The sequence below is a fragment of the Oryzias latipes genome, chromosome 19 (assembly GCF_053564925.1).
Source record: "Oryzias latipes strain Hd-rR chromosome 19, Olatipes_Hd-rR_3.1".
NCBI classification, from domain to species: Eukaryota; Metazoa; Chordata; class Actinopteri; order Beloniformes; family Adrianichthyidae; genus Oryzias; species Oryzias latipes.
In genome coordinates this window covers 13,284,315-13,428,493 of record NC_136255.1, presented here as the reverse complement: position 1 = coordinate 13,428,493, position 144,179 = coordinate 13,284,315, and the positions used below count along the sequence as shown (strand labels likewise).

The 144,179-nt window shown below is 40.6% G+C and overlaps 5 protein-coding genes across 15 annotated transcripts; 1 reads left to right on the top strand and 4 right to left on the bottom strand.

Annotated features, from left to right (window-relative positions):
- Positions 1-7,593: 7,593 nt before the first annotated feature.
- Positions 7,594-15,183, bottom strand: LOC101159048 (uncharacterized). The gene is made up of 6 exons (XM_004080584.5): positions 15,048-15,183; positions 14,843-14,964; positions 12,442-12,549; positions 11,886-12,008; positions 11,672-11,797; positions 7,594-9,024 (listed from the first exon to the last, which is right to left on the bottom strand). The coding sequence occupies exons 2-6, from the start codon at positions 14,934-14,936 to the stop codon at positions 8,552-8,554; spliced, it is 924 nt and encodes a 307-aa protein (XP_004080632.1). The 5' UTR covers positions 14,937-14,964; positions 15,048-15,183; the 3' UTR covers positions 7,594-8,551.
- Positions 15,184-15,570: 387 nt separating this feature from the next.
- si:ch73-127m5.2 (uncharacterized) lies at positions 15,571-21,904 on the bottom strand. 4 transcript variants are annotated; one of them, XM_004080612.5, is made up of 5 exons: positions 21,772-21,904; positions 19,298-19,907; positions 17,372-17,572; positions 17,144-17,273; positions 15,571-17,068 (listed from the first exon to the last, which is right to left on the bottom strand). In XM_004080612.5, the coding sequence occupies exons 2-5, from the start codon at positions 19,683-19,685 to the stop codon at positions 16,603-16,605; spliced, it is 1,185 nt and encodes a 394-aa protein (XP_004080660.1). In that variant the 5' UTR covers positions 19,686-19,907; positions 21,772-21,904; the 3' UTR covers positions 15,571-16,602. The 4 variants fall into 4 exon arrangements, with proteins under 4 accessions (XP_004080660.1, XP_078793921.1, XP_011486644.1 ...); XM_078937795.1 differs by having other exon boundaries at positions 19,298-19,406; positions 21,772-21,903; XM_011488342.3 differs by having other exon boundaries at positions 19,298-19,513; positions 21,772-21,897.
- A 1,763-nt stretch (positions 21,905-23,667) lies between these two features.
- Positions 23,668-66,662, bottom strand: kif19 (kinesin family member 19). Of its 3 annotated transcripts, none has more exons than XM_004080613.5 (20): positions 66,192-66,662; positions 64,888-64,968; positions 41,893-42,003; positions 41,718-41,805; positions 41,189-41,325; positions 38,921-39,046; positions 38,656-38,850; positions 36,710-36,856; positions 36,511-36,633; positions 36,276-36,432; positions 36,015-36,189; positions 35,680-35,878; positions 35,331-35,601; positions 35,133-35,257; positions 34,895-35,055; positions 34,725-34,818; positions 25,427-25,544; positions 24,867-25,255; positions 24,519-24,684; positions 23,668-24,429 (listed from the first exon to the last, which is right to left on the bottom strand). In XM_004080613.5, exons 1-20 carry the CDS (start codon positions 66,264-66,266, stop codon positions 24,308-24,310), a joined length of 3,060 nt encoding a protein of 1,019 aa, XP_004080661.1. In that variant the 5' UTR covers positions 66,267-66,662; the 3' UTR covers positions 23,668-24,307. The 3 variants fall into 3 exon arrangements, with proteins under 3 accessions (XP_004080661.1, XP_020567656.1, XP_011486646.1); XM_020711997.3 differs by having other exon boundaries at positions 36,015-36,186; XM_011488344.4 differs by having other exon boundaries at positions 35,331-35,878.
- Positions 47,862-52,001, top strand: LOC105356577 (E3 SUMO-protein ligase ZBED1-like). The gene is made up of 3 exons (XM_011488343.4): positions 47,862-49,563; positions 49,714-50,080; positions 50,171-52,001. The coding sequence occupies exons 1-3, from the start codon at positions 48,119-48,121 to the stop codon at positions 50,477-50,479; spliced, it is 2,121 nt and encodes a 706-aa protein (XP_011486645.1). The 5' UTR covers positions 47,862-48,118; the 3' UTR covers positions 50,480-52,001.
- A 5,671-nt stretch (positions 66,663-72,333) lies between the features above and the next one.
- ttyh2 (tweety family member 2) lies at positions 72,334-133,075 on the bottom strand. Of its 6 annotated transcripts, none has more exons than XM_023949258.2 (16): positions 132,937-133,075; positions 132,608-132,737; positions 111,652-111,824; positions 104,202-104,313; positions 96,416-96,636; positions 92,109-92,204; positions 83,146-83,218; positions 79,794-79,863; positions 79,659-79,714; positions 75,832-75,924; positions 75,659-75,751; positions 75,366-75,508; positions 75,103-75,288; positions 74,945-75,023; positions 74,224-74,250; positions 72,334-73,208 (listed from the first exon to the last, which is right to left on the bottom strand). In XM_023949258.2, exons 2-16 carry the CDS (start codon positions 132,734-132,736, stop codon positions 73,128-73,130), a joined length of 1,632 nt encoding a protein of 543 aa, XP_023805026.1. In that variant the 5' UTR covers position 132,737; positions 132,937-133,075; the 3' UTR covers positions 72,334-73,127. The 6 variants fall into 6 exon arrangements, with proteins under 6 accessions (XP_023805026.1, XP_078793916.1, XP_078793919.1 ...); XM_078937790.1 differs by having other exon boundaries at positions 132,608-132,831; positions 132,937-133,057; XM_078937793.1 differs by lacking the exon at positions 111,652-111,824.
- Positions 133,076-144,179: the final 11,104 nt, after the last annotated feature.

Here is a 144,179-nt window from a genome sequence, read left to right as displayed (position 1 = left end):
CAAATAATGTTCAAAGTGTCCAGGCTTTGATCCAGAAAAACATAAACTCATATGAAACCTTTGCTGGTCACATGGAAGTGTGACTATACCACACTTTCAACCTGAGCTTAGGAACACAGCCCCAATAACTATAGATACCCTGAGCGAGGCAGTGTCAGGTAGGGAGGGCTGGTGAGTGTGAAGGACCCGAAATGCAGAGACGGAGACACACGGTTCTAGGGCAAGGGGTTTATTTAACAAAAGGCGCTGCAGAGCAGGGTAACAAAACTCACCGTGGGCAAAACTTGAAGAAGACAGAATAAGAAGACAGACATAGACATGACAGCTAGGGAGTCAGGGAAGAGACGTTAGAGACATTAATGGACCAGCACAAGAGGAAGGCAGAGACAAGACTAAAATACAAACAGTAATGACACGACACAGGTGAACATGATCAGACGTGATTGGGACCATGGGAGTAAAACTCAAAAGCACGACAAAACAGGAAACCTTTCAAAATAAAACAGGAAACAGAACTCAAACATGGAAAACAAGACCGTAAGCAAAAACCAATAGAAAGAAACCCAAATCATGACAGGCAGCAACTGACCTGAAAGACAAGATCATGTCTAGAATAAACACCAGGCAACCCCATCACCAGCTACAATGGTTAAGTGATGTACCACCTGAAAGTCACCTGGAAACTGTGAGTGAAGCATTGAGGGTAATTCCTACCACAACAATCAATAACAGAAACTAATGAACTGGTTTACATCTCAGTGGCGCTTATCCTTGAAATGCTTGGCTATAAGAGCAGCCATGGGAGAAAGCAACGATTGTAGGCTAAAATAAAGGCAGTTTGGAGGGATGTGAGACAGATGACAGAGGCCTAAAGAGGTGCAACGAAAAAGCAAGAACCTAAGAGATACAGCCAGATGCCCATATCTGAAGCACTGGAAACTGCCAAGCAAAGGCTCCTGGCCTTTAGCAGCTGCCTAAGGAGGTATACAAGAGACAATGAAGCCAGATGGATAAACAGGCTGTTCTCAAATCAACCTATGAAAGTGTACGCTCATTGGCAGGGTCAAAACAGCAGAGCGGACCCACCAAGGCTGGAATCTGAAGAGTACTGGAATAGTATATGGGAGAAAGAGACAGCACATAACAGCAATGCCCAGTGGCTGGTCTCTCTGAGAAAAGAACATAGGAACCTCCCAGAACAGAATCCAGTAACCATCACAGTGGCAGACGTCCAAGAAAGAGTCTCAGGTATGAAGAACTGGACATCACCGGGACCTGACATGATACATGCCTACTGGCTAAAGAAGCTCACTGCACTCCACGAGCGCCTGGCAGCGAAAATGAACCAGCTGCTAAGAGATGGAACTCACCCCGAATGGCTAACGGAAGGGGGAACAATCCTGACCCAGAAGGTTACTTTGAAGGGTTGAGTTCCATCCAAATAGGAACAACATGGAAGCTCATTTCAGGCATCATTGTTACCAAGATAAATAGGCACATGGATCAATACATGAGTAATGCACAGATGGGCATTGGTAGAGACTCCAGAGAAGCCATACACCAACTTCCAGGTTAACAGAACAGTTGCTCAAGACTGCAGGTCACGACACACCTATATGTGCACAGCCTGGATTGATTACAAGAAAGCTTATAAGATGGCCAAAAGAAGAGATATAGACCACAGATGTTAAGACACAAGAGAGAAAGCTCCTCCCATACATGGAGGGTTTCATCCCTCCAATCCACTGGTGTCCATGGATTACATGAAATCCACCTTTATCCACCTTTGTCATGCTAGGGATAGCACAAGGGCAAACCAGTAACCAAAACAAAGGGTTTGCTGACAGCAATATTTGTACTTGAAACTTTCTCAATTTGAATTAAATGTTAAATAATCATCTTTTAATGACCTTTGATGATCCAGCAGTTGTACAAGAATGTATGTCTGTCAGTGGAAAAGTTTGTCAAAAACGCACTTCGGCAGCAGCAGAGAATGACACAGTCAGTCATGAATAAATGCCTCTTGTGCCCCGCTTACTGTGCGTTCCAACACCCGCATCATCTCACATCAAATATTAAAGTGGTTCCCTGAGTAATGAAGTTTGGATTGATTAGACGATGTGCCCTTGCAGTTGGACGCCTGCGGCGAGATGGAACCAATAAGAGGCGTAATTAGATACGGAGGAATGGGAGGAAAATTGGGAACGAGGGTTTCTTTTTTTCTGCCTGTGTTTTAAATAAGGTCTTTATCCTTTTTAAATAGTCTTAGCTTTGCACATTCAGATGTGTTGACACACACTGTGTGAGTTGGTTTCTTTACAAAAGAACCATTATTTTATAATCTTCTGCACACACTTGGAAAGGCTCCTTTAAAGTGTGAGATTGCCATCTAGTGGTGAAATATGATATTGACACTGGTTATAAAAAGGACAGATTCGGAGGCTGACACTCTGTGAGAGGAAGGACAAACAAATGAGGCCGTGTTTGCATATTCATCAAGCCGTGTGATGAATGTGACTGATCGCATTTTTTCTCTAAAGGCGATGTCCCAGAAATCATCCAATAATGTGAGAGCATTTTTGCTGAATAAAATTGCTCAGTCATTGTGGACCTAGTTTGACCTAAAGAAGAAGAGCTTTTTAGTAAAGGACAGTATTTCTATAGTAAATCAAAATGATGGGATTGTTGTGATGCCTCCACTTGTCTGTTTTGAGCAATCCATGCAAGACAAACTATCGATAATTTCAGATCACAGCCATAAAACTAAGGAGCTCAAAAATGTACCTAATAATAATAATAATAATAAATAAATAAATAAATATAAATAAACATTACAAAATTAAAAATATTGTAGAAAAAAAACTCATGGATTTTAAAATAAACATGCATTCAAAACATTGCTTTATTCCTAAAAAAAAAATATTGCTCTTAAACCTTGATAAGACGGTCATGGTAATTTCCTCTGGGATCACTTCCTCACATCAGCATCAAGCCAGGCTTCCATGCTGGTTTCTATCTCTTTTCACACTTTAAGTTTGATGCATGTGTCATTTTATGCCTCTTTTTACAGGTTCAAGGGGTCAGAAGGGTTTTGTAGTTTTATTTTGGATAGTTTTAAACCTGTAAAGCCCTTTGTGTTACTGCTGCATGAAAAGTGCTTTATAAATAAAGATTGAATTCGTAACCATTGTATTGCTATTACGAACACGTTTTCAATCATACAAATGTAGCTTTTCAATTTATTCTTTAAAAAAAACTTCAAAATAATGCATCAGTATAAAATCCAGACTTTTTTTCCAGAAATATTTATTTCTAAGTGATATTTACCCAAAACAAGTTTCACAATGGTTTCTTTAACTCATGTTGTTTTTAAAAATGTTGATATTAAATAACATTTATAATATCATATTAACAAAGTAAAAATAAAGTATCTTAAAACGATCTTTTATAATTACATTTTTATAGAAAAGTAAATATTTGGCCAATAAATTCTAAAATTCATGCAGTAATTTCACAGCTTTATAGTCCAAATATGTTTGTCTATCACTTATTTATACTTATTTATGAATCTATACCTAAATTTATCTTAGAGCACATGCAGCGAAATTGGATGGACGGACGGATGGATGGATGGATGGATAGATACTTTTGTGATCTCCTGTGTGACCGTGAAATGACCCAGAAGTGACCCGCATGCCCAGAAGAGTACTCAACGGGGAACAGCGTCACTCGTTGTTTGCGGGAAGTAGCTAACGTTAGCAATGGATGTCAACAACAGTGTTGTCAACAGCAGGGCTCTTTTTGGAGTATTAAATTTATTTTCACAAATTTTAACCCTTGTGCTATCTTAGATGACCTCACCCTTACATTGACGTGTTCTCCCTACCATGACAAAGGTGGATAAAGGTGGAAAAATTTCATGTAATCCATGGACACCAGTGAAGATCACAAATCATTGAAGAAAAGAAGTTTAGCGCACTGTCTAGTGGGTCTAGATGACCCAACTCCCAATGTTAAAGTGCCTACGATAGCACAAGGGTTACAAAGGCATTGGAGCCAGGATTGTCTGTACCCACTGTTGTGGATTGGGGATGTGTATGTGCTGGGGCCGCGCGCGTGTGTGTGTGTGTAAGAGAGAGGAGAGAGCGCTTGCAGCGCAGGAGGGAGTGAGAGGGGTAGTGGGGGCGCGCATTCATGTTGTGTATTACGGAGGAAGGAGAACATTGATAAAAGAAGGTTTCCCCCAGAATAAATGCTATTGACTCTTTATTAACCCGCTCTGGAGAATCTGAGGGTCCCAACGGGGAAGTGAACCCTGAAGGAGGACCTGCCTTCGGTCCCCCGCCCTTCTGACCACGGTCTGAAACGACAAAAAAGTCATCCCTGGAAAGGTTCAACACCACGCTCGGCCATTTCGCTGGAAAGTTTTTCAAAAACTGCCCGGTTGCGATAAGAGCCCTCGAGTTTGGCCGGAATAGAGCTGTCACCCCAAATATTAATCCAATCGGTGACCTCGCTTCCCTTCCACTGACTGGTCTCAGCCGCATCGTCCGCCATGGTTGATGTTTATGTTCTCGTTCCCGCCTGCTTCAATGCAGAATGATGACGTTTGTAGCGTATCAATGACGTACGGGTCGGATACATGTGGTCTGGCCGTTCAGACGGAGGTAGCATTTCAAAAGATCGGATACGTATCGGATTCGGGACCACATACCCAAGTGGCCTGGGTCACATTTCAAAAGATCGTATCTGTGTCGTTCAGACTGTCATGAAAAGATCAGATACAGATCAGATAGGGGCAAAAGAATCGGAATTGGATGAGTTCAGCCTGCAGTGTGAACATAGCCATTGTCTTGCTAAAAGAATTTTTATCTTCAGGGCTCTCAAAGATGGAAGGAGGTTTTCGACAAAATCTCACTTTCCTCAATACAGATCAGTCGTCCTGTCCTCTTTGTAGAAAAGCAGCCCAAGAGCATGATGTTTCCACCTCCATTCTTCACTGTGGGTGTTGTGATTTCTTCGGATACAACTTCACATTCTTCCCCCTCCAAACACGGCGAGTAGCATTTCTTCCAAAGAGTTTTAGTCTCATCTGACAACATGATGTTCTGCCAATCCTCTGCTAGATCAACAATATGGTCTTTGGAAAACTTTAGCTGGGCCTGGACATGTGCTGACTTAAGCAGGATGACCATTGGAGGTCAGCAGGGTATGTTATGAGTGTTGCTATAGTTACCATTTTTACTATTATCCCAGCTCTCTTCAGTTCTCTTTTGTAGATTGGTTCATCCCAGTATTTTTCAGGTCTACAATCTTGTTCCTGGTGTCCATCGACAACTCTTTGGTCTAGATCAGGGCGGAGAGGCTGCAGTCTGACTGTGTAACCCTTGTGCTATCCTAGGCACTTATAACATTGGGAGTGGGGTCATCTAGACCCCACAAGACAGAGCGCTAAACCTTTTTTTCTTCAATGATTTGTGATCTTCACTGGTGTCCATGGATCACATGAAATCCTTTTCACCTTTATCCACCTTTGTCATGGTAGGGAGAACATGTCATTGTAAGGATCGGGTCATTTGGACATTTGGGTTAAGGCTGTGAACAGGTGTCTTTTGTACAGATAACCAGTTCAAACAGGTAACAACTGGGGGACAAAAGTGTTTGAGGGCAGAATTCCTGCTTGTTTGTAAGTTAAAAACAAAATTATGCACCATTATACAAATAAACTTTTAAAAAAACATATCATGTGATCTCCTGCATTATTTTTTCATATTCTGTCTCTCATATTTGAAGTGTATCTATAACAATGATGTGCAGTCAATATAGTTTAAAAATATATAAATAAAATAAAGGTAATGTTACTTTTATAAAAAAAAAAAAACATATAGTCATTTGTAGACATTTTTTTCTATGATCACTTTTTGTGCTGGTTTTCAATGTTCTTATGAAAAGAAAAAAAAGAAAAGTAGCAAATTTACAAATTTCCTGTTCAAATAGGAGAAACGGCAGGTGAGGCACCAGTCGCCCGTACCTACCCTGCGCCCCACACACTGACTGGAGCTGCAGCTGACACATGCACTTCACTGTTTCGATCTATCTATCGTCATAAAAGACGCTTTGTGTATTATTACTTCATTTGCTTATTTCTTGCCAACAATTTAGTTACATTGGTGTCAGTTTGTGACTCATTTAGTCTTTTTCATCTGGTAAAAATGCGCATTAGAAACACACCTGAGCCGGGGGTGTTCGTGTCCCTGGGGGGTGGGTCCTGGTCCCTGCCCCTGAGCGCTGGGCCCCGCCAAACTTCCAACATGGCCGAGCCTGGTCGGGCCATATTTATAACACCCCTTGTGGGCCCTCTTTTTTCCCCGGGGTTCCCCCTCCTGGGCGGGGGCGGCGGGCCCCTGCCTTGCTCCTCCCTGGACCAACCGTGGGCCAGGCGGATGGCTGCCTGGAGTGCGGAGCGGGTCTCCCTTGGGGGGTCCTGGCTCGTACCTGGGGTGGGGGCGGGGGGATGCCCGGAACTCCTGGGTGGTGGTGGGGTGCTCGTCTGGGGCTGTGGGCGTCCTTCTCCGGTGGGGCCCTGCGTTGGGCGCTCCCGGCGCGGCGGGGGGGCTGCTCTCCTGGTTGGGCTGGGGCGGCGCTCTCTTTCCCTCCGTGCCTCCCTGCTCTCTGGCTCTGGGGGCCTTGCGGCGGTCCTGCTGGCCCTGGCCTGGGTGGCGGGCTTGGTCGCCCGGGCGGCGGTTGTTCCCTGCCGGTTCCCGTGTGGCGTTGGGGGGATTTCGGCTGCCGCTGCTGCTGCGGTGGGGGTCTTGGGGTGGGGATGGCTGGGCACTCTCCCTCCTTCTTGTCACGTTCCACCATCCATTTTAGAAGAACATAACCACTCACCTGAGCACAGGTGTTACCTCACCTTTGCACTAACAGTTTGCATGATTGAATGACTGAAATATTTCACACTAGTTGGTTTTAAGGCATAAGTATGCGTGTGAACACTATCTGTTTTGTGTACATGTCGACAGGTGGACATTTTTGCAGCTAGCAGGTGTGTTTATAACATTTGAGTGTGTGTGTGGATAGGCCCCGCCCTTTTTGTACTACATTTGAACCTTACCATAATGATTAACAACCAGTAAACTTGTTGCTTTATGCTGCTTCATGGTCTTATCCCCCCCCCCCCTCTCTCTAACGTCCCTCTCTCTTCTTCCCTTCTTTTCTTTTCCGTCCGGTCCAACACCAAAGATTTTCAAACATGGTTGAAATAATAAAGTTTGGCCTCAATTACAAAAGGGGTTTATTCAGACATACCTTTGGTTTGTCTGAAGATTAATAACCCCTCTTGTTAAAGTAAAATATGTCCAACACAAGAGGCCCTCAGCTCTCATCTGTCTGCCTAGCTGTTGGACAGGACAAGTTAAAAAAAAATTTAAAAAAAAAAGAAACACACTAGGTGAGGCACGCATGTGTCAGAGAATGTGACACAATTGTAGTGCAGCCTTCCAGTTATTCTTTAATATAGTTAGGCATGATTTTCTTAATGGAGGATTATAAATGTAAACTTAGGAATTTGTTTAGAAACGTCACTGACAGAGATCTCCAGAGACAGAGAGACTTTTATAACTGAGGAAAGTAAAGGAAAACTTCTACAAACAGGTCATCCATGTGTTTCTTCAGAAGGAGGGGCAGTTGACTTCATTTATAATTAAAAGTAAGTCAATAATAACAGTTTTTGTGGGTTTTTTTCTATGAAAGAAAAACGTTGAAAGGAAATTTTAAACAACACACTTTAACCTTAATTTTTTTCAATCAAGCTTCTCTGTTCGGGTTCATATGTTTGTAAATCTGATGACGTCAACCTCACCGCACCTCACTGATCTATAATGAACAACACAGAATCCTCTTATATTTTAAATGGCAGAACTTCCAGAAACAGTGACAGTTAAAAATGTTTCATCACACTAACTAATCTAAGAAATGTTCACATTTGACTCCTGCTAACAAATATTTTTCATCATTCTAAGCACTTGTGAAGAAAGCAGCATCATGGGCATCTTCATGTCTTGAACATTTTTACATTAATGTACTATTTATGGTTGGATTGCCTTGAAAAAAAACAATGGCACAGTAAAAATAAAGAGCATCATGTGTCATTCTGTAAATAAAATGCCTTTTTTTCTTGAATAATGTTAGTTTTATGTGTAGTTCCATTAATGCGCTTAAAGCAATCAGACTTTACAGTGAGTGCCATTCCATTTGAAGAGGGAACTACACATCATTACTGTTTTAGGGAAAGTTCTCCGTTTTCATATTTCTGACACATTTTATAAGTAATATTCAGTTTTTGTTTAAATTAGTTGGTTTGAATCCTAGAAAAAAAAATTGTACATTTATAAATCTACATATATATATATAAATTAGTTTGGATAAAAAAAAGATGCTGCAATCAATTTATGCTGCTAAGAAGAGCTAGCCCACTAAACATATTATACAGTTTTTCACAGAAAAAGCTTTGTTGGAGCTTCAGGCCACCGTGTGAAGAGTTTTCGAGCTGTCAGAGGAAGGTATGGAACACGCGAGTCTTCAGGCTCTTCGTTCGAGGAATGTTCCTGGTAGAGAACTTCATCAGCTTAAAGAAATTAGAGCAGCTTCCCACGCTGAAGAAGGGGAACCAGCCTGTGGCCCGTTTGTTCCCGTGAAGGTTCCAGAAGGATGAGGAGCAGCGCTGAAAGTTCTCTATGCTGACCAAAAACTGACCAGGTCCCCACTGGGAGACGCGAACCAGAATCACAGAGAAGGCAAAGCCGCAGGTGTGAGGAGAAACGCCGTGAAACACCGACTCCCCCGGCCTCAGGGACGGCCCCCTCTCCCAGGTCATCCCGGCCTCCTCGGCCATTCCCATGCCGCTGACATTACAAAGCGCCTTGAGGCATACCTCCTCCAGAACCTCCTTGTCTGTATATCTGAGCAGGATGGCCACGAGGCGAGGTACCGCCCCTCTGCGAAGTAACAGCTCCTGCTGCTTAGCTGAGGAGAAAAAAAAACACTCAATACTGATGTGGGCTACATGAGTAATCTGGTTTGTGAAATGTTAAGTGAATCAAAAACTTGTGTTGAAGAGTGTTATAGTCCTATTAGCTGTCACACACCCAGGTGTGTAACAGCTAATAGGACTATAATAGGAGCAGTGAGCTGCAGACACACTCGGGAACCATTTGGTAATTTAACCCCCCAATCCCACCCATTAATGCTGAGTGTCAAGCAGAGGGTCCCATTTTTAGAATCTTTGGGATTTGAACTCACAACCTTCCAGTCTCAGGGCAGACATTGAACTGGTTACAGGAATTCAGCACTTTGCTTTCAAATGGAAATCCAGATGGAGCACCAACTATCAACATCACAACTTCTCGGTTGAAGTGCATTTATAAACCAAACGATGATGAATTCTGACCATTTTACCAAGAAACCACCAGGTGGGTTGCTCAATTCACAATGTAAATGTAAATAATAATAAGATTAACCCAAGTGTTGATGTTTTTTTGACAAACTCTAGCCGTTTACACAACTAACGTAAATCAAGTGAATCTTAAGCAGAGAAAAGCAGCCTTGCACTGATATGCAATACTTTACATTAGTGAAGTGTTTACCCAGTCAATGTAAAGTGGCTGATTCTGTGGCATACACATAACGTCCGTTGTATAACAGTGCTTTTACCATAGTCCAGGTGAATTCTCGATTCTGATTGGGTGCTGGGTGTGGATTGAAAAGTGATAACGCACAGTGATAACGCACAGTGATAATGCACAATGATTATGCACAGTGATAATGCACAGTGATAATGCACAGTGATAATGCACAGTGATAATGCACAATGATAACGCACAATGATAATGCACAGTGATAATGCACAGTGATAATGCACAGTGATAATGCACAGTGATAATGCACAGTGATAATGCACAGTGATAATGCACAATGATAACGCACAATGATAATGCACAGTGATAATGCACAGTGATAATGCACAGTGATAATGCACAGTGATAATGCACAATGATAATGCACAGTGATAACACAGTTATAATGCACAGCGATAACGCACAGTGATAATGCACAGTGATAATGCACAGTGATAATGCACAGTGATAATGCACAGTGATAATGCACAGTGATAATGCACAGTGATAACACAGTTATAATGCACAGTGATAACGCACAGTGATAACACAGTTATAATGCACAGTGATAACGCACAGTGATAATGCACAGTGATAATGCACAATGATAATGCACAATGATAATGCACAGTGATAATGCACAGTGATAATGCACAGTGATAATGCACAGTGATAATGCACAATGATAATGCACAGTGATAATGCACAGTGATAACACAGTGATAACGCACAGTGATAACGCACAGTGATAATGCACAGTGATAATGCACAATGATAATGCACAGTGATAATGCACAGTGATAATGCACAGTGATAACACAGTTATAATGCACAGTGATAACGCACAATGATAACGCACAATGATAATGCACAGTGATAATGCACAGTGATAATGCACAGTGATAATGCACAGTGATAATGCACAATGATAATGCACAGTGATAATGCGCAATGATAATGCACAGTGATAATGCACAGTGATAATGCACAGTGATAATGCACAGTGATAATGCGCAATGATAATGCACAGTGATAATGCACGTCTAAAAAAGAATTTCCGGTCACATATCTTAAATCTTCTGTATCACTGCGCCGGCTTCTTTAAAACAAACTTTAGCTTCATCATCTGGACAGAAACAAGCGGTAAGAGGTGAACTTTCTCTCTGAACTGATGCTTTATTTAACACATCGTGATGATGAGCATATATATTTCCCTTTCCTTTGCCGCTGCAGTCCGTGCCAGCTCAGCCATTACCATACATCACAAGAAATAGTCCGCTTTTTGTGAAACAAGCGATCCAAACCGAAAATTTAAAAAGAATTAATAGCTAAAAACTGAGTATTTGTTTCTTTTGTAAGTGACCATGGTATAATCGGGTTACTGGCCTGCAAAGTGCCGGACACTTCAAACTTCCACGGCGTGGATTAATTTCTGATAATACGCACTTGTCGCGTATTATATGATATAAAATGAAAAGATGACATGATATGAAAAGCCGCTTTTTAACACATTAGAATAAGCTGATTCACATCGATTGCATAAACGGTTGAAGATTTAAGGTATGTTAAAGAGCGTGTGCTTTTTATACGTCACATGCCGGCAGCGATGGTGTTAAAGAGTTAAACGTAAATTACAACTGAATTGGTGGCTATAGAAAACCTCAAAACACAGTTTATTTTTTGTCCCAACTGCAGACTTGGCGCATTTGACCTTTAACATGCTTGACGGGTTTTTTTTTGTAGGAAATCTGATTGAACTAAAGTCTATCCTGAGAGGTTCTGCTCTGTTTAGGGAAACCAAATTTCCTGTTTACATGTCGTCTAGGTAACTAGATTTCTCAACCAAGCCAATTGTGACCTTGTTATTCTAATTGTGCACATTTTGTGCCATATAAACACCAACACCAAGTTTTTCATCAACTTTTTTTTTGACACATTTATACACGAGTTTTTTTTTTAAACAAATCTTATTGTCTCAGAAGTTTTTCTGTACTTACAGCTGTCATAAGACATGCGAGAGATGGCCGTTACAGCGTAGATGAGCAGCTCCTCATTTTTGCTGGTCAACACTGACAGCAGAGCCGTCACCAAGCCGGCGTCTCCAAATCCTTTACGGACCACAGCTGATAAGAAACAGAAAGAAAAAAAACCCAAATCTAACTGACGTACATAAAAAAATGTGACTTCGAGGGATTCTCAGATTTCACTTACATTCTTTGGCAAGTTCAGCCACCAGCTGTGCAGTCAATAACGTCAGCGGTCCTCTGCTCCGCAGAGACAGGGCCAAGATTGGCAAAATCCCACTGATGACAACCTGCTCAGCGGCGCCCTTCTCTGAACACAAATAGAATTGAACATAAAAATCCCAGCATGCCTTGATAAGGCTCTGTATTGAGAGATGCATGCAGCTTTAGCCGATTTCTGCTTTAATCTTCTGCTCTGTTTCAGCAGCATGTGACCCCTCTTTATCTCTGATCCTGCAGCTCTCATGCTGAGATATAAACACAGCTTAAGACCTTAAACTTTCTTTTTTAAACCACCTGTTTTGTAACAGGTTGATTATTTAAATTAAATGTTATTATGCAGACTACATGTTGTATGCATGCTGTTTAATTGACATGAAAATGACAAGCTCATGTGGCTTTAAAAGCACCTGCATTGTGCGTCACACTACATTTAAATAAAAGACATGTAAACTAAAAATCAACGCCAAGCTGCAACAAACGCTGTTAAAACAAATAATCCTAGAGGAAGAGAACGGGCTTACTCCTTTCTTTAATGTTTGTCAGCACGGTGTTCAGGTGGGGTTTAAGTTCATCCTCAATCAGCTCGATCCCAAGAACTCGGATAGTACCCAGTGCATTGTTCAAGTTATCTGTGGGGACAGAGAAACTCACGTAAAGATGCCTTTAAGTAAAGGACTTAGGATGCACCAAACCAATTAAAAAACAGTTACAATATGACAGAAGTGAAACGTGCAACATCCATCTGCGGGATGGGACCAGGGGAGGGGGCAAAAAGCAAGCAGAGTACAAGTGAAATGAAAAATCTTTCAAACAAAGGCATGTCCAAAGTCCGGCCAGAGTTCAAATTCTCCCGGCCCGACCCGCACACTCCTGTCATAAAATTAATAGATTTCATGATTGTGATTGGCTGAGTTACATTATAAGCCGTTGTGGCTCCTTGACATTCAAAGCCTTAAGGGCCAAACAAGAGGAACACATTTATCTGTTTCTGTGCTCAAAACCAAAGTGGTTTGTACTTCTAAATAAGATAATTATTTATCTGTTTACACAATTTCAATGTAAAAGTTCCAAGTGATAATTTAATAGTAAATAATATGCAACATTTAATTTGATTTTCCAGACAAAGTTTATCATTATTTTATTTCTGGTCTTTAAATATGAAAATGTATTTTTATGTTTGTTCTTTGTGAAGAAATGAAAAGTATCCCAGAGTTCATTATCATTTAATGTTTATATAAGGGTTCAAGAAATGCAGGCTGATTGGTTGGCCCTCACACATTTTTATCTCATCAGATCTTTGCAAAACGTTTGTACACCCCTGTCTTAAAAGAAAAGTAGTCAAAGTCTGAAAGTTTAAATATCCCCCAAAAAAGGATCTAAATACAACAACACACACATGTTTATGTTCCTAATGCTTTAAAGTAGGTTATACAAAAAACTATAAATGATTGGAATGAATAAAAAAAAATATGTAGACAAACTTGTATGACCTTGAATAAATATACAATAAATATACAACTGACAAAGAAAAACCTTCCTTTTGTTTAGTTATTTTTGCTAGTTAGCAATAGGAAAAATGAAGAAATTATAGGTTTAATAAAAATATATGAAAAAACTTTCTGAAGTTTCGATTCTAATAATGTGAAATTAGCGCTAAAGAAAAGGGAAAATTGATACGTAAACCACCCATAACTTTGTCATATTGATAAAAAAAAAATACTTTTTATCCATAAATTTAACAAAAGTGATGAATACAATGACTTTTCTGACATTTTATGAACTGAAGACACACATTTGCCAAAACCTGAAACACTCAGATCTTTAGATCATTACATAAACTATTGGTTAAAATTAATTCCTGTTATTTGATTTCAGGTCTTTTTCAAATAAAGGTTATATAGTTTTACACTTTTCATTTTTACTAGTAAAGACAGCAAAACCACTTTTTTTTCTGTGAAATGATGGAAATCCACCTTTGCTGGATGGTTGTTGTCTCTCTTTATTCAAATTCATCCAAAAAAAATCGAAAAATCAATTTAAACACTAAGGGATTCTTGAAACCTGGAGGAGGTGTTGTTTGCCTCGGCAGCGTCTGAAACAGCTCAAGTGTTTGGAAACTCCACAGTTCACCTCTGACACGTCTAATTAAGCTGCTTAAAAAGCCCAGGAGTAATAAAATGCGTCTAAATGAAGGTGGGTTTGGAAAAATATTTGATGCAGACAGACTTTAGTCCTTTAAAGTCCCACTCTAAACCTCTTTTGATTCATTTTAAAACATTAATCATGATGTTGCTGTTTTTAGCCTAAATCTCAAAACTTATCATTTTCTTGAACATAGTTTTTACAGACCTTCAGGAGTTCTTTAGAAATTACCTTCTGAGTTGGCATTTAGTAACCCCACCCCCATCTATCCCGTCATCCCACTGTTTATGCTCTCTCCTCCCAGCCCCAACCTAGTGGTGGAGCAAAAATGGCGAGCAATATTGGAGCCAACCAGCAGTACAGATTCCAGATCAGACGAGGAAAACCAAGACGTACACGGATCTATTTGTCTGCAAGCGGATGCATCGGAATGGAACGGAGCTCGTGGCCCACCGATAGTAGTTTGGACCTAACAAGCTTTTACAAACAGCATTTATTTCTCTGCTCCTGATTCAAAACAATTTGGATAAAGAAATACTGAGAAATGCCATTTTAAGCTTAATTATGTTCATATATGTCCTCCATCAACACGATTTTCATCTGATTGGGTCTTCAGGTGATTGTGAAAGGGAAACCAGGTAAAGGTGGGCCAAGATTTTTAAGAATCGATGGAAATGAGGGGCTTTCTCCCCCCTTAACAGTTTCTTTTTAAATCTGTTCTTAAAAAGGCAAATTCAACACGAAATCTGTCAATACTTGAGCGTGGAGTCGTCCACTCACCGTTGGGCGTGCAGGGCTGCAGTCGACTGGACACGCTCTTATCCCTGTGCGTTCCTGCAGGTTTGTGGGAGAGTGGCACCCTAGGGTGCCCCATTCCGCTGCGTCCTGCCGTCTCTACACCTCTGGTGGAGAAACTCTGTCAGGTTGACATTTTTGCAAAACAACTTTAGTGGAAAAAGCAGTCTCCTCTGCGCTCTTTGGGTACCAGTTTCTTTGAGGACGTCAACGCCCCACCTCCACCTCACATGTGCTGGTGTTTGGAGCAAAGATGATGGAAGCTTCTTCTTCTTCGTCTTTGTTTACTCCTGCTTTTGTGCTCCAGCTGGCTGCGTGTTTCCTCTCAGGGTTAATGCAAAGCAAATCCTCGCTAAAGCTGTGCCCTCGGCCAATGGCTGTGTGCCATTAGATGAGGCTTTAACACTTGGCTGACTCTACTCAGCGCATCACTCCCGCCCCAAAATCTCCCATAATGCCTTTCAGATTCCAGAAGATCTGAGCCGTTACCACAACACGCACAGGTGAGGAGCAGGTGACATCTGTTTTCCTGCAGAGGTGGTAAAGGGGCAACTTTCCAGCTCTTTTGTGTTTGAACAGACGGGTTAACAGTCAATAGTTAGACTTTTTCTTCTAAAATAGGCAAAAGGTTACTTAAACAAAAATATATATATTATCAAATTTGGCACTATAAGTTCTCTTCTTTCACAACAAAAAAAATGTGAAAAACAAAAAAGAGGAATTATGAGTTTAATCAGATCTTCAATTTCTTTCAACAGAGATCAGAATAAATACAGCAGAAAATAGTAGACATTGCACTGCCAGCTACTGTGCTGCATAGAAATGCTAAATAAACCAACGTCTGTTTCCTAAAAAACACAGGATGACATAAACGCTGAACCAGATCCACAATTATATTTGCATATTTTAGATCAGAAAAACCTTTTTTCGTATTTAACACTTAAAGAAAATGAGTGATTAGGTTATAATTCCGAGCAGCATTTAATAATCGGAGAGGCTAAGAGAATTTAACAGACCCCAGACCAGATTAACATTCATTTACACGGAAAACAAAGATATAAATACCATAAATAATACAGCATTTGTGGATCATTTCTGTACACTCAGCAAAAATGATGAGATTAGAGTTTAAAAATCGGTGTTACATTAAACTACAGAGCTCAATGCGAATCCACCAATTTTATTGTAAACTGCGTGCGCAGAATAATTGAGCAAATTACCCTTTTTTTGGTCAATGAATATAAATTGATTACCAGAAAAATAGCAAAGAAAAAGAAAAAAAGATTTTTCTGACACATATTCACTTTGTGAAAACACCAACTGATAGTTTTAGTGGAAGCCGTCAACCACGGAACCATAACAGAACCAGCAGTCCCGACCGTCATGGTTTTTGGTCACCGTTTGGATCATTTTAAGAGCCAAAGTTCACAATTTCTATGGTTTAGAAGATAGAAGAAAAAAAAAGATATTAACACCAAAACCTAAAAACATGAACCCTGATTATAATCAAAGGAGAGACGATAACTAGACAGACCGTAGCAGTGGGCCAGGCCTTAATCACAGCTGTTTCTGGTCAGAAATAGTAAAAAGTAAAACAAAAACAAAGGGCCTGCTTGAGTCGATCACCAAGGAGCCAAACTGAATGTGCTTTTCTGGAAGAAGAAACAGACATTTTTGTGCTACAACGCTCATGACATCTCTCAGAAGGATGGTTTGCTGGGTTAGTGCAGCCATAAGAGCAGCTGTCAAACAGTCTGAACTGCATTGAGACCGCCTGCCACCGTCTCATAGCCCACAGAGACAAAGGTCAGGACATTACTCTCCACGGGGTCCGGCTTGGCCTGGCCTGCTTGGGTCTCCGAAGGACCTGGGAGTCCGGAGTCCTGTTTCATTTTCTTCCTGGCTCTGACCCGACCCTTTGCTTTGGCAGCGTTCTTGCCCTGATCTCTCGTCCCCCCAGACGCCGTGTGAGCTTTCTCGGACGAACAGATCTTCCGGTGGCGCCTGCGGATGCGCCGCAGGGGCGGGGCCGAGTCGGCTGGGTCGGACGCCGCCGCCCCGGACAGGATGCGAATTTGCTGGTCGACCACCATAACGATCATGTCCAGGGCTACGTCCAGCATTCCAAGGCCGAGGCCGTGAGTGACATTTTCAAACGCGCCGCTGTTAACCGGGTCTTTAAAACACTTCCTCATGTCCTCCAGGTGGTTTCTGGGAGAAAAGAAGAAGCTTTCAAGTGATCTCACCAGTTCCAAATTGATCCAAATACCTTAGTGACATTCTTACTTGGTTTCGATGAGTTTGGACCAGTGTTGAACTGTGTTTGTCTCAGGAATGAGCTGTTTGGCCATGTTGCTATAATCGATGTAATCGTGAGCAAAATCCTTCATATCTTCACACAAAGTTCTTGTGTCGCCTAAAGGAACCCGAAAGTACAAAGGAATGAACTTCTGTTATGTTGCTGAGCACACACAAACACTCGCACACACATACACACACACACACACCTGTCACCTTCAGTGAGTTTGGAGAAGGAGGAGGACACGGAGGTGGTGGTGCTGGGCGTGAGGCCGAGGACATTCAGCGACTCCAGGAGGGTTTTCTTGCTGGCCGGGCCTCTGCTGACCCGAGTGTACGCCGCCAAAGAGCGCAGGGACATCTTTTCCGGAGCCTGCAGGCGCCGTTTAATTTCCTCATACGAGATGAGGTATTTACCTGGGGATGCGGAAAGAAAGAACATGAAAGCAGGAAGGCAGCGTCGCACTTTAACAATACAGTCAGGACCATAAATATTTAGACAGTCATTTTCTTTCTAATTTAGTTCCTGTACATTACCACAGTGAATTTTAAATAAAACAACTCAGATGTCACTATTGAAGTGCAGACTTTCAGCTTTTATTCCATGGGTTAAACAAAAAGATTGCATAAAAATTTGAAAAACTAAAGCATTTTTTTAAACCCAATCCCTTCATTTCATGGGCTCATAAGTAATTGAGATAACTGAAAACAAAATGGTCATTACTAATATTTGGTTGTAAACCCTTTGTTGGCAATGACAGCCTGAAGTCTTGAACTCATGGACATCACCAGATGCTGGGTTTTCTCCTTCTGAATGCTCTGCCAGGCCATTACTGCAGCAGCTTCCAGTTACTGTTTGTTTGTGGGCCTTTCTGTCTGAAGTTTAGTCTTCAACAAGTGAAATGTATCTTCAATTGGGTTAAGATCAGGTGACTAACTTGGCCATTCAAGAATATTCCACTTCTTTGCTGTAATAAACTCCTGAGTTGCTTTGGCTGTATGTTTTGGGTCGTTGTCCATCTGTATTATGAAATGCCGCCCAATCAGTTTGGCTGCATTCATCTGGATCTGTGCAGACGGTATGTCTCTGAACACCTCAGCCTTCATTGTGCTGCCTCTGTCCTGTGTCACGTCATCAATAAACACTAGTGTCCCAGTGCCACTAGCAGCCATGTACGCCCAGACCATCACACTGCCTCCACAGTGTTTTACTGATGATGTAGCGTGCTTTGGATCATGAGCTTCTCCACGCCTTCTCCATACTTTTCTCCTACCATCATTCTGGTAGAGGTTGGTTTTGGTTTCATCTGTCCAAAGAATGTTTTTCCAGAACTGTGCTGGCTTTTTTAGATGCTTTTTAGCAAAGTCCAATCTAGCCTTCCTATTCTTGAGGCTTATGAGTGGCTTGCATCTTGCAGTGTAGCCTCTGTATCTACTTTCATGCAGTCTTCTTTTTATGATACGCCTACCTCCTGGAGAGTGTTGTTCACTTGGTTGGCTGTTGTGAACGGGTTCCTCTTCACCATGGAAATGATTTCTGCAATCATCCCCCACTGTTGTCTTCCGTGGACGTCCAGGTCTTTTTGCGTTGCTGAGTTCACCAGTGCTTTCTTTCTTTCTCAGGATGTACCACACTGTTGATTTTGCCACTCCTAATACTGTAGCAATATCTCGTATGATTTTTTTTCTGTTTTCTCAGCTTAATGATGGCTCCTTTCACCTGCATGGAGAGCTCCTTTGACCGCATGTTGTCTGTTCACAACATAATCTTCAAAATGCAAGCACGAGTCCTCTAATCAACTCCAGGCCTTTTATCTGTTTCACTCATAATGAAATAACAAGGTAATTGCTCACACCTGCCCATGCAATAGCATGGAAGTCAATTGTCCAATTACTTAAGAGCCTATGAAATGAAGGGATTGAGTTTAAAAAATGCTTTAGTTTTTCACATTTTTATGCAATATTTTGTTCAACCCATGGAATAAAAGCTGAAAGTCTGCACTTCAATGACATCCGAGTTGTTTTATTTAAAATTCACTGTGGTAATGTACAGAAACAAAATTAGAAGAAAAGTGTCTCTGTCCAAATATTTATGGTGCTGACTGTAGATATGTACTTTTCACTGGTAGATGATGTACTTACGAGCCTTCGAGCCTTTCATGTTGGGATCCAGAAGGGACGACACCTCCGCGAAGGGAACCTGGCTGTTTGGCTGTGCGTTTGGACCCGCGTTCTGTGCCAGCTCCTGACTCTGCGATGGATCTTCAGTCAGGACCGGCACAGAAACCTGAATCTGGGGTTCGTTATGGGTCTGAATGCTCTGCATCTCCAGCTGGTTTTGGTCCAGACTGCTGTGTGCTGGAGGTAGAACTATTGTATTTTCTGATAAACTCTGCAGGCCCATGCTGCTTTGTGATACATTGCTGCCTTGCTCTGAAGACACTTGGAAAATGCCCATAACGGGTTTTACAACAGTGAAAACCATGTTCCCCTGAGCACCCAGACCCATCATACCAGTAGACGGGTCCATTTTTTCTTCTTCTTTCTAACAAGTTATTTCTGCTCCAGAAAGCAATATTTAAAGTCCAGGTTACGTCAGAAGTTCATATCGAATTGCTACAACATCTGAAATGTTTACAGATGAGCTTAAAAAAAGGAAAATGAGCTCAAATCTTATAAGATGCTCTTTTTTTGTTCCTGTTTGAAGACAATCGTCATCCACTGACGAGAGAAACAAACGTAATATTATATTCTGGGGAAAAAAAAGAAATAAACATGTTTATCGTTAGAACTTCAGGTAGTTCTTTCAAAGTAAATACAGAAACCTACGAGTTTCATTTTTTATCTCAACTTAACCCGTTGGGCAATTCTATTCAATTTGAACATTTACAGCTAAAGATAAGCGTATACATCCCATAATCAACATTCATAGGAGTCTATTGCACATCTTTGTTCAGATCTGTAGCAGACAACCTTTCCAAAGCTGATCAGTTCGCGGTCCCATCATGCCTTGCACATAATAAACAAGCCACCATTTTTCATGATAGAGTATGAAATACCATGAAAAATAATTTTAGAAGGTGCATTAATGGCAATTCAGTGGACTTTGCAGGCCATCTTTTAAACTTTTGAAAACACAACGGAGCACAGTATTTGTGAAGACACAGACAACAAGATTCAAAATGCTAACGGACGATCTGATTGGACGAATCCGAATTCTTCCCCTCCTTACCCCTACATTCAGCCCTCCAAACGGAGAGATGTGAAGGCTTAAAATATCGCTCATTGAGGAACAAGTGATGACATGTTCGTTCTTCATCCTATGTGTCGCTTCAGAACAATTCTGCCAGGTTGTTGCTATTAATTAGAAAAGTAAAAATCCCACCCCCACCCAAACTGTATAAAAAAATTACAAATAACTACAACGTATCTTTGAAAAATATGGTAAGTGTAATATTACAGGTGTAGTGGTTAGCATTCTGGCCTAACGGTAAAAGTCCTGGTTCGAATCCCAGCTGAGACCTCTTTCTCCTCTACAGGCATGGGGTTTCTGTGGGCCCTCCTGCTTCCTCCCACAGTACTAAAACATGCTTCATAGGGTCATTGGTGTCCCTCAAATTACCCGAGGTGTGGGTGTGTGTGTGTGTGTGTGTGTGTGGGTGTGTGTGTGTGTGTTTGAACCTGCGACCAGTCCAGGGTGTTCCCCACCTTTGCCCAACAGTAGTTGGGTTGTCTAACTAGAACCCCAAAATGATTCAAAAGATGGATGGATTCAAAACTGAAGAGTTCATTTCATATGTAGACAAACAAAAATAAAAACAATTAAAAAATATCTAATAAACATTCATTCATTTAATGGCTACAAACAGATGTGTAGGACACCTCTATATGCGGATATATGTCTAATTTGTACTTTTTAAAACCTTTATTACATATAAAATAAAACTGCAGTTTCATCTTATAATAAAGTACCAAAATAGTCTGAAATGTCCAGTAAATAATTATTATAGATGTATATGATTTATCTAATAGACATTTTGTGCCCAGGGGTAAATAGGGACATGAAATGACCTTCACTGTTACCCAAAAAAATCTTGTTTTTATTTATTTTTCTTTATAATATATTCTTATATTTTCTAAAACAAAATGAATAAAGTTTGAAATGCTTATGTTCTTTGACTGTGTCAGGCTGCTGTGTGGGCCTACTCTAAAAATGAAAGGACCTATAATTTTCGACAACAGTGCGGAGGGATCATCACGACGTTAGGAGTGCACAGTTATGGTTGTACTAACCAAGAAGTGCTGTAAAATGACAACAAAAAAGGGAAAAGGCAGCAGCAATTTGGGCTTTTAAAACGGCTAAAGTGGCTATTTGATAACATATATTGGTTTTTCATCACGTAAGCTACAAATTAAAATAAAAAAACAGGAAACACCAGACTAGTTTATTTGTTTTTTTCCCCCCTTTTTCTAAGTATCATCCATCATGGCTGCCATCGGTCGATGTTGGTGCAAACATTCAATATTTGGCCTAGAAGGAGCGCTTCAAGGCAATATTTCCGGGCTACGGATCAAACGTAACTTTGAGTGCAACTAGTGGCGGCTGTCCCACTCACCAAGTATCTGCTGCTTCAGTCTTCAAAGGACGCTGATCCTAGAACGGTCCGAATCGACGCCGGCGACATTTTCCTTCTTCTATGTTGTTACATCGGCGGGTTGCAAATCAGTCTTGCCAGCGTCGGCGATCAGAAATACTCACATCTCATTGGTGGACTTGTACGTCAATCAAACTGAGAGCAAGCTCTCATTGGACAGATGAAATATTAAAGGACAACAGGGGGCTGGATTTCCGATTAAGGTTTATCAGGAAACATTTGAAGATAATTCAACTTTCACTTTGCTTTTATCACATTTAGATACAGAAATGTTTGGAGCAACTGTCGACAATTTTTTAAGCCATTTTGTTTAGAAAATGTTATGTCATTTTACTTAAAAGTCGAATGTTTTGGGCCTTTTATATTCACAATGTAATAAATAAAAATTACAAAAACAAAACAAACAAAAAACCTTACAATGGGCATTTAGCATTTTTGTGCACGTATGTTAATATTTTGTGATCAAAGATTAACATTTTGTGCTCACAAATTAGCATTTGTACACAAATTAGTGTTGTGCATACAAATTAGTTATTATGGGCACAATTAAGTATTTTTTGCTTATAACTAAGCATTTTATAGCCACACGTGAGCATATCGTTACCACAAATTAGAAGTAGTAGTAGAAATTAAAGATACTAAAATACTATTTTGTGGGATCAAAATACTAATATGTGAGGACAGTATTATTATTGGCCGCTTGTTTTTCCATAAAAGAAAAAAAACTGCAAGTGAGCTTAATCTTTTTGTTTCTCAGTAAACAAATAACGTCCGCAGATGTACTTTAACTTATGATTTATTAATATTTTTTTTGCCCAATTCCACGTAACGAATCAAATCATTAATTTTTTTAACTTTTACTTGAGAATTTATTATTTTAAAGTACTTCAGTATAATTTTCACGAACCGTTAAAAAGTATTTCTCTTTCCACCTGTTGCCTGTGTGCACCACCTAGCGGACATTTCTTAGTACAACACCACACATTTCTGTTTCGAAATCCAGTTGCCAAAATATTCCTACAAAAATATAGGCAAGAAAGCACTAAATGTGTTTTTGTAGTTGAATAAATGTTAATTACGATAAGCTCCACAGACTACATAAATCACTAAAATGTGCTCCTTTGGTAGCTAATTAAAGGTGCAGAATTTTGTTTTTTACTTTTTTGTTGTGAAATATAAAATATTCCTTTAGTCTCAAATTGGTCCATGGCATTTTTGCTTGATAATAACAAACATCTTACAATGATTGCAGTTATTTGGATAAATCAGTGTAATAAATCAAACTAATAATGTTGTTTTTGATCTAGAAGAACGGGTAAAGGAGAATAAGCTCTTTTTTTTTTCAAAGGTCCCGTTCCGATCATCATTTGAAAATGTTCTGGGTGGTCTTTTAAATATGATTTTTAGCTCAAATAAAAAAAAAAGACATTGTTTCTATAGAGAAGCAGGAAATATTAGGAAATTCACCTCTGAGTTGTGGGCCCTGCCCCCACTCCCCGTCATCTATAACTAAGCGGGTCTTTAAATAAAAACTGTAAAAATATTTTACAGTTTGCTTTTTTTTATACTTTAAGTATGACGTGGTCCACGGGAAAACCAATCTCTGAGCGTTTACTTGATCCAAGTGAGAACTTAATCCAGGTTTTTTGTGGGTCTGGAGAGTCTGGGAGAACATAAATAAAACATCCTAGCACTGAATTCAATACTTGTGAGGCTGAAAGCGTCACTTTTTCCTATTTCTTCACACGTCTCAGTGTCGCTTTGAGCAAATACTGCAGGAGATACCTGGACAGGTCAAACTGAACAAGTTAAGACTCTCCAACGTGGTAACCCAGCCTCCCAAGAATAAAATCAGACTAAAGATTTTTACATTTATTTTGATACAAGTAAAAAAAAATGTACAAAAAAAACAGAATAGAAAGTAGTAAATATGAAAATGTCAATATATTAAAAGAAAAGGCAACTGTTAAATATTATCCTTAAAAACAGCTAATCTGGAAATAAAACATCTGCAGATATGTCAACTACACAAACCTTTTTTTGGGTGTAAAACTTTACTCTAAAGGAGCCTTTCAAAATAAAACACTGACTACAACTAACACTGATGCTGACTGTGACAGAAGGCCGAAACTCCAAACCAGCAGCAGGCGCTGTTGGTTTTCTTCCCTTTACTTTGAAAGCTTAAGTCAGAAGGGCTCATCGCAAACACTAACCTTTAGAGAAACGACACATTCATCAAAACCTGAAAATACAGAACTACAGCTACTGGTAATCTGAGCTTGACACCATCGCAGCGTGAAAGCTAAAGCGAATACGTTTGACAGAAGACACACCCACTGTCTACTTAAGACTTTAATTCTGTCTGCACCCCCGATCATTAACATACGGGGGGGTGCAGGGCTGAGGCATCCAGCCTGCGTCTGGTTAGTGTCCTACATTCTATCGGTGTTTTCTTTGTCAGAGGTCGTCCCTTCAGGCTCAGGCAGCTGCTCCGGACTCAGTGTCTGCGCGTGCGCTGGGCCCCGGCGCCTGTGGTGGTGATATAGAGGAGGGGCTGCCGCAGCTGAGCTCCTCGCTTCGGGTTGTTCGCCGTGCTGGTGGAGGACTCGGCGTTGCAGCCTGTGGATCGAGTAAAAAAACACAAACAAAATAAAAAAACGTTTGATGGAAACCAGAAGAATTCCAGCGTTCTGCTGTTCTGAGTTTACCTGCTTGCTGGGTGATGTGGGGGGGCCGGACTTTAGTGAGGGGCGGGGCTGCTCTGCAGTGGGGGCGAAGCATGGGGGCATGGGGGCCGTTGATGTGGAGGTGGGGGTCAGATGTGCTGTCCAGAGGGCGAAACCTCTGAGCTGTGGTTGTTTTAGCATGAGGCAGCTGAAAGATAAAAGAAAAAGATTCTTTTTTGTATTTTTTGGACTATAAGTCACAGCTAAGGCCAAACTTTTGAAAGAAAAAAAAAGAAACGTGACTTATACTCTGAAAAATACAGTATTATTATCCATTTTTCACAGTTGAGATGTTTCCATAAAAATCTAAACAAACTTGAAGACACTCACGGCTTGACCGGTAACCTCAAACGACCGTGAACGCCTCTTCTTGCGGCGAGCTTCAAAGTCGACCTCACGAGGTGTCTGCGTCTTGGTGGGGACCTGACGGTTGCGGGGGCGCGTCCAGGTGGCCTGCAGGCCGGGCCCCTCCCCTGTGCTGCTGGACAGGTTGTCGTCTGAGGTGGCATGTCTCAGCTCGGGGCTGGGTTGCCTGCCACACCGGGTCGGGAAGCCTCTAGGGGGCGCCTCGCTCAAGGAGAGGTTGCTCTTTTGCTTCTTGGGGTCCAAAGGGGAGGGGGCGTGCGGCAGCCGCAGCACATCCACCTCCAGGGCTTTGGAGCGCCGACGCGCCGCTTTTACCGCAATGCTCTGACCTCCCTTTCTGATCTGTTGGCGCTCTGTGCAGATTTAAAATTTCACTCAGCAGGTCACACACTTCACTCCTCCTCTTTAAACGACATTTGCAGCTCCTAAATGCGCTGGCATTACTGCTAAAGCCGACTAAAGGCTGTCGGACTGCAGGAATCCCCATCCCGTCCGGAACAATGCTGCTGTAGGGGTCGTCTTACCATTTCGTGGCAGGTGGATGTCGGCGCCGGCCTCGCTGCTCTCGGGCGAGGAGTCCAGGTGGCTGCTGACGCTGTGGCTGAGAAGGCTGTAGCTCAGGAAACTGTCAGGAGCCAGAGGCTGCAGAGAAAAACATGCAGAAGAGTCTTTTAGGACCAGACATTTAGCACCATTCTGTTCTGACTCACAGCTCAACTCTAAAATATTTACTCTACAAAAACAAAACATTTTAACAGCATTTGACAGAACATCACACATTTTCTACTAATGTATTCTTCGGAGTATGAGTCACATTTTTTGCATATTTTGCAGGAGGATTGACTTATACCCAGGTGAAACTTAAACGATGAGGTTTTTTCTTCTTACGCATTTTTTCCCCCCATTTTTTATGATTTTAACCCTTCAGAAACCAGGGCCAAGATCCCCATGTTTCTCTACTTGCATTTTCAATTTAAAAGAAGTTGCTGTTCAGCTGTCTGCATATCCCTTCAGGGGTCGCCACGGCGAATCAGCTTTCGTTGATTCGCTGTGGCGGTTTGGCAGAGGATTTTTCACCGCATGCCCTTCCTGACACCCCCCTATATTTTATCTTGGCCGGGGACCGGCACAGAGTGGTGGCCTACAACAGCGAGGAGTGGGACTCCCCATCCAAAACATAAGAAGATGGTCATTGGAATCCTGACAGATGATGGAACATGAGGTGATGCTGTAGTATCGCGAGACCCAGCGAGACGAGTGTGGTGAGTCGACTTGGCGGCGCGTAAGCATTTGAACAAACATTTTCGATCTTGTTTCATTTTTCCGCCATATTAAAATATTTCCTGCTAACTAACATAACCTGTTAAGAGTATTAAGCTTCTGTCAGCCTGGAGGACCTGGAGAAATTCATTGACGAGTGTTTTAATACCTGCAACATGGTGAAGCCCAGAACCGCCACCACCACCCCCTCCGCCAAGCGTGAACGGCCTGAGGACTCTCCCGGGGCTGTGTCCTCTCCAGGCAGCGGAATGAGCGATATCCTGGATTCGATTGACAAAAAGCTCTCCAGCTTTGATGGCCGCCTCAATCTGCTGGAGATCCTCCATAGAGAATTTCAAGGTCTGCGGGAGTCTCTGGAATTCAGCCAGCAGCAGGTGCGGGAGCTCGCAGCGGAGAACCAGGCCCTCAGAGAGACCGTGAAGACCCTGGGCAATGACACCGCCCGTCTCTCCGAGGAGAACCGATCCATCAAGGAAACCCTCCTGGATCTTCAGTCGAGGAGCATGAGGGACAATCTAGTGGTCGCGGGGGTTCCAGAGGAGGCAGGAGAAGACCCCAAGGCCACCGTCAGATCCTTTTTACAGGTCCACCTGAAGCTCCCCAAGGAGGAGGTGCAGAAGATCTCTTTCCACAGGGTTCACCGCCTCGGAGGAAGAAGGTCCGACCACCAGCGCCCGCGTCCTATTGTGGCTAAATTCGAACATTTCAAACAGAAGGAGTTGGTGAAGGGCCGCGGACGGGAACTGAAAGGCACGCATTACAGCGTGAATGATCAGTTCCCGGCAGAAATCCTCCGCAGAAGGAAGATCCTGTTCCCGCTGAGGAGGAAGCATCTTGCTGCTGGTTCGAGAGCGATTGTGGCCGTTGACAAACTTTACGTGGACGGCCGGCTGTTCCGGGACCCGGAGATCACCCCCTGGCTGTGCTGAAGGCTTTCAGATCCGCGCTGAGAACATCTGCGCTGCCCAGAAGAAACCCGCTAAACTTACTTCAATGAATGGAAAACCGGATCATCAATAATCCACACCTCGATCGCAGGAAAACAGTCTTTTTTTCTCTTCGTCACCTCAGTCCCACTGATGTTTCTATTGTTGTTTTGTTGTTGTTTTCGTTTTCCCTTCTATCTCTTTTTTTCTTTCCTTTACTCTCCCCCCCCCCTCTCCCCCCTCATTATATGTAAATCACCTGGAAGCAACTCATCCTCGGTAAGTATTTATTTATGCACGGAGCGGGCGCGCGCACACACAAGCGCACACAGGGGCGTGCACATGCGATCCCGCACACACACGCCGACATACTCCAATCACCTCACACAGGCTCTCATAGGACGCACGCGACACGCAGCTCACATAGCCAGAAAACGTTCACGCGCACAGCGCTTCTCAATGCGGGCACGCGCACACGGACTGGTACACAAGCACTACTTAGCTTTACACCTTTTCAGTCAGAGCAGTTATGAACAGTCTTAACATCGTTAGCTGGAATGTGCGTGGACTTGGCTCTGAGCCAAAGAGACTGAAAGTGTTAAATCACCTGGATGGTCTAAAAGCAGATATAGCTCTACTGCAGGAGACCCATTTATCAAATTCTTTGAATCACCTTATGTGCTGCTTACAATTTCCAGTTATATACTCTGCCAGTTACAACTCCAAACAACGAGGAGTTGCTGTTTTAATTAATAAAAATCTTAATTTTACTCATAAGGATACAGTTACTGACCCAGAAGGCAGATTTGTAATCATTAATATATCCATTCAGAACAAGGACTTTTGTATAGTGAGTGTATACGGGCCTAATGTTGACGACTCTTCCTTCTTTCACAGATTCTTCACCTCACTCTCAGTTCACTCTGACTCCACAATCATTATAGGAGGAGACTTCAACCTTGTTTTGGACCCTGAACTTGACAGACTCAGCACAGCAGCAAACCAGCGTACATGGCGATCTGCAAGTATTCTAAAGCAGTACATGAATGATCTGGGTCTCTGCGACGCGTGGCGCTCATGTCATCCAAGCACTAAAGGGTTCACCTTTTTTTCTCCAGTTCACCACTCACACTCCCGTTTAGACTATTTATTAATCAGTAACTCTCTTTTAAAAAATATTCAAAGCTCCAATATCCATCCAATTATTATCAGTGATCATGCACCAGTCTCTGTAAACATTTCTAGGGAAAAATCCACACCCTCTGGTACAACCTGGAGGTTTAATACGTCTCTGTTAAAGGACCAGGAATTTCTTGAATTCTTTAAAAAAGAGTGGGCAACCTTCTTAGACTTCAACAATACTCCAGACGTCCCACCGTGCGTTCTTTGGGAAACAGCAAAGGCAGTCATGAGAGGGAAAATCATTTCTTATTCAACGCACAAAAAACGCAAAGAGAAAGCAGATTTATTAGAATTAGAAAATAAAATCAAAACCCTGGAGACTGCTTCTGCTGCTTCTGCACAGGAACACATTCTGGGAGATCTGAAAAATTTAAAGCTGCAGTTAAATGACATCATCAATAAACAAACACAATTTCAAATACAAAGGCTACGACTTGAAAGATTTGAAAACTCTAATAAATCTGGCAAATTTCTGGCTAATCAGCTTAAAATTAATAGAGAAAAATCATCAATCACCTCTATTATGGACCAAACAGGAAATGTCACCCATGACCCGGTCAAAATTAATAAAGCATTTGAAAACTTTTATAAAAACCTGTACACACCGCAGATCAATCCGTCAGAGCAAAGTATTGACTCATTTCTTAACAATGTAAACCTACCCAGGCTAAATGAGGATCAAATCACAAACTTAGATTCTCCGCTCTCGCTGTCTGAACTTCATGAAGCTCTGTTATTTATGCCCAATGGTAAAGCACCAGGGCCTGACGGCTTTCCTGCTGAGTTTTATAAAGAATTCTGGGAACAACTGGCACCAACATTTTATAAAACTGTCACATCTATTAATGAGAGCCAATCAATGCCACCTAACATGAACTCAGCCAACATAATTCTTCTTCTAAAACCAGACAAAGATCCCACTAGTCCTTCAAGCTATCGCCCTATTTCTCTAATCAATGCAGATGTAAAAATTATCTGCAAAGCACTAGCACAGAGAATAGAAAAAATCACTCCTCACATAATTCACTTCGACCAGACTGGATTCATCAAAGGCAGACACTCGGATGATAATGTCCGTAGACTAGTTAATATAATAGACTTTGCCACCATTGAAAACCAGGAAATGACGGTACTATCGCTGGATGCTGAAAAAGCTTTTGACAGAGTTAATTGGAAGTTCCTTATTGCTGCCCTCCATAAGTTTGGTTTTGGAGAATCATTCATCAATTGGATCAAAATATTATATCACAACCCCAATGCATCAGTTAGAACCAATAAACAGACTTCAAACAGGTTTTTTCTTGGAAGAGGAACCAGACAGGGTTGCCCACTCTCTCCTTCTCTTTTTGCTATATTCATTGAGCCTTTAGCTGCAGCAATAAGACAGAATGAGAGCATTATAGGAATAAAAACCAAACACAGCCATCATAAAATTAGTCTTTATGCGGATGACATATTACTGTTTTTAAGGAATTTACAATCTGTAAATGAAACAGCAATGATCATAAATGAATTCTCCTCCATATCAGACTATTCCATTAACTGGAATAAGTCTGTTTTATTACCACTCAACAGGAATATGGAACAAAGACTCACAATTCCAGTTAAAACAGGAAATATCAAATATCTGGGTATCTACTTTTCCCCCAAACTATCAGAACTGGTGCAGCTAAACCACACCCCATTACTGAAAAGCATACAGGACGATCTAACACGCTGGACCAACCTGCCTCTGTCCCTTATGGGCAAGGTAGCCACGGTTAAAATGAAAATCTTACCCAAAGTTAATTATCTCTTCTCAATGATTCCCACACAACCGCCATTAAAATGGTTCAAAACATTAGACTCATCCATATCAAGCTTTCTATGGAACAACAAACCTGCAAGAATTAGTCTAAAAACTTTAAAATCTGCAAAAAGCTGTGGAGGATTAGAACTACCTAATTTCCACAAATACTTTCTTGCAAATAGATTACAATATATCTTAAAATGGTTAAAAAATAATCCAGAAACCAACTCATGGTTAGACTTGGAACAGGCGTTATGTGGAAAGATCAACCTTTCACAGCTACCATTTATTAGCCAAACAGTTAAAAAACAGGATTGTTTCAAAAGCATTAATATAAATGCCACCTTAACAGCCTGGTGGGAATTTCTCAAAATATCAAAATCATCAATTCAACCGTGCAAAATGACACCCATCTGGAACAACCCGGACATCCTTATTAACAAAAAAATGATTCACTTCCCAGCTTGGCAAGCAGGGGGCATAAAACAACTAGAGCACGTAATTATTGATAGAAGATTCATAACTCCCCAGGAACTTCAAGACAAACATGGAATAAATAACTTCTTGGAATATCAGCAACTTAAATCAAGTATTACTAAAAAGTATAAAATTAAAGACGACGATTTAAAGCTACCAGATGTAGTTACCACTCTGATTAATTTTTCAATGAATAGAACTCTCTCCAAAATATACAAACTTTTATGTAATTTAGATAACAATATTGCCCTTCCAACAAAAAAATGGGATGCAGATTTGAGCATCAGCACAGATGAAAGCTTCTGGTCAGAACTCTGTCTAAACACCTTTAAACTGACAAAAAGTCCAAATCTGCAGCTAATCCATCTCAAAACTCTTCACAGAATTTACTACACTGGACAGAGGATGTTCAAGATGGGTCTCAGTAACTCAGACATTTGCGAGCACTGTGATAATAATCTACCCGACAGCTACATGCACGCACTGTGGTTCTGCACTCCTGTCCAGGCTCTCTGGCAGCAGGTATGTGCCGATCTATCAGTCTGGCTTAAGGTTTCAATCACTGCCTCACCGTCACTTTGTGTGCTTGGTGACATGAGTGCCATCGATATAGAAGAAGGATTAGCATCCATCATTTTCATAACTCTTTGTATTGCCAAAAAAACTATTTTAATAAATTGGAAAAACAAGAAAAATATAAACATTAGTCAACACAGAAATCTGCTGTTTGATCATATCAGCTTGGAAAAAATGTCAGCCCAAAGCTCAAGTAACTTTGAAAGAATTCAGTCTCTCTGGTCTCCTGTGGTTGACTCCATGACTTAGGGGGTGGGGGGCTTGGTCGTCGCTGCTCCTTGCCCTTCTGCCGTGGTTTGGGGTGGGGGTCGGGGCTTCCGGTGCCTGGCGGGGGCGGTGGGGGGCTCCGTTGGTCGGGGGGTCGGGTCCGGTGCCTGGGTGGGGCGGGCTGGGGCGCTGCGTGGTCCTCTGGGCTTGGGTGTGGGGGTGCGTGGTGGGGGGGTGGGGTGGTGGTCTGGCTTGGCTTGGGGGGGTGGTCCCTTTGCCTGTGCTGGGGGGGGTTGGCGGGGGGCCCTGCTCGGGTGGGGGGGGCCCAGCGGCGCCGGATGGGCTGCCCATCTGCACCTGGGGCTGGGATCGGCCCTTCCCTGGCTCTGGGACGGGACGGGACAACCCTCTCGGGGCCCCCGGTCGCTCTGGGTGTCACCCGCTTCGGCTGCGGGGTCTGGGGTGGGGTGGGGTGGGGGGCTTGTCGGCCCTGTCCTGTGGGGGGGCGTTCTGGGGGGGAGGGGGGGCCCATTATTAGTACGGGTCGGGGGGGCTAACGGGTCGGGGTCTCCGCTGAGGCAATCAGTGGTTGCCTCGGCCGGTTGGCCTCCTCGGTCCCGTCGAGGCCTGACCACAGCTCTTCTAGGGCCGGCGTCTGGGGGTGGGGGCCTGGGCTTGCTCCGGGGGGGGGCGACGCTTTCTGGCTCCTCTCTCTCTGTGTGGGGCGGGTGGTGCCGGGCCTGGGGTGTCGGCGCCTCCGGGGGTGGGCCCCTGGGCTGGGTGGCCCTGGCCCCTTTGCTGGGGGTGGGCTGGGGGACGGCTGTTTGACCACCGGGGGACAGTCTACCAGCTGTCCCCAACTTACCCCCTTCCTTATATAACCTCATATTAGGGTGAGGGGGTGGGGGGTCTAGCCTGCGATGCGCCTTGGGGGGGGGCTACTTGGGAGTGGCCCCCCTCCTATGGTTGCCGTATGGAGTGGGCCCCCCCTCTTTCGGTTTTATTTGCACCTTAGACATGTAGGGTCCTTGGTAGGGGGGGTGCTTGGACATCACTGCAAGCAAGCAGCAGATGTCCTCCTGGCACCCTACCCGCCAATTTTAACCGCACCTTAGACACTTAGGGCCCCTTGGTGTGGAGGGTGAGGGGACATCACTGTGAGTAATCAGGAGATGTCCCCTTAGTGCCCTACTCGCCAATTTTAACTGCACCCCCCTTAGTACACACACCCCTCCCCCTTCAATATATACATTCAAACATAAACACACACACATGCACACAAACACCCTCTCAAGCACCCATACACGCACACACATTTTACAAGGAAGGTGGGACCTGGGTCCATCTGTCCCCTACCCCTTCCCTGGTGGGGGATGTGGGCCTCTTGGCGATGGCGGCCGTGTCCCTTGGGTGCCGGCTCCCTGGGCCCGGCGGTGCTCTCTCCGCGCGGTGGGGGGGTTCATATTACACCAGAGCCGGGGGTGTTCGTGTCCCTGGGGGGTGGGTCCTGGTCCTTGCCCCTGGGCGCTGGGCCCCGCCAAACTTCCAACATGGCCGAGCCTGGTCGGGCCATATTTATAACATCCCTTGTGGGCCGCCCTTTTTTCCCCGGGGTTCCCCCCTCCTGGGCGGGGGCGGCGGGCCTCTGCCTTGCTCCTACCTGGACCAACCGTGGGCCGGGTGGGTGGCTGCCTGGAGTGCGGAGCGGGTCTCCCTTGGGGGGTCCTGGCTCGTACCTGGGGTCGGGGCGGGGGGATGCCCGGAACTCCTGGGTGGTGGTGGGGTGCTCGTCTGGGGCTGTGGGCGTCCCTCTCCGGTGGGGCCCTGCGTTGGGCTCTTCCGGCGCGGCGGGGGGCTGCTTTCCTGGCTGGGCTGGGGCGGCGCTCTCTTTCCCTCTGCGCCTCCCTGCTCTCTGGCTCTGGGGGCCTCGCGGCGGTCCTGCTGGCCCTGGCCTGGGTGGCGGTCTTGGTCGCCCGGGGGGCGGTTGTTCCCTGCCTGTTCCCGTGTGGCGTTGGGGGAATTCCGGCTGCCGCTGCTGCTGCGGCGGGGGTATGGGTGTGGCTGGGTGCTCCTCCTCCTTCTTTTCACATTCCACCATCCATTTTAGAAGAACATAAACACTCACCTGAGCACAGGTGTTGGCTCACCTTTGCACTAATAGTTTGCATGATTGAATGAATGAAAGATTTCACACTAGTTGGTTTAAAGGCATAGGTATGCGTTCGTGAACACTATCTGTTTTGTGTGCATGTTGACATGTGGACATTTTTGCGGCTAGCAGGTGTGTTGACAATATTTGAGTGTGTGTGAACAGGCCCTGCCCTTTTTGTACTACATTTGAACCGTACCGTAACGATAAACAACCAGTAAGCCTGTCTGCTCTATGCTGCTTCATGGTCTTACCCCCTTTCCCCTCCGATTATCACCCTCCTACCCCCCCCTCTCTCTAACGTCCCTCTCTCTTCTTCCCCTCTTTCCTTTTCCGTCCGGTCCAACACCAAAGATTTTCAAACATGATTGAAATTAATAAAGTTTGGCCTCAATTACAAAAGGGGGTTTATTCAGACATACCTTTGGTTTGTCTGAAGATGAATAACCCCTCTTGTTAAAATAAAATATGTCCAACACAAGAGGCCCTCAGCTCTCATCTGTTTGCCTAGCTGTTGGACAGGACAAGTTAAAAAAAAAAAAAAAAAAAAAAAAAAAAAAAAGGAATCCTGACAGATGATAGATAGGCTCCGCCTCCCACACCAGGGGCACTTTGCACCTCAATGATGCTGGAATTTAGCGGCTGGCAAAGTCCCCCCCCCCGTCCTTTCTGTTCCGCCATAAAAGGGAAAGTCAGCCTTGTTGGCGTCCTCGCCGTCGGACTCCTCAGATGGTGGCACCTGTTCTTCCTCCTCCATCTGAAAATCAGCTGGGGAGGGTCTGACTGACAAACATCATCTGGCTAATAAAAAGATAACCTTCATCCAGAAACTAAAATAATTGCTTTTTATTTTGGTTTTTACTCCATAAAATTTAAATCCCAGAGTATTAAAACAAGTTGAAGTTTCTTCTGAACATGGTTTTATAACGCTGATGTCAGCCGTCATTTCCACATTTCAGGTTATTTTTAAAATAAATGTTAGCTTTTACACGTGCATTATAGTGCCGAAAATATGTAATTCCTTGTCTTTCTGATCACTGGAAGCTGCATTTATGTGATTTGTTTTTGTTTGATTTGAAAAAAGTGGATGCCTCACATCTTTAATGTGTTCTTCCAACAGGAAATCAGGAGGAGGGTTTGGAGATTAGACGATTAAAGGGAATCGTAGTCTAAACAGAAATCCATTGTGAGTGAATTCCCATCCACTTTCAGGTGACTCATGAGGGTGTTGGTACCTCTCTGTTGCCTTTCCCGTTGATGTGGATTGGGGGTGGAGTCATCACAGAGGAGGTCTTCATGGGCCTGACGTGAGGGCTGCCCCTAAAACCTCTGCCAGACAAAGGTTGGAACATGGAATGAGCGTTACATCTGAGATCGATGGAGGATTCCGGCAGTAGCTTCTTACAGCTCAGGTTCAGGCAGGATGGGGGGCAGGGTGTGTCTGCGCATCCGCGCCTGTCCTCGGTTGTTGTCGGACATGTTGCGAAGGCTGTCCTGGTCTGAGTCTATGTCCTGCATGCTGTCGCTACCCAGAACAGGAAGGGCGATCCTCGGCAGGGAGCCGTCCTGGAAAAGGTGAAAAGTATTTGTATTAGCTGGATTCCTGTGTGGTCGAATATTCTGCTCTGTCATGCTTTGGTTACCTTGATGGTGTGTCGGATGGACATCTTATCGAGGGCCATGACTCTGTCCAGCTTCCTGTCATCAAGCTCCCTCATATACATGTCATAGAGCTCCTGGAGATATGGAGGCACTGGCAGACTGTGGTCTGGAAGAAGGTAACCGAAAGTCACTCATGCTGAGATCCCAGGTCCCCATTTCTCCCCTAACATTGAACTCACCGTCGATAAACTGTCTCTGCTGCTGAATGATCTCATCACACAGGTGACTGTACTGCTCAAAGCGCTGCACCACAAAGTTTTTCTGTCGGATGACGTTGTCTTTCAGCAGCGCGTGCGACTGCATCTCGGCGTTCTCGATCTCCAGCTCGTGGACCTTACAGAGGAGGCCCAGGACCTCCCGCTGCTCCTCTGAGCTCACCCTCCGAGGCAGCAGCTCCTCCAGGCGTCGGGCTTGATCCCGCAGCTCCACAAACTGGTGCTCCAGCAGATTCTGATGACAGCAAGCAAGAAGCAAAATCGACAACAGTTTGGTGATACTATCCAGAGAGGAGACAAGAACCAAGCCAACCTTCTGCTTCTGAATCTTCTTCTGTTCTGCAGCCAGGAAGGTGAGGTTTTCTCGGGCCAGCAGCACGTCCTGGGTCTCTGTGGTGTCTGGGGGAGACTCAGTGGAGTCAGAATCCTTCTCGCTTTCATCCTTCTTGACGCTCTCCTTTCTCCTCTCTGCTCGCCACTTGCTCCTGCGCCTGCTCCTCTCCTGCTCCCAGCTAAGGAAGGAGAAAAGAAGTGGAAATTTTAAAGACGTATCAGAGGTCCTAGTTTAAAAAGGCGGAGGAAATGTTTTATTCTGTTATATTATTGTAGTTATGAGCTGCTATCATTTCACAAATCTGAAATGCTGACTCTGTAATGATGAGGAGGTGTTTGGATTTATCGATCTGGATCTCCATGTTGGAGTTCTCCAGCTCCATCAGGCTCTTCCTGATGTCCATCTGCTGGCGGAAAGCGTGCAGAAGCTGCTCCCGCAACTGCTCCATATCCGCTCGGCTTTGCAGGCCGGCGTGGGCCTGGACCTCTGCTGCAGGAGGTGCAGAGGAGAGAGCAGTCACTACGGTTTACACGGAAGACATCCGTGTCCAGCATTAAAATGGGAGGACAATGTACCCTGGACGTTGCGGATGTCGGCTCGCTCGGAGCTGAGCTGGCGGCTCGACTGCTCTGCGATCTTCTTTTTGAGTCGCTCGATCTCGCAGCGCAGGTCTGAGATGATGTTAGTGTACTGAGCAATGTGGTAAGACACATTCATCAGGTTCTTCTTCACCTAAAACGGCCAAAGAAGCACACACCATGTCATTATCAAACACTGGCATGAAAAAGTGATTTGTATTTGTGGATTTACCCGCGTTCGAATGCTTTTGGCACGGTCAGCGTACGTCAGGGTGTTCCGGGACTCCTCGAAAGCTGTGGATGCCGGGCTGATGTGAGCGATCATGACCGTTCGGCTGTTCCCACCCAAGGAATCCTAAAAACAACGACGGAGAATGCTTAAAACATGCAAAAATGTAAAGCCGAAGGTCTACAGGAATGAGCGGCGTTACCTTTAGGAGGCGCGTCAACTTGCTGTCTCGGTAGTTGACGTATTTGTTTCCATTTTTGTCGCTCAGAGCGTTGATACAGTTGCCCAAAGCGAGCAGGGAGCGGTTGATGTGGGCTCCTTCTTTCAACCTTTGACCTCTATTCTGAGTCTGAAAGAAGGCCATGATAGTATAACATGAAAGATCATAGCTGTGAAAAGAGACGACAGAGATCCAGCTTGACCTGTATAAACAACACTGGAAATACACAACAAAGGCAACATGTTACACAATGTCTGATGTTCTTTTTTTCCTGCCTTGCTGCATAGAACAATACGGTGTGACCACATTATGGAAACAGGAATTTATAAAACCACCAATTTGGGTAGAATTCAAGAACCTTGCTTTAGTCTTCCAGGTTGCTCCACTTGTTGCCAGTTCGTTACGGAGCAACACAAATAAAACTAAATCTGCATAAGAATTTCAATTGGACAACTTTTGTGCAATAAACAAAAAGGAGAACCCAAGCAGTGCGGTAAAAACAAACTGTGACAGCTGTGACTAACAACAGACCCACATGTTGGTCGACCTGCAGCAAAGCGCTGGAGTTTGTGCAGTGATTCTGTCTCTGGACCTGAGAATAAAAGGCTTAGTTGTGCTTCCACAGGAAATGGGTCAGTCAGGGTTCCCTTGGTAGCTAGATTTTGTTGTTCAGATCAGACTCTTTTCTTGACATGCTCTGAACAATCTACCATAAGCCAAAAGTTGGGTTTTTTCTTTCTTTTTCCCCCGGCAAAATGACCAGTTACTACAGGTGACAAATATGGTTTAAAGCTCAGTTTAATGCTGCATTCACGCCAGATGCGGTTCGTGCATCAGGGGCGTAGAGTTTTAATGTTAAGTTGATATACAGACACGATCTGGGGTCCTGCGGCGCGATTTGGGTGTCGGGCGCTGCGATCTAAAGGTAGAAAAGAAAATCCAACATGGCCGCTCGATGCAAAGAGTTTTGTCCTGAACTTCTATCCATCTTCTTAACCGGCTGGGGATGGCGGGGTTGCCGGAGACCGCCCCGGTTACTGTTGAGCAAAGGCAGGTTACACCCTGTACAGGTCGCCAGCCTGTCACAGAGCCCATGGAGTAGGAGGGATCGAGCCCATCATGCTAGCCAGCCGCCCAGTGGACAGAGTAGGGAGCTAGCTAGCCAACTCTGCTGCCCAGGGTCTGGCAGAGCTAGCGTGCGTCACGGCGGAGCTTGCTATGCTTGCCCGCCGGTGGTTGGTTGCCTGGCAGACGCAGAGCCACTATGGGTGCCGTCATAGCAGGCACGATCGCTGCAGCTCCATGGGCTTATGATGCTCCAGTTTTATCTTTCCCCTTTCTGAAGTTAACTGGTTACTTTCCGGATGGAAGTAACATTTAAACGGCCGTAACCGAGGCGCAGCTCCCGCTGCTGGGACGAACGCCGCACCAGGAGAGACTGAATTATCAGGTGATCCCAGACATGGCGCCTCTGTAGAGCTCTCCAGAGCATATAAACCCAAGCTACTCGCTTAACCTCATCCATGTGAGGGACTGTAAGCTAGTTGGAGACCTTGTAAACAGATTGCTCAGTTGTGATCGATGGGAAGGGGAGGGGGGGTTGCTCTGCACCAACACTCCCACCCACAACTCAAATGTCTAATGATGACTGCTGCTCTGCAGAAACTATGTCTAAGAAAATGACAGTTTTTTGTTTTTTTTGTGGCTAAAAAACAGCAAACAGCTTTTAAAATAGTAAAGATTAGGATGGGTCCTTCTTGATTAAATAACAAAGGGGTTTAACTTTGTTTTGATCCTGAAAGCATAAATGAAATGCTGCATTTCTTTGTTAGACACGCAAACTGGATCCTAAAACTCTACAAAAGCTACCTCGCAGTTTCAAAGAAAACCTCCGCCTGTGTCCACTTTCCTCTGTTACGTACACACACCTGTGCTGCTCGTTCCGAGCCAGCGAGGTCGATCATGAAAAGGCGAGCGAAGCGGACCTCCTGCGAGACGTCGCGAGAGCGGCTCTGCTGTTTGACCGCCACTTGCAGCACGGCGTGGGAGCGGGACGATGTCTGGTTGGCGGCGGTCGGCTCCTGCGTGCGCTGTTTGTTGCCCTTCACCAGCAACTCCATGATCTGAAAGGACATGGTGTTTTGGTTCACTCCGCGTCAGTGTCAGCCCGCGCAGAGTCAGCTGCCCTCTAACCTCTTGAGCGTTGATGGTGGACACCTCAGTGATGCCTGCAACCTGAATGACGCCCTTTGAGTCTTCTCTGAGGTCTAAGAAGCCAGATGATGGGTTCAGAAGGTCACGGATCATTTCATTGTAGATCTATGGTGACAAATAAAAAAATATGAGCTAGAAACCTCTGACTTATGGTCAAATTCTTCTTGTTTTCTAAGATTAAAGATTAGAACTTAAACCTAAAATCATTTGCTAAATTTTTACCCAAGTTATTAATTTAAAAACTCATTGGGTGGCAGGTGGACGTGCTTTCATTTGATTAAAAATGAAAATTGGGGCTAGTGTCCACCAGATGACAATCTTCCATCAGTCTAAAAAGATGTTGGCTCACTACGACACATCCAGACATAACGATTGTTTTATGCGGTCTGACGCCAGAAAATAGAGTTGTTTTTGTCATCCTTACAAATATAAATAAAGCTTTAAAAGGTTTTTTTCAGATGTAAAGTAAAACTAAAAATGTACTTTTTTTCAACACTTTTCTGGACCTTAAAATCAAAAGGAAAAAATATCGACAAAAGAAAAGTAAGCATGGATCAAAATAAGTTGGTTTTGTTATTTATAAGTATTTATAACCCAAAAAATATTACCATCCACCTGGGTGTCTCTACATGTTTGTATACATTTCTGAAACCTGATGTGGAAAAGAGGTTTGAAGATGAGGAAAGGATCTGATGTTTGCGTTTTGCTCAATCGGCCATTAAGATACAATGAAGCCTGTAAATGCGGAGGTAGCTGTGGAAACAGACTGACCACAGTGACGGCAAACACACATCTGCCGTGGACTTCTGAGTGGAAGCTTATCCACAAAAGGATCAATAAACGTCACAGATGGTGTCCGTGTTGTCTGTCTCATGGGAACATTTTGTCCAGGCGCTGCACGGCGATAATCACTAACACAAAACACGAAGAACGCCCTTCGCCGGCGATGAGACGACGCTCAACAACCTGTGGACTTTGAGAGGACTTGACAGCTCTTCACATCTTTATACCATTTCAACTCTAAGAATCAACATCAGCTTTATTAGTCATTCTTCATCGCTTTTTATTTGGGTGTCAAATTTTTCAGAAGCTCAGTTATTATTATTTTTTCTCTAAGCAACAATTACAGTTTTTTTTTAAATCAAATTTAAGTCTGACAGTCGTTCCTAAGCTGTTTTTAAAAGGAGAAAAGCAACATTTGAGCAGGAATCTAAATAAGGAAGTTCTCATCTATTTGGAGCAGATAGTGTGAGTTTATGGAAACCTGAAAAACTAAACCATGAGGTTTTTTTATACCATAACTGAAAAGATAGAAGTTTTGGGAGTCTTCAACAACCAAATGCAAAAAACACAATTGTGGATATTTCAGAGTTTCAAAAAATGACTGCACCATAGCTTAAAAATATCAAGAGAACCTTAAATTATCTAGACTGTTAATGATGATTCCACAACAGTGGTAGATTAAAAAAAAAGCACAGTTTAAAAAGGTCTTGTAGAGTGCTTTTTACCTTTAACTTAAATGTAAGAAATCTACAGATCTAAAGTGATCATTCATTCATTTGAATGAGAAGGTGTGTCCAAACGGTTGGTCTGTACTGTAGGTGCTGCCTGAGAAACCTGTTGTGTACAAGAATAGCTGAACACAAAACCATCAATCAAAATGACCGACACTAAAGCGAGACCAACTGCTGACACGAAAAGTCCCATTTTTAGTTTAAAACTTAGGTTTTTCACACAACAAATGAAAAGCTTTTTGTCAGTCCAGGCTGCAGTCAGAGTGGGAAGCGTTTTCTGCTCCACACCCACTCAGACTAAAAACTACAACTATAATGAATTGTGGCTGATTCTAATTAGAGCATCAAATCTTGTTTCACTGTTAATTACACTTATGGCTTCAAACATAAAGTGCTTGTTTCAAAGTAGGACGTAATTCACAGAGAAAATGCTACCAAGAGGGGAAAAAAGTAGAACTTCAGCCATTTTTCTGTCATAACAGAAGTTCATAACAGAACAAGTTCACAACTATGATTAGGACATAAGCAGACACAATATGCAGTATGTCTGATTCACAACATACAATTAAATCCAGAACATTAGAATTGTTTTAAACTGGAAATAAAGTCAACCATGAAGGGGTGATGAGTCCTGATTTATGCCACAGTAGTGTTGGATCCACTTGACCATTTGGATTCATGTCCAGAATAAAAGCCTGGATGTCATTTTTTTCTCTTTTTTTTGGAGACTTGCCTCAAGATAAGACATGGAGACACTGTAGAGCATGTCGTCACTGGTTTCCTCGATGGCGTGGAACAGATCGTTGAGCGTTCGGACGTAAATACCCGGTTCTTTGTCCGTCCCCAACATGGTATAGGTCTTCCCACACCCTGACAACACAAGACACCAAAACAAAATTATATTTCATTAAAAACAAGCTTAAATTTAAAAAAAAATCTATTTGTGTATTGGTAAGTGGCTGTAATAAAATGGAAATCATTTTATTCAGATGTTTAAAAAAACGATGACATTTTTACATTTCTAATTTATGCTAATCTAAGAGTGTTTGCAATGCAAATGAAGCCGCTTTTTGAACATCTTCTGCAGCTTCGAGTAGGACTTGATGTACTGACAGCACTCCGCCAGTCCTTCATAGCTTCTTGAAATGCAACAGCCGGGCATAAGACAGAAGTGGCAGTGGTACATGTGCCAACAGCATGTCTCATCATCCTCCAAGCACGTTAGCAGCTGACTACAGTGTTGTGTCACGTGCAGCACAGACCTGTGGGTCCGTATGCGAACACTGTGGCGTTGTATCCTGATATGAGGCCTTCGATCAGGGGTTTGGTTGTAGCTCGGTACACCTCTTCCTGAGCAGGAGATCCAAGCACATGAACTAAGAAAAAGCAAATATTCTGTTCTCTTCAGCCAATACATGACTTGAACGTCGGACTAACCTGACTGGCTGAAAAATCGAACGCCACATCAAACAGGTATGTCTTCTCTCTGGAGCGGTTGGCACGCAGGATGTCATCGGGGTCTTCCATGGGATCCATCAAAACTATCATCTGATGGCGAGGAAAAAACAAAACAAAAAAAGGAAAGTAAAATCACAGAAAAGGAAGGTGGCGTGAGTGGGCGGTTAGCTTCTAAGACTGTGCTGACATTTAAACATCCAATTACTTTAATGATGTATCCGTCTGTCCGTCAAAATTGCTAACAAGCATGTGTCGGTTCAGGAAGGCGGCAAACATATATATGGATATGAACACAATAAAAAAAATTCTACTTAAATCTGGAGGACAGAGATTGATCGCAGATACAATTCCTCTGATAAAACATGAATTTTTACACTTTTGTTTAAGCTGTGATCATCAACAACCATCCCTTTAATGTTTCTAATTGTGACTATCCAGACATTAAATCCAATCAAAGCAGTGATAAAAAGACATGGAGCACGGGAAAAGATCTGTCCAGATGCTCATTATGATCAGACTGATGGAAAAGAACCCAGAGCTCAAATGTTGGGAAATGTCATCAAAAATAGACGGAATGGAAGGAGAATGGGAATGGCGGTCTGTGCTCCACAGTAAACGTCTCTGTGGCACGGGCAACCTTTCTGTGTGTTTATGCAGATTGACATCCACTTGCAGAGCTCTGCTGCTCTCCTCAGACACATAATGACCCAACGTGGAGTTCTCATGTCAGCGCGTAGAAGGTCAAACTTCCTTATAGGAAGCGTGGAGAACTGGCCACTGCATCCTTTTTAGCAGTGGAAAGGTAAACTGAAGTGACACATCATGATAAAATGGTTGTTTTAGTGTTGAATATAAATGACTATAGAGTAGAGTGCTGCACTCAATCCAAGGGAAATAACTCCCTCCACATGTTTGCCATCCTTATGCTACGTTCACACTGGGCATGTGTTGCATGTTCAAGAAGGAGCTATATACGGTTTCATGAACGCACAATCAGCCTGTGGTGTTCACACCGGACAAGCAGGGAAACGGCAGGGAGGGGCTTCTTCTGTTCTTTTTCTAATGTTTACTAGGGCATGACTGCCACCTACAGTTTTTTCTTTCACAGCTCTATTCTGATATATGACAGACTAGGTGTTATGCAGTTCCAGTTTTGCAGGGTGGGATCCATGTTGATAGGCTACAAACCTGGAGGCTCCACTGAGAGGTATAATGCAGAAGCGTGTTTGATAATCCCCCACTGAGTCACTCACTCTAAAGCCTCTCAATTCAAAACACCTTAGACATTTAGGGTCCCTTGGTGGGGAGGGTGAGGGGACGTCACTGTGAGTAATCAGGAGATGTCCCCTCAGTGCCCTACCCGCCAATTTTAACTGCACCCCCCTTAGCACACACACCCCTCCCCCCTCAATATATACATTCCAACATAAACACACACACATGCACACACACACCCTCTCAAACACACATACACGCACACACATTTTGCAAGGAAGGTGGGACCTAGGACCATCTGTCCCCTGCCTCTTCCCTGGTGGGGGGTACGGGCCCCTTTGCAACGGCGGCCGTGTCCCCGGGGTGCCGGCTTCCTGGGCCCGGCGGTGCTCTCTCCGCGCGGCGGGGGGGTTCACATTACATCTGAGCCGGGAGTGTTCGTGTCCCTGGGGGGTGGGTTCTGGTCCTTGCTCCTGGGCGCTGGGCCCCGCCATATTTCCAACTGTGGCCGAGCCTGGTCGGGCCATATTTACAACACCCCTTGTGGGCCCTCTTTTTTTTCCCCGGGGTTCCCCCCCTCTTGGGCGGGGGCGGCGGGCCCCTGCCCCGCTCCTCCCTGGACCGGCCGCGGGCCGGGCGGATGGCTGCCTGGAGCGCGGAGCGGGTCTCCCTTGGGGGGTCCTGGCTCGTACCTGGGGTTGGGGCGGGGGGATGCCCGGAACTCCTGGGTGGTGGTGGGGTGCTCGTCTGGGGCTGTGGGCGTCCGTCTCCGGTGGGGCCCTGCGTTGGGTTCTCCCGGCGCGGCGGGGGGGCTGCTCTCCTGGTTGGGCTGGGGCGGCGCTCTCTCTCCCTCCGTGCTTCCCTGCTCTCTGGCTCTGGGGGCCTTGCGGCGGTCCTGCTGGCCCTGGCCTGGGTGGCGGGCTTGGTCGCCCGGGCGGCGGTTGTTCCCTGCCGGTTCCCGTGTGGCGTTGGGGGGATTCCGGCTGCCGCTGCTGCTGCGGTGGGGGTCTTGGGGTGGGGATGGCTGGGCACTCTCCCTCCTTCTTTCCACGTTCCACCATCCATTTTAGAAGAACATAAACACTCACCTGAGCACAGGTGTTAGCTCACCTTTGCACTTACAGTTTGCATGACTGAATGACTGAAATATTTCACACTAGTTGGTTTTAAGGCATAAGTATGCGTGTGAACACTATCTGTTTTGTATATATGTCGACAGGTGGACATTTTTTGCAGCTAGCAGGTGTGTTTATAACATTTGAGTGTGTGTGTGGACAGGCTCCGCCCTTATTGTACTACATTTGAACGTTACCATAATGATTAACAACCAGTAAACTTGTTGCTTTATGCTGCTTCATGGTCTTATCCCCCTTCCCCTCCTATTATCACCCCCTACCCCCCCTCTCTCTATCGTCCCTCTCTCTTCTTCCCCTCTTTCCTTTTCCGTCCGGTCCAACACCAAAGATTTTCAGACATGATTGAAATTAATAAAGTCTGGCCTCAATTACAAAAGGGGTTTATCCAGACATACCTTTGATTTGTCTGAAGATTAATAACCCCTCTTGTTAAAGTAAAATCTGTCCAACACAAGAGGCCCTCAGCTCTCATCTGTCTGCCCAGCTGTTGGACAGGACAAGTTAAAAAAAAAAAAAAAAAAAAAAAAAAAAAATAAAGCCTCTCAATTCAAATTCAAGAGCAGAGATTTCCCTCATAATAAACCAACAACTCATGAAGGCAAGGGGGCGAGGGTGATGAGGGGAGAACGCAACAGTGGACACAAAACAACAAAGGAGAGACAAGAAATGAACTGCTAGAAATGACAAAGATTTCGTGTTTTTTTCCCCTCACACTTAGCTGCAGTCGTGGAAGATACTCTTTGGAGAAAAGACGCAGTATTATTTTAAAATCGAAAGTCTGTTAAATCTTTTATAAACCTTTTTTTTATAATGTCAGCATGAAAAAACAAGTGTGTCAATTTTGGTGTAATACATACCTTGAATTAGACAAAACTTTTGACTGTACTTTTTTGGAGTATAACTTGTGTTTTTTGCATAGTTTATACGACTTTTATGTGATCTTTTCAAAAATAAATGGTTTGCTATTTTCCCACTAATAACCACTAGAGGGCAGTGTAGGTGTGTGTTTCAGTGTTTGCTACTGACAGCAATGCAGAAGCAGAAGCGCCCAGCTTAGGTGAGATGTTTCAAAGAGACCCCCAATTCGATGTAAAAAAAAAAGGTACACACATTGTTAAAAATATTACTGTTTTTTGTTTTTTCGGTCTTAAATGTGTGTTAGATATTAACAATTGTTTATTGTGCAAGTGACTGTGAATGTCTGTAAATTGAAAAATGTACAATAAAAAAAAAAAAAAAAAACAAAAAAATTCGATGTATTTAGGGATTTTTAATGACATCAAGAGTTTAGTTGATTTGTTAGCATATTCTTTATGCTGTGGTTATCTTAATATTTGTTCACAGTTATTCTAGTCATGTCACAGGGTGGAGTATTTTAAGGTTTTCACATGGATTTCTATGTGATGTTTGGTGTTTTAGGGTTCTCTTAGCTGTCAGCAGGACAATCGGTTTTGCAAATAAGCTGGACACATCCCCGGAAGCAGGGAGAGGGTCCAGACCAAAGAAGCACAAAAAGAGGGGAGCTTGGGGGAAGCGAGAAGAGAGGCCCAGAAGGACACGGCCAGCCTGCTGGTCAGTCCGAAGGGGTGTGAAAAGTTTGCGGCAGCCACTATGGATAGAAAGAAGAGCACCCCGGGAGTTTAAGCCCTTCCTGGTTCGTAAGCAAGATGCTGGAAACCCTCAGGTGAACAGGTGCTCAGGAATAGCCTCTGCTCTTCATGTCTGTAGAACTCCGCCCAGAAGACTGAGCATGCTGGGACAGCTGCTGCTGCTACAGCGACTGTGAAGGATGTGCTGCTGTTGCACAAATAGACACATAGAGCTTTTGTCTGCCTGTTTTGTGTGGACTTTTATTAGACTTTTTAATAACTTTTACCAGCCTTTGTTTTTGATTTTTAGATTATACTCACTGGTACAACAGCATTGTGGATCAAAAGACCTAAAATTTTACTATTTATTTTGTTTTTCTTCTCTTTTCAATCCCTCCCGCCTTGCTGCATATGCATGCTTTACCCGTGAAACCTAAAATAGCTCGTGAGCCTGCAGCAATGCTCTTACATAACCGCAGGAGGTGTAGTGGGTATCAGATGCCCGCGCTGCACTAAGAGCCATCATTAAGCGAGTCAATAACTGGAGTCCTGCCTGTGGCCTTTCTGGAGTTGCAGTTCATCCACAGCATCAGCATGCGCTCACACAAACAGCAGCTGCTCCTTCCAAACCACTCGTTTGGTGCGTCCTCTGAGGAGAGGCTCTACTGACGCTGCACTAAACACCTGAGTGAGGACGCCGGGTTAAGATGCCCATAATAGATCACAGAGAGCCTTTCGCACGTTACCAACACATGCAGCTGCCCTTGACGTTAGACTGTACTCGGCTTAGAATTAAGATTCTGACAAATAAACCCTCTGGGGTGAAGAACAGGTCAGTTTCACCGGGATCGTGCTTTTATAACATTGTGATCAGGCCAGTGTGTTTAAGGGACACATTAATGGTTTTATAAGAAAAAAAAACAAAAAAACAACAGCAACAACAATTTCTCCTGAATCTCCACACTCTCTCAAAACTATCTCTATCTCTGTCCAAACCAGAGGCTAGTCTGACGCCCTAGACAGAACACTGGACAGCGTCCTCACCCCACCTGTGTTAGTTCACAGTTAACACGCCCTGACACAAATTATGAATGAATGAAGTCTGGTCATTTCCATGAATGAATGAACATCGATGGAAACTAAAGGACATATTCTTCTGTTTTTGTGCACGAGTGTCACATAAAACTGAACAAAAAAAGACAAATGATTGTGTGCATTTCATCTGAAGCACTGACTGTATATGAGAACAGCAGAAGATGAAATCCACCAATAAGCCAACAAGACTAGTCTCAGTGCAAATCATCATTAGCCAAATGTTGCTCAAATTTTTACTCCCTCAACAGTAAATTTGGTCGTATTTGGCGCCTAGCAAGCATCAACTTTGGACACCGCCGGATTTCTTTAATGCTTGGAGTGTTTTTCTTCCACTTCCAATTTTTCTGTCTGTCAAACACCTAGAGTTAAGATGAGTGCGTTGATGGAAACAAATTCAATTTGATGCAGAATCCTGTTTTTTTTCTAAGCCCCTCCCCCCATCTCTACCTGTTTAAGTCACCTGCAGGCCCCCCCCCCACCAGAGCTAATTTCATTAACTGTACGCGAAAACTGCTCTAGCAAAACTGCATGTAGGGGGGGGGGGGGCTGGCAATGTTTTTTTTCCTCCTTTTTTTTAGTGGGGGGGGTCGTGCTCCCCTCTCGAAACTGAATATCCCAGAATAAAGTATACTATAAACATCAACCTTCTTTCTAGACTTTTGGGGGCAAAATATGAGTGCAACAACACAAAGTCACAAATCAACGATGCCAGAAGTTGTGCTGCGACCATAGCAACAGGGGACACAAATTCTGGCAGGGGAGTGACGTCATCATTTTCAGCTCCTCCTCTAAACGAAGCTAACATTCGAGGAAACTCTTCCTCTACCCGACTGTCGCCTAAATACAGAACGTCACGCCACCAATGAAAGCAGCAGCAGGGAGTGGACGGATGGGAACAGCAGCTGCTGCGGCTGCTCCTTGGAAGACACGTCAAGGTCCAGCCAAAGCACAGGAAACAGGAAGTCTGAACAGATGCGGGGGGGACATTGGCCAGTAGAGTTGTGACGTTCGCGAATGAACGGACTCTTCTGAACGCTTCATTAACATGAACGACGGGAACCGAGTCATGATTGGCTGTGAGCCGTTCCTTCCTTCGTTCTTTTTTTCCCTCTCTTGTTCAGAGTTTTGGTTTACGCAGATGCCCCAAAAAAGCTCCTCCTTATATGCTACATGAGCTGTGCATGCTCAATTCACGGGAGGAAAAGAAAAGAAACAAAAGGGAGTGTCGGCAGAGAGCGGCGTGCGTTCAAGCGCAGCAGGAGGAGGGGGAAGGGCCATCTGTCATCGTGCAAAATGAGCCACAGAAAGAGGAGCAGCATTTGGATGCACTTTTCGCTTGAGGCAGACAGTAAGTCTAAGTGCAATATTTGCCATAAAATAATCTCATATAAGTCAGGCTCCACAAACAATTTACACAGGCATTTAAAAACTCAACACTCCATTGTTAAAATCACAGAGGTGAAGAGAGAGCATTATTCTGACGATGAAGTGGAGAGTGCCTGTACGTTTGCCTCCGCCTCAGGCAGACGCTGTCCGAATGCCGCAGTCACAGAAACCACAGCGTCTGTCTCCACCTCAGGCAGACTCAATACTAACGCTGCAGTCCCAGAAACCACAGCGTCTGTCTCCACATCAGGGAGGTGCTATAGTAATGCTGCAGTCCCTGAAACCACAGCTACACCATCAGCCCCTGTTACAACTGGGCCCTCACCAACACATGAACAAACCTGCCTTTGTCGGGACTTCTCCCTTCCTGCACTGACCCCATTGAAACAGGGGGAGATAGACGAAGAGCTGGCAAAGATGATAGTTAGTGATTTCCAACCATTTAAAATTGTGGAAGACAGAGGCTTTGAAAACTTCTGCTACGCTCTCAACCCCTCCTACGTTCTTCCATGTTGGGGGGCACTGACCCAGAAAGTGTCTCACATGTATGAGACAGAAGTAGCATCACTGAAGACAAGACTGTCCAGAGTGTCAGCAGTTTGCTTCACAACAGACTGTTGGACGTCACAGGCTGCAACGTCATTCGTGTCTGTAACGTGTCACTTTGTTGAAGACTTTCGTATGTCCTCCTGCCTCCTGGACTGCTTTGAATTTAATGAGCAGCACACAGGTAACTTGGCAAAGAAGCTCCTCGGTGTTGCAGCAGAGTGGGAGGTCGACAAGAAAGTGGTGTGCTGCATAACAGACAACACCCCGAACATCACAGAGGCCATTCAGTTAACAGGATGGACCCACCTCCCGTGCCTGGCACACACCATCAATCTTGTTGTAAGAAATGCTCTTAAAGGTCCACAATCCATCATTAATAAAGTTAGAGAAGCAGTGGAATACTTTCGTGGAAGCACAGAGGGAGCGCAACAACTGAAGGAAACACAGCTCCAAATGAACATGGACGTACTACGACCCAAACGAGACTGTGTCACAAGATGGAACTCAACATATTACATGTTGCAAAGTTTCCTCATCAACAAAAACCCCATTGTCTACACCCTGGCTGTTACCAATGCACCTGTCCAGCCTTTATCTCCAGAGGAATGGGTTACATTGCAGGAAATATGCACCCTCTTGAAGCCTTTTGAAGAGGTCACCGTTGAGCTCATTGCAGAAAGGTATGTGGATCAACTGGCCTTTATTCTAGCATGCATGTACATTTTCTGATGCTAAATTATGACTATTTGAATACAGCATAGCATTTATTATTGTCGGTACAACTTTATAATAATTGTGTTGTTATAAAAAAAATGTTTTTCTCTCACTAGCTACATGACTGCCTCCAAAGTAATACTGCTGGTCAGGGGGTTGCAGAGAGCCACGGCGGATTTCCAGAGGAGGGCAACAACACAACCAGCACAAGACATGGTCAACGCCCTTTCCTCTGGCATGTCAGCTAGATTCTACAGAATCGAATTCGACTACATCCTTGCTGATGCTGCTGCGCTGGACCCAAGATTCAAAAGGATGGCATTCGTGGATGGTGGCACTGCGGACGAGGCTTTTCAAAGAGTATCAGCTGCAGCAGCAAGCCTAACAACTAGCACCAGCAAACCCATCCAGCAACCGGTCCAGGAGGAAGAAGCAGGCAGTGGTGATCCAGAATCAATTGTTTGGAGCTATTTCCATGAGGACGTAAGGATGGTCAAAAGTCTTTTTTCTTTCTTTAATAATAATAGTCTAATAATCTAACAAAAATATTTTATTTCCCACCTCTGGGAGCAGGTAGCTGAAACAATGGCAACTCGTAACCCCACGGCAGACGCTGTTATGGAGGTGCGGGGCTACCTAGAGGAGCCTCTTCTTCCAAAAAATGAAGATCCTCTCATATGGTGGAAAATTCGGGGCCCCGTGTACCCTAGGCTTAGCAAACTCGTGGCCAAGAAGCTTTGCATTGTGGCCACATCAGTTCCAGCCGAAAGAATTTTCTCAAAAGTTGGAGAAATATTCACACAGAGGAGAAGTCGTCTGAAGCCGGCAAAAGTGAGATCGCTCGTCTTCCTCAATGAGAATTTGCCGAAAGACAAGAAGTAAAGGCCGTGAGGCATGGAGCAGCTTTATCATTTTGGGAATATTATGTACTTTGGTTAATATTATGTTATTGTTCTGAGCTTTTTTGTTTTGTTAAAAATGTTCTTCTGGGAAAATGTTTCACTGAAGCTTTTGTATGGAGCTTCATTGTAAACTGCTTTATTCTTTTTTTGTGTTTAGGTGTTGCATTAATAACATAAGTCAAGGTAGTTTTTCACATATAAACACTCTTAATACCAAGGGTCAATAGTGATCTCAGTATTAACACCAAGGGACATGGCAGTGAAACATTTTAAATGAATCAGACTTTTACATTCTTGACCACAAGTCAAATCAAGCTACAATTAATATTTTAGAATAACTAAAATTTGATTTTTGGTGTGAAATTTAAGTTCAAAATTATTATATAATATAAGATCTTAGTGCATCGTTCCTCCTGCTTATTCTTTCCAGGCTGGCTTCTAAAAAGTGAATGAATGTAAAGATAAGCTAAATGAGCTAGTCTTTGAATTGAGTACATCCCAAAGAACCTCTTAAGAGCCGGAAATTCCATCTTTACTGGCCAGTGGTGGTAAATCAGAAACAGCTTTATTGGCCAAGTACAGTGCATATACAAGGAATTTGGCTTTGGTGTCTTATGCTCTTGTGCAAACCAAGCAAGGTATAGAATAGGTGTAAAAGGGTAACAACAAGAGGTTTAATAATAAAAAAAATGAAGATAAATAAAAATACAACAGTAGTTTTGGTGTTAAAATTCTCGTGTTTCTGTTCCGTGCTCTGTGACTGGTCAGGAGTTCATCAGAGTGACGGTTCTGGAAAAGAAGCCGACCTTGTGGCGAGTGGTTTTGGTGTACATTGTTCTAAAACACCGCCCTGACGGGAGGAGGCTGAAAAGATATTGTCCGGGATGAGAGGCGTCTTTTGCGATTCTACCAGCCCGGTTCCTGACCCTGGACCAGTACAGGTTCTGAATGGAGGGAAGGCTGGAACCAATAATCCTCTCAGCAGATCTGATGATTCTGATGATCCGTCCCTGTCGCATCTAGTTGCTGATCCAAACCAGACCATGATGGATGTGGTCAGGATAGACTGCATTATTGCAATGTAGAAGACAGTCAGCAGCACCTGAGGCAGGTTGAACTTCTTAGGTTGTTGCAGGAAGTACAACCTCTGCTGAGCCTTTTCCTGGAGTGGGTCAATGTGAGAGGTCCACCTAAGGTACTCAAGTACCAGACCAGACTGTTGTCAAATTAGAAAGTGCGACATTTGTCAGTCCATAAACGTAAACAGCCCCTGCTTCTTTGCATTTCACAATGGGATTTAAGCAATGCGCTCTTTCTCCAGGACATTTATACTGTGTTTTGTGTTTAGAACTTGTTTTGGATTGTTTCTGGCTCATAGTTGCAGTCTATTATTTTTGTCAGTCATAAGAGTAAAAATAATGGAAATAACTTTGTTGCATAATTTAAAAAAATCTCTTTATACTGCAGATGGAAGAGAGAAATTAAATAAATTGCCCAACTTAGAGCCAGAAGCGTGAATTCCGTATAATTTGAAAAATTGATCTTCATATTATTGGTGCAGAAAAACAATGCATTCTCTGCAGCATTCGATGTAAATAGACCCCAGCTGTCAATCAACTCCACCGCCATCTTCAGTGTCACTGAAGCAGTCATCCCTTTTGACCAGAGGGAGTCAAAAGTAAATGCAGCCTGCTGTTACAAACATACCAACGACACTTTTCATTTGAAGTCGAGGCATCACTCAGCGTGGATTCCTACCCTATGAAACGTGAGGCTCCTAAAATATTCATATCCTTGCAAAGAGCAAAAGTCAAACAACAGCTTGCTTATGCAATGACATGAAACCAATTAGTGTGATGGAGGTTTTTGAACAGCACAAAGAGCAGGCAGCCACCGCCGCATGTGCCTCTCTTGGCTGATCGACAGCACCTGATGCGCCGCTCATTAAAGCGACAGGGATCACTCGGTTGGCCATCCCACTGATAGTGGTGCCGCTCGCTCCTGCTCTAGATTCATAATTCAAAGCCCTGGACGTGGCGCGGTTTCGGAGAGCCAGCCGGTCCTCTGACGAGGGGGCCCCCGCCCTTATGTGCCAGGCAACAAACACTGCCAGCTCAAAAAACAAAGGTCAGCTGGTGGATAGACACTTTTACAAGTGCAGGTTCATTACATCCAAATAACAGGTAGTCTATGATAGAAGACAAAGGAGAAATTTCAAATCACCTATATTGTTACAGCCTCAACTCTGGGAATATTACACCAGACAAGAGGCAAATTAGTATTCCTGTAATTGTCCACTGGCCTGTGCAATCATGTCCATGTAAACAGAAGAAAAAGACACATTAAGTCTTAGTCACAAATGCCTTTACAGCTTGGTACGAGCTGTCAGGTGGTCAAAAATGGGCAAAACTGTATGGCCCACACGAAATATCAAAGTCATAGATCACTTGGTGACCTTGTGGCGTGAAAATGTTCATATGTTTCTACGGGTATGCTGCGTTGTAGCGAACACTTAAGCAGCGTTCACACTGAATGGGATTCACGTGTCAAGGGCCTCCAGTTTCAGCATAAAGTCAATGTACCAATATGATCTGAGGCCTGGGGTGCGATTTTAGTAGGGATGGGTGCCGAGCCCCGGTCTTGAACGAGCCCCGGGGCAACATTCTTCAAGACCGCAGTATCCGTAAGATCTGACCTGACCGCATTTTTCTTGTGTCCCACAAGTACACACACACAAGACAAGGCAGCGCACACACGAACGCTACCAAAGATATACAATGGCTGAAAGAGCTAAACCAGGGGTCGGCAACCGGCGGCTCCGGAGCAACATGTGGCGCTTTCCCCCCTGTGCTGCGGCTCTCTGTGGTTTTGTAATAACTATCATGTGAACGCACGGAGGGGGCGTGTCTGCAGCTGTTTTGGGATGGATAGTCAATCAGACACATGAGTACCACCGCTGATGAGCGTATATTGCGCCGTCTGTGTAGAACACGCTGGATCCCCCCTCCAGCGTGCACGCGGGGGAAATAAAAGAACAGTAGAGAGGCGGGGGCCGGGCTTAGACTCGCCGCTTATGAATCCAGAATCGTAATCCAAACTAACAGCTGCTTCCTAATAAAAAATAGCTGTCATCCATAAAATTAATAATAACTTATTGGGTTTACTGGATTTAAAGAAAAATAAATAAATAGAAAGGAGTCTGCATCAAAGTGAATTTGTTTCCATCCTTTCAATTGAATTTTATTTTTAACTATCGCGATGCGATCGACACACCTAGTGTTGTGGCTCCCTGTGCTTTCATCTCAGTAGGAAACTGATCTAAATGGCTCTTTGAGAGGTACAGGTTGCCGACCCCTGGTCGGCCTGGTGCATTCCAGGTCTGTTTTGGAACATCATGTATAAAGTAAAATGCTTTGTTAAAAAAACAATGTTGTTGCGTAATGAGGAAATCAAATACTATGTTCTTAATTTGTTATTTATTTATTTTTCGTCTTAAAAAGTATCGATAAGAGTATCGTTAAAATACCGTATCGTTAAGCAGTATCAATAAAAGTAGTCGTACCCTTAAAACCTTAACGATACCCATCCCTAGATTTGAGCAGCGGAAACTGTGTACTGCGGTGGTCTCAGGGCTCCAGACTAACTTTTTTTACTAGGAGCACAGTGGCCCCTAACTGAAAATTTTAGGGGCACAACCAGAAAATTTAGGGGCGCATCCCGTAAATCAACAGGCTAACCAAATCTACTAATTTCCACTGTATTACTAATAAATACTTTAATAATAGATGCAAAAATTACAATGTGCCGTTTCAAATTTAGTGTCACATTTTAATCTGCACTTTTGAAGATGCAACAAGGTAAACTGACAGCACCATCGCTGTCATGACAGTACAAATAAGTAAAGAAAACAGATGGAACTGTATGTTGGTGACACCAAAAGTGTGTTTGACATCACCCAGGTGGACTCAACGCTGCGCACATCACCTGGTGTGTGACGTATATTTTTGTTTTTGCTCCAACATCACCTGTCAATCAAAACAAAAATATCAGAGAAAAGGGTGGGAGCAAGACCCCAACCTGAGCTAACACAGCTGGAAATTTAGTACTGCACTGACTGAAAGCTGCCCTGATGACTACAAAACAATGCATTATGGGACATGTGTCCTGATGGTTTTTTTAGTTCAGTGATCAATCAAAACAATTTAAAATACCAATTGATTAAAAAAAGGCTACATACATTACAAAACATTCAAATAAGTATAAAATATATAATAACACAGATCATACTGAGGGGGAGAGGAATATTAAAACTAAATTGAATGGTAAGGACAACTCCAATTTCCTGTTGTCCTTCATTCGCCTTTAACCCCCCCGCGCCGCCTGGTCTCCCCAACGATCCAGGCGCGGCACTGGATCATTTTAAAAACGTCTATCGTTGCATTTTCCCCACGTATTTTCAGCGCGTCTAAGACTAAATCTTGTCACTCGCACATATTTAAAGTTCAAGCCCCGTTAGCTGTCACGCATGTAGGTGTGGGACATGTATTCTCCTCAGCTGACCCGACTTCCGCGGGAGCGGTGAGCTGCCCTAACAGCCGTGCATAAACCGTTTGATGCGCCGCCGTAACCGTAACCAAAACCTAAATTTTCCTCCGGTTCTGTGTGACCCACAGGAAATTTGAGCACGGACTGCATGTATTTAAAAATTACAAGCGAAAAAATACGTTCTAAAGGAAAGTAAGGAACTCCTTAATGTGGTCAGGGGAGGGGGCTGTCAGGTTTCCTGCTTTCAAACCCTGTCATTGTCACGCTCCCCAAGAGTCATAAACCCCACTGTGATTGGTTGGTCAACTCCGCGCACGACACTGAAAAAGTGTCTTACATACTAACTGGCGGGCCGCGAGTTTGAGACCCCTGCTGTAGACTCTGGCCCTGGTACACCAGCTGCAGGTCGGAAGAATAAATCAATAGTTAGCTTACCCATAGCTCAGGCGCGCGCACATATCAGGTTGTGATGACATTTGTCTCCGTTTCCTTCCCACAGATGTTTACGCGCGCGCGAACATCTCTAGGCCCCACCCCCTATGAGCACACACGCGAATGTGTGCTCGTGTTTCATAAGTATGTGCGTGAGTGTGTGTGTCTGCCTGCGTGCGTGTGGGCTCGCGTCTCATTGATTATTTCATTGATCATTGACGTGCCCCTTCTACGTTTAATGTATTAAAAATAAAAAGGGTGGGGGAGGCAAATTTACTGGTAGCACATGTGCGACTGGATGTAAAATTTAGTCGCACACTCTAAAATTTTGGTCGCAAAATGCAACCAATTGGTCGTAGTCTGGAGCCTTGGGTCTGGCAGTGTGTTTAAGGCAGTACGGCACGTTTTGGGGATCTTGGTGAGTCCAGAGTTCAAATATCTAGACTGCTGAAAAAGATATGTTGTGTTAACCAATCAGGCTTAGGCCCAGGTGGAGTCCAAAACCAATATGAAGGAGAATCTGATCGTTTTCCTCCTGAGCTTTATGATTTTTGTTCTTCTTTTCACCAAAACAACAATAAAAAGGTCTGCTGATTTTGTTCTTTTTCTAATTTTTCCTTCCTTTGACTAATGCGGGGCAGCAAGGCTAAAAACTTGATGGTAGCTCCTCCCACACGCATCTGGAGCGTCTAGTTTCTGAACATATTTTTGGACAAGCATTGCATATCAAGTTTGATGGATGCATATCTGATGCTCAAATCGGTTTTGATTTGAATGCAGCACTATCCAAAACGTAAAGGTGAAGAAGGGGAGATGCAGGAGGCCTGTAAGGCCTGTTGACGTGGTAAGTGCGCACTGCTTGCGTGCAGCCTGACTGTTACAAATGAGAAAATTAGACAATCAGAGCATCGTTTGTATGGCATACAATGTGTACGTACACCAAGTACGTGTGCTGCATTTGTGCTCAATCAGTAAGGGGCCAGTAATTGCATAGTACTAATGACTACAGTGTGACGTCATCATCATACATACGTCATAAGTCCGTGCAACTTTCATTAGCCTTATGAGTACTTCAGATAGATTTACCTCACGCACAACAATTCAACTTTTTATGATGTCCCTAGAGGTGGCTGTATGAGCCTCAAGGGAACTGTGGAACTGTACGAAACACCTGTGCTTCCCTTCTGATGCGGCCACTTCTATGTATGACCCTCCATGGTCTTGGGCAACCAAAAACCAGCAGCAGCAGATGCATGTGACTAAGGCTTAAGCTGATGAGTGCAAAGAAAAGGAGGAGGACTTAAACATTAGATTTGTACATAAAAACAGATATAAACAGAAAAAAAACAAAATTCTAGCTTGAAAACATCAGACGTCATCTAAATCAAAGTGACAGAGCCAAACCATCAGTTCAGCTGAGGCTTTATTGTTTACATTTAGGTCTTGTCTTTATGGTGCCTTCACCAGCTGACGTTAAAGAGCTGAAAGGGTTGATCGTAAATGCGTTCTGTCCATGTGTCACACTTCCATTGGTGTGTTGATCTCTGCATCTCATCCACCGCAACCTAAATGATCGTCCCTTTAACTATTCTCTGGTTGCCATGGAAGTGTTTCTCACAAAACACGTTTTTGGTCCTGAGTTTGATCAAATAAAAGACAAATAAAGAAGCTAGGTTGAAGACAGAAAAGATTCTTAAAGTATCTCCATGGACAAAAAGACCATTTGGTTTGTTGAGACTTGAAAAACCCAGAATAGCTTTTTTGTTTGTCACCCATTATCTTTGAAGCAACATTATGACTCAAGAAAGCCATTGTGGACAATGAGGTAGCTATTAGTCATCACCACCAAATAGAGAAATGAGAAGAAACTATGTTTTTCATTTCTATTCAGGAAATCATTTCTGACCGAATTACTACTCAGCGTTCATCATATTCTTAATGAAGGTTGCTTTTTTCTGCACAGTAGCAAAAAAGTTCCTGGTTCAAATCCTGCCTAATTGTGGCAATGCTCTTCTGTTATTTTTTTTTTTTTTGCTTTTTCCACACAAAAAAACCCCCCATACATTTTCGGGTAAATGGTGATCACAAATTATGAGAGCATTTATCTTTTTTAACCTCATCTCTCACAGTAACAACAGTCTCCAGCTTTTGTTCCTCTAAATAGAAATAGGCAGGTATAGAACTGGATAGAGGTACGTTTATCTCTGTGTGCAAGTCCTCCCTTTAGTATCTGTGGGCAACATGACGACAAAAAGCCATACATTTAACAACGGCAACTGTGCGTCGAGAAAAACAAACAAACTAACAAACAAAATAAAAAAAAAACAAAGGCTCAAGATCACAAAGGAGGAAAAAAAAAAGGCAATCAAGTTCAAGCAGTGGCTTTCATGAAGACCTTTCAATCTGCTCTTTCAGAAGCACAACCAAAGCTTTGGAAAATCCACGACAGACACAATTGCAGGCGGTCATTTGATAGAAACCCTCAGTGCTGCCCTCTGCACCCTAACAATACCAACCACTATCCTGTTTCAGGGGCTTCATGATTAGAGGTGTCTGCTGGACCATAGAGCACCTGATACAGAGCACCTGACAGCAAGCTCTGTCTGTCAGGGGAAGTTATATAACAGCTCCAGCCATGGTTAACAAATGGTTGGAAGTGGTTCCTCAAGAGGTGACAGCGAGGCTTAACAGTAGACATAATGTGGTCTCCAGCTTTTTAGTCACATAGCAGCTCATTTGGAAAGACCAACTGGATTCTCTGTAGTTTTATGTTTTGATGTTCTCTACTCTTGCTGTGATATTTTCCTGGAGGAATTTAACAAGATAGAAAAAAAAAATCACGTGTCTGTGCAGCGGATACTTTTATTGAAAAACACAAAATTGTATTCCTCAAGATCTTCAAGCAAACATATTTTCTGTTTTCTATTGTTTGGATGACTTGACGAGTCTGGCAGGATGCCTCATTTGATGGAAAATCTGAAGCCACAGCGCGCCCGTAAGAGCCAAACTAGGCTAATCATTAATTACCCAGACAACAAAACCAAGAAGTGTACTCACATTGCAAAGTGGAGAGTTCTAGTCCAAAGGTCTTCATGGGTCAACCACACTGACTGTATTGAGAACTGGACTAAGTGACCCCTCCCCTCTGAGATTCTAAATAGGAAGTACCCACTGATTCCAAGAAGCCAAAATCCCATAGACTTCTACTGAGAAATAAACAGGCTTATGTGAAGAAAACGCCTCTGGATAACGATGCCTTTTGTAATGCTCAGTATGTTTGTGCAGTAACTTCAAAACAGGATTGTAAATGAATGAAAAGTTGCATCGGACTGAGGGATTCTTTTTTTTGTCGAACATTGTTTCAGGCCAAATGCTGCTGTCCGTATCACACAAAAATGTTGACTTAAGCAACTAGCCATTTTTGACACCAAGTTAACGATTTAAGCTTTTTTGCCAAATGTTGTAAATTGAATGTGTTAGATTAGACACCAGGCTCACTACTTTTCTATTTTTCTTTTTTGTTTGTTTTTAACACACAATATGATCTCACCAATTTCCCAAAGTAAACATCGTATCCACTGGGTTCTGATGATGAAAGATTGGATGGTTTATATGAATACATTTTTTATGGCTTTTTTCACATGAAAACTCTAGTCTATATTCATCAATCTAGTCAGTGTTGGTTTTTCACAGAGACTTCTGGGAAATTTACTAGGGTACTGAATTTTAGAATTGTATATAGCGATTAGTGAAGGATTTCAGACACAACCATAGTGTTTATAGGTATTTTGTTGGAAACAGTGCTTGTTTAGTGCTGCTTATATAATTTAAAGTTAGTTTTGTATCACTATGTGCTAATTTCTATTGAGCTTTCATCTTTCATATCCTGTTGTAGCACTTATGCTTAATGAATGAGGATATGCTTAATGAAAGGTGCATTATAAGTAAGATCTATTATTATTAACTATTTCACCTGAAAATGTTTTTTCTTTTATTCCAAATTTTTAAGTCATCCTAATTAGCTAGAATGCATGTGACTTGAAGACATTGGTTGAACAAAATAAGAAACATAACATGGTGTGCAATTTATTTTTCATTTTTGCCTCTGGACTTTAGGCACACAGTGTGATGGTGCATTATTTGGTGTTAGATAGGACTTTCTAACAGTAATTGGACAGTCATATATTTATCCCAAAGAAGGAATAAAGGTGTTGAACATTAGTAAGTAATGACGTTGAGAGCTTTTTTTTTTTTTTGCATCTTTTCAAAAAGATGCTGCTTATGGATTCAATCGGCAGCGGCGTGTCGGTGTCCCTTCACATCAACTCTCAGATGTAATCACAGCAATGGCTAAATTATGATCAACATCCCGTTATTTTCTGCCAGTCGGATCCTTTCCCCTCCGTCAGAAAGCAAAGATTTTCACGCTAGACAGAAGCATTTCAAAAAGTTTCAAATGATGCACTCATACCTTTTTTTTAAACAGCAAAAAAAGAAAGACAAACAACCTTTTTTGACTCACAAAGTCAGTTTAATTTTAGAACTTTTATTAGAAAAAATAGAGAATTCTAAATTAACGGTAAGTAAAAGGAAAATCTATTCATTGATCTGATGACTTATATTCTCCATGTAAATTCTAATTCATTTTAATCAATCATCCCTAGATTTTAATAAAAAAAATGCTACATTAACCTGTGTTTTATGTGGTGCAAATTATCATCTTACAGAAACAAAAGGGACCTAAAAACAGAGAACAGGCAGGTCAAACTATTTTCGACTTCATATTTGATTCTATTATAGAATTTAGGTTTTCCTGTCAAACTCTATCATTGAAGCTAAAATTCCATATATTTTTAATGAAGGACGAATCACTGCCTGATAAAAGAGACGTGTGCATCAGAATGCGTACTGAGGAAACAGACACAGGACAAGAAACGTGAAACATGTGACACTAACCTTTGTGTCAGTCAGACTTCTGATCACCAGCTGTAATGTCTTTGAATTGACATTTGGAGGATTTAAACCCAAATTGTAATAATTGCAACAATTAAAAAAGGAAATGAAATCTGGTTTAAGCTACATAAAATACCTTGTGATTTAACCTTTACCCAGAAAACATCTGGGATGTGATCCCCTGGACCCTTTTTTTTCTACATTTTCGTTATATATGTATCAACGTCCTTTGCGTTTTCCCTCTCATCCACCTTCAGAAGCCCTGATCGAACATTATGATGCAAACTATTTTCCCCTCCGACAGCTCATAGCCACATGTGTTTATGTGTTGTCTCTAAAAAAATGGAATTAAAGGCTGAACCTATTGGCCTTCTCGAGTGTCTCCTCTTTATGTAAGAGCCATAAGCAGTCCAGCAGAGTTAACAACCAGCCTACTTTAGTGTCTAGTCTACTTGCATGGTCAGCTCTCTAACGAAGATCAAGAGTGTTAAACCACAGTGGGCGACTGGAGGTCACACACAACGCACAGCAACACAAACAAAAACACACAATGAGCGGCTGCAAAAGAGACTACAGGGAGAGGTGGGGTCTAGCAACACCCAAGCCAAAAAGCACACAGGTGGAGTCCAGCACCAGTACCAGAGTGGCACTGAATCTGGAACGACAGATTGACCTAGTTTTTGTTAAAAACAAAAAAAAAACTTTTGTGCTTTCTTGTGGGGTCCAGATGACCCCACTCCCAAACAAGTCGAAGGCACTTTAATGTTGGGAGTGGGGTTATTTGGACCCAACAAGATAGCACAATTGATAAGACTTGAGCGTGCCAAAAAGACAACATGTTTTTCTGGCCTTTGGGTCCTTCTGTCAAACTTTCAATCCAATTCTGCTTTTGTATCTGTGTTTGAACATTAAATCGTCAGAAAAGGCCACACTTATTTGTGTTGCTGTTCTCTCCATTGTAGAGACGTCAAGCTGTGCAAACACGTCGCGTCGATTGAGCTAACAGAAAATACGAAAATTCCAAGACAAAGTGCGTCCTGCCTACTTTTCACTTGATTTTTTTTATGTTATTCGTAAACAACGGCAAATTTAAATGCTATGTAAAGTACTTTATGGATTAAAGTTTAGTTTTTGAGCAAAAACATTGGAATAAGGAAAAATACATGAAGTCTGGTGTGGATCCATAAAGCATTTTCTTCACTGACATTCTTATTAAATATGAAACTGAAGGTATTGTGATCCCCAAAGACAAAAAATGCCCAAATTGAAAACATACTGGGATTTAACAAATGCAGATGAATACTGTTTATGGTGTTGGAGGCTACAGGAGGAGAAAGTCTTGCTTCTTTGCTCTCCTCACACAACAGCAGAGTAACTGTTGGTCGTAAAATGTCACGACTGGTGCTGTGATAAAGTTGCTTTATTGCTTCTGTGCTTACACTTCAGGTTGCACAGACAATCCCAGCGGCGCTAATGATCCCCATTAAGAGTCTTTTCAGCCCCTGAAAAACAAAAACTCTTCCGCGGATTTCGTGTTATGTCCGTGTCTCGAGCATGGAACGCGTATTTGAAATAAAACGCAAAATGTGGCCAAACGTTGTCAATGCGTCTCCATAGCAACGAGGCTTTACCATAAAGCATTCCCTGCTGAGCAACATACCAACCTCTGCAGGACCCATGATCAACAGTTTAGTAGTTGTGGTAGGAAAGACAGGGGCTGAATGTGAGATGAGAAAGAAGTCATTTGGTCAAAGTTTTTGTGGTTTTAAAATCCATTTGTAGTTAGATAACACCGTCTAAGCTATCTTCCTCTCTCAGGGGCTAAACTTAGCATGGCTTAAGGTGTGACCTCTTAACCCTAATGTTGTTTTGTTCCCTTTTAGAAACCAATCATGACTTAGCACAGTTTATTTATTTTTTTCAAATTGAAATTTATTACATATAATTATAATATTAACCTATTTGATCTGGGGGTGATTTTTTTTTTCTTGTTGGCAACATTTCATGCTTCCTTGAAGCAGCTGTGTGTGACGTCCAGATCGCCCTTGGCAAAGCGAATTCAAGCTTCCAATGAAAAGTTATGCAAACGCCCATTTCGGGCTTCCGCGCTTAGAGAACTCTGGCGTTCTCGTCTAGCTACGCAGGTTTCTATGCCCGTTTTCCGGCTCTACGTACAAAACGAGCAGCCACTGAAAGCATGTTGCGAATTAAACCAGGTCGAACTTTGATCAATCAGGGACTTGGATGTAGTTGTGATGTATAGAGGACGCCCCCTTAATTCACAGAAGTTTCAACAGTTTGAAAATTGATAATGGACGTGAAATTATTGGTCTGTTCCCGGCTGGGATGATATGAAACCAAGTATTCTATTTATGGCAAAAGAGCTTTAAAACAAAAAGCCTGGAGCAAGATTTGCAAGACTTGCACCACTTTGACATTTCGCACCAAACCTCTTGCGAAATGTGCAATTAAACAGCAGAAAAACAAGAAAAAGGCACCTCCCTTCTTGTCCACCTTGAGCAATACTGCTGTTGACAATTGTGCATTTAGCATATTCTAGATTGGGCATCACATGCCTGATGTGATGTAGGAGATACAACAGCCAGACCCTTGGGGATGTTGCTGGGGGGGAAATAAAAAGAGCAGGTGGCAGAAGGCTTAACCTGAGCTAAAAACCAATCCAATGAGCTCATCCCTACAGGCTTAACCAGCCTTAAGTTGTCTGCTTTCTACCATTACAGACGGATCTGGCTACTATTGTCCAGTCAGCCAAGTCAGCTACCAAGGCTGCTAATCTGTCTGAGCACAACACGTTGACCATATGGTCTCTGTATGTTTACTGTCTTGTAAACAAACTGATCGATACAAGTTTTAAAAGGAGCTGCAAACACAGAAGCCATTAAAGGATGTCTGGATGTCTAAACAGATTCGATCAATCGTATATCAAAGTGGTTGTTGAGCCCAACCCCCCACCCCTGGCTTTAACATCCAGGTGGGGGACAGCCCCAGGTAAACCTGCGCATTAAAAACACTCCCACTCTCAATTACAAGCATCGTAAGCCTCACTAATCCTTCATGCTGAAGGTGCCTGAGTGGACGGGATATCACCTAACAGAAACCATGCAGCATGGACGCCACATTTCACGACTCCTCAGCAAGTTGAGCAAAAGATACACACAAAACAAACACAAAAACACTGTCTTCTTGCTGAAGTGTGTGGGAGCGGCAAGAACCTGTTATGGGGGCTGTGTCAGCACCATAACTACCATCCTGTTGTTATGCTTTAATCCCCTGAGTCCAAGCCTATTTTAATAACGTCATGATAGACACAAGTGCTGATGTGGTCCCCTAGAGCTGCTGTAATTAAGCTACACCTCACAAACAAGTCGGAGATCTCAGGGAGGGCAATTCTCCCATTCTCCAAGAGGAACTTTTCTCGACAAGAGAAAGCTGTTCTCATCACAGCCTTACCTGTACACCCCGACAGTTACGGCTATTGTCTGTTAGAATGTGTGACCCGGTCAGTTTCCGCGACATTTGCCTTTGTTGGCCCGCTTCGGAAACGCACCTCGTGCGAGCACACGAACGCTTCAATCAGCTTCAAACGAGACAGGAGACACCGCTGCAGGGTTCCGCTTATTAGCATTTGCACTGCCGTCATAATAATTCCACACTCTGCTAAATGGTCTCCAAGGGGACTGCTGCAAACAAGGTCTAATGGTAAATAAGGCCTTAATGGGGCTTTCACATATGTGCAGCTTCCACACGCCATGTGTGCAAGTTGCAGTGTGGTGGTTTTTAAAAATCATTTAAATAAGTTCCAATGGTTTTCGTTTGTATTATTTCTTAAATGTTTGGCTCAACATAGAAACATATCGTAAAAGATAAGAAATACATGAATAATAATATGACAATAAAATGACAATAAAATGACAATACTCAGCCCTCGCTCTCACAGAACAGTCCTATCTTTAGGTGTCTGCTATATTAATTACTGGAGTTATACCTGGCTGTAATTTAATTCATAAAAAGCAGCTACAATAGAAAACTGCAGAACCATCTGCATGAATTTTTTATGGGAGAAGTGCTGCAGAGCTCTGCCGTCGCTGATATTAAATTAACCCCAGGCGTTTGCTTCTGAGGCGCACTTTTATAAAAAGACTTTCCTTTCTTCAGCCGGAAAGGTCATCTTGTTGTCTGACTCATCCCGCATTTACTTACAAATGAATTGTGACATTTGAGCTTCGCAAACAAGTTCCTAAAAAAGAGCTGCCGGTTTCACCCAGGTCCCCGCAGACACCTTATCTGTCTGAGCCCATGATTGGTAGGAGGGGGGGGGGGGGGGGGGGCACAAAGCCAAACCCAGAGCTAGACGCTTTTTGTTGTGCACGCACACGGATGGCAAAGCTATCCGTCAGAGGAGTAGATGCGGATAAGCGTTAAGGGTGTCCTTCTCACCTGGTCGTCCACTCTGTGCGCCACAATTGTGGACCCCTCCTCCTGTTCAGCATCGCTGAGGGGTCGGATTCTTAAGGCAACCTGTAGCACACAACAGAACAAATAATTCTTTGACTTAAAATAAAGAATTCAATTGTTTTTTGTATAAGGTCCACTTCTACAGCTGTGTTTTCATGGTTTAATGCCCATTAGCAAAAGATCTATACATAAATCTAAATATATAAAAGTAGAATTTGATGATTTTGAATATTAGAGCTGTTCTACAAACACACAATATAAAAGTCCACCATTTTGTCTCTTTTGTGGCCCCCAGATTAAGATTATTTTAGAATAAGCGTGTGCAGCACAGGTGTTGTGCTCTTAAGAAGACGACAAACAACACACAGCATTAGGCTACAACAGGTGACCTTTCCATTATACGGACAAATACACGTAATACCCGATGTTTATATGTCAAGTACATTTAGACACTTCCCATACATTTCCGTGTCAAAAAAACAGTTCTAATCTGATTAGCAAGAAACGGTTATGTCTTTTTAAATGTAAATTTAAACAATACAAACAATAAAAAGAAACAGAAAAAGGATGTATTTTATTTTGATAAATATTTAGAGCTCCATTAAGCCTTCGCATTTTCATAACTCGATGGATATCTTTAACAAACAAGCCTTTTTTACTTAACAAGATCAAATTTTTTTTAAGTCTTTAAAAGCTAAATTATAAGGGAAAAAATTGCTTTAAAACCATAAATGAATTTTATTGTGGTTTTATGGGGAGCCACATTTTACCCAACTTTATGTCCATAGTGACACTGAAATAGGAGATAGATGAATTTTGATCTTAATTTTATGACTCACGTGAAAAAAGGACACAACTTTCCTTTTCTCCAGGTGCTAGATATGGCACAAAAAAAGGGTCGTTTCTTTCTCTGTCAACACTGCCCTCAAGGTGTATTAGGAGCTGAATGAGAGGAGTCAGGTGGCTTCAATAATTTAGGTTTAGGCTCAGAGCACATGGCAGAATAAAATAAGAATATTATACCAACAGCAGAATTAGAATTGGAGAAAACTATGACAAGCAGACGATTGGTTTTAACATTGATATAACTGGACTAAAAATACAAGCAGAACATGGTTGTGCCGGGGACATCAAAGGAAAATGGCACGAGACATTAGTATTTTGACTAAAACGTTGCGTTTAAAGTTGTAGTAGAAATGGCTCCTTCGACTGACTTAATAAATATGCTTAAAACATTTTTTTTTTACATGTTTAAAAAAAAGTTTCATAAAATAGCTCCAACTCACAGTCAGTTGCTGATCTTTCGACTCTCCTGTGTCCTTCATGATTGTTTTGTTGTCCGGGTGAAGGATAATGGACATCAGCGGCAGGAGACGGGGCACCGAAGCATCCTGCTCCGCGGCGGCACCTGAACGCGTCTCCCTCCACCTGAAGCCCGCCGCTCACTCTCGGCAGCGGCTAGCGGCGACAGCTGCTTCCACTCAAAGCTAGCAGGTGCAAGAAACAAGCTTTTTTTCCCCTCCCTCTTTCACTCCATCTGCCGTTTCAATGCCATGAGCGTTTCGACTCGTTCTGCTCTTTGGGTCTCAGTGGGTCGACGCTGCCCCACCACCTTGCCCCACTCCCTCCTCCTCCTCCTCGCGCAGCGTTGCCACGCAGCCGTTTAAAAACAAGCCAACTGTCCTCTCAGTGAGTCCGCGCGGCTCCGCGGTCTCCTCTGCCGCTGCTGGATCCCCGGCTGGCGACGTCCGGCTCCCGCCGTGGCGCGAGGCTCCATCGGGTTTAACCCTTTGATGCGCAACATGGGTCTAAAATGGCCCGCATTCATTTTCTATGTACGTTTATGCCCATGATTAAATGAGTTTTTATTTTGTCGTATCTTTAAAAATATATATATTTTTTACTGTTGAATATATTCCAAGAATTCTTTACATATCTTGTTTTTTATTAACCCAGATTATTATTTTCATTTTTCCTTTCATACTTTATGTATAAGAATGGTTTTTACAACAAATTTACATACACGGATCAAAAAAGACCCAGTCATTCAAGTGTGATTTTAATCAAATTACTTAATACTATCATAATAACATCTGTTTTGAAGTAATATTTTTGCAATGAGTTGGGTCAAACATTAATGTCTTTAATTGAAACATGGTTATTTTCATTTTGTAACACATACCCCTGATAGCATAACATGTCTAACAATCGGAATTGTTCCAGTATTTTAACAACTTTAAACTGGTATGGCACATCCGTGTGCACAAATTGCGACCTTTGTTTTCATATTCCTCACAAATTATAATGTGATATTTGTGCTCTGCACACACTGGCACAGATTGCCTGTATTTTCATAATAAGAATGGATTAGATTTATCTCCACTTTTCCAGACGCTCAAAGTTCTTCCATTGTGTCCATTATTCATTCACTCCTCATTCATACTTGGTGATGGTAACTACTGATGTAGCCACAGCTGCCCTGGGGCAGACTGACACAGGCGTGGCTGGCGCCTACGGTCCCACTGACCATCACCAGGATCATTCAGGCACATTCACACACCAGTGGAGCTGCACTGGAGGCAAGGAGGGTGAAGTGTCTTGCCCAAGGACACAACGACAGTTGATTGGAAGGGAGCGGGGATCGAACCGCCGATCATTGGCTGGCTTGATCAACCACCTGAGCTACTGCTGCCCAAACATGCTTTTGGTGTTGGGGTGTGCCCTCAGTGCACCTCTTCATATGTGGCATGACAAGCTCTTTGCCCAGCTCCCTGATTAAAAACATCGCTGACACCACCCAAACAGCCAGAGCGTTGTGCAGTGAAGGCATAGAGGGTGGCAACATCCAGCATGTTGTACCAGAGAACCATGGGCCACCTCTGTGTTCTCCGCTGACATTAATAGTTTCTAACCATTTGATCCATTTTGTCCACACCTCATTTTGATTTGTTATAGTATTGGATCACTTCTGGTTTCTTCTTCCGACTGTTGCCATCCACTGCTTTATTATCATGCATGGTGCTCAAGAGGCACAAAAAACAAGATATTTTGAATATATATGGAGGAATAAATGATTAGATGTAATTTATTTCAAAGTTATAATGTGTAAATACTGAGCCATATGAGAAATAACACAGAAAATGAATGTGGGTCATTTTGTACCCATGTTGCGCATTAGAGGGGTAGTGATACAAAAGTAGTTTTTATTCAAAAAGTAAGAAATGAAAAAATAAAATAATCATGTGTGATGGTCTAAAACAAGTTAATTGAGAAATACCTTGACTGCTGAATGATAACATCAATTTATTGCAAAGATATCAAAAATAAAAAACTCAGCCGGGACACTTTTGACCCATGTTGCGCATCAAAGGGTTAAAATCCTGCAACCTGTTTGCAGTGGCGTTTCTGGCACAAATGAGGCCCGCGGCAAACAGCGCCAGTAGTTCCCCTCGGTACCCCCCCCAATTACGACCCAGAAATGTACAATCCCTGTTTACGGTTTACTTTATTTTTAAATGTTTACCAAATAAAAATAATTAAAAAAAATTGCAACTAGAGGCTTGTAAATTCTTACACCTTATAGGACTGTTAGGAAAAAATACTAAAAGTAAAAACAACTCTTACATGGATAATATCACACGTTTGCTTAAGGCTTAAAATGACTTCCATTATAAGATTTTAAAAAAAATATATACAACTAGTGGAATTTAAAGCTTGAAGCCTATTGAGACGACTATTGCTGTAATATTGGGCTATATAAAAAAATTGAATTGAATAGAAAATTTTAATAGCTTACACTATTTACTTGGTCTGCTTCTCTTAGTAGAAACTAAAAATGTGCTCGTCTTGTCGTAATACGGGCAAAGTCATCAATCAAATCCTCATATGTTTGTTTCTCAGCTTATGGTTTTAATTGCCAAACCAGAGAGCAGATCTTGAGCCATGGATGATGTTAGGAACATTTTGATTAGCTTTATCTTTTTTTATCCCTACAGCTAATTTTTTCCAAGTTTTCATACAGTGGATATGATCTGGACCATTGCCATGTGAGGTGATAAAAGAACTAGCATGCTTCCAGTCATTTTTCTTCTTCACCAATCATGTTTCATCTCTTTTCCTCTCTTCTCCACTAAATAACGTTTTTTTAAGTACTGGTTATTATGGCAACTTCTTCCACCATTGTCATTCCTGGGAAAAACAAATGTGGATGGCACCTCAATCTGTCCTCTGCAAACCAGATGTGTTTGATCCCTATTAGTCATGGATAAGGGCCAGTTAGCTGGGTCAGTGCGATTTTTGTGTGTTGTTTGTAATCCTTAAAAGGCACATCTGTTGTTGTGTTGTTGGAATTTATTTAGGCATTTTGGATTGTTGTACATTTTATGAAATTATGTACACACTGTGACTGACTATGAAAATATCTTTACCTTATATACTACACTAGTAATTTACAATGATGTGCAATTCTGATGTTTGACTTTTAGAAGTGCATCTAATATAACAGGAAAAATAGAACATTCTTAAAAAATATTTTTGGACAAATATACCAAAGTAAAGGGGATTGAAACTGTATATTTTTAATGCAATTTCTGACAATAACCACCACAAAGTAATTCTAATAATACTGAGAATAAGAGACAAAGTACTAAATATGTGTCATTACAAATATCTAAATAACAGGACAGCAGGTCATTATGTCGTATTATGCTATTTTAATAAAAGCACGAGTGAAGGAATTAATAAAAATTGGTTGGATATGAGTGAATATATAATTGTATTTAACTAGCAGAATTTATTGCACAAATTGAGTTGGGATTAAATAGAAGTATAGGCTAACAATAGCCTTAGCATAACTATTTACATTTATTTTGCATATTTAGAAAAGTTGTCTTAGGCTAATGACATTAACAATGTTCAATGTCATACCTTTGTCCTTTTCACGTTTCGCTTGGTCTTCTTTCTTCTTTTTTCTAAATTTGTCCTTTTCATTTTATCGCACTCACGAAACTAACCAAGTCAGCCTCTTCTGACACCAACTACCGTTTTCACATCAGCTTGGCCTCGGGCTAAATCAATACTTACTATAGTTTGTTTGAAAGATTGGAATTGGGTTTAAAAAAGACATTTGTGGTGAATGCAGTCTGTAATTTGGTGAAAGTAGTTCGAGCTAGAGATGACTGTTAGACGGAAAAATACTCCTTATTACCTGTGTGTGTGATTCACCCAGCCACCAGTGAATTGCGCCCCCCTCTGGCATTTTTCGACTTGTTATATTCCAAAGAAGTACAGCAAAGAGGTGAGGGTGCAAATTTCAGTGTCCTGCAGCAGAGGGCACTGTTTGACATTTAAAATGAGCCTTCAGATAACGGGAATGGAGGTGCTCCGCTATTTATATTACAGAAAGGAAATAATGAAGGATTTTTTTCCCCTTGGCCGTGTCGCCCCTGGAGAGTGCTGCCCTGGGCGACCGCCCATGACGCCCATTTCATAAACCGCCACTGTGCGCGCCTGCACATGTATGTGCGAGCCTACATAGTGCTGCACGCTTGCACATGCGTTTACATGTATGTGAATCACTGTGAGGCTGTGCGTATGTACATTGAGGGATTCGTGCATTTACATATGTGTGCGTGCCTATATGATGATGCATGCGTGCTTTGGTGCACATGTAAGTGCAAGCATAAATAGGATTTCAAGCATGAACATGTACGTGCATGTTCTTAGAAAGCTGCACGCATACACATAGACGTTCATGCCCATACAAACTTTGCACGTACACATGGACGTGCATGCCTGTACAAGTGTGCGTGTGTGCACATGTATGTCAGTGTCTTTATAGGGGGGCGCGCATGCACATGTATGTGCATGCCTATATAAAGCTTCTCGCATGCACATTTCGTTGCACATATTCACATATACGTGCGTTCCCATATAGGGATGAATGCTTAAACATGTATGTGCATGCATATAGGACTTCGGACATGTACTGCACATTTACCTGCATGCCTACATAGGGGTGCGTAAATTAGTTTCTTACATTGTTGTTAATATAGGTATTATTAGGCCTAATTAAAAACAGCCTCAAACAACCTGATTAAACTTTTTTTTTAAAGTCACTGAAATGTAGTTACCAACTATGGGGGCACATGTTGGACGTGTTGGAAAGAAACTGAAAGCAGGATGTAATGTAAATGTTTTCTTTTTCTTCAAATCTAACCAATGCACTCATTTTCTATTCTGCCTTTGGTGCACCTCTTATCAAGCAGGCAACTGTCAAGTGAATCTGCAGCATTTCTTCAGCCACATGCTGACATCTGCTGGATGAAAGAGCACTTTTCAGGTATTTACCAAACATGGCTTTAAGTGAGTTTCAATCTATTAAAACGCTTGTGCTATCTTAGATAACCCACCCTTACATTGACGTGTTATTCCTAACATGACAAAGGTGGATAAAGGTGGAAAGATTTCATGTAATCCATGGACACCAGTGAAGATCACAAATCATTGAAGAAAAAAGGTTCAGAGCACTGTCGAGTGGGTCTAGATGACCCAACTCCCAATGTTAAAGTGCCTAGGATTGCACAAGGGTTACAGCAAGGCTGTATATATGCATGGACAATGGGGGCAATGACCCCCCCCCCCCCAAATGTGAAGTCCTGCAAAAATCCACAATTAACTAAAGATTAAAAATGACAATAAAACCTGACAAAAAAATGAAAAAAAAAAAAAAAAACACGCACACAAAAAATAAGATAAAGGACATAATGAAATGTAAGGATGGACAGTATAATATAATCAAGTGTAATGTCACCCATAGAAAATGCTTTGTTTCCGCTTCCAACCACATGAAGTCGGACATACGTCTGCAATGTTGGAACCAGATGTCCTCAGGAAGCCAGCTTGTTAGAAGGCCACACCTCTTCCACCTAAAGCAGGTTTAGGAGTATCTGTCAATCGATGGGGGGTGGGGTGGGGGTGGTGGGGGGGTAACTCCAGTTAGCCATTTACATCTAGATAAACGCAGCCTCAACAGGGCACAGACCCATGTCCTGCTTGTGCCTGTTCCAAGCCGGGTAAATGCAGTGTCAGGAAGAACATTCAACATAAAAGTTCTAAGACATTAGCTCAAAGGAGAATATATATATATATATATATATATATATATATATATATATATATATATATATATATATATATATATATATATATATATATATATATATATATATATACACATTCATAAAGGCTTATGGTCTTGGAGGGAAATTGCTCTTCCCGATATTCCACCATCCCCCCATAAATCCGTGCCTACTTTAAAGGAATCCATATGTTTGATGAATTGAATGGCATTTCCAAGTGATAACTAATTAATTAGAAAATGAATTAGTCTTAGTTTTTTTTGCATAAAAATCATCTAAACAGAAGAAATAATTTCATAAAATTGTGTTTATTCAGCTCACAAAGAACTGCTTACCTCTGGGGTCACACAGAAAATGAAGCACCAATCTCAGTGTTTGTACAGTGGAACATGCTAAAGAAACAACAGTGCTTGCATTTAAATCTCCTAAAATATAAAAACTGTTAGTCAGTACACGCATGTGCTTTTTGGATGTTTGAAACCCATGAAAAATATTTTGGATTATATTATTTATCAGTGTTTGAGCAGCTCATACTATAGTGATTTAATCAGCAAAAAAATATGATTTAACAACCTTTTTTAGAAAATACTTTAAAAAAAAAAGGTGACATTTTCACACTAAATTAGAAAAAACTAAAAAAATAAAAACTGCACACAGTTTAAAAGAAACTCAGATTAAAACAACTGTCTGTTATCGTACAACTTATTTACAGGAGTGGTCACAAAGTAGTCTCATCTGCAGGGCGTGCAGACGTAAAGCTCGACTTGCAGGTGTGTTTCCTCACCTGCTCTGTTTGTGCTTCACAAATGTTCAACAACACAACGAAAGGAGTCAATGCGGGGATGTTCACACCGGACAGTGTGCTCTTTGGAGACCTGAATCTTCTGAAGTAACACACACTTCAAACTTGTGTCGTGAGAACACAAGAACAATATCAGAGCTGGTTAAAAAGAAAAAAAAAAGAAGTAAGGAGTTGAAAAAAACAAAAAGCAGGGAAAGGTCGCCTGAGGTAATGCAGGCTGGAGTTCTGGCTTCTCGTCCTCTCCATCGAAGATGTGTGATGCTCACTTCCTTTAAAGCATTCTATGCTTGAAAGTCATTTCCAAAATGTCTACTCTGTTGTTCGGTCATGGACAGATAGGTGGCCCTCATAGTGGGAGAGTACTGTGGAGGAAACAGGAAACACTTCAAGTCAGTGGGTGAGGATGTTTTGCAGAGCTGTGGGTGGAAGTTCAGGAGGAAAAAGTTACTTAACAGAATAGTCCACTAATTATTCGGTTTTGCAGGGAACAAAAACAGGAAGTGGCTTCAGTTCACAGCACAGATTTTGGGACATATCTTTTAAGACTCTGATAAGAATTGCATTTTTTTAGGGGTTTTTAACATCTCATGATGGAGGGCATATAAAAAAGAAAATTAAACTTCAAATTTTGTCTCTGAGTGTTTCTTTATTCAAATTTCCTCGTCTGAGCTGGCATCTGGCTCAAAACTGTACGGCTGGATGGCTCCAATACTGTTGCCATATTTTTTGCACTGCTAATGATAGGTTTGGGGTGTGAGAAGGAAAGGGAGGTGGGCTTACTCCGCACCAACGATCCCAGCAATAACTCAGACGCAAATTTTCAATGAACTACTGCTGGTCTGCAGAAACTATGTCCTAGAAAAGGACACAGGTATTTTATATTGCCTAAAACTACATCATGATTATTAGAAGACCACTGGGAACACTTTTAAGACAGATCAAAACATGATTGGAGTGGAAGTTTAAGCTTTTAGAATGAAGCCAAAACGTTTTTAACAATTTATCAATGAGATAAATAGTGGAATATTCCTTTAAGTTATTTCTATGAGATTCACCCAAACAAACCAATTCATATGTGAATTCAAACTAACAACAAGTCAAACATATCCCTGAATGTATTTAATTCACCCTGTTTCTTTAAATGCTGCTTCTGAAAGTGGAAGAAGACTGCATGCACTGCGTGAGGGTGATGCTGCAGTACCACCTACTGAACACCAGGGGGAAACAGAGCATCAGCGCCTGACAGCAACTCAAAGAGGATGTGGAGAAAAGTCATGCAAACAGGAAAAGCTGCACAAAGTGGACCGAGAGCCAACAGACAGAAAAAGGAAGAACAGGGAGGTGATCCTGAGGAAGAGTAGAAAAGAAAAGACTTACTCGATTTCTATATTGCTGAGAGTATATCTCCAAAAGTTGATACAAAAAATAGAAAGAAAAATAGAAATGAAAGATACAGACAAAGACGCACGTGAAAAACAAACAAACAAATAGAAAAAAATAAATAAGAAGATGTTAGCCAAAGATGATTGCATGATTCTGCACAGTTATAGTAAGGAGAGAAACCAAAATATGCATTACTTCGCAGTGTTAACTAGAAGAGAAATAATAAGGCAGAGGAAATTACATCATATACTTATGACTGGCAGAATTTCTAAAAAAAAATGCATCTAAAGGAAAAGCAAACACAAAAATAGATATGTTTTAAATAAACCTGGTTGCAAGATAATATCAAGAGGCTGTGGTTGATGAAAAATTTATTTGGATATAATTTTGGCAGTGAGAACTCAGCAGGGTGTAAATGTGATCAGTGAAGGAGAAAATCCGTCAAGACAGAAGTCAGAAAGTTGGGACCTGTCATTTTCTCTAAGGAATTATGCTTTAGAGGTCAAATGGTGTCCTTTCTAAATATTAAATAAATATTAACTAAATATTAAACTGCATTAGTTTATTTTAGCTCATAAAAAACTGTTTAAAACATTGACAAAGGCACAAGTAAAAAGAAAAAAAACTGAAAGGATTTGCTGCACTAGAAAGGTTGAACTTTGTGTAAAAGAAAAAAAAATTATGAAAAAGGTTTGGGTTCTGGAACCCAACGCACCGATGGCGGTGGGGAGCCTCGTCCAATCAGAGGCACGTTTTCGTAGCGTGGATTTCCCCCAAAAAGAGCAGCTTGGTTCCTGCAGGGAGATTCGGAACGCACAGGGTCAGGCGCTTTCGGGATCGTCAGAAGATGTGATACATGTGCATTCCACTCACATGTATTCAGACATGGGGGCGGTGGAGACGGCGGGAGCAGGCGGGTGCAGGCTGTTCTGGCTGCCCATGCTGCTGCTGTAGCTGCAGAAGCTGTGCAGGTTGGTATGGTTGGGGTTCTGGGAGCCCATTCTCCTTGCCCGAGGGTTGAACGGGTCCTCTTCATCAATGTCATCGTAATCTCGTTCCCTTTTAATAAAGTTTTAATAAAGTTTTTCAGGACTTGAAATAATCAGCTGCATTTTAAAACGCAGGGTGCCGCTGACCTGCAGGCGATTTGCCTCCACGCCCTGGGAATGGCACACAGCATGACAGTAAAGGCACAGGCCGCAAGGATGGAGAAGAGGCAGAGGTACAGCAAACCCTCCACCCCATCATAGCACACTCCCACCATTGCATCAAGATAGTCCTAAGGCATTCACACAAATACAAACAGTTTTTTTTTCTTCCAGGAATGGAAAAAATGATGTGTTCTCATCGTTATTCACAAGCTACTTGGCAATTCTGAACATCACATGGCCTCAAGGTGGCCTAGTTTCAGCTCCTGTGGTGATCAAACCTTGTTAAGGCCCCTGCAGTCCAGCAGGGCGGTAAGCTGGTGCAGACTGGCCTCTGAGGAGTTCAGCAAACGCTGGATACCCAGGAGATCTCTCTGTGTTGGAATGTCATGCCACTTAATATTCATGGAGGAGTTGGAAGAAGAGCATTTCCTTTTTTTTTTTTTATCGATACCTCGGCTGTGGGAAACAGAGGCACTGCGATCTGCAGGAGACCCTGGATCTGGATCTGCATGGTGGTGAGAGACCTCTGGAAGATGGTCAGAGGCTGCAAGAAATGAAAAGCAGAAAGAAAAGGATGCAAATAAATTATGTACAAACAAAAGGAAAAAAATCCTTCACTGTTCACTGTACTCAGTGCACTATAGGGGCGTTTGCCTTTTTTTAGTGGTGGTTCCTATTTAAGATTTCCAAGATTCAGTGCCCAAGAAATTTCCCAGAAGTCTCTGGGAAAAACCAGTGTGCATCAATGCTCACTAGATTGGTGAATGTAGACCACAATGCATTAGACTTGAACAATTTTTCATTTGAAAAATGTATTATTTTTTATAAGATATAACAAAAACAGCTGATTCTTAAATAGTCCAATGTTTATATTTATTAGGTTTTAACTTTGGGATATCAGTGATGTCATAGTCTGCATAAAAGAGTGGTGTCCAAATTACACTATTACACTTAACTAATTAGTTCATTTTTAGCTACCATGTGGCCAATGGTAATGTAGCAGGTATTTAATCACATTTTAGATAAAAAAACATGCATATTCTATATACAAACAATTATTTAAAGCTAAATTAATTACCATAAATAGTGACATACACAGCTATTTAAGCTAGCTACTTTTCTGTTTTTTATTTTATTTTTTTGGTGATGGGGGTTTGTTATTTTTTTAATAATTAGCTTTAACTCCTGAATTATTATGAAGAGACCTAGAAGTTGTTTTTATTTATTTTATTTTATTTGTGCCTAACAAAAGAATAAAATAAAATAAATCAAAATCAGAAAATGTCTTTTTTAATTTAATAAGCCTTTTTTAAATGTTGCACATCACATATTCAACACTGAAACTGTAAACCAAATTGTACGCAGTAGGGATGCAATGATTATCTAATAAGTTAAAATATATCTGTTTTTCACATGAAAAATCCGTCAAAAGCAATGCATTGTGGTCCGTTTCCCAATCTAGTAATGCCCATTGTTTTTTTGGAGAGACTTTAGCGACATTTCCTCGGGCACTGGATTGAGAAATAGTAGATTTAAATGGCTAAAAAGGTATTTAATTCACAAATAAACATTCAAACCATCCAGCTCAGCTGTTGTAAGTCTTCATGGCTTCATTAACTTTGGTCTGAAGTTTTCTACAGAACCGTCTTTATTTAAAACGGATGAAAGGAGTAAAAAATAACCCCCCCCAAAATATCTGGTGGAAGATGCAGAAGCAGAAACACACAAGAAGAAGTGAGGCTGATGCCAAATTCAATGCAACGCCAGACAAACACTGATCAATGGAGCGCTGCTGCTCCACTGCAGGCAAACAGGAGCAAGATGGACAGAAGAAAGATTAAGAGAAAAAGTCAACCAATCAGCTTTTTTTCTTTTCTTCACACCTGTTGGCTCTCCCTGTAGTTAAGAAACAAGTGCTGGCTTTGTTTATCAGGCAGGACAGTTCTCGCCTGCCCTCTGCTGCTGTGATCCCGTGCTGTGCTCTGCAGGCCGTGTCGGCGGGATCCAGGTAATAAGATCTGCGTTGGTTCAGCGGGGCTGCAGCTGGCAGAAATCGACTTAACTGCTTAGTGGGGAAGTCGGCAATGTTAGCCGCAATCCCCATTCCCCCGTGCTCAGAGAAATGGATAGAGGAGGACGCGCCGTCTAATCAGCAATTTCATAGCATTTGCCTTGGCAGTTCTGTGCCATTTCATAAGGGGGGGGGGGGGTGCAGAAAGAGGGATAGTTTGAGGGATTATACTCGGATGCTTGGCAATTGTGACTTACAGTTTAGATTTAACTCGAACAGACAGTGCAGGACAAGGAGGAGGAGGCCGGCATAGGTAAAGCCTGAGAAGCTTTGGAAATTATCTCCAAGCACAAACATTTTGGGGAAAAAAAAATCATGTTTTTATTTCAAATTTAGGGATGACCCAATCCGATGATGTGATCGGAAATCTGACCTGATCGCGTAGCTTCAGACTCAATCAAAACTGGATGTTGCTTCCCGATCAAGGATCGGATATTTCTTTTATTCTTATTTATATTACTCCTCAGGCTTATTTACTATACTATACTCTAATAGGAGTCTGGATATCATGAACGGATCACAACCTTTTATTGCCATTAAGTGCAGCAGACGAAAGCGCTAGTCTAAACAGAAGCGCACAAAAAAAGTTCGGAAAGCTTTACGAGATATTCACAGATTCAGACTTCCCGGCTAAATAACTCTTTTAAAAATCGTTTTAAACTGACAGCAAGTGTCTCTAGTGGTTTGTCTTAAAGCAAAAAAACAGAAGACCTGGAAAAGATTAAAGGTTTATTTTTAATTTTTAAAGCAACTAAAATGAAACGACAGTGAGACAGCTGCCAAGGGACTGTCTCTAAAGTGCAAGCTCTGGAAAAGGAGAAAAAAAAATTGATAACCCTTTAAAAAACAACTGAAATGAGTACATGGTTCCTTTGCTATGAGCTAATCATGATTAATCATCATCATATTTATGCTACAACAACAATTAAAAAGTCATTTAAAATGTTGAGTTTTAATGGAGATTTCAAACACGTGATCAAAAATGTTCAAAAGTTCTGAAGATCCGAAACCACATTTTCTCACTTTAACACCTATTTTTATTAGTTAATAGTTAAATACTTTTTTGTAGTTGATGGTTGCACTATTTTCACTTGATTGTTAACGTTCTCTATTGAAGTGTCAAATGAAAAAAGAATAATAAAATAAAAGCTTAGTAAAATAAAAAATTGGGGAAATATGGATCTTAATATACGAGAATAAACTTGTCAAATTAAAAGAAAAAAATGTGTAATTTCATAAGGTAAAAGACGTGTTTTTTGAAAATAATTTTGGTTGTGTAAGCTACCTCTACATTATGTGCCGACCATTTATGGTGATGCCATAAAGTATCACCACTGCAACCATTCTGCCAAGTGCGTAAATGTTGTCGTGCTCCGGCCAGAAATCCACCCCTTATGGGGTCAAGAATCTTTTTTTCGTCAATTTTAAAATGATAGTTTATTAAATTATCGCTTTATTATCATAAAATACTGAGTCTTTTACTCATAATTTTACATGTTTATTCAAAATAATTAGGACTTTTTTCTCACACTATTACAATGTATATTCATTTCTATTTTCCCTTCATGGTCACCCTTATACGCCCTCGTGGGATCTGCTTCTTTGCGTTTGTTCATTTTTTTAACATGTTACTAAAACATTGGAGGGAGATTGGAGTCTCTTTAGTCTGATCCTTAAAATCAAATCATCGAAATCGGATCGGGGCTAAGAGAAAAAAAAAAAACATTTTTTTTTGTACATTTTTATTTCGAACGCTACATAGAAAACAGTAAAAAACAACTAAAGAAAACAACAAAAGAACATTTTATATAGATTATAAATTAATGTAAATGACATCAATATTTAGTTTGAAATGGAGTAGGAAGAGGTTCAAACTTTTTTAATCCTACCCCTAACAATATACCTTAAGTTATACAGTATAATCTACATCTGGCATTACATACCTTTAATGGTCATCAATATTCTTCTTCATAACCATATTTAATGAAGACTATTATTGTATGTTTTGCTTAAATTTTATTTCAAATTCATCTGGGCTTATGCACAAAAGAATTTGATGTGACTTATTTTTATGTATTTTTTGAAGAACTGAACTAAAGAATTGACTTTATATTCACTTATTTCAAAGTTTTAGCTGAAAAGTATCTGTAAAAAATTCTAATTTTCTTGTCAAAGTGGTGATGACTTGAATGGAACATGTTTCCTACCTGCTGGAAGGGGTTGGAAAGAGTCTGGTTGCAGTACAGGTAATAATGAACAATGTCTGTAAAAAAAAAAAAAAAAATTAGGAAAAAAAACACTACATTTGATCATTTTTAAAGATACTTCAGATTAAAGCTCACCAGCACTGATGATCCCTTTTGTCTGACTCATGATGAACTTATCCGGAGACACGCAGAAATCGCTTGTGCCCTAAAAACAAATGGAAAGTGTGTGAGCTCCTCCATACTGAGTCATCGACTTGTCATTAATATTTCAGTTTTTTGACATCCAGGAGGAAATAACGCTGCCCTCATGAGCTTCTTCAACAGACGAGAATGCTATTCACTTCTGTCACTCATCCACACTTTTCCTAGAATCCTTCCCTGACCAAACCAATAAAAGTGGTGTTTTCTTAACGCTGTGCTCTGCATGCCAAATGTCCCCCGTGCTCAGGACCAACGAGGCTGTGGAGCCTAACCTTCTCTGGGGGTTTGGCTAATGAGCCCCGCACAAAGACAGGAGATCAGCAAGGCTGAATTTATCAGCCAAGCCGAACTTGTTTGCTGGAAACGGGAATTTCAAGGAGTTCAGCAGTATTGTGGGAGAATTCCTGACGGGGCGCCTGTGATTGTCAGAGAATGCACGTTACAATTTCTTGAAAAGGCTTTTTCATCACATTTCTCAAGCTTCCAGGTACAAGTCCAGCTGCGGTCCTCCTATAGTTTTATTATTTCTGCCAAAATCTGCCAATAAGTGAAGTTACCACGAAAATGAGACTAGAATATAAAACATTTATACGCTGTGTGACAAAACAATGTAAAGGAGGGTCTAAATTCTAAGTTTTAACATTAAATAAGAAGTATTTAAGTAACAAAACAAAATTACAACTTATCAAATTATATTATCAATTATATTGTAATTGAATCAAGTTGAATTGAATCAACTTATCAAAATTAGAAACACTTTTTTTAAATTTATAATTTGCTTTAATTTGACTTTTTTTTTTTTTTTTTTAAAAAGGAAATTTAAATATTCTAAGGATAATATCATCCGCAGAACAATTCTATGTATTTTATTGTTTTGAATCTTAATTTATGACAGTAAACATCTATTTCATTCTATTCTTAATTTTAAGCACAGTTATCTTTCACATAGCAGAAAATGTTACCAAAATGTATAGTATTTTATACGGTCTTATTTTCTGTCCTGCAAGAAAAATAATCTTATAAAGAAAGATTTTCAATAGCAAGATAATTGTAGTTTGAGAAAACACGCCTCAGCGACAGTAACTTTAGGAATTTTTGGCAAGGCCTTTTTTTATGCTTAATTGCAGAAAATCTGATAAAGGGTTAAAATGTAAATAGAAATTAGCTTCTCTTAACTACTTAACTTTAAATGTCTTTAACAAATAAACATTTGTTTTTTCTTGGAATTTGTGCTCTTATCAGATAAAAATCGGGGTAAAAGCTACAGCAGCTAAGTTTTTGTCATCAAACAGAGACAAACAACCCAGTAAAATAAGCTTTTTAAACCTTGAGTTTGCTCTCTAATTAAGAATGAAATTGTCCTTCGTGTTTAGTTTGTTCCTCAAAGTGGCTGCTTACTTGTGTGTTATTCTCTTCAGGCTCAATATTTCTGTTTTTCCACAAACAGAAGCAGCAAACAATGTAAGTGAAACAGAAGCACTTGCTTCAGCCGCATAAAACGACTCCACAAGGTCAGCAGTGTAACTGTGCATCCCTGCAAGCCCACAGCAAGAGATGACTCATTTCTATGAATATCATCTGCTCACTCACAATGGCCTCGTCTGAAAGAGCAATGCGAATAAAGGTTTGAATTGCACAGAGGATGTTTACAGACAGGACGGCTATGGACATATGAGCCAGGGAGGGTCAGGCTGAGCTAAACACTACAGAACAGACACTTTATGCAGGAGGTCGGCAGGATTGCAATGAATTAGTGAGGGGAAAGCAGTTACTGTTGGTCACATCATGTCTTCATGAGTCTGGATGTTTGATGTACCACTATCTATGAGCAGCAACCCACGAGTCACAAAAACAGTTTTCTGAACTTTTTTATGCAGATGATGTAGTCTTAAGTCTTCCCTTTGTATTTTTGTAAGCCTGTAGGTGGTCTTTCATTAACATTTTTTAAAGGAATCCAGCAGAAATGAGTTTTTCTCTAAAAGTGAACACTTTCATGAGGTTCTTTATATTGTAACAAACGATATAAAAGTAACTCTTTACAGAAATTAGGGTTTAAATACCGTATTTTCCACATGATAAGGCGCATTTAAATGCCTTAATTTTTTTCAAAAAACATGCGCCTTTTAATCTGGAGCGCCTTGTGTGTGGATTATTTCTGATGCAAAAAGGTTGGGTGTTTTAAAAAAACACTAACGGCTAAAGTTTAGCAAAAAAAATGTACGTGTTCGTAAGTAGGTTGGGAGTTAATGTAGTCAAAGTAACTTTTATTTTTGTGGTATCAGTCGGTTTTTATACATGTTTCAAACACGGTTAGGTAGTTACGGGTGCTGTGAAAAGGCTAGCACAGCTAACGCTTCTGGGCAGCTAAGGTGTAGCGTGTTTCAAATATGTTCTAGAATTGCTGTGAACGCAGTTCATAAAGTCTGACTGACTCTTTTGTCTCCCTTACTGCGCCTTACACATAACAAAAATGTGACAATAGACCATTCCATTTACATCAATAAAATTTCTTGTGGCAAGGATTTATCAATATCTGCAAGGTGCCAAATAGTTGTGGCAGCAAAATAATCTCAAACCATCACTTCCCACCACTATGCTTGGCGATTTGAACGGCCTGCTCACCATTCCCACACTACTACTTTATCTACATAAAAGCGGCTTTTTTCAGTCTCCTATACTCAAAGAAAGCTATTGTAAAAGTATTTTTTGCTACATTAAGGAAAAAACAAACCTTCCGATGGGTCATTTAAATCAAAGTACCTGATTATTCATTGATTGAACAGCTGCGATTGTTGGCCGCTAAGAAATCACCCTGTCCCAGTCTAATCATTCAGGAATGCGATTTCTGCGGGAAGGACGGATTTTCCGCAGCAGAAAGTGTTGGGGTGGACCCACACAAACCTCTGAAGATGCATTCATGTCCGCTGTGTTGAAAAAAGTTCTGTGTTTTTAGTAAAACTATTATGGTTGGGAAACTGGAATGACTAGAAATAGAATTGGTGATAAAAAACGTCACTCAAAATGTGCCAAAGTGTAGTTTTTTTCTAAGATTAGAGCCTGATGAGGCAACAAGCATGAGAATAGTTTGAAATGGGGCAGCGAGAAGCCTTTTTTTAAAATATTTATTGGAAAAGAGCTGCTGGGGGGAAAAAAATCATTGTTCACTGCATAATAACAATAAAGATTCAGATTCTGATTCTGATAAAAGTTGGTTTGCTGGGGGAAAATGTTATATTTAATAAGAAAGTACGGAGAAATCCAGGGGAGGAGGGAGTGAACATCTCACCACAGCTGTAGCCAGGTCAGCTCCCAAAGAAGTCCAGCTTAAGATCAGCGCCAGGACTCCAAACACCATCATCCTGCAGACACACAGCAACAGCACAGTGACAGTCCACCTTAAAAGATCCATTGCTGTCAAATCAAATGAATCTAACTTGAATTGTAACTGATGGATAATCTAATAAATCCTGCCTGTTTAAATTGAACAGAATATATATTTTTTTCAGTTTCTTTGAATTGGAGGCATTTCTGTTTTTTAGCTAAACGCAACAATAAGTTGTGAGCTGTGAGTAAAGTTTTTAGGATAATCTATGGATATGTTCATTTGATAAAGATCCACTTTTATACCCATTTGATTCTAACCTATTGATATTTTTTTTCTCAAACACCCTGTTAGACATTGCAGTTTTCTTTTGCACATCTCAAATTTATGGCTTTTTTTTTTCCACACGACCTTTTTTTTGTTTTTTTTTATAGTCCGTATGCACCTTTTTGATTTTTTTCTGCTATGAATAATTTATAAAAATATGATGTAGTTGTGTAAGGCTGTTGTAAACAGATGGCAGTGGTAGAAGACACTGAGCAAACAGTTTGGGACTTTTTTAATTGACATAAACCTTAAAAAAAACAGAAAAAAACAGCATCAATTTTAAGGACGAGCGGAAGAGAAATGTGCTCCCCATTGACCTACACCTGCTTACAGGCCCTTGGGTGGAGGAGTGTTCCAACAACCATGAAGATAGTATTTCCCTCTTTCTTACAGGAAAAAAAGCAGCTGTCTCACTGATTTCTTGTGATTCCATGTAATGTATTTGTATTTATGTATGAATCCTCTCCAATTATAGACCGGAATTCTTCACATTTTTGCTGCTCCGTCAGTTTTCAATGGAATATTTTGTTTTTGAGTCAAACGTGCAAATATTTTTATTCAAATAAACCATTTAGAAGGCCAAAAGCTGCAGGAATGAAGCGATGACAGGAGGAGTTACTCATTGCTTCTTATTGAAAAGCATTATGCTCAAACGGATCAGAATTGCTGACCTATGTCTACCGTTCTTTTTTTCATAGTTAACTATAATAGCCATTTTTATGTATTGCTAAACTGCGTGATGTCTTATTGCCCTCTCAGTGCTACTTAGTCCCATTTTAAGTGACACCATTATTCAGTTTCCAGCTCCATGGTAGAATGAAGAAAAATCGAGCAAAGAGGGTGTACTGCTATGAAAAAAAGTCCTGGAGGCCGGGGAAAAGGGGCGAATGACGCAACAGTGAATGACTCTGACATAAATCACAATGGGATTTGGACTTATTTTTTGCAGAAAAAAGTCCTGAGCTACTATAAGGGGCTCAAAGAAACAATTCACTGTCAGAAAATAAACCGATGACAGGACCAGAAAGGAGGAAAGACATGGAGGATCCCTTCTTGTTCTTAATGGTGATTTTATTTTAAAAAAAAGAATTTATATAGTTTAATATTGACTTCCACTAGCTGAAAGTGATCAAGGTTCTTCTAAGTCCTAATTTGATTAACTTTTGATCTATTTTAAAAGTGTTCCGGTGGTCTTTTAAATGTAATTAAGCCATTTTGAAACAAAATCAAAAATCTTGCTGTCATGGCTAGCTAGGCGGGACAGACCCAGGCACTGGAACCCAGAAGGAAACACAGGTGAGTAAGATGGTAAGTAATTTAGTTTTTATTTCTTTTTCCAGAATGTGTATCCAAGGGTGAAGATGTTGGAGATATGGAAATTACGGTGTGACGAACGGAAGCCTTGGCTGGAAGTTGCAGCATGGCTGGAGGTATTTGGCGTGGCTAGGAGTTCTCCAGATTTTCAGTGAGGATAAGGCTGCTCTTGGAGTAGTGTGACTCAGGTGAACACTCTTGGTTGGAAGTCCATCAGGGGCAACGAACTGGCGATGAATGCTGGATCTCCGTTTGACGGCTGGCAGGTGATGAGGTGAGTGTTCACAGCTGGTCCAAATCAGGAAGCAGAGAGGGGAGGGGGAGGAGAGACTGCCAGAGACACCATGACACTTGCGTCATTTTCCAGGACATAGAGCGGCAAGAGTGCATTCGAAATTCACCTCCAAGTTGTGCTGGTGGCAAGGAGCAATCCCGCCCCCCCCTTCCCCTCACTATTTCTGAGAGTTCAGATAAGGGACTTTAATGCCCACCCAATGTATCTTCAACATAATAAATAGGAATTTTTGTTAAACTGCCTTTTTTTAGTCTATTTCTGATTCTCAACGATTTAAATAAAGAAATACTTTTTTAAATATATATTTATGTCCTCCATCTTCAGAAAAATGACACCATAATATGTTAAAAACACAATTTTTATCAGAAGGGGTCTTTAAAAATACTGTAGGTTTGAGACTTACCAAAAGTCTGCTTTATAAACTGTAAATTGATCCAAATTTGGCTAAACTTAGCAGCAGATGATTCTGTGAGATACAAAACACTCTACATACCTGCAACATTTCGTTAGATCATTGGGAAGTCTCAGACATCAAATAAGCTGTATTTTTATAAACCTTTAAGCAACCCTATTTCTGATTTTCACTTTTGTTTCTTTTAACTCCCAAGTACGCGACCTGGATTTTTAGCCCACCTGCTGTGATTCATAGAAAATTGAAAAGCCGTGTCTTCTCTAGTGTGTTCCGCGCCTCCTGCACTGTACTCAAACCATTATTATTGTATATCTTGTGAGAAAAAGCCCAAGTACACTTTCTTGTGGTAAATCATAAATACATAAACGCAGGTTGGACCCATCTGTAAATGCAGGGATATAAAAAGAACTCCACACAGGAATCTGCAGCTTCTGAAAGAGCAACTTTTGGAGCGTTTTGTGTCACAGGATCGAGGAGATGAGACTGAAAACAAGCCTACGGACACTTAAATGGTTTGTTCCAACAATTAAAGCTGTAGTTTTTCTAGTGCCTTCTCATAACAAGTGTGTCAGCCTTCTTTAGGGTTAAAGAAAAAGATGCACTGCTCTCAAGATGAGTACGATAGCTTTACTTGAACACTAGTTAGACTCCAAAAATTACACAAATTGATGACAAACTATTGAGTCACCCTTAGAATTTTTAAAAATTAATATTTGGTTCCAGTCTATGATACTGGATTGAAATGTCTATGACGGTTTGAATAAGAGAGACAATGTAAGAGAAACGTTTTTAAAGTGTGTTTCTTTCCAAAGGGCCGTTAAAGACCCACTCCAATGAAAATTGTGTTTTTGGTGTTATTAATATGTTCTTGTGGCATTTTTGTCATGATGGAGGAGATATTTAAAGAAAATTAGGCTTAAAATTGCATCTCTGAGTATTTCTTTATTCAAATCGTTGTGAATCAGGAGCAGACAAAGCAATATAGTAGGAAAGTGATTGTACTTGTTAAGTAGAAAATATGCGTGGCTGATTAAAGACAAAAAGTATTACAAAACACACACTTTTTGTACAAACTCATTACCCCCAAGATAAACTTAAATAAAGTGAGCCACAAAGTGTCTTCTGTGTGTTTTTTTGTCATCACTGCAATAGTCATAGAAACACCCTGGTCGGGGCTTACAGAGGCAAAACTTGGTGCTCAGAATGGTTAATACTAGTGTTTCTAGATTCAATTGAGGCTTGAAATTCTAAATTCGAAAGCATCAAAAACCTTGAGTCGACTTTAAAGACGAAGTGACATTCTCACATAAAAGGGGTCTCAGTTTTTCCATCTGTTTTTAGGTTGGAGTTTCTTTTTTTGGCTTTGTAAATTAGTGGTATGATAAGAGCAAACGTTTGATGAAACCACGTAGAGTTAAAAGTGACTCAAGAATCCTTAGAAGTGGATTTGGGAAGGGCTGGTTTAAAAATACCTCATGGCTGTTGCCACCGTTTTATTCTTTCAGAATCCTTTTGGCGTATAAAATGTCCACTGGATGGTACTAATTAAAGTTACTGCTCCAAAACAGCATGTATAAATTCTGCTTCACACGAAAATCACTTGTTCTTTAACTTTAGGACTTGCAGAGGTTGTTTGATTAATAAGACCCATTAATTCTTGTATTTTACTAAGTGAACCACAGAATCCATTTCTGATATTTGTCTGTTACACTGATGTCACCATGCGTTCTCATGGGTTAAGTTGAATTTTGTAGGTATTTCTGTCAGTTTTCTGTCAAACATGTGAATGAAACCTGAAGGGAAAAAAAAAGAAAAAATACAAGAGAAAAAAAGCCAACAGTTAAGTTTGTGGCTGCTGACTCCACCGTTTCACATGGGTGGGAAACTTCTTATCAAAGCTCTAACTCAGTCTGTCATAGCAGCACCCAGCAGAGCGAACATAAACATTAAATGAGTCGGTAGACCTCCAGAGAGTCATTTGCCTCCAGCCACATCCACTCTGCTGCAGGGAAGCCTCTACTGTGAGGGCGGACTGTCCCAATACTAACCCCAGTGTGCGTCTTTGTGTGTAAATGTGGTTCAGAGGGTGAACTGAAAGAAATTTTGAGGTTTGTGTGTCAAGTTTAGTTCAGCTCACACAGAAATCCACGGAAGTGAATAAAATAAGGACCATTTTTTTATGAATGGAGCTCCTGGTAACCACTTCTACTCTAAAAAAGTTTTCTAAAAGCATGATGTTGAATAAAAATACATAAAACATCTAAACACATAGACAACTATAGACAACAGCATTTGATACAGTTGACCACTCCATTTTATTACAACATCTAAAATCTTGGGTTGGTTTTTCTGGCACAGTTTTTAACTGGTTTTATTCCTATTTATCGGACAGGTTTTTTAATGTTTTCATCTGCAATTCCTGCTCATCTAAGGTGAAAATGACATATGGCGTTCCCCAGGGATCGGTACTGGGACCTCTGTTATTTTCAATTTACATGTTACCACTGGGGGAGATAATACGCCGACATAACCTTAATTTTCATTTTATGCCGATGATATTCAACTTTACTTATCCTTTAAACCTGTTGACCTTGGTCTTTTAAAGAACCTCAATAGCTGCATTGCTGATATTAAAACCTGGATGGCCCAAAATTTTCTGCAATTGAATATGGACAAAACTGATGTAATTATTTTTGGTTCTGTTGAGGCCTGGAATGGTGTGGCTCAGAAATTGGAGTCTCTGTCTAACAATGTTTCTTCAAGCTGCAGAAATCTGTGGGTGATATTTGATACTGATTTGAATTTGGAGACACATGTTAAATCAGTGGTCAAATCTTGTTTCTGGCAACTACATAGGCTATACAGGATAACCCCTCTCCTATCAAAAAAATGTCAAGAGATGGTGATTCACTCTTTTATTTTTTTCCGTTTGGACTATTGTAACGCACTCTACACATGCCTTTCATAGCAGTGTGTGTATCAACTCCAGTTAGTCCAAAAGGCTGCCGCCAGACTCATAACTGGAACCAGAATGAGAGACCACATCACTCCAGTTTTAGCGTCCTTGCACTGGCTCCCAGTCCGTTTTAGAATAGATTTTAAGATTTAAATGATTGCTTTTAAAGCACTCTGTGGACTGGCCCCTAAATATATAGCCGATCTCCTCATTCCATATGCACCTGGTCGCAATCTTAGATCTTCGGCGAAATGCCTTTTAACAATCCCGCAATCTAGATTGAAGACCAGGGGTGACAGGGCCTTTGCTGTAAGAGCCCCAACACTCTGGAACAGTCTCCCTGAAGAGATCAGGTTCGCTGGGTCCCTACCAGTATTTAAATATCTTTTAAAAACCTACCTCTATAGGCGTGCTTTTAATGATTTGAGTGGTTCTTAAATTTAAACATTTGATTTTATTGATTTCGTGGATTTTATTGATTTGACTGATTTATCGATTTTATTGATTCTAACCACTATCACCGTTTCATGTGTGGGCTGGGTTTTATTTCTCCATACTGGAAACTGTTTTTAATACTGATTTTGTCTCATATTAATTTAACAGCACTTTGTAATCTGGATTTCGAAAAGTTTTATATAAATAAAGTTTATTATTATTATTATTATTATTATTATATCTGAGCATTAAAAGGTCATTTGAAGTAGTGATGTCATTTTATCGCGTTAATCGCGATAAATTAATTACAGACAAATAAGTGTTTTATTTGATTTTTTTAGTGCAATAATAACATTTTTAATCTAATATAAGTAACTATTATCTATTATATAATGGATAATGCCCTTTGAGGTGTCTATTATAGGAAATTATTGGTCGACGCGGTAGCTTGATTACTTTGGATGTTTGCTTCAGTGAAGTCCATTCATTTCTGATAATGGACACCTCAAATGGCATTATCCCACCCATAGTGATTTACAAAATACATTTTAAATCAATTATTAGTACTTTATCTTGTTATTTTTAAATTATTTCCCACAAAGTCTGCAGAATTTTCCAGGTAAAGCCCAGAATTCTAAAGGTTTATTTATTATAGCAAATCGTCTTATAGTAAGAGGGCACCCCAAACCATTGTTCTACCACAACAATGCATAACTAGCTGCGTTTCCGTTGAATATAATTTTGCGCTAATTGGATTTGAGATAATAAATTCATCTAATGGAAACATGAAAAATTTCGAAAAAACTTCAATACAATTTTGCGCTTGGAGGAGGTGGTTTTTGAGGCGTATCAAAACTGACACGTTTCGCAGAACTGCAATGGAAATACTTTTTTCTAATTTAAATGAGTTAGATGGCGATGCGCTTCTTGGTAGAACTGACTGCCTTGGTCACTGCACGACGGGCGCCACAGGAGGTCCCACAGCAGTTCTGCGCATCACGCTGAATTGTTGGATCCGCAGCTCCTCTGTAAAATCACCAACCTCGGTTTCCCAAAATCGCTTCATCCCTAGTCGCTCTCACGTTTAAGGAGCTTGGCGCTTCATGGCCTGAATGAGACGTCGACATCTCCTTTCATAGATGGTGATGAACGCTACAGTTTAGGCAGAAATATAAATGTATCGGCTGTAAATCAAAGATTTGTTCACATCCATCGCCGTCCTTTTGAATGATCACGTGTGTTGGTTTATGTTTGTTTGCTTTCATGATTTAATGGAAACAGTGTAATAGAAAATTTTTGTTTTTTTCAACATTTTTTGAAATTCTATAAGGTTTTGCGCAAATATATAATGGAAACGCTGCTACTGTTTCACAGGGAGAACTGTACTTTCAACTGTAAGGCCTGGAGGATAATTAGGATTTTTTTATTGGACAAAAAAAAGCAAGTGGATCTATATTATGGTCTGCAGTTTTTTTTTTTTTTTTTACTTGAAGCTGCTGTCAATTTTGAGTTTCCCTCTTGTTGATGAATTAATATCCTTGACCTTTTCTAAGTAAGAGCAGCACTTCTTATAAAATTATTTTCAGTAAGACACAGTAAACAGGCTTGGCTGTGACTCATCATAGCACAATTTTCAAATAAAAATTGGGGCTTGGACAGCATTTTCTGCCACTTTAATAAAAAATGTAACACAAAAATATGTATTCTGGGAATGATTTGATTTTTTTTCTGAACCATTTAAGTGTAAAAATATATATAAATAAAAAACATCTGTTGCCTTTTGGAAACGTTAGAGCTGATACGTTATTTAAAAAGGGAGAAAAAAAGTATTTCTAAAATAGGATACTAAATGACAACATCTGCCTGTTTTTATGTCCCGTGTCTTTTGACACAAGATAAACAGTAAACCATGTCCGCAGGAAGTTATGTGGCAGATAACCTCAAAAAGGCCTGCTTCCCTCTTTCCACAGCTCTCCAGACGAGTTTGCGGAGCGAAACCACTGACATGAAAACACAGAGCAATTTCAACATCCTGATAGCTAAATATGACAGCAAGGCTGCATGTTTGTGCACAGAGCTTAGCTGCCTCGTTCACAGGCGCATTTCCCAGGGGAAGAGATGGAAATGTTGCACCCGGTTTCCCTTTTTTTTAACAGTAAAACAGAATAACAGAAAAAAAGCCCCCAAGCTTTAGCTAAAAATGAATGAATTTCTTTTCCCTGTGTAAAAAGAATATACAAATCAGAATGGAAGATTTAGATTAAAGGGGTTTTAACTTTAAACAGAGGGTGAATATTTCTATGTAATATGTTTGATTTAAAGATAATGAAGCATAAAAAAATAGTACAAAATGCATGGAATTTATACTAAATAAATCATAAATTGACCATTAAATTCTGATTTCAAGCCAAATTTAAAATGAAACATACAAATCTCAAACAAAAATTGTGTTTTTAAACATAATGCAAAGCTACGTTGACATTGCCCTCTGTCTTTTTGCATTGTACGTGACAGATACAAAGCTGCCATCCAACAATGAGGCTACAAATGTTTGACAGTAGCTCGTACCACATGGGGGTTACTTTTGGTCTCGCATCTAGCAGCAGTGGAATTTAACCCGCAGATCTTGTAGCATAATTAAGACTTCTTAAAACTTCACACCCCCCTTAGCAATGTGCGTTCAAGCAACCATTTACAATGGGGTTAGGGTTAGTCTGTGGAAAAGGCATGTTAATGTGCGCTGGCAGCTTATGTTCAAAACTCTCCTGTCCACAGATAGCTACCAAAGTTTCTACTACCGTTTTTGGACTCTTTGTACAAAACGCGCAACCACTGAATGTGCGTTGCAGGTCAAATCAGTTGAACTTTGACCAATAAGGGACTCTGATTTGACAAATAAGGGAAGTCCGAATTATATGACACCAAGTCAGTCATATAGAGGGTTAGAGCTGTGAAGAAAAAGCCTGGAGCAAGACTTCGCTAGATTTGCACCCTGTCAACATTTCGCACCAAGCGTCCTCTCACTGTGGGTGGTAGACATGTTCTGGTACACAGTAGAAAACAAACAAGAAGCCCCTCCCTGCTTGTCCAGTGTGAACACCATATGCTGAAAGTGCGTTCAAGAATGCTTGCTTAGCGTGTTCTTGAACGCACGTCACATGTCTGTGTGAACGTAGCTTTAGACTTACGTAGTCAGCAGCCAGCGGGATTGCTTGGCCAGACCCAGGCAGGCCAGCAAGCAGATGATCAGATCCACGATGAGGAGTAGGAGGTAAGTGAGCCACCTGCAGATCAAACAGAAGTACAAAGTGGGAACAAGGTCTGGAATATTAAGAAGCGAGCCAGACGACCCGCCCAAATGCACTCTGTGATAATGGTTTAAGTTACTTTTGTGACTGACATAAACTGTAAAGTTATTTTACATTAAAGCTATTTTTGATGAACAGGCTGAAAACAAGCCTTTATTAAAAACAGATCGACAGCTACAAGCCACAAGGCAAAGTGGAATTAGAGCAAATCACGATGATTCCCCGAAGTCACTTCTTACATGATCAAAACCAAAAGATGGAAAAGACAAGTTAGCAGTAAATGCAACTTCTCACTGGTGTTTGACAAACAACTGGGTGAACCAAAGAGAGCCCGTCCAAATTGCCACTTAAACGGACACACGCAATCGATATCAAAAAGGTGTTTTGTGATGCCCCTCCCCCTTAAAGTGGCCATCTGTCATGATGACAGTGGTCAAGCGTTTGACTGGATGCTGCAAAATGTGTACAGATGATTCAAAACATAAAGCATAACAAAAGATCCATTTAAAACGTGGGGTTGAGACTTTTATTTTGACAATCTTTATTGTTCTGCATCAATATTTGTGTTTTTTACTTTTCTCGTCAACCCAAAAAACTTTTTCCACGCCCAACTTTTTATGCTTTTCTCCACCATTTAACATTCTCATATTCAAGTTTTTCTGTCCCCATCTTTCACCCCCATGAAATTTTTCTTACCTCCGGGGCATCAGTATGTATTTATTTCTTTTTGGTTGGGTTACCGATGTCGAAGCCATTTTGAGAGGTAAATGATGCTGTGACAAAATGTTTGGTTGGGTGTTATAGTGAATATGCTAACGTGGCTAGCATGTAGCGTGTCACAAACAAGTTCTAGTGTTACTTTTAAAGCAGTTCACAAAGTTTGTCTCCGCTTTATAGTTCGGTGCACCTTATATATGATATAATTTCAAAATAGACCATTCATTGAAGTTGAGCCTGATAATCCAGTACCCCCTGTAGTGCGGGAGAAATATGGTACACATTTAAAACATTTTGAGACAGATGTTTGAAATATGACACAGGAAGGCTGATGTCACTTAAAATAAAACGCATGAAGTCAATAGGAACCACTAGCAAACTGCTATATAGGGAAGAAGGGGGGGTAGTAAGTCCATTAGAAATATCCAATAACTGCCTGCTTTCACTTAAGATGGCTAATCCATAGGGCTATTTGGGGGTATTGAATTGTTGGTAGAGTAGAGGAGTCACATTTTGGATCGATGTCAACACACCAGCCTGTGTCTAACTGCTACATTCACAGTAAAAGAGGGCAAGGATCTATTCCTGCTCTGAGGTCAAGTCTCAACCATTGACTGTATATGAGAACTGGGCTGCGTCCAAATCTAAGGGCTGGATCTTTCAATGGCCACGGCTTTGGGCGGCGCTGGACGTGTCCTTCGTCGAGCGAGTAGGCCGGGTGTGAACGGCTGTGAACAGGGCTAGTATAGCCTTTACATAATTTCAACTGTTACACATTGGCGGATGTCCTGTCGCCTAGCAACCATGAGGATTAGTGAACCAGACATGGAGCTCAAAATCTTCTTGACTTATTTGATCTACTTTTTATATTGGTGTAATTATAAAAAGGTGTAATGTAATTATTTCCAACTCCAGGTCCTGCTGCGCAGTGCGCCACCGTTTTCTAAAAATCTCAAGTTGGGACGCAATGCATATTGGGATATGTACAGTATCGAAGGATAAACCAGACCAATTCTTGAAATCGGGAAAAAGAAGGCCGTATTCGTTGGCCGCATTTGAAGGAGTCTTTGAGTTTGGACAGCACTTGTCGCAGCGTTGTGTCCTAAGCAGCCTACAAATGCAGTCCAGGAAGAACGCAGCCCTCAAATTTGGACACAGCCCTGAACGTTTTGCATTCCAAACAGGAAGTAGCTGCTGGCTCCCACAAGCCAAAATCCTTCTATTGACAAACAAATGATCCTTAGTCAATATGTTTTTCAGAATAACAATTCTTGCTCTGAAACCTTTTTATAATATGTTCTTGATAATTTCTGTCGTTCGACTTACTCAAGTTTTAAACTGACTAATCAGATGCCTTAATAAAAAGATTTGGTCTCACATCGACGGATTCTCCCAAGCCCGCTTTCTGTGAAAGGGGTTTCTACTTACAACAAGGTTACTGCTGATTGGCAAGGTTGCCAAAGAAATGATGACTCAGACCAATCTGGACCAATCACTGCTCACTGACAACGTCTGGTTCCAACATGGCGGAGTGCATTTTGGGGAAAAAATGGCGACTGAATTGATTTCATTTGGTTGGAACCATAAACACGCCACTTTGCATGGTTGATGTGACAGTCAATGGTCTCAACCTGCCAGCGTTTTCTAATGAGGCTATTTGGTCCAAAACCACATCTTTTGGTAAGAGAAGCAAATCGAAAACAAGGGTTTGGTGTGAATCATGCAAACAGACAATCACGCGACTAGAAGCAAACACAAAAACAAAAGTGACATAAGAACTCAGCATTTAGAGTAAAAAACAAATCGAAAGAGCTAAACCTGGAAATCCAACAACATGCAAATCAGGTCAAAATCCTAGTCAGATAGAGGATGAAAGCCTCTTTGCATTTGTCTATATTTTGTTAGGATATGGCATCACAGAACCCTGATATTTCCCAAATGGAGGAAGTAGGTGAAACAAACAACAACAAACATTTCCAGTAAGGCCATTTCAAGGCATATGATGGCCACAAAGGCCATTTAACCACAATTTAATCCCGAAAAAAAAAATAAAAGACATGGAAACAAACAATTCTTGTTTAAATGTAAGTACTTTTCTTTGTAAAGTTGGGCTGTTTAGATTAGAGTAAATGGGGACTCCATTGCTTGTGCAACTTTTTGGTTTGAAGACAGCTTCAAACATGAAGTGGGGTTTGGTTCCCACAGTCATGAAGCTCCCAGTGGGGAAGTTGTTTTTCCTGCCTGTTCAAACAGAGTCTGCCAGACTGTCATGGCGTGAAAGCACTCTAATGACTATCTGATTTGACCTGAACACAACTGGACTGTCCAGCTTTAAATGAGGCACATTGTACTCAGAGCTGGTTGCTTAGATCACACTCACAGGAAGTCTCCGCTGCAAAAAAGAATCAGTTGAAATTGGACCGCACTAAGATTCGCCAAATCTTTTTTCTCTTTTAAACAGCAGGGTTTCTGAAACTGTCTGTTGTGGGTGGTCTAGCTAGTATCTGGAATGAATTTATTCTACTTTATGTGTTAAAATGACTCCAAATGTTTGATTTGTTTGTTAGGGATGTAATAAAGTTTTGACCTTTTGACTTTAGCCCCTAAAATGATCCAAATTTGTCCCTTTTCAAAAAGCTTACAAGAAATTACGCTAAATCTGACTATATTTCTTTATTTAACTGTATATAAAGTAAAGATAGGTCAAAGGTCAGGACATATGCAACACTTTTTACTCACTAAAAACATCTGAAAGATGGATTAATGTCCATATTTGAGTAAAAATCTTGTTTTGTCTTCATATTAATTGAAGTCTTTATCATTTTTTACAAAACATACATGTAATCACACGATATCCCTCTATATGCACAACCTTTTTCAGGCGACAGACCAGTTTAATGTGCGGCTATAGTTTCACAGACCGGCTTGCACGAGGATGAAGAGGGCATATGATTTTTTTTTAGTTTCCAATTTCTCTCAAATTATGCGGGTAAAGCTTATTTTCATTCTTTATAAAATATCTGCAGCTGCTTTAAACTTCATTTGTACACTAGATTTAATGTAGGAACCATTAAAATGATTAATATGATTTGATAGATTTTCCCTTAACCCAGAAGTGGAAGCTAAAAGATCAGATGCCAACTTTAGCCTCGTCCAAATGTAAAAATAAACTACAATATAATAATAAACGGCAATTAACTTTGCTAGCTTGGGAGTTTCAGTTAAGTGGTCGGTGCAGCCGCTTTAAGAAAGTAACGGATGGATTTTTGACATGTGACCGAGCGACGTGACATGTTTCAAGAATGAGTCAGATGTGCTGGCGAGAACCCAGTAGTTTTTCAAAATAAAACTTCCTTCACAATCATATTAAACATAAAACGGGAAAAGTTCAATTCGGTCCAGCTGTGTGGCCCGGGGGTTGGTGATCACTGCTATATGCCAATACCAGGTTATTTTTTTAGATTCCTCACCTGTAATACTCAATGTTTGCTGTTTGATCAGCAATGGACGCCAAGTCCAATTTAGCATTTTCCCAGTCAGGCAGGCCCAGCAGCTGTTTGATCACGTTGTCAGCCATCTGCTGCATGAACTGCAAGGTCTGCACATAGTCGCCGCGTGTTGCAAAGATCTCATCCAGCCGTGCCAGGTGGAGATGCAGACCGCTCTTCATGCTGCCCATGGTGCCAGTCACCTGTACAGAAAAGAGCCGAAAAAAAGCAAACAATCGGAAATAATTGTTTTTTCTTTTATTGTGAACTTGTTTCTAGACTTAAATCTGTACGATCAACATTTATTCAAGTTGCTTTCACAACACAACAACTTTATTGATTTTTGTAAAAGTGCAAAAGAAGGCCAAAATCAAACTAAAACATGTTTATTGGAGTATTAAATCATAATGTAGAGCATGTAATTATGTCCTTTAAAAAGCCTTTCCATCAATTTAGTGCACTTTGCTCAAAGAAAGCAGCTGTTTACAGAAAAATGGCATCCTCATCCTTCAATGTGATGATTAAAACGAATAATATATGCATCTATTCTGCTTCTGGCACTTGGCATTCACAAAATGGGAAGAGGATTTGTTTAAACAAAGATGATGAGGAAAGGTTGAGAGGAAGTCATTAGTTGGAATTTCCAAGCTAGATTGAGGAAAGGGAACAATTGTTAGAAATTTGTATCAAAAATTTTTTTTTTTTAGAATTTTGCAAATTGTGACTGCATTCATTTCTTATATAAACTGCTTTTCTGAAAAGTCTTTTTTTTTTGGGAAAAAATTAAAGCTTTTTTTCCGCCAGATTCAATTACATAAAAAACAAACCATTATGACTATCAAATATTTTCGGGGCTTCTACAGTTTAAATTTAGTTATCTAAACTCCCATCAGTGCCTCTACTCAGATCAAGTACCTAAAATCAAAGATTGAGAAATAATGGCTGGTGTCTAATTTTTGCCTCCTGCGTGAGTTTATAATCTAAAACGACCGTGGAGACTGCCAGTGGAGCTAATCTCTTTTGGGTGTTATCCTCTGAGTGGAAGTGATCACACAGATCAAAAAGGTAAGAGAACCAGTCTTGTTAGTCTTTGTCTCGGACTGATGTGTTCACGGAACAAAGGAGTTTGTATTGATTTAAACCTTCGCATCTCCTAGAAGCAAACATTTTGCTCAATGTCCTGATTTCAGGCACTGAGCTTTTCATTGATTTCTATCTGATTAAGTCAATCTGAGCCAGGGAAAAATGATTACTCTGTTAAAAAAATCACAGTGAAGTACTATTGTTATGTTTATCCACCACAATTAAGTTTTGTTATTAGTTTGTAATTAGTTGATTTGAAAGCTCTTGTTTTAGCTTTGCTGGTCGTCATCTTGACAAAATATTATACTTTTAGAACAATCAATAATTTTTAAACTTTTCTCCAAATAAATAATTTGCACCGAAGAGGAACACTCGGATCATTGCAAATTTTTGGTGTTGGCGATTTTTCCTGGACAGTGGGGATTTTTGGGCAACACTGACCAACCACAAGCAGTTGTTGTCTTGCCCATTAGTCCACCCCAAAAAGCAAAAAGCAGAATGTAAAACACAATAAAGATGTGAATTTAGGGAGTATTGATGGATGAATGGATGTTGTGTGTAATCACTTCATACTATTTTCATATGTACTTGTGACTGTACAACACCGTGTTAAAGTGACACACAACGGTCCCAGGGGTATTTTTCTTTCTTTTCCTCATTGATTCATTTACTTTTGTTGCAGTTGTTGCCGTTTTTACAATATTAACAATTTACAATTTAAAAAAAAACAAAAAAAACTTGACAACGGTATCGAGCAAGGAATCGAGCATTTGCAGTTGACCACATATTTTTTGTATATATTTTATTTTTATTATTGTGATGATTATTATTATTGTTATTATTATTAGTAGTAGTATTTAATATTTATTTATTTATATATTACGAATCTAATTTTTGATCATTTCAATAATAATTGTAATTATACTTAATAATTTATTATTCTTAATAATTTAAAATGAATGTCATTTTTTATGTCCTTTTTTGATGTTATATAGATTATTTCTGAATGTCGTTTTTTGCTGCCACAGATATATGAAATTTCTATCTAAATATATCTATCTTTCTATCTATCTATCTATCTATCTATCTATCTATCTATCCTAGTTAAGCTCACACAGACGCGATTTTGTTAATTCAATGTTCAGACGCGGCGCCTGTGAGCGTCTGGCAGTAGCGTGTTTCGGGCATTGCGTTGCTCCACGGCATGATGTTTCCAGAGTTCAAATATCTGAACTTTGGCAAAGAATTTGCATTAAATTAACCAATCAGAAACTCAGTTTTAGCATCTGGCATCAGCAGGTGAAGTCCAAAACCAACATGGAGGACACTAACATGGAGGAGAATCTGATTGTTCTCCTCATGAATAAAAAGGTAGTAAAAAATATAATATAATTGAAAATAACCATTTCTTATTTTATTTAATCCCTCCTCAGGCGAATGTGGGACAGCAGGTCATCCAACTGGGTTATAGAGAGACAGAAGTACCGCTGAAAGGCGAGAGTTTCTCTTTGACCTCATGAACCTATACATGGAGACGTGTTTAATGATGCTTTTTTAGAACCCTTCAAAATAACAGAACCTAATGAACCTCTCAATGTCACCAGTGTCTTCTAGCATTGACTGACTGTCTATGATATATGCAGTCAATGCTTACATGCAGGAATGCATGTAAGTAGCTCCTCCCACAAACACCAGGAGCCTCTGGATCATGAACACGTTTATGGACAAGCGTCATGCAGCTGATGTGATGTGTCAAAAGAGAGGCGACGGACACGATGTTGCATGCATACATCATTAGTTCTAACCTGGTTCAGATGTTTAAAATTAATGTTCCGAGTTGGTTTTCTTTAAAGGAATGTCCATTGAGTAGGCCTGAACCTCCATATGTATTGAAGCACAGTACAGTGGGTCAGAGTTTATCACTGCTGAACTGCCTTTTTGAAGGATTAATGTTCTCTGTTAACTGTGGGAGGCTCTCCAAGCAGCACTGACATGCAGATTAAGGACTTGCTCAAGACTTGGGGTTACAAATAGCTCTGTGCTGTACCAAAAAGCTTGTCCCGCTAGCGTGAAAATATGCAAATATGATTTGGGAACAAGCCTACTCGTTCTTGGGTTCTGGCCAGCTCACTGACCCAAATGTCAACCCGGTTCACTTGCTGGTTGTTTGCCAAAGAGCTTGCAGAACAACCCCCTGCAAACAATAGTTATTAAAAGAGTGACAAACTTTGAGAATGTCAGAAATAAATGCATCTACAGCAGCCAGTTTTCCTCTAAAATACTCATCTGTCTTTAATTTATAGCCTCTATGAGTTTCAGATGGAAGCACAATAAGCATAAATGCCAGACTGTAACTAATGAAGGTTTCGACGCTGACAAAGAGTCCGACTTCGTTCCTTTTCTCTCGTCTGCTGAAGGTACCCCCTTCAGAGACCCCTCCAGGCTGAGCTAAAAGGCATCTGTGTGGGCCAAAGAAGGCCGAAGCCTTTATTGTCAAATCATTTCAATACCAATTCCAATCCCGACTCTGCCAATCACCCAGCCTCACATTGCTCCAATCAAAGGCCTTTGTCTCCCGGGCTCATGGTTGATTAGGTGGGGGGAGACCGTGAACTGCGTGTGGCACACTGGGCTCTTTGTTTTGCCCGAGGAGTAGACTCCTTAACAGTCTATGGCAGAGTGGAATGGACTCACACACAAGCAAGCACACTCACAAGTGAAAAGCAACCACGTCTAATTATGTGCTTGTACGAGCTCCCAAATCCCAGAGGGACACATTGACGAGCGCTCGGATGACTTATGTGTTAATGATTTGTCTCTGCTCGCTAATTTAACTTTGAGAAATGAATGTTGGAGGGCGTTCTCCAGGATTAATAGAAGACGATCGAAGAACATCGATCTGGGAAATCTTGTAAAGCCAAGATTCTGCTTGTAGCGCAGAATCAACATGAGTTTGAAGAGAAAAAAATGGTCAATTAATGGGTTGTGTTGGGTAATGACATTTACTGAGATTTAATATATTTCAACTCCATGAATCATTCATCTGTGGTAACATAGATGCGCCAGAATTCCTGTTCAAGTTATTTATAGAGCTGCTAACTAAGTTTTCTTAACCTCATTCCTTAGTCATGGCCTAACATGCTACCCAACTGTGTTGCAGTAAAGAGTGCTGTCAGCTCTTTACTCTCTTAGGGAAGTGTTATTACCAAGCCCACATTAAGTGTCCTCACTGAGTAGCTCTCACACCACAACATTAATCTCCATTAACACAGATGGAGACTTAATCCCTGCTCTTCAACAGCTAGTGACCCTGGGTCTCTGCCTGAAGCACTTTTCTGGAATAACCGGCAAGGCATGAAGACATCCCAGATTTTAACATGGTCTAGTGGACTTTTTTTTTTCCTGCTTATAATCAGGATACACTGATAACTGAAGTTTGCCAAAGAGAAGTAAATCTAAAAAATTCTTGAACATGACAATGAGTTCAGTGGACTCAAACGGCCTCCACAGTCACCAGATCTTAACCCAACAGATCAGCTCTGGGATGTGGTGGAACAGCAGATTAGCATCATGGATGTGCAGACGACAAAACTGTGCGATGCTATCATGTCAAAATGGACCAAACTCTTTGAGGAATGTTTCCAGATCCTTGTTTAATCTATGCCACCAAGGATTAAGGCAGTTCTGAAGGCAAACAGGGGTTCAACCTGGTACTGGGAAGGTGTACCTAAGTGGCTGTTGAGTGTACAATGATTCAAAATAGCTGCACTATCCGATACAAGACTATGATATATGCCACTTGGTATTCCTGTTATGATCAATAATTGCTGTCAAGTTTCCATTTTTTAATGAAAAAACTTTTTACTTTGACATTAATATAGCACTAAATTCAAACGTGAGCGGCGTAACATGCGTTTTCACTTCCTGTTTGTCTAACAACCGTCTTTTATGATCAAACATAACCAACATATCGCGCATCTGTTGACTCTTCCAGCCTGTTCTTCTATGACAAACTGTTTTCAGCTCAAACATCGGTTTGGGCCTTGAGGAGACTTTGGTGAAGCTCAAACAGATTCCTAAAAAGACAAATGGTATGCTTCTGGCTTACTGTTTAGCAGCAAGGGCCTAAAGCTAAACTGGTAACACAAATCCATACATCATTCCTTAAAACACAATTCTTTTTTTTGTGTATTACCATTCATCTTCACTCTGACAAGTGAACCCTGCAGCCTTCATCACAGAGGGAACTGTGTTGGTTTGGGTGCTAAGGTACTCTCTTTATGTTACCCAACAACAGTAGCATCTATATTTGCAAATTTGGACATCTTGGATTTAAGGACAAACGTCCAAAAATCCTCATCAGATCAAACTGGTCTTTGTGTCTCTGCTTCTTTCTTCTTTTACCAGGGTGAGTAACTGCATTTCAAAGGTTGACATAAAAATCTAAAATTTACTTGAAAATGTTTAGTTAATATTTAGTCTTCTAGGGAAATCATCAATCAATTGTATGAAAGTACCAATATATACAGCACTTATATTTCTTTCTTTGACAAGCAGTTTCTGTCCTGGTCGGACGAATTTTTCTTTATAATCATTTTGAAAAATCTTTCATTTGGTCCAACATTGAGCTTGTTTCACTGCACCGGATACTAGCTGAGAACTACACTTTTTCGTTTTTGAGGGGAGAAAATCAAGCCAAAAAGAATTGAACCTTTTCAGCAAAACATTCCAACAACTTATGCCCAAAAAAACTTGGAGCTTTCACAGTCCGGTGTAGGTCCCACAACCATTCGGCCTGCAACAACCATTTGGGGTCCTTCGACTACTGCTGACGTCACATTATGTGATTGGCTGTCCGTTGGTCCAATGATGTATCAGATAGTGATTGGTCTGGACAAATTACTCTACTACTATAGAAGAAGATATCATGCGGTCCGTTGTAAAAAAAACAGAGCTCCGACGCTTCTAAACGCGATTTTATTATAGTTATGATTATTATTAAGTGCATTGCAGCCTAACGGACTGCGGTCCGAACCCTTCTCCGGACCGCACAGTATAACAACGCACCTTCCCTGCCGGCGAACACTAAGCTACGAGACTCCAGCTGCTCTGCTCAGAGAGACGGTTGGCTTGTGTGGAGCAGTAGGTTCATTCTAACAGCCACAGATCTTTTTACAAAGTGGGTTGTGGCAAAATCTCTCTATAAAAATGACTGAGAATAATGTCAGACACAACTTATGAGGGAAAAGAAGTTTAGGTTACAAAAGGAAACGTGAAGTGAAAATATGTAAAGCCCGAGCAGATCTCCACGCTACGTAGTTTGTCCAAGTGGGGTTACCGTAGTATGACGTTATCCCCAGTTGAAAGGACCCAGAACGGTTATTGCAGGCCGAATGGTTATGGTACCTGCACCAGCTGAGGTAGCTCACCTGAGCACCAATACATTTGGACAGTATCCTTTTGGGAAGGTGAAGGCGTCTTCACCACAGCAGTTATTTATATTGCGCAGGACTTCTACCTTCTACCCTTGCACACACACTTTCACATACTGATGGTCGCTACGCTGTCTCAAGTTACTTACACACAGAGCATGTGTGGTGCATTCAAGAACGAATTTTTCGTTAAACTTTTAGCATACAGCTTTGACACAGGCCTGTCGCTACCCGATACTAGCGCATGTACTTACAGTTGGAAGAGGCTTTTTGTTAAATGTTGAAGCAGTGCAAATCTCGCAAATCTTACTCCAATCTTTTTATTACAAAGCTCTATTCCAAAAAATGAAAAACTTGGCATCGTATGATTCTGCTGGACACTAACTGCAATTATTTATGTTATCATTCATGATTAATTTACAAATGGTTGGCATTGCTGTGTTTTGAAAAGGACACTACCCAGATGTCACTGCCAAATTCCTGACTGGTCTAAGTTCAACTGGTTTAACGTTCAGTATGCGTTTAATTACCGCCGGTTTTGAACATGGGGTCCAAAAGCCCGGTGTGAACGTAGAATTACACTGGCGCCAACCTCAACCACAAGGAGCACTGAAGGTGTCAGTGTCTTGCCTGAGGAGGCTTTGACACATAGGAAAGCAAGGCAGGATTCTGTGATCCACCAATCAGATGTTGACCGCTTTACCTGACTTGTGACGCCCCATTCAATTGAGCTTATAAATGAACTCTGTTGAGCAGCTGTGGTAACTACCTGGTACACTGTATGAAAAGATAACTTCCCACATGTCTCTTATCCAATTGGCTTTACAGCTTTGCAACATTGAGAAAAGTTTATGCACAGCAACTGGGCAAAAGTGGGATGAACTAAGGGTGAAAGTTCTGCAAATCTCTGGAAAGCAACCTTTTTGTGTGTTCAGATCCTCTCAATTTGTATGTGGTTGTAAAAAAAAGTTATTTAAAGACCATGAAAAAACATTTAAAGGCATGCCAAACTATGTCCTTTGGGCTTTCCTGCTGTCTTGAGCGTGTGTGAGTGTATCGAGGCCAGAAATTCAAAGCTTTTTACGCCGCGTTGCTGGTATCCTGCTGGGTGGGTTACACTCTGCATGTATTATTGAAGAGCGCAAATCAGACTGAATAATTCGGATGTATTTTTAGCAGAATTCATTAAATCCCCATCAACAGGAATGTGAGACATTTCAACAATTCACAGGAAAACAATGAAGCGTACAAACCAGACTGTCCACGCCGCCCAAAGAGTGATTGGCATTGTAAACAGAGTAGGTCAACTGGTAGACTCCATCGTTGGTCTCACTGTTGCCATAGAAACCCACACCCACAGCAACACTGAAAAGAGATTTTTTTTTTAAAAAGGAGAAAAAAATGAAGAAGCAGGTGAGCCTTTGATGAAAATGACAACAGAAAAACATGCTTCCAAACCCGTAGTAATTTATAAAAAAACACACAGAAAATGGCAAATAATCGTACAAGTTTTAAGATATTTTCCAGTGAAACATTGTTATTCAAGCTGATATAGGTCATGATTATGAACATGTGCAGAATGCACGACTAGAGAGCATGTAGTGCCTTTTTTTTTTAAATCCTAGTTTGTGCAGTGTATTTCACCTCAAAGCAGCAGATTTGTGATCATCGCGACATAATTATCAACTAAGCTTGACATATAGTTTTTTAAAACAAAAAAACAATTCTTAAATCTGAATGAAATTCAGTTATCGAACTGGTCCTTCGAAAAGCAGATGCCTGTGTTGGTATTCCTCTGCAAGCAGCATGGGAGGAATTGCCTGATTTTAGAATATATCTGCAAGAATGTTAACCTTTTTTTTTCATGAGCAGCCACACGAGGATTTATGCTGATCAGCTGTATTGTTAACACAAACAGAAAACCCACATAGTGCCGCAAAGCTTCTTAAGTGCCGCAGAACTGCACTCCCACGTGATGGGATTTGTAAGCAGCTTAACTTTTATTAACAAGCAGTTCCTACTTTAATGAAATAGGTTATCAGGGGTAGATCATTGAGTTAAGGAGCAATAAGTTAAAGAGAAGAAAGTCGGTGTAGATATTGAGTACATCCATTTTTTTCCTCAGAGTGGGCTCTCTGTGCCAGAACTTTTGTTTTGATGAGGCCCATTGAAGTTCTGACTATAAATAAGGGTTTCCTAAAATATCCCATTTGGAAAGGCTCTCCAGATGAAGTCCAAAGGTGGGTCAGGTCAGTTCCACCAGGAAGCAGGAACCAGCCTAATTGGGATGTGGATCCAGTCCACTGTGCCTGGTGGAGTGTTCAGTTAAAGGCTGTAAACTGTGGTGGTTTCATCTGTGTGGGGGTGGAGCAGAATAACAAAACAAAACAAATGCTGTCATTAAGAAGACTAAAAAGCATGATATTTTGTTAATATTTTTTTAATTTAAGTTGCTTTGATTTGTGAGAGTTCTCCTAAAAATGCAGCAGTACATTTTAAGACAAGATGAAAGGTTTTTCATTTTCAGCATCTCTTATTTGACTTTAAACTAAAACTATACGTTAAAATCCCACTCTGATCATCTTTTGATCACTTTAATAGTGTGCCCAGTGGTCTTTTCATTATGATTATCCCATTTATAGCCAAAATAAAAATAAAAATAAACGGTCATTTTCCAGGACATTGTTTCTGGCTGCAGAGTGGCAGTAGTTCATAATAAATTCATTCACCTCTCGGAAGACTATTGGAGCGGAGCAACCCCGCCCTCCCTTCCCTTCATCATTGCTGAGAGCTTTCTGTTTACACACTGTCCCGCTTATAGCCCCTCACACCCCCAAACCTAACATTACCGCCAATAAAAATGACGATCAATATTGAAGCTCTCCAACCGTACAGTTTTGAGCCAGATGTCCACTCAGACGAGGAAAACAAAGACGTGCATGGATCTATTTCTCTGCAAATGGCATTTTTGCAACTTCAAATTTGAAACAGTGGGTAAAAAATGTTGTTTTTTTCCCTAACACTCAAATATTTGCTGTATCTTTGACAAAATCTTTCAAGCAAAGACCTAAAAATCACTCACCGTCTCATAAAAGGTTCCACCTATATCTTGTAAAAAAATTATCTTGCAAATGTTATTTGTGGATTTCATCAAAAAAACATCTTAATTCCACACAAAAAAAAGAAATTTCTGTCAATTATTTGATGTAATGGACTTTGCAGGGTTAAATGAAATTTTTATTTGACAAACAACAAACTAGGAGTTAAAAACACAAGTTCAGTTCTGGTTTAAGCATTATGGGTTTTTCTTTTTTATAATTAACCAACTCCTCATTATATTCATTTTCACATGAAAATGTTCTAGAGAAAATCCATTCATATTTGCTGAAACTAGAATTTTCCCTTTCTTTTCCTGCATGAATACATCTAAACTGAATAATTTGTATCTCGATAAACAGAACCCCCTCCAGTTACATATCATATGATACAGCAAGGCGTACAAACAGAAAACCAAGGAAGCAGAGGTATGAAGACAACAGCCACAAATTAGCAAACAGGACACTCGAGTTCAAAATATGAAAAGCTCACTTTCTATTTCCTGCTTCCTTTGTTTTGTCTTTTAATTTCCATCTTCGTTCCTTCTGAATTTGACTGCATGTTATCTAGGAAGGACATCTTTACTGTTAGTGATGGCATCAGAGTTTCAAAGGTTAAAAACAACATAGGAATTTTTTTTTATCTCCACAGCTGTAAATGAAGTCACTAGCATCTTAAAAACTCAGAAAAATCACCAAGGTGTGAAAATGTGTCATCAACACTGGTTGGAAGTAGCTTAAGGTAGAAACCTAAACATTTACCATATATGGTTCTAGCAAAGTTTAAATTTGAAAGTTTAAATTTGACTTCTCGCTGTAAAGTACACATTGTAGACAGACACTTCACGCTTTAAAACTAAAGTTTTTAGGTTTTAAGAGACATCCCACCCCTAAAGTAAAGGTCTGTCATTACAGGATGTAACAATCAGCTTTAATCGATGAATTGATTTTTAATCCAACGATTTAAGCATTCTAAAATCATTTCAAAATGAAATACATTGATTATATATCAATATTGAAAAATACCATTTGGATTGAGGCACGGTAGGTTTATTTTCCTATCATGTAAACCAGAGTGACCATACAGTGTAGTAGACTGGATTATTCTGATGTGGAAAAACATCAATAGACTGAACTGTATGAAACTAAGACGTGAATTTATTTACAGTCAATTCTTGTTTGTATACATTTAATTTACACTTGATCATATTGCCATCAATACCAGGAATCTGGAAAACGTCACCTGCACTGTTCAGTACCAAGGAATTTATCTCTGGATGAATTTTTGGCTAAAGATGTCCTGGATCCATTTTAGGACCGTGAATCGGATCGTTCAAAATGAACCAATATCCACTATGAATCATATCATATCCTATAATCGTATATCGTATGGTTTTTTGTTTTTTTTTTACATGTTTTTTACAGTTGATCACATGTTTTGCAGTTGACCACATGTTTTTTACACTTTTGCAGCTGTATTTATTATTTATTTTATATTTATTTATTTATTTATTTAATATTAATCTCATTTTTGATAATAATTTTCATAATAATTTTAATACTAATTTTTAATAATTTAAAATAAGTGTAATTTTTGATGTCCTTTTTGGATGTTACATTATATAGATTGTTTCTGAATGTCGTTTTTGCTGCCACAGATAAATGAAATTTCCCCATTGTGGGATTAATAAAGTCACCTACCAATCAGCAACCACAAATTATGATATACCTCGAATCATCATTTTAACAACGATTTTGATTCATATTAAATCGTTGTTAAAGGGAATTGTTACACCCAAAGTCGTAACTCACTAATCTATTCAAATCAAATTGCTTTTGTTGAAATGGCGCCTTAGCACGACAGCGGTCAAACTCATGTCTGCACGCATCGAATTTGGATTTGACGAAGTGCCTCTGTTTATTCAACAAGGAGGTTTACAAAATTCATGAGCTAAATGCCATTATTTCAGCCTTAAAGGGTTTGAAGGTAGCTTTCTTTTGTCATTCGTCATAAATACAGAACAGTAGCATTGCTTTGCAGTTGCACAAGAGATTGGGGGGGAAAAAAAAGTCAAAACGTTGAAAAAATGCTAAGTCCCAACATCTTAAATTATGTTTTAATCAGATAATATTTTTACATTAGTAACCTTGGAACTAACTTAAAAAAAAAACCTCATTGCTAGAGATAAACTACTTTCTTTAGTCCTTGTTGTCTTATATGACCCCCCCAAAAAAATCAAAACTGCTGAGACATGCTTTGTAATTATTTAGGAATGTTCCTCAAATGTGCTTAAAATTTAATTCTCTGCCCAAGAACCTAACTCTTGGGTATTCAAGAGCATCTAAGCCGAGCTGGCAGAGCCAAATGACAAATGAGCAGAGATTTATACTCTGCATCACCTCACTCAACAGTGCCCACAGTCTATATGCTTTCCTGAAATCTGGTGCTTTAAAGCACGCTTTTGCTCTTTTAATATTGATTTAAAAAAAAAAATCTGCATCTTTAATGAGGACAGGACAGTCGCATCTCCATTTTAAGTAACAACACATAAATAATTCAATGTAACGAAATGAAGGCTGGTGCGCAGGAAACAGCTGAATACATCTGTGACAGCAAGCAAAGCGTTGCATGATTTGGGTTGTTTTTTCCAGCCAGTGTTGGAAAAGTGAACAGTCACACAGATGCTTTTAGTTCAAAAAAAGCAGATAACATAAAGAATCTACTGAAAGATGATTTTTTAAAGATGACGTTTGGTAATACGTAGTGTGTATGGGCTGCTCATGCGTGTGTCATTTGCGTAATCAGCATGAAACCAGTCCTTGCACTTTACCAATGACTAAAGCAAGGGTGAGAAAACAACGGCTCGCCAAACTGAGAAAAAAAGATATTCATAATCCTTATTAATGTTTTTTTTTCCTTGTGATTTTGGTCTCTCCCTTGATGGTGAACTACAAATACACTAACTTTTGTTTAGGTGCAGAAAGTTAGTCTGCATTCATTGGAATAGTTGATGCTTTGATGACTGTTTTTTAAGTTGGATGACAAATTTTCCCGATCATTTCAACACCACATGAACGCAGCATTTTGCCAAGTTTGTGTTTTTCACCGAGGGACACCAACCCATTGATACAGTTGGTACTAAAGTCCCAATTTTGAAAGAAAAACGCCAAAATGTTTTGTTTTAAAATGTGCATTCATCCAATCAAAATGGGTTTCTGCCAGATTCCATGTTATTTCTTTCTCTTATGAGGTGGATCACCAAAAACACTTCCTGCGTCTGCTCCTGGTCCCGCCCTTCTGTCAAATTTTAGAATTCTTTGTGGCCCCTGAGTCAAAAGGTTTGCCCACCCCTGGACTAGAGTGTAGGGAACCATAGGACAGCATCACCTGGACGTCAAAAGTGCATGTACCTTACCGGTACATCAGTCTTACAAATACTTCACCAAACATCAACCACAGGCACAATGGTACAGTCTAAGCCGGCACAATAAATCACAACTTCATCGTTATTGCGATATCAAGCTGTGCAATACGCATGTCGCAAAAGACGGCGAAGATTGCAATAAATGGTTACTTTAAATGTGCTAAAACAATTTTATGGCAGCTTGAAGTATTTAAAGAATCAAATAAGTCCATTTATGCATTTGATCAATTGGATGGACGCCTTCACGTTGTTGACCAATCGGATGGAGCTCTGTTCTGTTACATGCTCGCCTCCTATGAAGACGAGGGTCATTTGGAATATAATTTAAGGTATGTTGACTCTTGTTTAAATTAAACTGTTGCAGTGAAATGGAAATGATGTTTTTGGTTTTTTTGCTATTTATTCATGTATCGTCAGTTACATCGTCATCGCAATATTGATCACTAATATCGCAAGTTTTCCTCAAAACGCACAGCCCTAGCATCTATCATTTTTATAACCCCTTGTAACCCTTGTGCTATCTTAGGCACTTTACCATTGGGAGTTGGGTCATCTAGACCCACTAGACAGTGCTCTGAACCTTTTTTCTTCAATGATTTGTGACCTTCACTGGTGTCCATGGATTACATGAAATCTTTCCACCTTTATCCACCTTTGGTAGGGAGAACACGTCAATGTAAGGGTGGGGTCATTTAAGATAGCACAAGGGTTAAGGAGGCCATATGACCCTAAAAACCCCCAGCACTTGTTTACCGGTAAATCATGGGTGTATTTGACTAAGACTTTAAGCACTACTATATTAAAAGCAAACAGCAGTCATGTTTGCAAGAAGTCGAGGCAAACCTTCTTACATTTTTTAAATTACACCCACTTGAAAATGTCATTTACAGAGCAAGGATTACGGGAAAATGCTGCGGTCTTCCAAGACTTATACTCGCTGTGTGTTCAGCATTGAAAGAAAGATCAAGTCCTAATCTAATATTTGCTATTGAGCGACGCCCACATGACTCGTCAAATGACTGAGTCTTCGCCGCACTGGTGACAAATTCAATAATGTACTTTGTGGGGAGCAAAACACGCCATCCGTTACTTTAAAAGGTCATTTTCTGTTGATGTCAGACCGCTCTTTGTTGCATCACTTCCTGCTTTTTATGCAACTATTACAAGCTGTAGAGGTCGCGTTTTTCATATGAAATTGTGCCACGACTTAAAAAAAAAACGCTGACACTAAATCAATGCATCACTAACTACAGCCAGTGTGATATTCTTTTTAGTTTATTTTAATAAAAATACAGAAAACTAAAAAATCTATTCATCAAAGTAAAAAAAAAATGACTAAAAATAAAATCAAAATAAAAGTTTTCAGATAATATAAATATCCAGATTACATAACAGAAAAAATGGAGGCAACAAATAAAAACAATATTTTTAAAATAGTATCTCCATATATAAATGTCACAAAGAAAATGTCAACTTATAGACAGTTTTTTATGAGTCTGTCCAAAGATGATTTTCTGTTTTGTTTTTTATGAGAGCGCCTGTTTCTCCGTGACCCTCTGATGAGCTGGCAACCTCCTGGGATGTAACATTTCACACTGAACCCCATCAATGCCATCTGCCCCGAATAAAAAGAATATGGTAATACAGAAATAGACAAGTGGATAGAAATGATTTAATATCACATAGAAAATGATACGGCTTCTTTTTAAGTGTGCACGTACACAGTTGTGTGTTTTTATTTGTGATTGACGGGCAATCTTCTGGTGCACTTTGATGCTCGCCCCGAAATCCTCTTATGAATTGATTTCATGGATAACCTGCAACCACCTGCACCCCTCTGAAAGCTGAAGGGGGTGTAGCTAATAAATGTGCACTTTTGTTCTTACTTTGCTCCCACAGGTCACAATAGAAATGTTTCATTTTCCAGAAAACGCTCAATATGTATCATACACAGGTTTTTTCTGCTGCTGACAAAATCCTACAACATTATACTCTACATACTAGCAGGCAAAGGAGTATAGATATTACAATTATAGCAATCCGGAGAGGGAATAAAGGAAATCGTGTCACTTCCCAGGATGCAACAAGAACGCAGAGAGATCAGACAACAGTAAAAAAAGGAGTAAAAAAAGGAGTGCTCCTGCACAAAAGTGACAGCATGTCATATCAGCTCGTCTTCTCACCATGTTATGAGACCGGCAGCGACAGCCGACCAGGTGACGCAGCAGGAGTTAGGCTTTTTGGTCTCCTCTTCTTCATCCTTGCGGCAGCAACATAAACAGCTAAGGTAGACGGCCAAGCAGAGAAGGTTGAGACCGAGTCCAGCAGCCGCCACGCAGCCCAGGAATATGAGAGACTAAACGGAAGAGCAAGCAGAGCAAAAGGTTCATTTAGCATAAACATGAATCCTCTAAAATGGATCAAATAAAGTACAAAAGCTCCTGTGTCTGATGATCCTTGGCCTTCATAAAATAAAGGTTCACTTAAGTCGTAAGATTCAGTTTAATACACGGTGGCTAATCTATCATATCTGATTGAAATCTTTTTTTTTCACTGAACACAACTCAAAGTCTATTTCGTCTTTGGTCTTTTTTTGATCAAAAATGTTGCATTAAATTTTAAAAAGATGGGGGGGGGGGATTTGAAATATAAAAACAAGCTAGCAAAAAAGAAGATGGATCTGAGGCACAAAGACGAAACTAAAATGTGTTTGTTGTGCAAGAAGCAAAAATAAATATGAATTTGGTCAAATCCAGCCAAACACATTGTGATCTGATTGTTTTATTGTGGTGTAAATGAATGATGTTTGAACAGAATCAACTCAAATGTGTCAAAATAAATGTCTAAAATTTGCTAAAACACAATATAAAACAAGTTGCCAGGAAATTTTGAATTGATCTTTAAAAAAAAAAAAAAAATTACAAATTAAAAAATAAAGTAAAATAGAATGGCTAAATTTTGCTAGCTGCTACCCATGTTTATTAGAAGATATATAAAATTAGAGAATATTTTCTTCATATTTTATCAATTTTTCATGGGCTATATATTAACGTTGGCAATAGGGCTGCACGATATGAGGAAAACTCGCGATATGCAATATTGGTGATTAATATTGCGATAACGATATAATTTGCGGTATATAAACAAACAGCAAAACAACCAAAAACATCATTTCCATTTCACTGCAACAGTTTAAAAATTATACTCCAAATGACCCTCGTCGACGTAGGAGGCAAACATCAAACATAAAAGGGCTGATCTGATTGATCAACAACGTAAACGGGTCCTTCCGATTGGTTAAATGCATAAAGGGATTTATTTCATTTGTTCAATATTTCAAGCTCCCATGAGATTGTTTTAGCACATTTAAGGTAACCATTTATTGCGATTTTTGCCGTCTTTTGCGGTATGCATATTGCACAGCTTAATGTCGCGATAACGATAATTTTGCGGTATATTGTGCAGTCCTAGTAGGCAATTTTTTACATTTTTTTTATTCATGAATAGGAAAAATGATTTAAATTAGCCCAGTACAAAAAAAAAAATCAGTAGTGCTATATGTGAATCGCTTAACCCTTCATTAACCATTTGACGATGCAGAAACAAGCTTTGCATTACATACTGAAAGTTCCTGTACCCACAATAAATACCTCTAACTAAACTGAATAAACAAATATCGTTGTGCAACTACAGCCAGTAAAAAACATTGAAAATAACCACAGAAATTTGGAATATTATTTATGGTATTTATCATTTCACTTATCAAAAAATTTGATTTTTTGAAGACAAAATGCATCTTCCTCACTCCTCGAAAGCAGTTTGATCACCCTGTCATGTAGATTATCGCCCTTCAGTTTCGTCAAGAAGTCTTTTTCTATGCAATGAAGGCCAGTGCTGAGAGCCGAGTCTTTTCAGTTGTGTTTCTGCGTAGGTTTTAATTCGCTGGAGAGCCGAAAATGTCCGCTCGGCAGACAGCGCCAAACACACAAATCTGTGTAGCTGCTTCATGATTCGCTCAGATTTTTCTAATGAAGGAATCATGCATGGAGTATATTACAGTCAGCTCTGTTTTTAACCGAGATGGATCAAAAAGGGCTCCGTGGCTCTGTGTCAAACTGGACAAGGCTGCATGGGACTTCCTGAAACTTCTGTCCAATCAGAAGGTCTAAATAATGTGATGTTGCCTAAGCCTGCTAGAAGACCCTGCTGATACCAACTCAAAATCTGATTGGTTGAAGGAAATGAAAGTCATTGCCGACATGGATTTCGCATTAGAGGCCTTCAGAACTGATGGTGAAGGCCTCTTTAGCTCTGACCCTGCCTGGCAACAAAGGACAGCTAAAAATGTGATTGGTTAAATGCTCCAATATGAAAATATGTCTGTCTGAAAGCAGCACAACCATCATAAACACAATAAAAGGGAGTGGACAGGCCATTTGGAATGATTTAATGAGTATGCATGCACAAAATATAATTAACACATGATTTAGATATTTTGTTAGGCCTTCAGAGAAGGCCTTGAAGGCCCACCATGCCTAATTTTCCATTATACGTCTTTCATGGGCTTCTGATGAATAAAAAGGAGCAGATAATCCTTTTTTTTACAAATTCATGGGGCTTTAGTCAAAAAGAATGATTGTAATGTTATTCAAGAATTCAAAAATTTCAATTTCAGTAGAAGATAAAAAGATTTAAAATATAGTGATTTAATATAGTGGGATCTTACAGTGTAGTAAGGATCAAAACTTTTTAACTCACAGCAATAAGTATTTATTGTGTTATCTAACCATGTTCTCATTCACTACATCCATGAACCTCCTCTTTGGTCTTCTAGGCCTCTTTTCTGGTAGCTCCAACGTCAGCATCCTTTTACCAACATATGCTGGAGCTACAGTTTAGAAATGCAAGATAGGACACAAAATACTAGTCATTTTGATTTTAACAAGTTTTTGACTAATTCTGGCCAGCAATGCAGCCCCCCCCCCCTTCCCCCCCACTCTGCAATGCATCAACCAGTCTTAAATTGTATTTAGTAAAGAAAATCATAAACACTTTAAAAAATCCTTATTTTAAGTCTCCATGCCCCACTTTTAAATATTTATTATTATAATTAAATATTATTATATAATTATATAGAAATTATACAGAAATTAGGAAACCATATTGTATGGTATTGCATCATAAAACGTAGCAAAAAGATGATTAATTAGAATGAAAAATTAATCTTTACAAGAAAAAAGGTCAGAAGTTAAGAAATTGCTAGAAAAATATATATATTTTTTTATTTTGAGCCATAAAGTATCTTTAAAACAGATGAAGGAAATATCGGTTCTGCATTCAGATGGCAAAGGTGAAACAAGGAGGCAGATTGGAGAGGGTGGATGTTCTGAAAAACAAGAATTGGCATAAATTGGGTGCGACTGAGGTGAAGGCAGCCAGTGGGACACATTTGTGGGGCGAAGCTGGACAGTATGACTGTCATGGGGAGGGGGGGGGGGGTCTCTAATTATTTGACCAAAGAAAATAGAAAGAAAAAAAAAGGATTTCTGCTGATACCACAAGAGCTAAGCCTTTTGGGAAATTTACTCTGTGGCTTTGTGGAGGAGAGAGAAGGGAGAGGAGTAAAAGAGCAAATGACTACAGCCTGTTTGATTCCAGCAGCATGTGACGGACTCCCTTTAACTGCCTCGCCTCTATCTTGTGACCACTGACCAGAGGGACCCGTCTGGCATTGTGGGGGAAAACAGTGAGGAAAATAGGAGAGTTTAGGCTAAAATTGCAATCTACTGTCTAAAGGTTTAAAATCTTTCATAACCAAGATAATAAAAACAGTTGAAATTATATAAATATAGATTATCTAGCTTTGCGTGGGGTAACCCACCCAAAATGTTGTTCATGTCGCGCAGTGATGCCTAAAACGTGCTGTAGGACCTCTGATCCCATCTGTACATTGACTTACCTTAGAAACTGGCCAACCCTGTTGCGTGAATGTTAACTGCTTTTACAGTAACTCTAGAACTTGTTTGTAAGACGCAACATGTTAGCCACGATAAAAACGTTAGCGTATTCACAAAACCTGTAATGCTACTTACACAGAGAAGGCACATTAAGCATAAGGTGCTCATACCCGACTGTGGCTACCTGATCGCGCATGGTCCAAATGTCCGTCACCTACAGTATGAAGAGGCTTTGTGCGAAACAGTTCAAATCTCACAAATTTTTCTCCAGGCTTTTTCTATCATTCAGAGATGTGAAAGACTCGGTAAAATTATTAATCTCTACTCCATGATCAATTTTCAAATATTGGTACCTCCATGAATTGAAAGGGAAACAATCTAAACATCAACGTTCAACCCTCGGTTCAATAGCAGCATGCTTTGTATGTAGAGCCTGAATCGTACAAAATTGCGTAGTTACGCATGAACGCGGAAGCCCGAAATGCAGGTTAAAGCACATTTCCATAGACTTTTCATTGACAGTGGACACTGAACATGCATTGCCGAGGACGGTGTGAACGTAGCTTCACTCCCTTGTTTGCAACATATGAAAAACAGACTAAAACAGCAAAAACAAATGTTATCACGACTAAGCCAACTCCCAATCTTTTTACTAATACATAATAAATAAAACCACAGTTCCAGAACGCTACACATTAGCCCCTTTAGCATATTTACAAAAAACGCCCAAACTCGTTTGCAGCAGAATGAATCCATAAAGTGGTCCGGATTATAAAGTCGTTTTATGAAAAAAAAAAAAAAAGGCTTTAAGGTGTGGCTTATAGTGTGGAAAATACAGTAGCTGAGCCTTTATTTCTGTAAAGAGTTAGTTTTTTATAGCTTGTTACAACATGAAGAACTTCATGAAGGTGTTCACTTTTGGAGAAAAACTGAACCCTGGCGTTGAAGGAAACTGTGCAACAATACTTTTTCTCTCCCTCCTACTTTAGTCTTCTTTTTCTTTCTGTCACCGGGTGCAAAAATAATGGTTTGTAAATTATGTAGCACTCAGAGAAAAGACACATAGAGAGAGTGTGCGCAGGCAGGGACACCGCAAACTGGATCCCGCACCAAGTACTCCAACCATCCATTAAGCTCAAAACTCCACTTATCTTTTACAAACCAGAATGTGCTTGCTCTCTTTCTGGTCAATTTATGTATGCCACCTTAACTGCTGCCTAAATCTCAAGTCTTAGCCCTTCCTCATGAAAGGCAGAGTATATTATCACCCTTTTATTTTTTTGCTTGCTGCTAATTCAGGAGGCTGTGCTGCCTTTTGTCTGCTGTTTAGAGCCCTTGTAGGGGTTCAGAGGGGCAGGAAGTTTGAGGCAACAGGAAGGAAGATCTAGCCGAGCATAAAGACTGAGATCTGGCGAGCCTAAACGATGAGGACATGCGTGTAACACTTCGAGCAAGAAAAAGGCCAAACTGCGGTACAATAGGTAAAGGAATGTCGAAAAAGTTCCCAGTGTGTCCCTGATGTGAGGAGACGCATTTTTCAGCCCAGTTTCTCCAATGCAATTTCTCCTCTGTGGATGACTTTGCCTACAATTCTGCAGTTTTACCCCAACGCTGAGTCTATGATCTCAAGTGCAGGGTGAGACGAATCCTCTTTTCTGTGCCCTCCAGGAGGACTGATATGGTCATTTCATGAATGACACAGATGAACAGAGAAAAGCTGAAAACTAAACAAAGATGTTTCTACGGAACTCTGAGCCGTCTAAATTATTCATGCTAAACCTGGATGGTTGGAGTGATCCAATTGGATGGTTGGAGCTTTTCTAAGGCATTGCGATGGCCTCAGTTTCAATAAATAAAAATCTAAATCAAGTGGAGAATATCATCTTTATCTATAACAATCAGTGAGGTCATGAGTGAGAGATTCATAAAAAAAAAAAGGTTTTTGCATCCTGCCCGAAAAATTGACGTTCTGAAGACCGACTGATAAAAATCTGGTTTTTGGTGTTTATAACATGTTCTTGTGGCATTTTTTTATTTATATATATATATATATATATATATATATATATATATATATATATAAACTAGGTTTAAGATTGTATTTCCAAGTTTTTCTTTATTCAAAGGACTCGGTAGCTGATGTAAAAAATGCAGTTTGAAACACAGCGTATTTGTGATGTAGACAATAACACTGGGCGAGTCCACTCCATTCAGAAGCCTCCGTTTGACTAGATCCATGTAGGTCTTTGTTTTCCTTGTCCGATAGCTCCAATATTGCTCCACATTTTTGTTGCACAGATGATGTTAGCTTCGGAGTGTGAAGAGCTGTAAGCTAGCAGGCAAGCGCATGGGGGGGGGGGGGGGCGCTCTCAGCAATGGGGAGGGAAACAGGGGACTGGGTTGCTCTGCACCCACTTCTAATGAACTACTGCGCTCTGCAGAAACTATGTCAGAGAAAAGCATTTGGATTCTGGCTAAAAACTGCCTAGTAATTGCTCAAAAGACAATGGGAGTGGGACTTTGAATTGTTTATGGTTGCTGCTACTGTTAAAGTTGATGAGGCTTTTTTTTTTTCCTTCTAAAAAAGAAGCAGGAATGTTGCAGAAGACAACACTGGATCGCTGGAAAACGATCAATAGGTTTGGAATCTCAGCCTCTCACTGTGGTAAATTGTGTGCAAACAGGCTTTAAGATGGATCCAAAGAGCTTTTTTTGTGTTTTGATGTCATGCTAGTCTCATGTTGTGTGTTCTGGTCCAAAGTCCAGGAAAAACTACCATGTTTGACACCTTTTGTATGCTTCTTTAAGCCAAAAGGCAGTAAAAAAAAAAAAACCTCTTATTTTACAACATTTAATCAGAATTTAAACGAAGACAAATATTACAATTTAATTTTTTTGAATATTGTTTTTTCTGTTTGTGTATTTATTTACGCATTTTGTGTTTTGTTCTAAATGATTTTATAATGCATTATACAAGATGACATATTCAAAGTTCGGTAAATCAGTGTGTGAATAAAAAAATAAAAAATTTAAAAAAGCATGAATAGAGGAAGAGGCATGGATGAGCACCCGTACAAACACATTTCTATTGAACAAAGGGAGCGTGAAGAAGCACTAATGACCTGGGTCAGAAATGACCCGGGGGGCATTTCTACTCCCTCAAGTCCCATCAGCAGTATGATGAAAGCAAGTGGAGGATAAAGGCACAGATGTGAGATAAACACATAGTGACACGTTAATGGCCTATTAGAAAGCCATCTGAAAACGGGAACAGAAAGCGGTGCATTCAAAGACGCAAAAATCAAACATCTCCCAAGGACGGCTGGACTTCTACCCGACGTTGTTTGATACGAAACAATTGATGCAAAGATGCAAAATGTTGTTTTCTCGAGTTAGTGTATAAGAGTAGATGATGTAAAACAGAGGCTGAATGTGAAAGTTTTTATTCTTGGCTTCACTGTGCTGCGTTTTCAGCATCTTTTTGACATAATAGCAGAAATGGCAAAAATATGACCAAAAATTGTCAAAACTTAGCAAGACTGCTTTCCTGAATGAACGGAACTTAGGAGAAACAGAGACCTGGAAGTTCAGAAAATAGTGTCACATGTTGTGAAGCTATTTTAAAAAGATGATTTTAAAACATTTACAAGAAAAAGTACAGCTGTCTGCCAAATGGCTCCTTGAAAAGCAGGACTCGCGCTCCCCAAACTTCGAATGGTGTTAAATGCAAGCTAAGTGATCTGAAATGTCTTCCTGGAGCAAAGCGGCTCCAACAGCAGGTGGCTGACAGCTGTGCGGAGGTGGAGGAGGTCTCCGGGCACTGAGCACATCAACATAAAACTTGTGTGTGTGCAGCCTGACAGAACTGGAGTGACGTTCCCTCAAAGTGATGCAAGTTAAGCCGATTTCAGGTAGCGGGAAGGAGAAGACATGGAAGCAAACAGTGATTCCATCAGTGGGAAGAAAGTTGGAGGCTGACGGGGATTTTTACTGAGGAAGGGGGTTTCTAGAGACTTTTTGACAACACCCACATTTTACAAATCTATTTCTAACTGGAAAACTGGAGCTCCCAATAGAACAACCCAACTCGCGGCCTCTTCCGCTTCAACACTTCAGTGAAGTCCCAGGGGAACGGGACCCTTTCCAGCACTCAGCCGGGTCAGCTGACGTTCACAGCTGGGACACCAGTGAGGCGACCCAAAGGATGTTGATTAGAAGAGGAACAGGAAGGATGGGATTCCGCCATCCTTTACATCTGCCACACAAGAACACATTAAACCACAAGCTCCCTGCTCCACTCCATTCTGATGCATCCACTTATAGACAAATAGGTCCACGTTTGTCTTGGTTTTCCTCGTCTGAGCTGAAATCTGGCTCATTTTTGTTGCACAGCTAAGGTTAGGTTGTGGGTGTGAGGGGATGTAAGCTAGCGAGAGAGCGTGTAAACAGAATGGGGGGGGGGGGGGGGGGGGGTCTGCGCCACAGTCCCACCCACAACTAAGAAGAAATTCTATTGAACTCCTGCCTGAAACAATGTCCAAGAAAACAACACTTTTTCTTTTTGGCTAAAAACGTCAATCATAATTAAAAGTCCACTGGGAAAGATGGTGGGAGAGGGTTTTAAGGCCCTCCGCTATTTACATGACATTTGGAGCTTCCTTTGGAAACTGAATCCGGGTTCAAGAGTCCAAAACGTCGAAAGCATCTTGAAAAGGTTTCACCTCTGGCCTCAGAGTCTGAGCCTAATCCAATTCTTCAAATTCCAACCTCCAAAGCCCTTCTCAGTTCTCAGTCAGCAAAAAAAGCTCAGCCAGGATCAACAAAACCAACTAAAACAATAAAACAGTAACTGAAAGATTATAAAAGCACACTGTTAAGCTCATCGTTCCGCCCCCTCGGTCCCACTGAACATTTGAAAAGTGTTGTAGGCAACAAAACAAGTTTGGCATTTGAAACTTTCAAATGGCACAAAGAAATCAGTAACAGAAGTCCTGCCGGCGTCTGCGAGGCATTCAATTATACTGATGATCCTAGAACCTCGTACAATCATGTTAGTCTCTGTCTCACTGCACTGCAAGAGGACAACCTTTTATAAGGACCACTAAACCACTGTGAGGCAAACTGTGTCTGCAAAAAAAGTAGTCAGCTTTTGCACAGACCCAGTTTCTTTAACTTGCTGCTCTCTCAAAGTCCACCAATCAATGCATTGTTTATACTCCACATGTACCAATTGGAATAGTAGGGCTGCTGCAGCCTATCCTAGTCGTGGCTCCATCATGGAGCCAATTACCTCTGCTCCCTAAGACCCGGTTTCTACTTTATACTTCGCATTGGTCACAAGGCTATCGAAAGGAAATCGCCCCCCATCGCTGTCAAATGCGACACAAGCTGATGACATCCTCTGCAATTGGAATTCTTATGCCCATAGTACAATCCCGTGCATATTGTGCCATTTGATCTGAACGTATTGATACATTTCAAATAATTAAACTCTGGAAACATCGAGATGCTAGGCAAGACATCTGATTGGGTCTATGCCTTGACTTAACACTAAAACTGGACTCCACTGCTGCGCAAATTGTGATCAGTGTGAATGCATCTTAAGACTTCCTGAAGAAGGATGCAAACTTCTTCCAAAGGTTGTAGCCAGGATTCAAACCAGAACCTTTTTTATATCAGGAAACCAGTTAACCATTAATAATTGTGGGGCCAAAGTCCCCAAGTAAGATAACCATGTACTTCTAAAAAGGTTATTAATCTAAACTTAATGTTTTATGATGATTATTTTTCCAGAAACAGTTGTGTTACTCAATCATGGCTCTATAATGAAAATTCTTTGTAGTTTTATAAAGTATCAAAGGGTTTTGCAAATACATGTTTGGGGTTTTTTATGGATAAAAGTATATTCCTCCAGGTTTCCCATTTGTTCTGAACAGTAGTTTGTTAGGACATCTTCACGGAGCAGCAAAGCAAATCATTTCTGCTTCGCTCTTGTCCCCCCACTGCAAAAAGAACAAAAAAGACTTTCCCCGAGGGAGTTGGGCGTCATGGTGTTGATGCTACACCCCCACAACAAAAGAAACCCAACCCCCCAGTTTCCACACAGAGGAGCAGCTTTCATTGGAGGGGGGAATTCCATGTGAATCCTGTTGTCTCTGCTCATAAGGCTTTGACAAATGAGTTCTTGTTTTTCATCTGGTTACTTCATGCTAACCCGGATAAAGACACAAAGGAAATGCCCCAAACCTCTAGTGTTGTGGACAGTCTGTTGGTTTCACATCCTGTTGGAGTTTTGCAGGATTGTCATAAGGAGTAGAAGACGTCCCAAACGCATAAACCCCACTATCAGTCAGGTGATGCTAATCGCTGCCTTCAAGCACCATCCAGACAGATTGGGGTTAATGACCTTCTGGAGGGCCAGAGGGGACTCGGAATGTATTTATCTATGAGGATGTGTCACACAAACAATGAAAATGTTGCAGTCTGCTCATTAAAGAAAGAAAAAGCATCTCCACTAAGAAGATCTCCATACCTCTTCTTTCTTCTCAGCATTTCTGTGATCGGTTGTATAACATTGCCTTAAACAGTCACTGTTTAAGGCAAGAAGAGAAGAGGTATGGAAGAGAGAAGAGGTATGGAGATCAAACTGACAGATTTAGGAGTCATTTTACTCCCAAAAAAGTGTGTACATTTCTAATGGAATTGCTGATCCGATTAGGGATTTTCAGCTCTCGGCATCCATCATTTTCTATTTGCTATCACAAAAACTAACACAATTATCACAACAGCATGAATTGTGCAATTGCAATGGCTGTAAACATTTCCTGTGATCATAAAAAAAAAACATTTTGATGTTTTTTAATGACCCATCACCATGACACATCACTTGTGCATTGTACTAAAATAACTCATTTCATTGATATTATGTTGAGTGTTCGTGTGCAGTTTGATCAACCTCACCGAGTATCAGCGAGATAATGCAACAAATTCCAATCAAATGTGTGTATGGCTCATGTCTTTTATTTCTTACAGCATGAGTGAGGAAAAATGTTTAGGAAAATGTAGAAAACCAAGTTAAAAACAATTAAAGACAATTAAAGTGAAATGCCTTTTCTTTTTTATCACACTTCCTTCTAAGCCTTTGAAACAAGATAAAAGCTTTTATTGTACGCCTCTCTGAATAGAACTGCTCTCGCTGATTGTTATGAAGTCACTCAGTTCGAGTCTTAAAGATAAACTTCTCCAGTCAGCCAAAAGCATAGGAATGTCTGTACACTTCGTCTGACTTTGTGCAAAGAGAGACTATAGGAACATATAATAATAACAATAATAAGGATGATTGTAAAGGAAAGCCAAAAAATAAATAAGACAGACCACTGAGGGAAATTGAAAATGACCGTATTACTTAGTCACAACTGCCCTTGCAGGTGGATACAGGCTGTCTACAAGTGAAAAATGGGCATGGTACGTCATAGGCCCGCAAATGTTCGGTGAACCCGCACACTGCAAATGTTCATGTAAACGTTTTCTAAAGGGCATGCCAAGGGCGACAGGTCACAATTAACACTTAAGCCTCTTTTCCCCTGAGCATGGTCTGGTCTGGTCCGATCCGGTATTTTGAGGGTTTCCATTAAGCCAGACCGAACTGTAACATCTTTGGGCCCCCATTAGTTGTCATGGTCCATAGGAAAATGGAACGAAACCGGTTAGGGCAGAGCTACTGTTGAAACCCGTTAAATGGCTGAAAATCATTACAACAAAAGAAAGCGCCAAGAAAGCGGCTGTCTTCCTCTTTATTATCCTTTCTCAAACAACATTAAATTTTTTGTATATACGAAGTACCAAAAGCCAAGCGGAAAGAAACAAACCACTGGATGACCTCCATTGTTGTTGTTAGCTTCACCCTGCATGTGCCGTGACAGTCCAACTTTGAAACGCTTACCTAAATTGCCTGGACCATTCTTAACTGAACCGTACCGTACCACTCAGTGGAAACAAGGCTTTATATGTTTGTATTGTAAGGGTAAATAAAGGTAAAGAAGTTGAGATAAAGGTGTGTTGTTCAGAATTTTCATTTTTTCAACCCCCCAACATAACGTTTTGTGTTGTTGCCAAAAAGTTTGATTTTGGTTTCATTTAACCAGAGCACCTTCTTCTACATCTACGGTCTGTCTCCCAGGTGCTTGTAGCAAACATTAAACGACACTTTCTATGGATGTCTTTAAGAAATGGCTTTCTTCTTGCCACTCTTTCATAAACGCCAGATTTGTGCAGGATACGACTGATTGTTGTCATATGGACAGACTCTCCCACCTCAGCTGTAGATCACTGGAGTTCATCCAGAGTGATCATGGGCCTCTTGGCTGCATCTCTCATCAGTCTTCTGCTTGTCTGATCTGAAAGTTTAGACAAACAGCCGGGTCTTTGTAGATTTGCAGTGGTCTGATCCTCTTTCCATTTCAATATTATCGCTTGCACAGTGCTCCGTGGGACATTTAAAGCTTGAGAAATCGTTTTTGTATCCAAATCCGGCTTCAAACTTCACCACAACAGTATCTCGGACCTGCCTGGTGTGTTCTTTCTTCTTCATGATGCTCTCTGCGATTTAAACAGACCTCTGAGACTATCACGGAACAGGTGCATTTACACCGAGACTTTATTACATAGAGGTGGATTCTATTTATCATCATTAGTCATTTAGGTCAACATTGGGTCATATTGGAAATATACAATAAATTTCTTTCCACTTCATGATTGTGTCTCACTTGTTGTTGATTCTTCAGAAAAAAATTAAAGTTTTATATCTTTATGTTTGAAGCCTGAAATGTGGCAAAATGGCAAATACTTTCGGGAGGCACTTTATTGCCTGCATACCTTGTGCGTGCAGCATTTGTGTACGGTCAGTAAGGAGCCAGTACACGCACCTTACTAACGACTAAAGTGCAGCGTAAGGGCACTGTACGATAGCCTGACCTGTAGGCCTGCACAATATACCGCAAATTTATCGTTATCGCGACATCAAGCTGTGCAATATGCATATCGCAAAAGACGGCGAAAATCGCCATAAATGGTTACCTTGACCCTTGTGCTAAAGTGCACAAGTGCTATCCTAGGCACTTTAACATTGGGAGTGGGGTCATCTAGACCCACTAGACAGTGGTCTGAACCTTTTTTCTTCAATGATTTGTGATCTTCACTGGTGTCCATGGATTACATGAAATCTTTCCACCTTTATCCACCTTTGTCATGGTAGGGAGAACACGTCAATGGAAGGGGGGGGGGGGGTCATCTAAGATAGCACAAGGGTTAAATGTGCTAAGACAAACTCATGGCAGCTTGAAATATTGAATAAATGAAATAAATCCCTTTATGCATTTAACCAATCGGAAGGACCCGTTTACGCTGTTGATCAATCAAATGAGCCCTTTTATGTTTGATGTTTGCCTCCTACGTCGACAAGGGTCATTTGGAGTATAATTTTTATACTGTTGCATTGAAATGGACATTATGTTTTTGGTTGGTTTGATAATTGTTTATATACAGCAAATTATATCGTTATCGCAATATTAATCACCAATATCGCATATCGCGAGTTTTCCTCATATCGTGCAGCCCTACTGACCTGTATGTCATAAGTGCGTGGAACTTACATTAAATAGTTCACGATACATTTACGACACGCAAAACAATGGTACGTGATGATGCCATGTAAGGTGGCCGCAAGACACTCCTGGGCTCCCTTTAAGATGCAGCCACGCCTTTGGATGAACCTCCGTGGACCAGGAGAACCCAAAAACAAGAAAAATGACCTCAAACTAAGAAAAACGTACTCCTGACAAAAAAACTACCAACTAGATTAAGAATACAGCAGTTTTAAGGGTTTAACTTTCAGAGCTGTGTTAAGCTAAATCTATATTTTTGTATCAAACTCTTCAGAATTGCAAACCTTGCAACCAACGTGCAAAAAGCTTGAAAGCACTACATTGTTACTTCATTTCCTGCAACAAGTTTCCAGATGCCGTTCTCAGAATGTCAAACTAAATGTGCATTGTGATGGAGATGTATGAATGTGTCAGCGCCCCACAAAGCCCAACATCTATAGTGTAGGACATAAACGAAAAGAAGAGAAAGCTGTTTGGTGCATGCGAAAACTACTAAGCCATCAAAGCTACACTTTCAAATGTCATGCAAACAATAAATGTTCTACATTTTTAAATGTATTTTTTCTTGTACACAGAATTCACATTTTTGGCTTAACTGATCTTTTTAGTGCAGTCTAGAACAATCCAAAATGAGCAACTCTTAATTTGAAATTAAAAATGAGAAACTAAACGCTCTCTTTACTAATCCTGTTTTTACATTGTGCTCTTCATTCTACCAGTTAAAAGACACTTCCTATTTCCTTTATGCTGATGACATCCCACTGAAATGCGAATTTCAGTTGAATGACTCACATAAAGTCATGTTTAACCATCCGATTGGCCAGTTTTTTTCAGTCTTCAGATAAGACACACATGAATCATTGCTCCATAGAGGAAGATCCCTCTGACCAAACACCTCATTGGATCCTTTGATCCGTCTGTCCTACTCCAACCTTTTAAACCTCATTTGTCATGTTTGACTCAGCAATGACACTCAGTCGGTATGTTCAACTGCTAAAGAAAAGCAGTTTCTTCCAGTGGAGGAATATCTCCAAGTTGAGTACTCCGGTTTCAAAGGTAGACACTCAAGCTTTCCTTTCATTTTCCTCTACTTTGAGCTGGATTTCACTGGTCCCCATTTCATGTTAGAATCCATATTAAAATCTTACTTCTTAGCCAGGCCCCAAAGTACATCTCGGAACTTCTGAAGATTCGAGAAACCTTTTCATGCTCTTAGATCCTCAGGTCAGTTTCTAATGGATGTTCCTCACACATATTTTTAAAACTCAAGGGGAATCAAACCTTCCAAGCAATAGCTTCATACCTCTGCAAAGCTCCGCCTCCGTCTCTACCGTCACTGACTCAGCTGAGGCTTTTGGGATGCACCTGAAGACCATTTTATTTCTGCAAGCTGTTAGCTCATAGTAGACTTTCATTTTCAACTTTACATTTATATTATCTTAAAAACATGTTTCATTGAATGTTTTAAATTGATTTATGTAGCTGTGTCCTGTATTGTTTCACACTTTGTGATTTCCTTTTCTTTACAAAGTTTTATAAATGAAATTTTCTTGCTTTGGTTTAAATCCTTAACAAAACATTCAACAGTAATTAAGGTCTAACTCTAATAATCCTCAGCTGCTGCACTATTACTTGCGAACATGAAAACCAAAGAAAATGTCCATTGACAGCATAAGATGTTAGACTGAAGGAGTGTGACATCACCCATAGAAAATGACTTGTCTCTGGTTCCAACAAAATAAAGTCAAGTCAGTCGCCATTTTTTTGTGATGCGCCATATCAGAACCAGATTACATCAGTAAGCAGTAATTGGTTCAAGTTGGTCTGAGTCATGCTTCTATGGCAACTACTTTGGCCAATCGAGAATCAGCTTGTTGGAAGTCCACAACCCTACCACTTAAAAGCAGGCTACAGGATATGTGTCAATCAAATGTTTCAAAAGTTCGATGCGAGACTACATACTTTTATTCAGGCATGTGATTGGTCAGTATATAACTAAAATAATCTGCACTACAAATTAAAAAAATTGTGGGGAAAAAAAGAACACGTAAATACAATGATAGAGTAATGGCTATTTAAATAATAGACGGCTATGGGATTTTGATTCTTGGAACCAGTGGGCACTTCCTGTTTGGGACTCAATGGGGGAGGGGTCACTCAGTCCAGTTCTCTTATGCAGTAAATTGTAAAATCTGACTTTAGGTTTTTAAAACACAAGATTAAAAATTGAGTTAAAAAGACAGGAAATATACTAAATACATATATTTTGCATTTACAATTTACACAAAAAGTCAGGGAAGCTATAAATGTTTAACCCTTAAACAGCTTCACTATGCTAAATCAGTTTTTTGAGCTTTTTAAGTGCATTATATTGTTCATTCTACACAAAAAGAAACCCAAAAGCAGTATTTTGATCCAATCACGCATTTCTGTGAATTCCTCCAAAACCCGGCGCTCTAAGCACCAGCCCCTCCCAATCCACAAAGACGAGCGGGTTCTCACATTGTGACGCATTTAAATGAAGAATAGTCCCTCCAGGAAGAGTCTGCACTGCCAGCACCGCCCCCAAGATAGCACACACACCCACTTAGTGGGTAATTGGCTAAAACGCTCTCCTTTGATATGCACAATATGCACATCTTTCTTTACAAAAATTAGGATGTTGTTTGCTTTTGTAGGTGAAATGTAGACGTCCTGCCGAGGCACAGCTCTAGGTTGACATCATGAAATGGGCGGCACCCACAAGGAGTGAAAAGGCCGTCCCTCAGAGATCCAGTTGTCCTAATTCCAGGTAGGAAAATGAACCCCAAAAATAACTCATATTTCATTTAGTTTGCCAAAGGTAATATATTATCATATGGATATAGTTTCCTCTGAAAGTCTTTAGAAAACCTTGATGTAGACCCTTTAAAAAACGTTTATAATAATTTCAATTCATGCTTTTTTGATATTTTTTAACCTCCAGAGTTCGATTGTGAGATGTTGGAGGAGGATCGGAGTCTTTGCCGGGCAGATGGGTCTACAGGAACTCCCCCCAGAGAGCGTGACATGGCCGTGTTTGAGTAACAGGAAACGGGGAGAGAAAAGAGAAGTCAGATGGACACAGACCTGATGACCTACACATGATGTCCGCCTCAACACACAAATATGGTACACAATAACCCAGGCCTCTGTCCTATTTTGAGCAGTTGTTTCTTCTTCTTTTTTCTTTTGGTTGTTGGCCTCTTTCTGTCTTCCAGGCCTCAGAACATTGTCAGATCAGGCAGATGTGAACGAGGGGGACAGAGTTGAGCAGAAATGTCTCAGAACTTTTACAGGACTTGATTCGATTTCCCCTAAATATGTGAAAACGAACGGGCTGATGAATGTCAGGGGACATAAATTAGAGGAGGCAGATGATTCCCGTGCTGACAGCGGCAGAGTCCGGCCAACGGGGGGAAAGAAGACGAGCACGTTTTGCGCTGACATCCTTGGATTCAAACAATGAACAGTAAAGAGATCTCCACCTCCCGCATTCCTCCACAATTAGAGGCCTGAGGCCAAAAGCAGGTCTTACTGAGACTGCCAGGCATCCCACAACTACTCAATAACCCTTACATTAGCAGTTAGGCGGAGATCGATGAGGCGATTCCACTATAGCGCAGTGAACTCATCGTGACACGGCTCCATCTTTGCCTAATTAAACTGATTTCTTTCACATAGGACAGTTGGTGGAAATTTGGGGTGAAGTTAATCCTTTCACATGAACTTTGAGTGGTCGCATTAAAAGAACCTCGGAGGATTGCAGGAGAGCGGCTCTGTGCAATGAAATGACGTTTAAGTACAGCTGACCGGGAAAGGGATGGGACTGAACAAATGATTCTCACCTGCTGAGAAACACCATCTTCCTCCTCCTACGTCCCCCGTGGCTTCTGACTGTGCAACTGAAAATGATTTCTGACAGGAGGCGTCTCGTGTAGCACGAGTCCAACAGGGCCGAGCTGTCCTTTGATATTTTTGGTAGAGTAAAACCAAAGTCTGGCTCAACCCAACGCTGGTTTTACTGCCTTGAGGCTGAACGTTTAAAGGCGTTTACACGTTGAGCGATTTGTGAAGAAAATCCCAGAAGTGATATTTTCCTGCAACACAAACTACCACCTTAAGATCCTGTCATTCTTACTCAAGTGGCTTTGGCCTCCCCAAACGTATACACATGATCCTGTCAGATTTATCACTCCTTACTTAACTGAACAGGTAGAAACCTTCCCCATTGGATGATTATGAGGTGGATGATTGTGTTTCAGCGATAAAATCCTAACTGATGTAGATTTCAATATGAAGAAATACTGAAAACTAAACTGAAACTAACCTAAAACTGTTACCAGATGAAAAAAAGATGATTGGTAATATTTTCTGTTTCTTTTTTGTTTCTCTTCCCCTTTGCTTTCAGTCCTTTCAATTCACAATTTTCATTTTCAGCGTTGAGCTTAATTTTAAATGGGGGTGGGGCTTTCAAACTCATTGGCTTTGATGTCCCTGTAGCCAATGGGCTCAAAGCCCCACCCGCATTTAAAATGAGTGTCAACGACTGTAAAAGCAATGGACCGCTCAGCCCCTCCCCTCTTGTGTTCCCAAATAAGAACCACCATTGCTTCCTGTTACGGGTGCCGCCTTGTTGAAACCAGTCGACAATCGGCCTGAGTCGCTCTGAGTCATTGTATCTATGGCAACTACGGTCACCATTGCCATGGATACGATGACTCAGAGGGACTCGGACCAATCACCGTCAACTGGTTTCAACATGGCGGCACCTGTATAAGATAGCGAAGGTGAGGTATTTGGACTCATTTCCCAAGAGCTGGAGGAAAGGCACTTTCTATGGATGATGTCACACCTCGATTCGTCCATTGTTTTTACAGTCTATGGTCAAACTCAAAATCAAACTTTATTTATTTATATAGCGCCTTTCATTTCAGTTAAAAGCACAACGCGCTTAACAAAAAAGCAGATAAAATAGTCATAAAAAATGAAAATTATTAAAAACAGAAAACAAAGAACATTCACACAAAGATGGGACCCCTGCCTCACCAGCACCCCCCCACCCACCCAGTTACCCCAGTAGAACCCTGAACAGATACAAAGAACTGCAGCTTAAAGAAGGTCTGGCTTGGTACTGCTGTGAGGAAACGATATCATGGGAATCCAAGGCCCAGCCGGACCACGGGGGTCATTACCACAGTGCCCACCCTACACAGAGCAGCCTAGGGCCCACACCATGGCTATTAGACCACAGAGCGGGACCCCAGCATGCCCAACGAGAACAGGCACCGCAGCAACAGTATCCCCTACAGGTTAAGCTGGTGGTGCCCCAGAACAGTGGATCTCCAAGAGGAAACACTGGAGTAAAAAACATCACCATCGACTATATATGGGAGCTGGATCGAGTGACCCTTGAAACAGATTCTCCTGATCTCGCTCTCAAGTGGTCTTCCAACAAGCTCACTCCTGATTGGTGACAGTGGTCGTCATAGAAACGTTGACCAATCACTGCTTACTGAGGATTTCTGGTCCCGACAAGGCGATGTCTGTTTCTCACAAAAATGTTGAGTTAATTAACTTCCTTTCGTTGGAACTGGAAGTTAGTGACCTCACACTTGCTTGGTCCAGTTCTGTTATACAGTCAATGGTCAACACCGAAAGCCAAAAGTTTGACTAAATACTGTCAGTGAAGGACTAAAAAATTGAAAACAGCAGCTGTTACAAATAAACTTTTTTTTTTAAATTTGGTAACAGTTTTAGGTCGTTAATCTTTTTTGATTCAAATTTTCAGTATACATTTCTATTTTCAAATTAATGTTTTTTTCTTCAGTTTTTCAATATGTTTTCTCAAATATACGATGTGTATTTTTGATTTATAAACCTTTTTTTTTCCAAATCGACAATCTGGTTTTTCGACCATTTTAAGTTGATTTGATCCCATTCTAAAACCATCATTAAATCATTAAAAACAGGAAAAAGGTTTGTGACGAAGCAGCTGTTTAGTCTTACAAAAGCTTTTTGTTCATTAGGCCAACTACATAAAAACTCAAACTTTAATATTCTAGAGAGCATAAAATGATGGAAAATCTGAAAAAAAATCCTGAATTACTCAGTTGTGATGGATAAGGGGAAGCCCCGCCCATCACACAGACCTGTGGGGGTGGTGTTATGATCTGGGGTTGGTGCGGTGGGTCAGGTTTAGGAACAATTCTATTGATCCAAAGACTTTAGCTGATTGCCAGGTCACACTGGATGTTCCTCACATGTTCTAAAGTGACGAAATCCAGACAACTCAAATGATGAGAGATTGATGCCATTGAAGTGCAGATTTTCAGCTTTTATTCCATGGGTTGAGCAAAAAGATTGCATAAATATGTGAAAAAGCTAAAGCCTTTTTTAAACACAATCCCTTCATTTCATGGGCTCGTATGCTTCAATGGCATCTGAGTTGTTTGATTTAAAATTCACTGTGGTAATGTACAAAAACTAAATTTGAAAGAATGTGACTGTCCAAATATTTATGGTCCTGACTGTATATTGAAAAAAAATGAATTTAAGTAATATTATTAAAATCTTAGTATTAATTTAAAGGGGATTAATTTTAAATTAAAGATGAAGAAAATCTACTATCTGCAGTATATCTGCAGTCAGCAAAGCTATGAGGATGGAAACAATGTGAAGAACCTATTTCAGGATTTGTTCTAAAAAGATCCAAAAACCAAGTTAAGTTTTTTTTTTTTTTTTTTTTTTGCTGAAGTTAACCAGGAAGTTGACAAAGAATGTGTGAAATTATTCATATAGACAAACATTATTTCTCTCTTTCAAAATTGTTGTGTTTTTGTTAGTCATGTTGATTCTGATCAGCTGTTAGGTATAAATGATGGTGTTTGAATAAACATTGGTTTAAGTATCAGTAAAAAAGACCCAAACATTCAGACACATTTAGGCTCAACAGTGAGAATCCTGGTTTGACATCTGAATCGTTGGTCTTGATTCGTGGATTTAAATAGTAGAATCGCCACCTTCCTATTGAAAATACCTGCAGCGTTGATATTAAATGCCACATAAATGCTTCGGAGAAGAAAAGACATAAAAGATCATCAAATATTTGTTATTTTGATCGTTATCACAATTTAAATTCATGTTTATTTGAAGAAAAAATACCCTTTTTGGTTGTGTTTTCTAACCCGAAACACAAAAAAATGAAAAAGTATTATTAGAATTTTGAAATTTAAATAATGCTTCCAAAGTTCAATGGACGTTGGTTCCTCTCTTAATGACAGAAATGTTGCTTTAAATAAGCATCAGTAATGGAAAGCTGGTTTAAATATTCTTTTAAAGAGGGGCTTAAATGATGGTAAAAGGACATAATAAAGGAGATGCATGTGATAATAAAGGAGCATGGATGACGTAAACAGATGCAGTGAATTAGAAGATTTCAACTCTGAAAGCTCCTGCAGGCATCTGATGCCCCACTTTTGCTGCTCTTCTCCTCCACTGACCTGCTGGTAGTTGTCATCTTCAGGCTGGAAGCTCTTGTCAACGGGCTGAAACCTCAGGTTGATGTGGGGGAAATTGTGAAGCCAGTAAGTCCACCAGGGAGGAATGTAATCCACCCGAGCCAAAGACATCCTTTCCCGGAGAAAAAAACAAAACAAATCAAAAGTTCGCCCCCCCTGCCTGAATGCAGCCTGTCGGTCCTGAAGCGGACGGTGTGGGTCAACACCTAACAAAGAAAGAGATGAGACATGTTCCTCTAGAAAACCGACACTCAGATGGGAAAAGGAACCGCACGAGGGCAATAAGAAGTCCAACGAGCGCGCGGACGTACGCGCAAAGTCTTGGTTTCGGGTGGAAAGCAGCGGTCACTCCACTCCCATGTCTTCCTCCTCACCGACCCACACCAACTGTCCGACCCACAGCTGATCCTCACGGCATAGTCAGCAGCGGGAGCGCGCTTGTAGTAAGGGGCACGAGGCAGTACGGGAGCGCGCACTTCTATTGGTAAAAAATAAACATTCGATTTATTTCTTTATTGTAAATCAACATCGCTTATTTCCCCCCTTAATTATTTTAAATCTATAATAAAAATATTTAGTTTGTTTATTGTTTCAATGTTAGTTTTGAAAGGATGTGGAAGCTGCTGCCACCTAGCGCTCAATGTGGAGAATCGCAGCACAGCTAAGACGACAGTCGCTTTTCTCTAGTAATAGCGACACAAATGTGTGATTTTATTTCAAATTCTAGGAGAAAATCTGCCTTCACATTCCTGAACTTAAAAAGAAGCTGCCATTAAACTATGAAAGAGCTAGTTTTGAAAAAGTGAAAAAAAGTAGTGTTTAGTGCTTTTTTGCTGTAATGGCTACAAGTACTTAAGGTTTATAATTTTTCATTGTTTTATCAATTAGTATGTTTTAAAGCATTAAAATGTATTTAGCTAATACTCCTTTAACATTTACCCTTAGATTGGCTTTTGTCTTGTGATAGATTCATTTCAAGCTGTAACTAATTATGCAAACATTTTTTCCAAAAATGTTTGAGTCTGAAACACTTGAGTCTGAAACACTTGAGCTTAATTCAATTTTGAATAAATACTTAAAATACAAAATCTTCAACACTCTTAAGCAGTTCATTATAAAACAAATTATTTCTATTATTGATAAATCTACACTGGAGTAAAGTCTTTAGTTTCAGTTCAATGAAAAAATGTTTTCTTTAGGACACATTATTGATATAAATCTATACCGTGTGTCTAATAATGCTGTTTACACGGTTAATTTTGTTTAAAGTGGTCAAAATGGCATTTTTCATCTTATAATTTCTGTAGTGCATATAAAACCCAAAAAGAAAGGAAACCGATGTTTTCAGTGTTTTATTAGAATATTCTGTACAACATGGATTCACTTCAGCTCCTTTACAGCCAGACCTGCAGAAGAAAAAACACATTTAGACATTCTATGGATACAAAGCATGTTTTTATCCAAAGAGGAAAACTGTCCACAAACATGCATTTTTTGACAAATGGACAATTTTATCTTTCAGAAAACCCAACATTAAAATCTTAATTATTAAACAGATCCATAAAACTTAAAAATATAGCAGCAAAAACAAACTTAAAAATATTTGTCATCTACACGTCAGACCAGAAGAATGATATCTTCACACGCCTGTTATTCTGTCTTGGCTCGTTTGGCTCCAGTTAGCAACAGTTCATTATAAAAACAGAGAAGTGAAAATGTAAGAACCAACAGCTCAAAGAGGATTTTTTAAAATTAAATTGAAAAAAAGAGAAACTTTAATTATCTTTAGAGCCAAGAGGAATGCTAAAAAGGAACAAAATAATTAAAAGTTGAAAATAAAAGCTAATCCAGAGAAGATCTCAGCTCTGTTTAGTAAACAGTGTTCCTTCTCTATAATGCACTTCATTTTTCTGCTGTTTCAGATTTTATTCTGTGTTGTGTTCCCATCTGTCTGGGAAAAGTGTAGAAAGTGTGTAATGAGGAGGTTTACAGCCGTAACCCTTGTGCTATCCTAGGCACTTTAACATTGGGAGTTGGGTCATCTAGACCCACTAGACAGTGCTCTGAACCTTTTTTCTTCAATGATATGTGAACCTCACTGGTGTCCATGGATTACATGAAATCTTTACACCTTTATCCACCTTTGTCATGGTAGGAATAACATGTCAATCTAAGATAGCACAAGGGTTAAATCCTCTACAATTCTATTTCGTAGCTTCTACCTCTCGCCTGTTATTTATGGAATGTAATCCCTGCAATTAAAGAGGGGACACTGTATAGACCTTTATAAGAAACATTTTTATAACCCCAAAAACAAACTTTTACCAAACAACACTGGCGTTTGTGTCACTCGACTTGTAGTCCCACATTGTTCAAAGATTTAGCTTTATTTTTCTACATTTATTCTTTTGTGTGATATTATTAACGTCTCAGATGTAAATATTATTCACATCTGCAGAAACTGTTGTGAACATAAATTTGATTTTTTCCTGCAAAACTCTTAATAAACTACATTTCAAACCTCATTACAAAATGGGCTATTCTTTCGTTATTTAGGTTTAGTATTTGAAATTAAACAGAATTAAAAGGTTTTACAAAAGCGTCATGTCTTAAAAAAAAAGGTTTTACCTTTAAGCAAGGGGCCAATTCTACAGTAATACCAGACGGTGTAATCAAATACATTTAGTCACAATCAGATTGGAAGCTAAAGACAAAGAGGCAAACAGCAGCAGAATGTTTAGGTTTAAGATCTGACACGACTAAGTCATATTAGGATTAGCAAATTAGGATTGGTGGAAAATAGTTTGATTTATTTTAACTTTTCTTCAGCATGAAGCGCACATTAAGACCCACTCCCATGAAAATTCTGTTTTGGTGTCTTTAAGATGTTTTTGTGGCATTTTTCTGATGGAGGACATGAAGAAAGATAATTAAGCTTAAAACTGCATTTCTAAACTGTTGTAAACGAGGAGCAAACAAACAAAAAAAAAAGATGTTGGGAAAAAGCTTGTGTGTACGGAAATACAGCTGGCATCCGGCTTAAAACTGTCCGGCTGGGTGGCTCTGATATTGCTCGCCATTATTCTTGCACCGCTGTTGTGAGGGTCGGGGTGTGGGGGGCTGTTAGCTGGTGGGAGTGTGTAAACAAAGGGGCGATGGGGAAGGGGGCGGGGTTGCTTTACACCAACAGACTCCTGCCGCTCTGCAGAAAACCGGGCAGATGCTATTCTCACGTATTTACGAGCTCAAAAAGCGATGGAAATATATACTGGCCGCTAGGATGGACGTCGATGCAGTGCCCATACATATTAGAACCCTAATTATGACAACAAACAAATAGTCACTTCTGCAAAAACCGTGTCCTAAAAAATTGGGCAAAAACAATCATTATCAAAATACTACTGGGAATACTTTTTAAGTACATCATAAGATGATCAAAGTGGGAATTTTAATATTTCTTCTTACTTTAGGCTCAGTACCCTTGTATGGAGTGTTTATGCAGACAATAACACTCAACTTTAGGATCCTACTCCAGTTTTCCGACACTGACCTGGTGGCAGGGACTGCTTGAGCTTCTCAGCCTTCTCCTTGTCTGTGATGACCAGCGTGTACAGGTATCTGCTGCAGCGCACCTTGAACTTGACATTGTCCTTATTTTTCTTGATCTTTACAGCTTAAATTGAATAGATCTAGATCAACATACATTCCATGACATCACATCCCTAAATGACTGTGATGTACAGCCCTTATGAACGCTACTGTTCATCTAGAGGAGTTTTAAACTTACATTTGGCATCCTTCCTCCTGGCTGTCAGCAGGAAATCTTTGATTTCTTCTATTTTGCGAGGCTAAAGAAAACCAAGAAAACAGATTTAGCATTTGAAGGGGAAATAAACCCAGACACACGTGGATATAAGTGGGAATGTTAGTGGACCGGTGGAACTCAAGTTTCACTGAACGTTCAAACCCAGCACTTGGCCCATCATTATTCTAGCAAGTTGTGTATGCATCGCAGGCACGACAGCTCGCGATGCTTGGACGTCTTGCTGTTAGCAAACAACTTTGAGGCAGATAAACGTCAACTTAAAACCCCACTATGGCCCACAAACTACTTAAGTTAAGTTCCAAAGGATTACAATTGCATGAAGAAAGTAAAGTTATTTCTGTATTCCGCATCTGCTACATCCGTAGACCCAGAGCAGACCCATGCTAATGCTAACAACCAATGCTATCCGCTATTGCTTCAAAATGACGATGAAATGCTATTACAAAAAAGTTCTTTACGACAATATATCAAATATAGCAGCACTACACATTACACAAATACAAGTTCACTCGTGTATTTCGAGAAAAACAGCCTTACCATGGCGCCGTGTTAGGCGGACTGGAAGCTAAAGACAGAAGGAAAGGCGACATCAGTTGACGGGTATTTAAGTCAGAAAACAAAGCAATGTACACCCATTAATAATCAAATTATGTGAGTTTTAAAGTGTCCAACTAAACCAAAACATAGACATGCCGATATGTATTACATAAACCGAGGATGGATGATGATTGTACAAATTATTTTCATGTGAGAATGTGGCACTCACTCAGTCGGCCAGAGAGGGGATGAAAAGGGGCGGTACTTCCGGTTTCAAACAGATTTATATTGTACTACGGAAAGCGCAGAGAACCAAAATTCGTTAAAAAGAGCAAAGCAGGAAATTCATAAAATAATATGAAAATGTCCGATTATTTTATTTTAAACAAGTTGTAAATAAAATAAAAACACATAGGTTAAATTTAATGTTAAATAAGCAAAGATAAATATAAAACTGTAAAAGTGGCCAAGAGGTTGTTAAAATTTTACAAGAAAATGTTTTATACTTCCAATGGTTTAAAATTTAAAACACAACAGTGATGTTTTATATAATTGCTTTTATAATATAGGCTTATGTGACAAATTGTCGGTTTTTCTTAACAGTAAAATTTGCCATAGCTTATGAATGTACATGTATACAGAGATGTTAAAAAAATAATCGGAGGAAAAAAGGAAGTTATATCAACCAACAAAAATCAAAGGATTTCTTTTTGTTTAACAAAAAAAAAGTTTTGGGAAGTAGAAAATAAAGACATAAAAATTAACTCTAAAAGCGAGACATATAAGGAAACCGGCTGTTGGTTTGAAACAGCAACAGATCATCCACTGAGGTCATCCCTAAAAAAATGTCTTTTAAATTGAAAACATACTTATTTATGTACGTATTTTAGTAAGCGTGCAACACACTCACTGTTTTTTCTAAAGAAAACTCTGACATTACTGCTAGACCAATGGGTTATCTAATTTTTCTGACCACATAGTTGCTTTTAAAAGAATAAATTCAATTTTCTTTCTCTTGATGTTTGTATTTGATGTCTCAAAATGACAATTTTCTTAAGTCATTTTTCAATTAGTTAACTGGTCATGTTGAATTTATCATGTACTGTACATACTTTATTTCACATCAAAAACTTGACTCTAAATTACATTTTCTGGATTGATGTGAAACTTTCTTTATGAATACTAAATGAAAAATGTGTCAATCAAAAAAAGTCGGTGACAACATCAGGCCTTCAATTTTTGATTGACAGTTTTCAGTAAAGCTCTAAGCCCCATGAAAAAGTCTGAATGAATCTTCAAACCCAATGCAATAGACTCTATGCACAGAGTTGTGTGACGTATTTACGGTTTTAAATAAGACCGCTCTTTATCTTCAGGTTGTATACATCAACTTAGCAAATCTCTGTATACTATTTCTGGTATTGTCTAATTTTTTATTTCTTCGACTTTATAGTAGTTTGTCAGTGTGTGCATACACAATGATATACAAAAAGGCAAAGTTTACCTTCCTTAAACGAGCAGACAAAAGTACAAGCTTTCATTGCTGTGTCCCAAAACAGCTAAATGTAATTAATTTCTAAGTTTCCACACTTATTGTGACATACGTAATAAGTGAGTAATTCATATTTGGCGAGATCACTTTGAAGTGACAGACAACACAAGGGTCTGCAGCCGTCATTTTATTGCTGAAGATCCGGTCATGGTGGGCGCAAGGGTTTGTGGAGAGGAGCCCTTCCTGTTTTGTTTGAGTGGAACAACTACTCGCTTCCTCCAGCACATTCTGCCATCTGGAAACAAATAAAGCGGCTAAACGCAGGCTGTGAAGATGGACATGACTACAACTCCACCACTGAGCCGGCTGCCCTTTTTTCCGGCTCTGAGAGAAAAAATGAAGATCTGCGGACAGAAATAGCAAGACTCTGGGGAGAAATTAAAGAAATGGCTCTAAGCAACAAGTTTGTGTTGGAGCACTTTGTTTCCTCTGATGAAGACATCAGGTTATAAACAAGATAAGCTATAAATTGGTGGTTTTCTAAACAGAAAACCCCCATAAAACATTTAGCAGCTAATAGCAGGTGATAACAGAAGTAAACAGAAAATGGCCTTTAAAGTGCTAAAATTGCAATATTTACATTTGTACTACTTTTTCTCTCACTGAAATTCATCCTCGAAAGACATCCACCAATACCTGCTGGCCCTGGCCTGGGTGGCGGGCTTGGTCGCCCGGGCGGCGGTTGTTCCCTGCCGGTTTCCGTGTGGCGTTGGGGGGTTTCCGGCTGCCGCTGCTGCTGCGGTGGGGGTCTTGGGGTGGGGATGGCTGGGCGCTCTCCCTCCTTCTTTACACATTCCACCATCCATTTTAGAAGAACATGAGCACTCACCTGAGCACGGGTGTTGGCTCACCTTTGCACTGGCGGTTTGCGTGACTGAATGACTGAAATGTTTCACACTAGTTGGTTTTAAGGCATAAGTATGCGTATGAGCACTATCTGTTTTGTGTACATGTCGACAGATGGACATTTTTGCAGCTAGCAGGTGTGTTTGACACTTGGGTGTGTGTGTGGACAGGCTCCGCCCTTTTTGTACTGCATTTGAGCCTTACCATGGTGATTAACAACCAGTAAACTTGTTGCTTTATGCTGCTTCATGGTCTTATCCCCCTTCCCTTCCTACTATCACCCTCCTTTCCCCCATTCTCTCTAACGTCCCTCTCTCTTCTTCCCCTCTTTCCTTTTCCGTCCGGTCCAACACCAAAGATCTTCAAACATGTTTGAAATTAATAAAGTTTGGCCTCAATTACAAAAGGGGTTTATTCAGACAGACCTTTGGTTTGTCTGAAGATTAATAACCCCTCTTGTTAAAGTAAAATATGTCCAACACAAGAGGCCCTCAGCTCTCATCTGTCTGCCCAGCTGTTGGACAGGACAAGTTAGAAAAAAAAAAAAAAAAAAAAAAAAAAAAGACATCCACCAATACAGAAATGTGATTCCTATGACACTGTGCATATCTCACCGTTTTATTTAGTGTAATAATGTTTTGCTTAAACAGGTATATGTATATGTCCAAAACCATAATAGTTTGTTTCCTTAATACAGGTCTGCAAGTTGTGTGCACCTGATGTCTTTTGGAGTCAGAGAAATTCAGCAACACACAATATGGTTCGTGTGAAATGTGCAACTCAAACAGATGTTCAGCATGCCACCATGAGTGTCTGTACCTCCTATGTTTTTCATATACAAATAGGCCATTAATAATATTTAGATCCTGTGGAAGATGAAGCTAAGTTAGAACTCTCTACATGTTACAAGATTTTTCAGTACAAACATGAATAATTTCATCTTCTTCTTGCAGTGTCTCCAAACCATTGATGAGTTTTTTCTGCTCACAATGCACTTGTGGGTTTGGTGCTGAAGGATCTGGCACACAGCTTTATAGTCCACGGTTAACCGAATCATCACCACTTGGGCTAACTTCCTCCAAGCAGTTTTGGGAACTGTGTGCATTTGGCTTGAGGAGAAAACCATTTAAGACAACATGCCTGAGATTTTCTGTCAGTACTACGACACTCGGATCATCTTGGACTGCACGGAACTACGGTGCTAAACTCCATACTCTCTTCTTCTACAGAGTGAGGTGTTCTCCAGCTACAAGTCACACTATATATTTAAGGGACTTATAGGAATGGCCCCTCATTGTCCAGTAACATGTGTGTCTCCACTGTATGAGGGCAGCATTAGTGATAGGGAGCTATTAAAGCAGTCCGGCCTGGTGTAACTACTGAAGCCGTCAATGGCCATTATGGTGGACAAGGGGTTCCTTGCGGAGGATATTGTTCCATGCAAAGTCTACATTCCTGCTTTCCTGAAGAACAAAACCCAGCTGTCTGAGGCAGAGGTCAGTACGACACAGTCCACAGCAAGACTCACAGTTCATGTTGAGCGCATTATTTGAAGGGTGAAGGAACACAAACTCTTCAGTGGGGTGATTTCACTCACTGGTAAAATTAATCAGCTTTTTGCTGTTGCCTGTCTTTTAGTGAATTATCAAAATGGGCCACTAGTTGAAGCCTGGGCAGCAAATCTTAATGAAAAAGTAAATCATTTCTTAGTTATGGCTTTTATGTTCTCATTTCAACTTCTTTTTTTGTGTGTGGCCATAACAAATTATATGTATATTGACTGTCATTCCCATAAAAATGAACATGCTGGGGAACATGTGTTGCAAAAGTGAAAAATGCAACAGATGGAGTTGATGTATATATGTATATTTTATTTGCATCCCTACATATAATTCTCTCAACAACCTAACATGGGAATGCCTTGTACAACAGTTTTTATTGAAGTACAATTCCTAAACTAGATGGAGGTAATTTTTTTAAACAGAGCGTTATTCAATTACAAGGAAAACACTCTCTTATTTACAGAGCACATTATATATTTACCTGTGTGTGTGTGTGTATATATAAATATATACATATGCCTGTTCCACTAAAGTCCTGTGCACGTCCCTGATCACAGGATCCATTCACGTTCAATGCGTGAATGGATCAAAATACCGCTTTTGGGGTTGTGTTTTGTGAAGACTTAACATTATTATCCACATAAAAGCTCATAAAGTTGATTTTGCTTGATATAAATTTTGATTGAAAATTGATGGTCACATTTCAAAACAAAACCTTCAGGAGGTTTTAATTCAAAATTGTGGCTTTTGTTCTCACTTATGTGCCAATTGCCCCAATAGGTTGATGCCCCTCAGGGAAAAATGCAAACTTGGAGAAATGCTGCATTCATTTGGTGTTGGAATGATTGGAAAAGTGCTCGTCTGACTCGAAGAAAACACACATGAACGTCAGAAAAACAACTAATCTGCCAACACAACATGAATGCAAAAGAACATTTGCACCTAAACAAGTGTCAATTTATTTGTAGAGCAACATCTAAGGGGAGACACCAGAATGACAGGGTTAGTTTAATGTGCTGCATATGGCCCCCGGGTCGTAGTTTGCCTAACATTTTGAAACAAAAAATAAATATAATTCTATAAACTCTCATTAAGCTTATAATTCAGTTGATGTACAAAGTACTACTATCAATGTAACCCCATGCTACAGCAGAATGCCCAACTATTTACATTGAACTTTACCACCATTATTGTTAAAGATTTTGTAATAGTGAGAGCTTCACAGACTTTTTTCTCTCTTTATCTGTTAACATCAAGCCCCCCCCACCCACACACACACACACACAGTGACTGACTGAATGAGGCAACTTCAGGAGAGTGAAGATAAGCAGGCAAATGAGGCTTAATTCAATTTAATTAGAAGTTTCCTTTCCCTGCAGAATTAAGCTCTTCAAATTAAATTATAAATGTCCTGCTTCCTCTATCTGTTTATCTGCTCCAAGATGGCTTTTTTTCTCCTCCCCCCACTCTGATTCTGAGCTGAAGAGGGGTGCGATCGTCCCACAGGTTGTGGTGTTGTGCTGACGCACAGATGAGGATTTGAGCTTCAGTGGTTTGGAACCACGACTAAAACTGTGCTAGGATTTGGGCTTCAAAGACCAGAAAAGTCTAGAAAATCTCTGCATGTAAAAGGGTTTGTTTCCTACAAACTCCTGAGGTGGGAATCAGAAATTGTGAATCACTTGTCTTAGTGATTCCGGATTGACTGGTAACCAAGACTGCGCTTTTAATAATAAATGTTAAGTACTTTGCATGCAGCTTCCAGTTTGACGAAATTTTCCGAAAGAAATGTATTCAAAAAGTCCGCCATACGCCTTTAAGATCATACTTTTGTGGAGTAAAACAAATCAGTACAAATAATATAAGGTGGTTTGCAAATACTTTTTCCCTCATTTTAGTCTCCTCTGTCATATGGGAGCCAATTAATTCTACTTTTTTTGCCTAAACAGTGTTTGCCCTTGTTTTGGAGAAAGTTACAGTAATTGAGGAAGTATATCATGCAAAACCATTACAGATGTCTGGCTGCACACCTTGTTAAGATTTCAGATACAAGGAATTTTTGTCAATAATTTACGCGCGGAGCTGCACACAAGTCAACCTCAGGTTGCTCAGGCCTGAGTGACATCTCCGTCTGTTCCCATGGAGATCCACTTTGACATTCATAAAGACAGGAACTGACAGACCTAGCATTTTTAATTAACCTACTTGCTACCTGTCAGCCCGTGTTCACAGGCCGTATACCCCCTTGCACATGTTCTGCTGGCCGCGTTTGGCTCAGCTTTTTAAATTTTCATCAGCCAGCCGTCAATCAACGCCGGTGATGATGCAAGCTTTGTTTCAGCTTCACAACAAATGCTGTGGGGGGGGGGGGGGGGGGGGGGTCCCTCTTTTTTCTAAAAGGACTGTATCTGAGCAGATTACATTGTGGACCGTTATCACCCCAACTGCAAAGATTATAGCTTTAATCAATGTGATGGAAATGTTCCAAGACCCACTCCAAGGAAAATTGTGTTTTTGTTAATTTTAACATGTTTGTTTAATTTGTTCTTGTGCCATTTATCTGATGATAGAGGAGACATATGAAGAAAATTTAGCCTAAAGTATTTCTTCATTCAAATTACGAATCAAGAGCATCCGCCGTTTGAAAAAGCACACATCTGTGACATAGAAAATACGCTCCCTGCTCTGCTCAATTCGGATGCATCCACTTTGTAGACAACTAGATTCATGTGCGTCTTTGTTTTACTCATCCAAGCTCACATCTGGCTCAAAACTCTACTGCTGGATAGCTCCAATATTGATTTTTGTTGCACTGGTAATGTAAGTTTGAGGAGGTTTAAACTAGTGGGAGAGCGTGTAAAAAGAGAGCTCTGAGCAGCAGGGAGTGGAAGGTGAGCAGGGTTGCTCTGGGGCATCAGTCCTGCCCTCAACTCAAAATTGAGTTTCTAATGAACTCCTGCAGCTCTGCAGAAACTGTGAAATCGACATAGTTTATTTAGTTTTGGCTAAAAAAACGGCATAAACATAATTAAAAGACCACGTGGAACACTTTTGAAATAAAATAAAAAGATGATTGGAGTAGGGTTTTAAGCAGGATGTTTTTCTGGGTACTAAATTAAAAGTGAGCATTGAATGCCGGTTACAACATCTCCTAACTGTTGGCACAGAGTAAGCCCGTCCCCACATTCGGTGTTCACTCTCTCCTGCTAGCTTAAAGCCCCTAACAGCCTC

What these genes read in the sequence shown, in the direction of transcription:
- ttyh2 (XM_023949258.2), bottom strand. Translation starts at nt 132,736, where the DNA reads ATGTCTTTGGCTCGGGTGGATTACATTCCTCCCTGGTGGACTTACTGG. An exon ending in AAGATGACAACTACCAGCAG is followed by an intron (nt 111,825 to 132,607) that starts GTCAGTGGAGGA and finishes TCTTCCGTTTAG; the next exon opens with TCTCTCATATTCCTGGGCTG. An exon ending in TGGAGGCAAATCGCCTGCAG is followed by an intron (nt 75,289 to 75,365) that starts GTCAGCGGCACC and finishes CTTTATTAAAAG; the next exon opens with GGAACGAGATTACGATGACA.
- kif19 (XM_011488344.4), bottom strand. Translation starts at nt 66,266, where the DNA reads ATGTCCATTATCCTTCACCCGGACAACAAAACAATCATGAAGGACACA. An exon ending in TCGATTTTTCAGCCAGTCAG is followed by an intron (nt 41,806 to 41,892) that starts GTTAGTCCGACG and finishes TCTCCTGCTCAG; the next exon opens with GAAGAGGTGTACCGAGCTAC. An exon ending in GTTCGCATACGGACCCACAG is followed by an intron (nt 41,326 to 41,717) that starts GTCTGTGCTGCA and finishes TTGTGTTGTCAG; the next exon opens with GGTGTGGGAAGACCTATACC.
- LOC101159048 (XM_004080584.5), bottom strand. Translation starts at nt 14,936, where the DNA reads ATGGGGCACCCTAGGGTGCCACTCTCCCACAAACCTGCAGGAACGCAC. An exon ending in GCAGCCCTGCACGCCCAACG is followed by an intron (nt 12,550 to 14,842) that starts GTGAGTGGACGA and finishes CTGTCCCCACAG; the next exon opens with ATAACTTGAACAATGCACTG. An exon ending in GGCTGAACTTGCCAAAGAAT is followed by an intron (nt 11,798 to 11,885) that starts GTAAGTGAAATC and finishes GTTTCTTATCAG; the next exon opens with CTGTGGTCCGTAAAGGATTT.
- si:ch73-127m5.2 (XM_004080612.5), bottom strand. Translation starts at nt 19,685, where the DNA reads ATGGACCCGTCTACTGGTATGATGGGTCTGGGTGCTCAGGGGAACATG. An exon ending in CATGAAAGGCTCGAAGGCTC is followed by an intron (nt 17,573 to 19,297) that starts GTAAGTACATCA and finishes CCGCATCCCCAG; the next exon opens with GTAAATACCTCATCTCGTAT. An exon ending in CTTCTCCAAACTCACTGAAG is followed by an intron (nt 17,274 to 17,371) that starts GTGACAGGTGTG and finishes GGGTTCCTTTAG; the next exon opens with GCGACACAAGAACTTTGTGT.
- LOC105356577 (XM_011488343.4), top strand. Translation starts at nt 48,119, where the DNA reads ATGAGCTGTGCATGCTCAATTCACGGGAGGAAAAGAAAAGAAACAAAA. An exon ending in GTTGAGCTCATTGCAGAAAG is followed by an intron (nt 49,564 to 49,713) that starts GTATGTGGATCA and finishes TTCTCTCACTAG; the next exon opens with CTACATGACTGCCTCCAAAG. An exon ending in GGAGCTATTTCCATGAGGAC is followed by an intron (nt 50,081 to 50,170) that starts GTAAGGATGGTC and finishes CTCTGGGAGCAG; the next exon opens with GTAGCTGAAACAATGGCAAC.